At 41.3% G+C, this 144,179-nt stretch overlaps 1 protein-coding gene and 1 pseudogene across 4 annotated transcripts; both read left to right on the top strand.

Moving 5' to 3' along the window:
- The first annotated feature begins 60,544 nt into the window (after positions 1 to 60,544).
- On the top strand, positions 60,545 to 123,544 carry CD47 (CD47 molecule). 4 transcript variants are annotated; one of them, XM_055419230.2, is made up of 11 exons: positions 60,545 to 60,732; positions 72,969 to 73,316; positions 84,431 to 84,520; positions 107,518 to 107,625; positions 112,589 to 112,681; positions 113,399 to 113,491; positions 115,029 to 115,121; positions 119,146 to 119,177; positions 120,747 to 120,771; positions 121,367 to 121,399; positions 123,312 to 123,544. In XM_055419230.2, exons 1-11 carry the CDS (start codon positions 60,687 to 60,689, stop codon positions 123,314 to 123,316), a joined length of 966 nt encoding a protein of 321 aa, XP_055275205.1. In that variant the 5' UTR covers positions 60,545 to 60,686; the 3' UTR covers positions 123,317 to 123,544. The 4 variants fall into 4 exon arrangements, with proteins under 4 accessions (XP_055275205.1, XP_055275286.1, XP_088692898.1 ...); XM_088836774.1 differs by lacking the exon at positions 60,545 to 60,732 and adding an exon at positions 70,827 to 70,988; XM_055419311.2 differs by lacking the exon at positions 121,367 to 121,399.
- On the top strand, positions 88,101 to 93,871 carry LOC129551276 (methyl-CpG-binding protein 2 pseudogene; annotated as a pseudogene).
- Positions 123,545 to 144,179: the final 20,635 nt, after the last annotated feature.

Raw genomic sequence — 144,179 nt, 5'->3', positions numbered from 1 at the left:
CTGCCCTTATCCATAGGCCATACATTTCAAGACCCTCCATGGATGCCTGAAAGCAGAGATAGTACCAAACCCTATATACATCAATATTAGGTTTTTTCCCTATATATGCATAGCTATGATAAAGTTTAAATTATAAACTAGGAGATGTAGTTTAATTTATAAACAGTAAGAGATGGACAACAGTAATGCATAATAAAATAGAATAATTGTAATGATACACTGTAATAATAGTTATGTGAATATGGTCTCTCTCTCTCAAAGTACCTTCTTGTACAGATTTAAAAATTTTTCCATATTAACTGATCACTTAAGCCCCATGTCAAATTTGAATTTCTTTGTCCTTCTTTACAATTTCACAAAAAGAAGATTCATTCTTACCAAAGATTTTGGCAACCACAGAGAACCATTTTTTTTTTTCTTTTTGTATTAAGTCAAGAACTTTCACCTTTTCACTTAAAGTTGGAAAGCACTTTACGGCTCCATTTTAGTGTATCCAAATTGCCAGCATCACTACCTTGAGGCCATTATTAAGTAAAATAAAGTTTACCTGAAAACAAGCCATGTGATATGGCAACAGTTGGTCTGATAAGCTAAATGACTCCCTGGCAGAATACACTCAACAAAGGGATGATTCACCTCCTGGGAAGAATGGAGTGAGATTTCATCATGCTATTCAGAACAACATGCAACTTGTGTGTCTGTGTGTGTTCAGTTGCTCAGTCATGTCTGACTCTTTGCAACCCCATGGACTGCAACCCACCAGACTCCTCTGTCCATGGGATTCTCCAGGCAAGAATACTGGAGTGGGTTGCCATTTCCTTCTCCACAACACACAACATAAAACATATGAAATGTTTATTTCTGAAATTTTCTATTGAATCCTTTCTGACCAAGGTTGCCTGTGTTTGATTGAAATCTCAGAAACCAAAACAACTTGTAAGGAGGGTCTTACAGCATTCTATGTCATACTGGAGAGATTTTACTTTCGTTTTCCTTATCATTTTCTTCTGCTACTGATGGAAAGAGAAATTTTCATGTTGGTTTCAACCTGAACAATGAGTTCCCTCATTGAGTAAAACGTGGATGGCACAGTACTTTCTGTGTAATTTCTGCACCTGAACTGTACTGTAAGGCTGTGGGCTGTAGTTACTCCTTAACTAACCATTTACTTCTGATGCTGAATGGGCTTCCAAAGCACATAATACTGAAATCTATGTCTGCTATCTTCAAGTGCCATTTTCAGCAGTTTGTCAGCAGGGCCTTCTAGCCTCGTAAAATGACTAAGTAGAAGGCATAAGTGAAAACCATCTGGCTCCCAAAATGCTGCTCTCCTCTCTCCTCACTTCTCTATAGCCTCTGAAATTCTTAGCACTGTTCATTCATTCTTCAACCCACAAGTATTTACTGAGGTCCTCCAAGGATTTCATCACAGAACTGGGTGGAAACTCATATAGCAGTATATGTATGTCAATAAACATGAAACTGCAGCACACACAGAGCTCACAGTGGGTACAGGAGGGGGACAGTTTAGCAATTATTATGATAACGGGTGCTCACTGCCATGGCAGGGAAAGCACAGTTCTCTCGTGAACCTTTCTAGAAACTTTTAGCCTGTGGGGGTGGAGGGAGGCTGGAGATGCTTCCTGCAGGAAGTGGGATTTTAACAGTCCTATGACACCATTCTTCTGAACTAAGGCATTTCTTTTAACCTTTGTTAGACGACTCAGTGGTAAAGATTTCACCTGCAATGCAGGAGATATGGGTTCCATCTCTGCGTGGGAAAGATGCCCTGGAGGAAAAAATGGTAACTCACTCCAGAAATCTTGCCTGGACAATCTCATGGACAAAGGAGCCTGTGGGTTACAGCCCGTGGGATTGCAAGGGTTCGGACACAACAGAACTGCTGAGCACCATACCAAAATGCAAATCACTTACTTGAAAGAAAAACACTTTTAGATCATAAGAACTATGGAAACTAGTTCAAACGAGTGTTCACAAACTGAGGCCCTGAAGAAATAAATATTTGAATTGTTAAATATTGGATGGTTGCAGAAGGGAAGTTAAGCCTAAGGTGGCATTGTTAAAAAACCAGGGAGCCACTTCTGTGGAGGATTTTGGGCACCCGGGTGGGGGTGAGGTAGGAATAGGGCTTGGGGCTAAAGACCTTGAAACAAGATGCAGCTGTAGCAATCATTTCCTCCACATTTAGTTTTGCCTAAAGCTTTCTCCTTGAGAGCCCCTTGGACTGCAAGGAGATCCAACCAGTCCATTCTAAAGGAGATCAGTCCTGGGTGTTCATTGGAAGGACTGATGCTAAAGCTAAAACTCCAATACTTTGGCCACCTCATGCGAAGGGTTGACTCATTGGAAAAGACTCTGATGCTGGGAGGGATTGGGGGCAGGAGGAGAAGGGGACGACAGAGAATGAGATGGCTGGATGGCATCACCGACTCGATGTACATGCGGTTGAGTGAACTCCGGGAGTTGGTGATGGACAGGAAGGCCTGGAGTGCTGCGATTCATGGGGTTGCAAAGAGTCAGACACGACTGAGCCACTGAACTGAACTGAACTGAACTGAAAGCCTTCTCCACTCTTGAGCTAGTCCTTACAAGTCCCACTCAATGAGGAAAATGCCTCAACTTGGCTTCTAGATAGTGAAAGTGAAGTGTGAGAGGAAAAATATCTTTAAAATATCTGACAATATGTCTAAGATATCTGAGAGCCAAGACAAATTTGGCTGAAAAAATTCATCTTGTCTTCCTATAGGTTATCTCTATGACCCCTCCTTCTATGTAAATTATTTATAACTGTGTGATTCTATAACTCAACATAAAAATTGGTCGTTCATTATTTGGTTACATTATATGAACATGATTTGGCATCTCCATCTTCCTCATCCCTATAACATTTCAGAAATGCCAGTAAGTGAATCTCCTTTTTATTATTTAGAGGAACTTTCAGCCAAACATAATTGCAACATAATTTACACAGGCACTCTGGATATAATAAAAAATCCTTCACCCTAATCTCAATTTGTGTCCTTTTTGTGTCCACCTAAACCCATGTACATTGAGTCGGTGATGCCATCCAACCATCTCATCCTCTGTTATCCCCTTCTCCTCCTGCTCTCAATCTTTCCCAGCATCAGGGTCTTTTCCAACGAGTCAGCTCTTTGCATCAGGTGGCCAAAATATTGGAGTTTCAGCTACAACATCAGTCCTTCCAATGAATACCCAGGACTGAACTCCTTTAGAATGGACTGGTTGGATCTCCTTGCAGTCCAAGGGACTCTCAAGAGTCTTCTCCAGTGCCACAGTTCAAAAGCATCAATTCTTTTGTGAAGCAGCTTTCTTCACAGTCCAACTCTCACATCCATACATGACCACGGGAAAAACCATAGCCTTGACTAGACGGACCTTTGTTGGCAAAGTAACATCTCTGCTTTTTAATATGCTGTCTAGGTTGGTCATAACTTTCCTTCCAAGGAGTAAGCGTCTTTTAATTGACGGACAGGGAGGCCTGGCGTGCCTGGGGTCATAGGATCGCAAAGAGTTGGATACGACTGAGCAACTGAACTGAACTGAGTCCAACTCAAAACATTTATCACATGATTTGCTTTCTTCTATTAAGTGATTCAGTGGTAAAGAATCCACCTGCCAATGCAGGAGACGTGGTTTGATCCCTGGGTTGGTAAGATCCCCTGGAGAAAGAAATGGCAACCCACTGCAGAATTCTTGCCTGGGAAATCCCATGGACAGAGGAGCCTGGTGGGCTACAATCCATGGAGTTGCAAAGAGTTGGACATGACCGGGCGACTAAACAGCAACATGAAGTAAATAATAGGAATGGTTTTCCTATGAAAATGAAGAGAGTTCACAAGTTATTGTCAACTAGGCAATTGGGAATTTTGTCTCTATTCCTCATTCTCCTGAGAGAGATATAAACTCTGAACCAGGAGCCCTATCACGCCTCCTGATAGCAGGATGTGTGTGTGTGTGTGTGTGAAGTTGTTTAATTTATCTGATTTGTTTATTCATGCAAAAATGTCATAAAATTATTATAGAGTTAATAATTGGGGGAATTAAATGAGATTGTGTGTGTATGTGTGTAAATAAAACATGTACCACACCCAGGCTGAAATAGATAAGTAGAAGTTAGATATTTTTATTGGGTTTTAGCCACTCTATGTCCTGACTCTTCTATTGGTCCTTCTAGTCCATATAGATATTGATCTATAACAGCATCAACAAGGTTCTTCAATTTGAAATATCATAAAGACAGAGGCAGGTAAAAGATACACAGAAAAAGAGAGAAGAAAGAGAAGAGAAAGGAAAAAAGAAAACTGGATGACTGCACACACATTCATATGTTTGAGGAACTGCACTTGGAGTTTCCGCTTTTGCCATGGGACAAAGATCTGCACCTGGTGTCCCAACATGAAAGTGGGTCAATGGGACACATTTCATGGAAATGATAACAAAGATCTGAATAACATGTCACAGTTTCACTTTCACTTTATTCCAACAACAAACCTGTGAAGAAAGTAGATTAGTTAGTCACTCTTCGCTTGCTGACTTTCAACCTATGGATGTGCTCAGATAAAAACAAAACCCTCCTGTGAGAACACACTGCATGGTGCCAGCAGATGATGCTGGAATGTGGGATGCTGCCTTTTGGACTCTAAAGCCACATTGCTTGCTCTTAGTGCATTTTGCTGTGTTTGTGTTTATTTTAAGACATTTTCCCAAACATTATTATCCACATCAGGTCCAGTAAGTCCAAGAGCATAAGAGTGTTAGACGTCTTTGTCAAGATATACAATCACCATGGAAACAGAAGAGATTTTTAAAATTTTAAAGTGGTGAAAAAAGGAGGAATGTTTCGTGTGAATATAGAATGAATTATTCAGAGTAGAAATGACTCTGAAGGACAAAGACCAAGTCATGTAACATAAAAATGCTGTGCATGGCCCAACGGACAATAACATCAAGAGAAAGGAAGAGGGACACAGTGGAACACTATTTGAGTGCATGGTTAGACATGGGCTGGGTAGGAGCCTTGTGTAATTCTAAGCATTGGAGAAGTTAAGGATTAGCTGATGCGGCCCTACTCCTGAAACTCTTGTCTCTCGCCAAAGAGAAGGTCTTTTCCAGTCTGCCTTACATCCACACAAGGGCAAAGATGGTGAGAAGGGGGACTAAGCTGCAAAGGGACAGTGCAGGGCCCAGGAGATTCCCAAGAAGAGCAGTCATCTGCCTGCGCAGACTTCCATTAGACACACACAAGGATGATTTGGAGAAAATACATCATTCACTCATTCAAAATGTATTTATCCAGTGCGTTCTGCATGCCAAACTCTATTGTCTCAGGTAGACATTCATGGTAGAGCACATGTATGAACAAGTTTACAAAACTGATTCATTCTCTTGTTGCTAGCAACATACTTGGGACTGGAAGTTTAGTCATTTTGAAAGTGAAAGAAAGAAAGTGAAGTCACTCAGTGGTGTCCAACTCTTTGCGACCCCATGGACTGTAGCCCACCAGGCTCCTCTGTCCATGGGATTTTCCAGGCAAGGGTACTGGAGAGGGTTGCCATTTCCTTCTTCAGGGGATCTTCCCAACCCAGGGATCGAACCCGGGTATCCCACATTGCAGGCAGACGCTTTACCATCTGAGCCACCAGAAAACTTTTCAATGAATGGATTCACTTACAACTTGATTGTAAGTAGAGTTTCTGTATTAACATATGGTCTACTGATGAGGAAAGTGGGGTTTGGAGAAGTGAAGAGATTTGCCCTCAAGTAGTCAGAACTGGAATGAAAATTCAAATCCCAGAGTTGACTTCAAAACAATTCTCTCTTCTGTGCTGTTCTTAGTCGCTCAGTCATGTCCAACTCTTTGCAACCCCATGGACAGTAACCTGCCAGGCTCCTCTGTCCACCGGATTCTCCAGGCAAGAATACCGGAGTGGGTTACCTTCCCAACCCAGGGATCAAACCCAGGTCTCCCGCATTGCAGGCAGATTCTTTACTGTCTGAGTCACCAGGGAAGAAGTTCTCTCTTCTACTACATCATGATTCTTTAAAATAGGGTTCAATATATTATGCAAAACTGGACCAAAATTGAATCCCCAAAATTTCCTTCCTCCAGTTCTTGGAAGCAAATGACATAAGATGCCTTAGGCTTTCTTTTTTACATATGATGAGATCTTCTTTTTAATAATCCACAAAGTATGTTACTAAGAATTACTAAAATACAGTATTAGAGTTTACCAAGGACTTATTCCTATATTCTACTAAGAAGACTGAATAGCACCAAAGGATTGTCAATTTTGGCCTATGACCTACTAAAATGCACGGAGATAGTTTGGAACTTCTGCGATTTTGAGTAAATACATTCTACATTTTTAGTGTTGTTATTATGAGTGGACTGGAGATTTCAACTTCTGCCACCATTATCTTTACTTATAACTCATTGATAATTTAATTTTAGAATTCTCTTAGTTTGCAGTGAGTAGTTAGGTTCATCTTATAGTGAATAGTGAGTTATCAATAATATTTGGGGTCAAAATTATCTAATGACTAGATTTTAAGACATAGGTTCGTTGAAGCTCAAAATAAGCATTTATTTTGCTAAAGCACATATATGTAGAATCCACCCTCAAAAGCCAACAAAAGTACTGATACATGGACACTTCATTTGGAAAGTGGAAATGAACAGAAAAGTGAACAGTATTTTCCACCTGTGCTCAAGAATATCTGAGAATCACTCTAATCTATGAATAAGTGAAAGAAAATTGAAAGTGTGGTCGTTCAGTCCTATCTGACTCTGTGATCCCAGGAACTGTAGACGGCCAGGCTCCTCTGTCCATGGAGTTCTCTAGGCAAGAATACTGGAGTGGGTTGCCATTCCATCTCCAGGATATCTTCCTGACCCAGGGGTTGAATCCCCATTTACCACATTGCAGGCAGATTCTTTACCATCTATTACTATCCTCTAGGTGGCACCAGTGATAAAGAACCTGCATGCCAATGCAGGAGGCAAGACATGGGGGTTCGATCCCTGGGTGGAGAGGATCCCCTGGAGGTGGAAATGGCAACCCATTCCAATATTCTTGCTTGGAGAATCCCATGGACAGAGGAGCTCTATGGGCTGCAGTCCTTGGGGTCGCAAAAGAATCAGGACTGAGAAACTAATACACACACACACACGGTGCATCATTTACTACTGGTTAGCTGAAGGAAATGGCAACCCACTCCAGTGTTCTTGCCTGGGGAATCCCAGGGACAGAGGACCCTGGTGGGTTGCCGTCTATGGGGTCTCACAGAGTTGGACATGACTGAAGCGACTTAGCAGCAGCAGCAGCAGCTATTCAAGAGCTGCTCCCAATCCTTTCTCTCTTTCTACCTCACACTATTGATGTTGGAAAACAAAACCTGTGCTTTCCGCAATTTTCTTGAAGCTAGAGACAAACTTCTCTGGCCTATGAGATGTAAATGAAAGTGTTTTAGGGGAGGTTTCTTAGCAAGCTGCTTCTTTTCTGGTGAATCAGAGCAGCCTCATTTCCAAATTTTTCTACCATTGAAAGCAACACCCAGAACAAAAACAACTGTTTTGTAACTATGAGGAAAGTAGCAACAGATTCACAGGGATGCACTGTTAAAACCCTGAGCTTATGCCGGCAGTTGTCTATCTACAGATTTCTTATTATGGGAAAAAAAGTAAATCCTTATTCGATAAGGTCAGTGAGTTTTGATTCTTAGGATCCAAAAACAACTCTATTAATAGTTATGAATGAGAAAATATGAATTCATGTGCTAGCTTTGCATATAGTTCTTATTTATAACATTGCTTCCAAGAGGACAGAGTGTCCTGGGTTCAGACTTTGTTTTAAAATGTTTTAAACTCTTTTGAAACTAATGCAACATGGTAAATCAACTTTACTTCAATGAAAATGTTTTTTCACAAAGTTTTTGAACTTAAGGCCCAAACTGCTAAGCAGGTTCAAGTGTTCATCTTCATTATATCTTCCTCAACTTGAGGCTCTCACTAACTCACACACACATCTGTACACACACACCTACTCAAAGACCTGTATTTGCCCCTATTACCTAGTGCCAAGATGATAAATTGCTTTCATCTCAGGTGCCAACATTGATAGATTGGTAGTGGCTGTCCAGATCACTATGCTGCGAATTATTCTGAGGCAGACAACACAACTCAAGAGGAAGAGTTGATCAATCGGCCAAGGCCGCCATTCAATGTGAAAAATGGAGCAGCGGCACCTGTGTTTTTGTAACAGTTGACCCGATCAGTGTATCAGATTTTAATTGCCCAACCTAGTGTAATCCTTTTCTTCTCTCAACTCTGTAGGTAGGAATTCAGTATTTTCAAACTGGGACATTTAGTCCTCAAAGTATCATAAATAAAACAATATCCAGCTAGTGTACTTGAACTGGAATTGCAGAGAAAATATCATATCTTAAGTAAACATTCAATATTTGCTGTACTGACCATGGAGTGCACTGCTTGCCTCTCCTCTTGAAGAAGAGCTTGTCACTCAGCTACAAGATGTGCAACTAGCTGATATCATCCAGATGCAGAGCCTGCAGAACCCGCTTCAACTTGCAAGCCGAGGACACATGCTTCCTGAGCACTCAGACACTGATTAGCAAGGTGAGGGGTCAGAGCCTCACCGTTTCTACCCAGTATGTGGCTCCACTACTCTTTGCTCTGAGATTCCCCTTGTATTGGTCAAGACTTCTTTAGATTCAGCTTCCTTCTGCCTTTCCATTCACAAGCGGGGATGCCAGTTCAGCATTACTGCCACATCCTGCTCCCTCCTTCTTTGTCTTTCACATGTGGTACTCCCTCCTCCTCCCGTACTCCTAACTCCATCGAGTGTTGGCTTCCTGGAGGCCCCAAACATACACACAGACCTAGTATGGATAAGTGTGTGCTCAGTTGCTCAGCCGTGTCCAAATATTTGCGACCCTACGGACTGTAGCCCACCGGGCTTCTCTATGGAATTTTCAAGGCAAGAACACTGGAGTGAGTTGCCATTTCCTTCTCCAGGGCATCTTCCTGACCCAGGGATCGAACCTGTGTCTCTTTGCATTTCCTGAGTTGGCAGGCAGATTCTTTACCACTGAGTCACCTGGGATGATGCTAGTATGCTAGTATGTATATGGCTACTTACGTTTACAAGGGCTTCCCTGGTGGCTCAGCGGTAAAGAATCCACTTGCCAATGCAGGACACTCAGGTTTGATCCCTGGGTCAGGAAGATCCCCTGGAGGAAGAAATGGCAACCCACTCCAGTATTCTTGCCTGGAGAGTCCCGTGGACAGAGGAGCCTGACATGCTACAGTCCATGGGATTGCAAAGAGTCAGACACGACTTAGCAACTAAACAACAACCACTTACATTTACAAGACTTTTACATTAAGTGTACAACATTCCAAAAGAGACAAAGTGCTGCATTGGCTTCAGCATCCGAGAATATGGATTAAAATCCCAGACACTTACCATCAAATGGCATTAAACTGGTGTCCGTATCTTTAAAATGAGGATGCTAATGGTGATAACTGATGGGGCCGTGTGAGGACTGAATGATATAATATCCATGAAATTGATCTCTAAACAATTAAGCCCTGCATTTCCCAACTTCCCTGGTAGCTCGGAAAGTAAAGAATCTGCCTGTAATGCAGGAGACCCGGGTTTGATCCCTAGGTGGGAAATATTCCCTGGAGAAGGAAATGGCTACCCACGCCAGTATTCTAGCCTGGAGAATTCCATGGACAGAGAAGCCTGGGCACAGTTCATGGGGTCACAAAGAGTCGGACACGACTGAGTAACTTTAAAAAAAAAGTTATGCATAAATTTTGCCTATCAGTACTATTTATTACTGGCTTCCCTGATAGCTCATTTGATAAATAATCCGCCTGCAGTGCAGGTGATCCCAGTTCAATTCCTGGACTGGGAAGATTCCCCGCAGAAGGGATAGGCTTCCCACTTCAGTGTTCTTGGGCTTCCTCTGTGGCTCCAAACAATCTTAAAAAACTGGCAGATCAATTAGCATTCCTTTACAAATATTGATTGTGCCTTTACCAGGACACTGGCGCTGATCTAGGAAACGAGGTTAATGAAGTCCCTGCCCTGGTGAGGCTTAGATTTTCTATGCTAACCAAGTCAATATGAGTGTCATCTTAAAAATACTAATTAGTTAGCAACAGGTCACTAACAGTGGAGGCTGTATCTCTGGCTTGTGTTCTTAGTCGCTCAGTTGTGTCCAACTCTTTGTGACCCCATGGACTGCAGCCCGCCAGCCTCCTCTGTCCATGGGGATTCTCCACGCAAGTATACTGGATTGGGTTGCCATGCCCTCTTCGTCTCTGTCTTGGTTCAAGTGTAATCCCAATTTGTTCTTGTCCCAGGCTTTGTCTTCATTGATCTTTCCTGCTGAACTGCCTTTTCTTGCTTTTAGTTTCACCATCCTTGATGCTGTGAATCCTGCAGGGGGCTAACAGACTAGAGCAGTAACTTCTTACTACACTGCGGTTCAGCTGGCCTGCTGCTTGCCTCACACACTTTTTTTTCTCTTTGCCTTTCTCTCCTTGGTGACCCTACCCACTCTTTTCCTGAGCATTTGCACATCTCACTTCTCTGGCCCCTATTTCCCTGTCTTCACTTTGGCATTTCTTTTCTTGCTGCCACCCGCAGTGGGAGTTGTTCTCTCTGTGTCTTCAGACGGCCTGGTTGTTTTGGCAGGAAAAAGCAAACTTCCTGGCAGAAAACAACAGAAGACACACCTCTCAGGAAACTAGACCTCTGTTTCTAACACTTCTTGGCACATGGTAGCCACAGGAATCAACACGCATCTCTAAGAGGTTTCACTTCAGTTGAACTCGGGCCTCAACAAGATAGAAAGGAATGCAGCCGTGCATTACAGACTGTGATCAGGGTCAGCTGGTCACTGTGTGGAGTACACAGTATCGAATGTCTGCAGAAACCTCTGGTCCAAAATATTTTATCACATTCTACACCCAATTTTTAAATTGGCTTTAAAATTTTTTAAACTCATGTCTAGAAGCCAATAGATTAGTGGTTATCAAACTTTTTGACCATGCTCTACTGTTAGAAATAAATATGTGTGCAAGCTAAGTCACTTCAGTTGTGTCTGACTCTTTGCAACACTGTAGACCGTAACCCTCCAGGCTCCTCTGTCCATGGAATTCTCCAGGCAAGAATACTGAAGTGGGCTGCCATTTCCTCCTCCAGGGGATCTTCCTGAACCAGCATCTCTTATATCTCCTGCCTTAGCAGGCAGGTTGAGAGCTGTGCTCGATCTCTGCATTAGGAAGATTCCCTTGGAGAAGGAAATGGCAACCCACTCCAGTATTCTTGCCAGTATTCTGGCCTGGAGAATACTTCATGGACTGTAGCCCACCAGGCTCCTCTGTCCATGGAATCACAAAGGGCTGGACACGACTGAGTGACTAACATTTTCACTTCACTTTCTTTACCACTAGCACCACCTGGGAAGCCCAGAAATAAATATGTATATGTATAAATACATGCATGTGCTTATACATATGTGCATTTGTACACGTATATATTTTTATATATCTGAAACTAAAATTTCACAAAACAATATCACCTTTATTACGTGTGGAGCTCAAATTGTTCTTTTTCTTTATAATCTAGTCTATCAATAATAACTTTCTAAATATATTGGTCTTGACCTTGGGACTTTTAATTTTTTTTTTTTTTGGTGCCATTTCTACTCAGTGTGGTAAAACATGGATTCCCTTCTTGGACTAATGCTTTTAAATACGCAAAACAAAACTCATAGGATTACAAAGGAAATCAACTGTATTGAAATAGTCTTATCTTTGGACCTCTGTGGGGAAAAAAGGGCCACATACATGGACTCAAGTGACTAAATTGATCTACAACCGTCTGCAAGCCACAGCCAGCAGTATGGAAATGATGACTGTAGACAAAGGCTCAGAACACTTTGCAGTAATTCAATATTTCAGATGCTTTTTATGGTCTCATGGTTTTGTCATTCTCTTCTCCCTCCCTTTCCCCACACTTCCTTTCCAGTGACAGCCCCTCCCCTGTGTGCATGTGGGCGTGTGCGCACACGCACACACACACACACTGTGAGCCAGGTCTTAGGTCACATATCTGAAGTGAGACAAGACCCTGGACTACTGTGTCTGGCCCCCTTATGTACCCACTTCCACTCCCAGACTTCGCCTGGGTCCCAGCCTCTCTGACTCCCACCACAGATCTATTTCATTGGCTTATTATCTCTGCAAGCCAGTGCTGGCAACTGTGGTTTTCTTGGTTTCCTACATGGCACTGTGATCTGATAAGCGCATTCTAACCAGAATAATGGTGGAGCCCAGAGTCCCGGTCATTTCTTTCTCAAGTTTCAGTGACCCCTCTGCGACAGGTGTTTCCGTTAGATCTGTGGCTAAGCCTCCACCCCACCGCAGGCAGCCTCTCCCAGTCACTCCCAGGTTGACTCCCTGACGCCCCAACCTGGCCCCGCGGCCATACAGAGCACACGTGGACCCCAGCAGTGAACAGCTCAGTGAGGGCCTTTGGGAGGAACTGGAGTCACGGGCCACCCTGAACTGTGCAGGTGCTTTCTCAACTGGTTTGCAGCTAGACTTTGCCACAAAAACGTGCACCCTCCCCTGAACAAAGAAGGAAACAGGAAAAAGAACAGTCTGCTTCCTGTTTGGCCGGAGAATGGGCAGGCAGCTCTAGAATCATTATAACAGGCCAATCGAACGTCCTGGTCTAAAATATGAAACAGTCAGTGACTGAGCTGAGTCACTCAGTCGTGTCAGACTCTTCACAACCCCATGGACTGCAGCACGCCAGGCCTCCCTATCCATCACCAACTCCCAGAGTTTACTCAAATTCAAGTCGATCAGGTCGGAGATGCCATCCGGTCATCTCATCTTCTGTCGTCCCCTTCTCCTCTCGCCATTTTCCCCAGCATCACGGTCTTTTCCAAAGAGTTGGTTCTTCGCATTAGGTGGCCAAAATATTGGAGTTTCAGCTTCCGTATCAGTCCTTCCAATGAATATTCAGGACTGATTTCCTTTAGGATGGACTGGCTGGATCTCCTTGCAGTCCAAGGGACTCTCAACAGTCCTTTCCAACACCACAGTTCAAAAGCATCAATTCTTCGGCACCCAGCTTTCTTTACAGTCCAGCTCTCACATCCATACATGACTACTGGAAAAACTATAGCTTTGACTAGATGGACCTTTGTTGGCAAAGCAATGTCTCCGCTTTTTAATATGCTGTTTAGGTTGGTCATAGCTTTTCTTCCAAGGAGCAAGCGTCTTTTAATTTCACGGCTATAGTCACCATCTGCAGTGATTTTGGAGCCCCCCAAAATAAAGTCTGTCACTGTTTCCACTGTTTCCCCATCTATTTGCAATGAAGGGATGGCCAGATGCCATGATCTTAGTTTTGCGAATGGTGAGTTTCAAGCCAACTTTTTCACGCTCCTCTTTCACTTTCATCAAGAGACACTTTAGTTCTTCTTCGCTTTTTGTCATAAGGGTGGTGTCATCTGCATATCTGAGGTTATTGATAATTCTCCCGGCAATCTTGATTCCAGCTTGTGCCTCCTCCAGCCCAGCGTTCCTCATGATGTACTCTGCATAGAAGTTTAATAAGCAGCCTTTAATAATACAGCCTTGATGTACTCCTTTTCCTATCTGGAACCAGTCTGTTGTTCCATGTCCGGTTCTAATTGTTGCTTCCTGACCTGCATATAGGTTTCTCAAGAGGCAGGTCAGGTGGACTGGTATGCCCATCACTTTCAGAATTTTACACAGTTTATTATGATCAATACAGTCAAAGGCTTTGGTATAGTCAATAAAGCAGAAATAGATGTTTTTCTGGAACTCTTTTGCTTTTTTCCATGATTCAGCAGATGTTGGCAATTTGATCTCTGGTTCCTCTGCCTTTTCTAAAACCAGCTTGAACATCTGGAAGTTCACGGTTCATGTGTTGCTGAAGCCTGGCTTGGAGAATTTTGAGCGTTCCTCTGCTAGCACGTGAGATGAGTGCAATTGTGTGGTAGTTTGAGCATTTTTGGCATTGCCTTTCTTTGGCATTGGAATGAAAACTGACCTTTTCCAGTCCTGTGGCCACTGCTGAGTTTTCCAAATTTTCTGGCATATTGAGTGCAGCACTTTCACAGAATCATCTTTCAGGATTTGAAATAACTTAACTGGAATTCTATCACCTCCACTAGGTTTGTTCGTAGTGATGCTTCCTAAGGCCCACTTGACTTCACATTCCAAGATGTCTGGCTCTAGGTGAGTGACCGCACCATCATGTTTATCTGGGTTGTGAAGCCCTTTTTTGTACAGTTCTCCTGTGTATTCTTGCCATCTCTTCTTAATATCTTCTGCTTCTGTTAGGTCCATACCATTTCTGTCCATTATCGAGCCCATCTTTGCATGAAATGTTTCCCTGGTATCTCTAATTATCTTGAAGAGATCTCTAGTCTTTCCCATTCTGTTGTTTTCCTCTATTTCTTTGCAAGGAAGCTTTCTTATCTCTCCTTACTATTCTTTGGAACTGTGTGTTCAAATGGGTATATCTTTCCTTTTCTCCTTTGTTTTTTGCTTCTCTTCTTTTCACAGCTATTTGTAAGGCCTCCTCAGACAGACATTTTGCTTTTTTGCATTTCTTTTCCATGGGATGGTCTTGATTCCTGTCTCCTGTACAATGTCTTGAACCTCTGTCCATAGTTCACCAGGCACTCTGTCTATCAGATCTAGTTCCTTAAATCTATTTCTCATTTCCACTGTATTCAGTCAGTTCAGTTCAGTCGCTCAGTCCTGTCCGACTCTCTGCGACCCCATGAATCACAGCACGCCAGGGCTCCCTGTTCATCACCAACTCCCGGAGTTCACTCAAACTCATGTCCATTGAGTCGGTGATGCCAACCAGCCATCTCATTCTCTGTCGTCCCTTTCTTCTCCTGCCCCCAATCCCTCCCTGCATCAGAGTCTTTTCCAGTGAGTCAAGTCGTCACATGAGGTAGCCAAAGTATTGGATTTTCAGCTTTAGCATCAGTCCTTCCAACGAACACTCAGGACTGATCTCCTTTAGGATGGACTGGTTGGATCTCCTTGCAGTCCAAGGGACTCTCAAGAGTCTTCTCCAGCACCACAGTTCAAAAGCATCAAGTCTTCAGCGATCAGCTTTCTTCACAGTCCAATGTCACATCCATACATGACCACGGGAAAAACCATAGCCTTGACTAGACGGACCTTTGTTGGCAAAGTAATGTCTCTGCTTTTTAATACACTATCGAGGTTGGTCATAACTTTCCTCCCAAGGAGTAAGCGTCTTTTAATTTCATGGCTGCAATCAGCATCTGCAGTGATTTTGGAGCCCAAAAATTAAAGTCTGACACAGTGTCCACTGTTTCCCCATCTATTTCCCATGAAGTGATGGGACCAGATGCCATGATCTTTGTTTTCTGAATGTTGAGCTTCAAGCCAACTTTTTCACTCTCCTCTTTCACTTTCATCAAGAGGCCTTTGAGTTCCTCTTCACTTTCTGCCATAAGGGTGGTGTCATCTGCATATCTGAGGTTATTGATATTTTTCCCAGCAATCTGATTCCAGCTTGTGCTTCTTCCAGCCCAGCGTTCCTCATGATGCACTCTGCATAGAAGTTAAATAAGCAAGGTGACAATATAAAACCTTGACGTACTCCTTTTCCTATTTGGAATCAGTCTGTTGTTCCATGTCCAGTTCTCACTGTTTCTTCCTGACCTGCATACAGCTTTCTCAAGAGGCAGATCAGGTGGTCTGGTATTCCCATCTCGTTCAGAATTTTCCACAGTTTATTGTGATCCACACAGTCAAAGGCTTTGGCATAGTCATTGAAGCAGAAATAGATGTTTTTCTGGAACTCTCTGGCTTTCTCTGAGGAGGCCTTACAAATAGCTGTGAAAAGAAGAGAAGCGAAAAGCAAAGGAGAAAAGGAAAGATAATAGCATCTGAATGTAGAGTTCCAAAGAATAGCAAGGAGAGATAAGAAAGTCTTCCTCAGTGATCAATGCAAAGAAATAGAAGAGAACAACAGAATGGGAAAGACAAGAGATCTCTTCAAGAAAATTAGAGATACCAAGGGAATATTTCATGCAAAGATGGGCTCGATAAAGGACAGAAATGGTATGGACCTAACAGAAGCAAAAGATATTTAGCAGAGGTGGCAAGAATACACAGAAGAACTGTACAAAAAAGATCTTCATGACCAAGATAATCACAATGGCGTGATCACTCACCTAGAGCCAGACATCTTGGAATGTGGAGTCAAGTGGGCCTTAGAAAGCATCACAAAGCTAGTGGAGGTGATGGAATTCCAATTGAGCTATTTCAAATCTTGAAAGATGATGCTGTGAAAGAGCTGCACTCAATATGCCAGCAAATTTGGAAAACTCAGCAGTGGCCACAGGACTGGAAAAGGTCAGTTTTCATTCCAATGCCAAAGAAAGGCAATGCATATGAATGCTCAAACTACTGCACAATTGCACTCATCTCACACGCTAGTAAAGTCATGCTCAAAATTCTCCAAGCCAGGCTTCAGCAATATGTGAACCGTGAACTTCCAGATGTTCAAGCAGCTTTTAGAAAAGGCAGATGCACCAGAGATCAAATTGCCAGCATCTGCTGGATCATGGAGAAAGCAAGAGAGTTCCACCGTATTCAGTTCAGTTCAGTTCAGTCACTCAGTCGTGACCAACTCTTCGCGACCTCAAGAATCACAGCATGCCAGGCCTCCCTGTCCATCACCAAATCCCAGAGTTCACTCACACTCATGTCCATCGAGTCGGTTATGCCATCCAGCCATCTAATTCTCTGTCATCCCCTTTTCCTCCTGCCCCCAATCTCTCCCAGCATCAGAGTCTTTTCCTGTGAGTCAACTTCTTGCATGAGGTGGCCAAAGTATTGGAGTTTCAGCTTTAGCATAAGTCCTTCCAATGAACACCCAGGATTGATCTCCTTTAGAATGGACTGGTTGGATCTCCTTGCAGTCAAGGGACTTTCAGGAGTCTTGTCCAGCACCACAGTTCAAAAGCATCAATTTTTCAGCGACCAGGTTTCTTCACAGTCCAACTCTCACATCCATACATGACCACGGGAAAAAACATAGCCTTGACTAGCTGGACCTTGGTTGGCAAAGTAATGTGTCTGCTTTTTAATATGCTGTCTATGTTGGTCATAACTCTCCTTCCAAGGAGTAAGCGTCTTTTAATTTCATGGCTTCAATCAGCATCTGCAGTGATTTTGGAGCCCCCAAAAATAAAGTCTGACACTGTTTCCACTGTTTCCCCATCTATTTCCCATGAACTGATGGGACCAGATGCCACGATCTTTGTTTTCTGAAGGCTTTTTTCTTGCCTTGAGTCAAATCCTATTTCTGTTGGTATTGCTCTGTGCTTCTGGGCTCAGGAAAAGAAGCCCAGCCTTTCAGATGATAATGGCAGAGCCCAGAGAAAAGGAAGTAACTCAGTTCTCCCTGAACTTCACTGTGAAGGGTTTTAGTACAGTGTTGACTTAATCTTTACAGTAACTCTTTGAGGTAGGTATTATTATTACCTTGGGTTATTAAGTTTAGTAAACAAACTAGAGAATGCACAATTAAATTCAAATTTCAGATAAAAGCAAATAATTTTTAATATAAAAATGCCTCTTCCCCCTCCCCAAATTTTGTAATTAATGTGTAGATGAAGAACAGCTACCAAAGTGTCATGCATTTTACTGGCATCCCTATTATTATGTCCATATTGGAGCTGAGGAATCAGTTCAGAATCTGGCAAGAAGCAGAGCTGGAATCCAAGCTCAGGTCTTTGGTTTTAAAGTTCAGTTTGTTTTTTTTTCTTTCAACACATGATGCAATTACATAGTATCTCCCTCTGACCCACTTCAAGCAAAATGTGGACTTCCTTGGCAGTCCTGTGATTAAGATTTCCCCTTCCAGTGCAAAAGGTGAGGATTCAATCCCTGATTGGGGAGTTAAGATCCCCCATGCCTCAAGGCCAAAAATCCAGATCATAAGACAGAAACAGTATTGTAACAAATTCAATGTTGTGTTGTAGTTTTCATAGGCTCCTCGGGTGGTGCTAGTGGTAAAGAACCCCTCTGCCAATATAAGAACTATGAGAGACCAGGGTTCTGTCCCTGGGTCAGAAAGATCCCCTGGAGAAGGGAATGGCAATCTGCTCCAGTATTCTTGCCTGGAAAATTCCATGGGCAGAAGAGCCTGGAGAGCTACAGTCCACAGGGTTGCGAAGGGTCAGACATGACTCAAGCAGCTGAGCAAGCATGCAGAGCACTATGAAAACAATTAAAACAAACAAGTAAACATCAAGCCAGAAAATAGCAAGCAAAGAAATCAAACATATTTTCAACTAAGAGAAAACAACCCAGAGGAAACTGCTGCTCCGTTTACTTAACATTGTGGGCAGAATTCCTGGCAAGAAACTAGCAAGAGCTTTAGATTGGAGTGAACACTGGAGGTGTTTAGTGACCCTGCGAACAGAAGAAAACCGTGGGCTGGAAGCCCCTTCCATACAGAGCTGCTTCCAGGGCTTCTGGAAAGCACCCTCCTTTATCATGGAAGTGGAGGAAAAGGGGAGGTTGGACTGCTGATGCACTCCTTTCCACCTGGTGTCACTGGAGCCTGATGTCCTAATCATATTTCCCTGTCACCTCTCAGCACTGATTTACTTTCTCTTCCCATTCGCCATGCGGCAGAACTAATTGCCTGCCTAATTGCCAAAACTAATTGCTGTGACATTCATTGTTCATCTGCTCTCTTCTCTGGCTGGAGCTCAGGCAGGTGGCTCACGCAAAGGCAAGGATGGAATTATTTCTGGGTTGCTTCAGGGACACGGTGCTTCAGAGCAGTGTCCCAGCAATACCTTTGGTCATGGAGGTGGATCAAGGAAATAGCTTCCTTGCTGCGGAGAGGATGGTGGTTCCTGGCAGGGGTTCACCTTCTTCTGGCTTGAAATGGGATTGGTTTGACAGATTTTGAGTCCATTAAATTATACTTCTCTGGAGTCCTTTTCTCCCATTTAGAGATTAGAATTAGACTTGTTGATTAAAAAACAGAGAGATGTGCCTGCTTCTCTCTGGCCCCATGTTTGGTTAGAGACAGAGCTTGGATCTGGTACCATGATGCTACTTACTGTTAATCTTGCACTAGTTTTCTTATACATTTCCATATACATTTTTATTAAAACATTATCAAGTAATTTCCTCATTGGTAGCAAGAATAATAGTTGTTAATATTTACTGAGTTGTTACAAACATGAAGCCCTTTCCATACATTTTTTCATTTAATCCTCAAAAACAGCAGCGTGAGGAGGTGCTATCGGCATCCTTAATATACAAATGCGGACACTGAGGCAAGGAGAGGTTAATAGTTTGCTTTGGTTCAATCCGCTTGCCAATACAAAGTCATGTGCAGGATCCTTATGACCATTTCTGGATTCTGAAAGATGGAAGAACTTCTTAAGATAGATTGAAGGTGGTAGCAGTTTGAAACTAATTGGTCAAATTGTTCAAATTATTATGTAAATTTATTGTTGACCCAGGAGTCACGATATCCTCTTTTCTTCCATATTGCTGACACAAACACAGATGGACTGCAATCCTGGTTTGGAGTTGGGCTCAAGGAGTTCAGGAGGAATTCCGGGGACTTAACACACAAGGCGGAGAAGGCAATGGCAAGCCACTCCAGTACTCTTGCCTAGAAAATCCCATGGACAGAGGAGCCTGGTAGGCTGCTGTCCATGGAGTCGCTATGAGTCAGACAGGACTGAGCGAGTTCACTTCCACTTTTCACTTTCACACATTGGAGAAGGAAATGGCAACCCACTCCAGTGTTCTTGCCTGGAGAATCCCAGGGACGGGGGAGCCTGGTGGGCTGCCGTCTATGGGGTCACACAGAGTCGGACACGACTGAAGTGACTTAGCAGCAGCAGCAGCAGCAACACACAAGGACAAAAAGACAGTGTGTTGAGAGTAAGAGGCCCGACTCTATCTGCCTCTAGTGAGCTATGCGGGATGAGCTGATTGCCTCAGTTTCTTCAGTGAAATGATGGGATTAGACTCCACGGTCTTGTAGACCAAGATCATTGCCATTCTGCGCATCTTAGATGGCACGTCCAAGATGGAAGCACACAATGGCAGAGGCCTGTGATAACTTTCAAGATAGCACTCCAGTTACTGTAAATAAAAGTCTTATTGTTTGGTTCTTGATCTTGTCCCCCCTCAGTGACAGGAAGAATAATAAAAACAATGTCACTATTGTGTGAAATGAGAGATTTCTCATCCAGAAGAGAACTATGACATATACAATAGCAAACTATTTAGAAGCTGAGAAAATAATTATATAATTGATTAACAGTGTAGGAAAAATAAACTGTGATAAGGGAAAAGGACTAAGAGTTAAAAAAAAGTTTTGGAATCTCGTTTGCCAAAAAGGAAGTATAGTAAGGTGACTAATGTATAGAAGGAAAGAGCTATTTCAAAGAATTTGTAAGAGGAAGACCTAAACACAATTAGAAGAAAACCAGGAGAGAAAAAAGAAAAATTTAATTTTATCTGATGGAAAAAAAAGCTGTCTTCATGAAAAATAGAGATTTTGAAATGAAGAATGCTGTCTTCAATTGCCTTTTTAGAATTCCTCTGGGTAATTTTATGAGGCCCTTGTGATCTTGCAACATCTAAATGCCTGTTTGAGGGAAATGTAGTAAGGCATGATTTAAAAATGAATTTTATAGTAGAACACTCATTAGCAGGATGTTCCATGCAAACCTGGTAGAAAGACCCCCAGAGAAGAGGGCAGAATTTGTGTTCCTAATCCTATCCTTCTTGCTGTGTGACCTTGGGCAAGTTCCACTGTCTCTGAGGGCCTCATGTCCTCCGATTTGCATGAAGTCATTGGATTGAATGCCTCCAAGGCCCTATTCTGTATGTTTGCATTGCTCATTGTAGATCATACTTAAAAAACCATTTAGTAGTCATAGGTCTATAGACCATAGGCATTAGGATAAAACCCAGAAAAGCTATTTTTAAAATTCACATCTGGGCCAGATGAAACACAAGCTGGAATCAAGATTGCTGGGAGAAATATCAATAACCTCAGATATGCAGATGGCACCACCCTTATGGCAGAAAGTGAAGAGGAACTAAAGAGCCTCTTGAAGGTGAAAGAGGAGAGTGAAAGGACTCCAAAATGGACATAACAATAGGGATGCCAGTAAAATGAATGATACTTTGGTAGCTGTTCACCAAGCACACATTAATTTCACAATTTGGGGAGGGGGAAGAGGTATTTTTATATTAAAAATTATTTGCTTTTATGTGAAATTTGAATTTAACTATACATTCTCTTGGGGAAGGAAATGGCAACCCTCTCTAGTGTTCTTGCCTGGGGAATCCCAGGGATGGGGGAGCCTGGTGGGCTGCCATCTATGGGGTCGCACAGAGTTGGACACGACTGAAGGGACCTAGCAGCAGCAGCAGCATACATTCTCTAGTTTGTTTACTAAACCTAATAACCCTCGGTAATAATATTAATAATACCTACCTCAGAGAGTTACTGTAAAGATTAAGTCAACACTGTACTAAAACCCTTCACAGTGAAGTCCAGGGACAATTGAGTTACTTCCTTTTCCCTGGGCTCTGCCATTATCATCTGAAAGGTTGGACTTGTTTTCCTGAGCCCAAAAGCACAGAGCAATACCAACAGAAATAGGATTTGACTCAAGGCAGGCAAGAAAAAAGCCTTCCTAATGTGTTGCTTGGAAAATTCTTAAAAAGGTGGGAATACCAGATCACCTGATCTGCCTCTTGAGAAATCTATATGCAGGTAAAGAAGCAACAGTTAGAACAGGACATGGAACAACTGACTGGTTCCAAATCGGGAAAGGAGTACACCAAGGCTGGATATTGTCACCTTATACAAGGCTGTTTATTGTCACCCTGCTTATTTAACTTAAATGCAGAGTACATCATGAGAAATGCTGGGCTGGATGAAGGACTAGCCGGAATCAAGATTGCTGGGAGAAATATCAGTAACCTCAGATATGCAGATGACACCACCCTTATGACAGAAAGCGAAGAAGAACTGAAGAGCCTCTTGATAAAAGTGAAAGAGGAGAGTGAAAAAGTTGGTTTAAAACTCAACATTCAGAAAACTAAGATCATGGCATCCGGTCCTGTCATTTCATGGCAAATAGATGGGCAAACAGTGGAAACAGTGACAGACTTTATTTTGGGGGTTCCAAAATCACTGCAGACGGTGACTGCAGCCATGAAATTAAAAAATGCTTGCACCTTGGAAGAAAAGTTGTGACAAACCTAGACAGCATATTAAAAGGCAGAGACATTATTTCCCCGGCAAAGATACATTTAGTCAAAGCTATGGGTTTTCCAGTAGTCATGTATGGATGTGACAGTTGGACTGTAAAGAAATCTGAGCACCAAAGAATTGGTGCTTCTGAACTGTGGTGTTGGAGAAGACTCTTGAGAGTCCCTTGGACTTCAAGGAGATCCAACCAGTCCATCCTAAAGGAAATCAACCTTGAATATTCATTGGAAGGACTGATGCTAAAGCTGAAATACCAATACTTTGGCCACCTGATGCGAATAACTAACTGATTAGAAAAGACCCTGATGCTGGGAAAGATTGAAGGCAGGAGGAGAAGAGGACAACAGAGGATGAGATAGTTGGATGGCATCACTGAGACGATGGACATGAGTTTGAGTAAACTCTGGGAGTTGGTGATGGATAGGGAAGCCTGGTGTGCTGCAGTCCCTGGGGTCACAAAGAGTGGGACATGACTGAGTGACTGAACATAACTGAGCTGAATGTGTTGCTTCTGGCTATGGGTTGCAGCTCAGGCTCAGACATGCTGAAGAGGAGAATGGAGCATCAGAGGAGTGACTGTACTTTGCCCTCAGGTAGGTCCCTTCCCTGGGCTTCCCTGGTGCTCAGTGTTAAAGAATTTGCCTGCAAGTCAGGAGCCACTGGAGACCTGAGTTTAATCCCTGGTTTGGGAAGATCCCCTGGAGGAGGACATGGCTACCCATTCCAGTATTCTTGCCTGGAGGAGTCTATGGAGAAAGAAGCCTGGAATTCTATAGACCGTGGGGTCACAAAAGAGTCGGACATGGCTGCAGCAACTTAGCATGCATGCACAGGTCCCTTACCTACCCTGAGATTCTGAACTGGTATTTTGAGCTGCTTTTCCCATGAAGAAGAACTGAAGACAGCTTAGGAGGAGACAGGTGGAATCAGGAGTGTGGTGACAGAACACAACAGCACTTTCTCAGTGGTTTTTAGGAAAAGTCAGGGATGGAATCCGGTGGCTGACTTCACACTTGGCGGTCTTCAGTGGACCTTCTGATGACCCAAGTAATCAAAGGCACCTTCAAAGTTTGTGAGCATGAAGCGTCTATAATTACAAGAGCCCTCTTTAAGGAAGAAAAATTGTAGATTTACAAATACAAAATTAGGCATGGAAGTGAAATATTTACTTCGAATAAGAAAATAGATCATGACAGATTTCAGGATCACTGAAGAATTAGGTCCCTTTCTTCTGCGATCTCGTCAGGCAGTTTACCAGAAACACTTCTGATTGTCAAGCTGCTCCTATTTCCACCTGGAAGGCTCTACGGTGCTCAGCAACTCAGATGTTCATGGGCCCAGATAAGTGAGGGGATCTGCTGCGCACACTTTACTAGGTTCATGATTTATCTTCTCCTGCACCCAACTGAAACTTTTATGTGTGTGTTAGTCACTCAGTCGTGTCTGACGCTTTGTGGCCCCATGGGCTGTTGCCCGCCAGGCTCCTCTGTCTATGCAATTCTCCAGGCAAGAATACTAGAGTGGGTTGTCATGCCCTCCTCCAGGGGATCTTCCCATCCCAGGGATCAAACCCAGGTCTCCCGCACTGCAGGCAGATTCTTCACCGTTTGAGCCACCTGGGATAATAGAATACTTTTCTAATTGTACTTATTATATATAATATATATATAACTGCACAGTTATAATATATACAAGTGATATTGTAAGAGTGTCAATGGAAAACTAAAAAAAAAAACAGTGGGGGGAACTTTAATAATCCCACCATCTTAACCAACCATCTTTTTCCTTTGTCCATGTTCCCTTTTCAGTCCATGCTCGTATGGGCATAACGTGTGTTTGAAATCATGGTACAGATACAGTTTCATATTCTTTTTCTCTTAACATGCCATCATTTCCCTATGGTGCTCTATTTTTTTTATCAACTTGGTATTTCTAGGATGCACAGTTATCCACTCTCCTGCCATTATCAGAAATTTATATTATACAAATAAGAATGATGAAGATGAGAATGGAGTTTTATCCTGGCTATGGGCAGTTCTAGGCTTCCCAGGTGGCACAGTGGTAAACAATCCGCCTGTCATTGTAGGAGACTCAAGAGACTCGAGTTCAACTCTTGGGTGGGGAAGATCCCACAAAGGAGGAAATGGCCACCCACTCTAGCACTCTTGCCTGAGAAATCCCACAGACAGGAGGATCCTGGCAGTAGCTACAGGTCATGGGGTTGCAAAGAGTCGGACGTGACTGAGCACACACAGACAGCATGGACAGTTCTAACATGCAAAAAAAATTTTTTTGAAGAAAGAGCCTAGTAACATTTTAATTCACAGAGGCATAAATAATCTGTCAATTTAAAGAGAAAAATCAGTCAAAACAATTATTAGGTGTGGGCAAATAAAGAAACCATCAGTGGGTTGGATTTCTACTTTTCAAGTAATTTCTTCAGGTAAGCAATTGAAAATCCAGTGCGAATGACCCTTCTCAGGAGGTTATTGAATAGAATAAACAGAGATTGCCATCTGACTGAGTACTACAGCGGACTTTTTTTTCTTAAGGAGCATTTCCTAGTGGAAAGTATTTCTACCAAAGTCACACCTTGCCAATTCTAGGGAAATAGTTTAATTATGCCGTTTAGAATAGAAATTATTCCACAGAACACTGTGAGGACCCTCTCTCTGAGAAAATCTGAACAAAACATTTCCACAGGTTCAGTAGTTCTGCCTTCCTGGGTGGAAATTAGTTGCTGAGCACAATGATTCATAACTTCATGGAACAGCTGCTGTGGGTGGACGCATGTCACTCACGTCCCCCTTTGCGCTCATGGCTACACCTTCTAACCTTTTCCTTTCTCAGCTTCTCAGTGTGGTGCAGCAACCAAACCACCCTGGAGGGGGCTGGCTTTTTAAAATTCCACTATAAAAAAACTTGGGTAATGAAGACGTGGCAAAAGAATAAAAAAATCTCTTATCCTAAATCCTCTGATGTCCAACTGCCGGCAAGATTAGGGTTTGAAACAGTTGTTTCTGGGATTTGAAACTGTCTCCACAGTCGTAAGTAAAGTGATTACAGCTCCTCTCAAGTCACTGACAGCTTTACACCTAAGATGGGTCTAAGCTACTAAAATTATGCCTAAGTTACTTTTGGAATGAACCCGTGGTCATGTATGGATGTGAGAGTTGGACTCTGAAGAAAGCTGATCGCTGAAGAATTGATGCTTTCGAACTGTGGTGCTGGAGAAGACTCTTGAGAGTTCCTTGTACTGCAACCAGTCCATTCTAAAGGAGATCAATCCTGGGTGTTCATTGGAAGGACTGATGCTAAAGCTGAAACTGCAATACTTGGCCACCTCATGCGACGAGTTGACTCACTGGAAAAGACTCTGATGCTGGGAAAGGTTGGGGGCAGGAGGAGAAGGGGACGACAGAGAATGAGATGGCTGGATGGCATCACCGACTCTGTGGACATGTGTTTGGGTGAACTCCGGGAGTTGGTGATGGACAGGGAGGCCTGGCGTGCTGTGATTCATGGGGTTGCAGAGAGTTGGACATGACTGAGAGACTGAACTGAACTGAACTGAACTGAAACATTAATTGTCTTGATTCACTTTATTTGGGAGGTTCCTAATATGTCAAAGGTTGTCGCAAAGGTCCTGTATAAGAATTTAAATCTGATGCGCTCATGTGAAGGGCAGACAGGGGCCTGAGAGCGTCTTAGCAGAGGCCAGGTGTCTATTTCAGCTGAAGATATCTTGGATGTTATGACAGTGTTGAGGCTTAGACCCTCCCCAAACTTCAACCTATAACCTCTCTTCAAACTTTATAGCTTTATTGCCTTGTAATGAAAGGCAAGATTTGGGGTTAACTACAAAGAACTGGTTTCACAGAATCTCCTAAGGTATTAATCTCTCTTCTGCATCAGTGACTCATTTGATGTCACAGGGATGGCTATGATCAAAGGGTTTCCGCCTGGCAAAGACAAAAATGTGTACATTCCATTTTTTTTTAATTTTATAAAAACCAATGTCTATGTGAACCAAAAACAGGGACTGACATTGTGACCAGCCAATTTTCTCCCTGATGCTTTTGTAAAATGAAATTTTCTTTGCTTCCTATTTTTGTTCTGTCTTATAGTGTTGCTGGCATGGGTAACAATCACACTTGGCGCTTCTGTCGTGCTTTTCATCCAAAGATTTCAAAGTGCTCCCCAACAGGATTTCATCTTCACTGCAGGGCAGGGAGGAAGGTCAGCTCTATTTTGCCTAGTGAGCAGATGGAATGCTGAGAGGTGACATGACTTATAAGCCTGCCCTGCAAAGCGGCAGGGGCAGAACCAAGTTAGAGCCCAAGCTTCCCAATTTCTAACTCCATCTGCCGTTCACTTGTCCAAACTGATGTGGCCTCTTCTTCGAAGGGCTTGAACAGTTAGACCCAGCAAGACATGTTACAAACAGCTTGTTAAGTGTTTTCCTTGGAAAGTCACCATGCCAAGGTGAACTGACCTCTGGGAGAAACTAGAAGCCCCAATCCAAAGAGGTTGGATTTGTTTTGAGAACTAGTTTTTGGACTTTAGGAGCTTGGAAAAATATGCCTAAAAAGTGAGTGCAAATCTTCTGAGTGAAAAATGGCTACCAGATTTCAATACTTGAAAATATCAAAGTATTGGCAAGGAAGTCAAGCAACAGGAATCTTATACTCTGCAGTTGGGAATTTAATTAGTACCATCACACAGGAAAACAATTTAGCAATAACTTATAAAATTGAACATGAACATGTGCTTCAACCCAGTCATTCCACTCCTGTGTATTAATATACACATGCATGTATAGGTATACCTGGGTTTCCCTGGTGGCTCAGCTGCAAAGAATCTGCCCGCGATGCAGGAGACTCGAGTTTGATCCCTGGGTTGGGAAGATCCTCTGGAGAAGGGAATGGCTACCCATTCTAGGATTCTTTCCTGGGAAATCCCATGGACAGAGGAGCCTGGGCTTGCAAAAGAGTCGAACATGAATTAACAACTAAACAACAACAAATGTGCTGTGTGCTATGCTCAGTTGCTCAGTTGTATATGACTTTGTGACCTCATGGACTATAGCCCACAAGTCTCCTCTGTCCATGATATTTTCCAAGCAGGAATATTGGAGTGGATTCCCATTTAAACAACAACAAATAAGTATACACAATATATATATAATTCATGAGATGAAATATTATCCAGGGGTGAAGATGAATAAATCATATATTCACATAAAATATGGATAAATCTTATCTATCGTACTTAACAGGAAAAAAGCAAGACTGAGTAGATAGCTAAAAAGTGAATCTATTTTGTAAAGCTCAAAACTATGAGAACTAAACATATGCTCAGAGGCACAAACATATACAGGACAAGGCTGTTTTTTAAAAATAAGGGGATGATAAAGACAAAAGCAGGTGGTACCTACATCTTGGGAAAGACAGGAATCTGAGTTTGGGGAGCATATTAGTCAAGGTTCTCCAGACAATCAGAGCCAATAATACATGTATAGGTAGAGATCCATTGGAGAAGGCAATGGCAAGCCACTCCAGTACTCTTGCCTAGAAAATCCCATGATGGAGGAGCCTGGTGGGCTGCAGTCCATGGGGTTGTGAAGAGTCAGACACGACTGAGCAACTTCACTTTCACTTTTCACTTTCATGCATTGGAGAAGGAAATGGCAACCCACTCCAGTGTTCTTGCCTGGAGAATCCCAGGGATGGGGGAGCCTGGTGGGCTGCCATCTATGGGGTCGCACAGAGTCGGACACGACTGAAGTGACTTAGCAGCAGCAGCAGAGATCCATTATAAGGAATTGGCTCATGAGATTATGGAGGCTGGGAAGTCCCACAACCTGACATCTGCCAGTTGGAGGCCCTGGAAAGCAGGTGGTTCAGTTCTGGTCCAAGGGCCCAAGAGTCAGTGAAGCCAACTGGGGAGATCCCAGTCCAAGGGCAGGAGATGACCAATGTCTCAGCTCAACAGGCAGGAAGCAAAAAGGGCAAAATTTTCCTTCTACCTTTTTGTTTTATTCAGGCCCTAAACACGTTAGATTACTTTGCCAACAAAGGTTCATCTAGTCAAAGCTATGGTTTTTCCAGTAGTCAGGTATGGATGTGAGAGTTGGACTGCAAAGAAAGCTGCAAGCCAAAGAATTGATGCTTTTGAACTATGGTGTTGGAGAAGACTCTTGAGAGTCCCTTGGACAGCAAGAAGATCAAACCAGTCAATTCTAAATGAAATTAGTCCTGAATATTCATTGGAAGAACTGATACTGAAGCTGAATCTCCAATGTTTTGGCCACCTGATGCGAAGAACTGATTCATTGGAAAAGACCCTGATGTTGGGAAAGATTGAGGACAGGAGGAGAAGGGGACAACAGAGGATGAGATGGTTGGATGGCATCACCAATTTGATGGACATGAGTTTGAGCACGTTCTGGGAGTTGGTGATGGATAGGGAAGCCTGGTGTGCTGCAGTCCATGGGGTTGCAGTGAGTTGGACATAACTGAGTGACTGAACTGATTGACTGAAACAGGTTGAATAATTCCCACCCATACAGAAGAGGGCAATCTACTAAGTCCACTAACTGGAATGCCATCTCATCTAGAGAAGCACCCTCACAGATATACCTGGGTATAATGTTTAATCTGGGTCACAGTCAAGTTGACACACAAATCTAGCCATCACAAGGAGGAACAATGAGTCATCAGTAGGTTTCAGTTCTTAGGCTGAGTGGTTAATTCATGTGATTTTGGCTTACCATTTTTCTTAAAAATGACACATATATATTACACATATTATTTTCAAATACTGCAAAACAATTTTAAATCTGATCAACTAAGAGTTTAAAAAAATGGACTTTTAGAGGTCCATATACCTTTGCCAAGGGTTGTATGTGTGTGCTTGTATGTAATTAGAGTTTGATATGCTGCATAAAGGTCATAAACAGCCAAAGTTTTTAAGGGTATTTTAAAAACATCTATCCAATAATTAATCAGGAAAAGTATCTGAAACAAGTATGGCATAAAAAGAGTTATTATAGCTAGTCTATAAAGAGTTCATATAAACTGAGAAGCAAGATATTAAATATAAAATCTGAGAAAGTATATGAACAAGCAATTTACAGAAAAATTCACATGAGAAAGATATGAAAGAGGTTTAAGCTTTATTTGCAAACAAAAAAATGCAGATTGGTTAGGGTAACTTTTTTAAAATTTGTAACATTGATGAAGACTGAAAAAATCCTTAGTGCTGGCAGGAGGTCAGTGGAGCAGGCGTAAACACTGCTGATGTACGACATTTTCTGAAAGCATTTTAGAGATAGAATTCAGTAGCTTTAACTAAGCCCATAATTTTTCTTCCAATTCGGTCCTAGAAACCTTTCCAAAAGAAATCATTAGAAACTGAAAGCAACGTGTTCAAAGCAACATTATCTTTAAGGGGAAAAAAATCTGTGCACATGCTGAACAATAGGAGAATGGTTAAATAACATGTAGCAATCCTCAATGGAAAGCATACAGCCATTAGCAATGGTGCTTTTTAAAAAGTATCTGTTGATATGGAGGCGCACTCATGCTAAGTGAAAATCAGGATACAGAATTATTCGTACAGCACAATTTAGATTTGTAAAATACATGTACACACCACCCCCCCCGAAGGAAAATGCATGGAAGTTGCCAAAATGTTTAAATAGTGATCACTGCATTATGGACTTGTATGGTTTTTAGTTTCTCCTATATTGATTTCCATGGTTTCTAAATTTTCTAGTTTAATAATAAAATATTTTTGAGATAAAAGCATACACAATAAATAGGCATTTCCTGTAACACAATAGTGCTGGGTTATAAAGTGTCTATTGTAGGGTGATGGACTCACATGTTTTAACAAAGAGAATATCACATCCTGGGAGCCCTCTCAGCCCAGGCAAAAGCAGGACAGTTGGTCATCCTATCTTTTGGCTTGAAAAAAATCAGTGGAGTGGAAAGATTTCCCAACTGTGAATTGCAAAAGCAGTCACGAAGATTCCTTGAGTCTCCTTATAGATAGAAGTGGCTATTTTGACCTTGCAGATTTTTATGAAGAGTTTTAAACAAGTCACGTCTTAAAGAGTTTGTTGAAAGCAGGGCAGATTGCATCAATGCTAAATAGGCTGGTTAAGCTACATTACACAAGCTCTGAAAGCAAACCTAAATAGGTCAGGAAACAACTACCTCTTGTCTTTGAGAAGAGAAGCCTATTTTATTTATCTCTCTTTTCATTTTTTGTGCTGAGCGTATTCTTTCCTTTTCTAAGAGTGGGAGTGGCAGGTGTATCATGTAACCAGAGGAAAACTGAACTCAGCTTAGAGGAGCTAAGGGGAGTCAACTCAGAGGGTGAAATGAATTCCCAGTTAGGGCTAAAGCCCTCTGGAAGAACAAGGATTCAGGTTAGACTGCCTTAACCTGCCTTTCTTAAACCATCAGGACAAATCCCCTCCCATGCTACATCTACAGGGAGTTTTTCCACATCTTTGCTTAGGAAGCATCTTGAAAAAATGATAGACTTAACATACTGTGAGTGCCAACAGCCATCTCTTATCACAGAGGAGAGCCACTTGTGGCAGACCAGGAAGTGACAGGGCTGTCAGTAGTCTGTGTTTGAGTCAAGTCTTTGTACCTTCGGGTAATCATTTAGTTACTCTGTGTCTTCATGTCTTCACGTATAAAATAGCTAATAGCACGTACATCGGAGAGTGGACAGAGGAGCCTGGTAGGCTGCAGTCCATGGGGTCGCGAAGAGTAGGACATAACTGAGCGACTTCACTTTCACTTTTCACTTTCATGCATTGGAGAAGGAAACGGCAACCCACTCCAGTGTTCTTGCCTGGAGAAACCCAGGTACGGCGGAGCCTGGTCGTCTGCCGTCTATGGGGTCACACAGAGTCAGACACAACTGAAGTGACTTAGCAGCAGCAGCAGCACCTACATCATAGCATTTGAGGATCACACACCTTCACAGCTAATATGCTGTGCGTGGAGCTGTGCATGGAGATGGGTATGCAGGGACTTCCATGGTGGCTCATGCAGTAAAGAATCTACCTGCAATGCAGGAGACCCGGGTTTGATCCCTGGGTTGGGAAGATTCCCTGGAGAATAGAATGGCTACCCACCCCAGTATTCTCACCTGGAGAACCCCATGGACAGAGGAACCTGGCTGGCTACAGTCCATGGGGTTGCAAAGAGTCGGACATGACTGAGTGACTAACACTTTCACTTTCATAGCATTTGCAGATCACATACCTTCATAGCTAATATGTTGTGCTTGGAGCAGTACTTGGAGATTGGTGTGTGGGAGTTTATTAGGAAATGTGCCTTAAATTCTCAGCAGGTGTAGCTAAAGGAAGGAAGAAGGATTGAGCAGAGCGGGACATTGTGATGAAATCTTAACAAAGCCTCTGTGGGAACCCTCCAGATCTGTCCTGAGTTGGGGCGGGAGGGCAGTGGTCTTAAGACCCCAGCAACCAATCAGGTGAGGACCACCCTGGGAGGAAGGAATGACTCTGGTATGGCAGCCTGTGTCCCCTCTCAGGTCTCCTCTCACAGACCCGGGGCTGGGATCTGAAATCCATCCTTGTGTTTGGGCCAGCAGAGACACTGATCTGACTACTAACGTTATCTGGAGAAATCCCCCACGGCTTTGCTGAAGCTTCCTGAGGTTACACAGAGTCCCAGATGCTTCCACCCAGCTTTTTGTCCCCCTCTCCTGTACTCAGGATCAGATTTCTTCGAATCTATGGTGAACCCTGTGATGTGCAACTCCAATCCCCCTTTAGGAACAAATTTTAAAGTTAATTTTAAAAAAATCCTCTTTAATTTTATTTTTTGAATATGTAAAGCAATGTGATTCAAAAGGCAACACTTATAATACTAAATGAACAAAAACAAGATGCATATTTAGATAATTCAGATGTCCACCCCAAAAGGCAGAAAACAGGGTAGAGAAATTGCTCAAGACTAAAAAAGACCAAAGAAACATGGTGACTAGTTTGTTGAGGGGACAGAAATCTATGGAGCTATCAGTTCAGTTCAGTTCAGTCGCTCAGTTGTGTCCAACTCTTTGCAACCCCATGAATCGCAGCACGCCAGGCCTCCCTGTCCATTGCCAACTCCCAGAGTTCACTCAAACTCATGTCCATCGAGTCGGTGATGCCATCCAGCCATCTCATTCTCTGTCATCCCCTTCTCCTCCCGCCCTCAATCCCTCCCAGCATCAAAGTCTTTTCCAGTGAGTCAACTCGTCGCATGAGGTGGCCAAAGTATTGGAGTTTCAGCTTTAGCATCAGTCCTTCCAGTGAATACCTAGGATTGATCTCCTCTAGAATGGACTGGTTGGATCTCCTTGCAGTCCAAGGGACTCTCAAGAGTCTTCTCCAGCACCACAGTTCAAAAGCACCAATTATTTGGCAATCAGCTTTCTTCACAGTCCAACCATAGCCTTGATTAGACGGACCTTGGTTGGCAAAGTAATGTCTCTGCTTTTTAATATACTATCTAGGTTGGTCATAACTTTCCTTACAAGGAGTAAGCATCTTTTAATTTCATGGCTGCAATAGCTAGATACAAAAAAAAACCAAAAACAGTGTGACAAAATTCTGGTAATTGTTGATCTAGGTAAAGTACATTGTATGTATTAGTCTTTGAGTCTTTCTGTGGACTTTGATGTTTTCAAAATTATAAATTCAGGGGAAAAGTAAGAAATCTTTTCTTGTTGAAGTGTCTGGCACTTGGCTTCTTATTTATCTGCAAACCTGTTAAAACAGAAAAGATGAACAACATGGCCTGAATGGGAATGAATAAGTCAAACACTAAAAATACACCTTAATTTTTTATAAGTCAAGCAGGACTTAGTAGAGGGAGATCTCTGGGTTTTAAGATAAAGTAAAATCGCTCAGTTGTGTCCGACTCTTTGTGACCCCATGGACCGTAACCTACCAGGCTCCTCTGTCCATGGGATTTTCCAGGCAAGAGTACTGAAGTGGGTTGCCATTTAAACACCACTTAATTCTCAATGAAACTTTAGAGGAATTAAATACATAATGTGTAAGCACTTAGAAAGGACAAGAACAACCATTAGGAAGTGACATATATTATGAAGAATTTTTGTTGTTCAGCTGCTAAGTCATGTACAACTCTTTGTGACCCCTTGGACTGCAGCATGGCAGGCTTCCCTGTCCTTCACCATCTCCTGGAGTTTGCTCAGATTCATGTCCATTGAGTCGCAGATGCTATCTAACCATCTTATCCTCTGCCATCTTCTCCTTTTGTATTCAATCTTTCCCACATCAGGGGTTTTTTCCCAATGAGTTTGCTTTTTGCATCAGCTGGCCAAAGTGTTAGAACTTCAGCTTCAGCATCAGTCCTTCCAATGAAAATTCAGGGTTGTTTTCCTTTAGGATTTACTGGTTTGATTTCCTTGCAGTCCAAGAGACTCTCAACAGTCTTCCTCAGCACCATAATCCAAAGGTGTCAATTCTTCAGTGCTCAGCCTTCTTTATGGTCCAGTTCTCACATCTGTACATGACTACTAGAAAAAGCATAGCTTTGACTATATGGACCTTTGTTGGCAAAATGATGTCTTTGTTTTTTAATATGCTGTCTATGTTTGTTATGAAGAATAGTCAAGAAAAACACTTTCCCAGAGGGGAATCAAAGATATAATTTAATTGCAGCAGAGTATTTTAAAAAGTCAATGATATTGGTATTGTGATTAAAATGGAAAATATAAACTGGATGATTAGCTGAGCTTTCCTTCCCATTCTTCATTCCTTCATCCCTTCACTCATTCATTAGGTATTAACCTTGTGTTCAGCACCGCAGAGACAACCACCCAATTAGAATGAATGAACACATTACTGTCAACTCAAGCTTAAAGGACATTTCTAAGTTTCTGAAGTGTGCTCTAGGACCAAAACATCAGGATCACATGCGGTGCTTGTTAGATATGCACATCTGAAGTCCCATCCCACACTTACTGAGTCAAAATTTCCAGAAATGGGACTTGGTAATCTGCATGTGTAACAAATGTTCCAGACAATTCTTTTGTACACTAAGATCTGAGAGCCACACCAAAGTTCTCTGCTCTCTTTTCTGAAATCTTAAATATATTAATCAGTAAGTTAGGTGGATTCCAAGTTGGAGTAAAAATTGATAAACCATATTAAAGAATCAAACTTGAAAAGACCTTGACAAAGGAAAAAAGTGGAATGAAATTAATGATATACAACTTAATAGGGTTAAATGTTAAGTTCTGCATCTAAGTTCAAAGAATCAACTACTTAAATATAAGGTGGAAAAGCTCTGGACTGACAGCAGTTCACTTGAAAAGATATAAAGTTCAGTGAGAGTCAAAAATGTATTATTTTTAAAAAAAACTAACACAAATTTTAGTATGCATTAATAGAAATTGAAACTAAGGAAGGGAGGAGGAGGGTTACACTCATGTTTTGCATTGGCAGAGCACGTCAATTTCAAGATATTTAAACACCTGTTTTTTAAAAAGTCATTGTCCAACTAGAGTTTGTCCAAGGGAAGGTGACTAGGTCATAAAGTGTCTTAAGACCACATCTGTGAAGACTCAAGAAGTAGAATGTATCTTACACAGAAAAGTGAAGATTTACTTCTCATGATAGTTGACTTTGTGGAGCTGGAAAGCTATCAGTTGAGGAAAGAATTGATTTTTTTTCTGTATGATTCTACAGGAAAAACCTGGGAACATTGGGGCAAAGTTATAGAAAAGCTATTTTTGGTATAATGTAAGAAAGAATTATCTAAGAGTTGGAGGGCTCTATATACGGTATTAGCTATTTATTCACTTTAGAGATAGTGAGATCCCGAAGTAGGTTAAAGCATCTGTCAGAGACATTGTGGAGAGGATTCCAAATAACCAATAAATCAACCAGGGGAGGTCTTGCTCAGACCAATAGTGTTGGTGGACTGGGAATTAAGGAGTATGGTTAACTCAACCTTGTATAACTAAAATACAAAAAAAAAAAAGAAAAAAATTTTTAAATAAATAAGAAAGAATATCTGCGTTACCTAGGTGGTCTCTTCAAACAATGTTTCTGTTTTTTAAATTTCTGTATAAGTTTATCCAGAATGTGTCAATGAACCGGCTTCAGACCTTTATCTTGTTTTATCAGCTGTTAATCCTTCCAAAGGCATCCATTTCTGATATCTTTTACGGAACTTGTTTTGGAAAAGGCAAGAGTCAGAATGCCCATGACACACTTCCACGGGCTCCTGCAGAGGAAACCTGACCCTGGTCAACTGATATGCTTTTAATCCATAAGCTGTTCCTCCCCTGACACAACAACAGACAGCCTCCCCCAGAACTGGGAGCTGAACTCGACGTGTAAGCTGGCTGGTGCTCTATGAGGTAACTTGGCACAAAATCTGTATTAAAATAGGGTTAATATAATAGTAATTTATTGAAGGAATTATGGTCCCTCTTTTGAAGAGTTTCTCATGTAATACACAAATTGGTTTGAGCATTTGGAAGATGGAACAGAAGAAAAGATACCCTGGAAGAAAATGGACTATAAAGGGTATGAAAGACCACTGGATATACTGAAATTATTAGAGAAACCAAAAGATATATAAAGGAAAGAAGAAACCAAAAGATATACAAAAGAGTGGAGAGGGTGGCTGGCTGGTGGGAGTAAGGACTTTTGAAGTAGTCCTTCAGAGTTATGTTATGGGCAGAGGATGAAACATTCTACTGCTGAGGTGATGTCAAGATAATTCATTTGCTAGAGCCATCCCGGACTTTTTTTCAGCTCACTGTTTTTTGAACAATATTCCAATCTCCAACATAACTGTTGTGTAGCTCTTGAGTTTGTCCTTATTTTTGTGTGAATCCTAAGCAATACTTCTCTGACCTTTTCACTTAACTAAAGAAGAGCCTGTGGACTACTAGTAGTCTGGGATGGAGTCCGTGGAGCTGATCACAAGTTCAATGTTTCTTTGTGGTCTTTTTTTATTTTTATCTTTAAAATTTCATGAGAAATTTGCATTCTCCTCCTTAATAAATCTGTACTGATGTTTACATAAATAAGATGTTCAACCCATTAATTCAAATTAACATCTTAGGGAGACATGTCACATATTTTTCCAGTTGCTTCCCATAACTCCTGGCCAGTAGCTCCTGTAATCCTTGGAGGTGTGGCGACCTCAGCTTGAGAAACATGGTTGCATGATACACTAACGTTACTTGAGGTTATCTGAGTGACTAGTCCCTGAAGATTCTAATACACACTTTTAGGGAATTTTTTTTTTTAAGTTGACAGTGAAAGTTTGCAATTTACTATTTGAACTTTGTTGTTAAGGACATTAGTTTGCAACTGGATTTGGTTTGGTTTGATTTTTGCCTTATTTACTTATTTAATTGAAGTAATAGTTGATTAACAGTGGTTCAGGTATACAACGAAATGATTCAGTTATCTATATGTCATATATATAACTACATATATATTTATATTTATGCCACATGCTCAGTCATGTCCGGCTCTTTGCAACCCTGTGGACTGTAGACTGTGAGGCTTTTCTGTCCATGGAATTTTCCAGGCAGGCATACTCAAGTAGGTTGCCATTTCCTCCTCAGGGGATCCTCCTGACCCAGGGATCAAACCTGTATCTCCTGTGTCTCCTGCATTGTAGGTGGAATCTTTACCCACTGAGCCATCAGGGAAGCTATACACACACACACACACACACACACACACACACGCATATTCTTTTTCAGATTCTTTTCTTTTATAGGTTATTAGAAGATAATGAATCTAGTTCCCTGTGTTATAAAGTAGGTTCTTATTGGTTATCTATTGATATTTTATGTACAGTAGTGTGTTTCTTTTAGTTAAATGCTTTTAGAGATATTAATATAAAAGTGTGTGTGTGTGTGTGTGTGTGTGTATACCCCAAAGCACCAGAGCCTCTTCTGAGTCACAAAAGCCAGGAAGACAGCACTGTAGATAGTTAAAATACATGTTAATTTATAATAAAATTAACCACAGGCTACAGAAAAATGGAATTTAATGTTTAAACATAAAAATGTTTATTTGTAGAAATTTTTATATCTTCCTATATATTGAAATAACTATAATTTGGTTTTTTTTTTCTTTAGTCAGTGTTGTTTTCCCCTGCTTTATTGTAGGCCTGAAGAAAGTCCATCTTCTAGGGGAAGAAAGAGAGAGAAGGCTGTGGAATGAGCAATACAAAGAAACAAGGACAGGATTAGACCTAAAACTTGTTCAAAGTGTAGAGTTGCATATAGAGTACTTTTTCTATTACATTTTATTAAAAAATAATTATGTTAAAAATTATGTGTTTTATTTGCTTAAAGATCATTGACAGTTATTACATGTTATCTATTAAAACCCTTATAAGAATTAAAATTTTAAATTAAATATTGACTCCCAATAAACTAAACTTAATAAGTAAGCCTAACATTAATGGTGAAGGATTACAGGAGAAGAAGACATTCATTAAAAGTTTTATACATAAATAATATGTTCAAAGATTATGAGTTTCTGAGCCATTTTTTTTTTTTTTTTGGCCCATTTCTAGTGTTTACATTCTCTTGAAACTGGTGTGTTCTTCCTAAGCACTATTATGTCCAGTAACATTTACTGAGAACTCACTAATGACTGTACTCGACAGTTTAGTTCAGAACCCCTTACTGGATAGTTATATCTACCTGACACAATAACACTAAGACTGACCCTGCCTGCAGGAGCCCAAAACCTGGAAAGAGGGAGGGGTGTGAAAACACATCATTACAATGAAGCCTGATACATGCTAGAGGAGAATGTGTACAGGCATCGAGACAGGAGGCTCAGGAGACTGTCCACTGGGTAGAATTCTGACATAATACTCAGCAGGACTTTGACAGTTGAATATCAGACAGGAGGAGTCCAAGCAGAAGTATGCAGTGTATGCAGATGTGTGAAGCAGCATGGTGTGTTAAGGAGCAACCGAGAGCCAGACATCTTGGAATGTGAAGTCAAGTGGGCCTTAGAAAGCATCACTACGAACAAAGCTAGTGGAGGTGATGGAATTCCAGTTGAGCTATTTCAAATCCTGAAAGATGATGCTGTGAAAGTGTTGCACTCAATATGCCAGCACATTTGGAAAACTCAGCAGTGGCCACAGGACTGGAAAAGGTCAGTCTTCATTCCAATCCCAAAGAAGGGCAATGCCGAAGAATGCTCAAACTACCGCACAATTGCACTCATTTCACACGCTAGTAAAGTCATGCTCAGAATTCTCCGAGCCAGGCTTCAGCAATATGTGAACCGTGAACTTCCAGATGTTCAAGCTGGTTTTAGAAAAGGCAGAGGAACCAGAGATCAAATTGCCAACATCCTCTGGATCATGGAGAAAGCAAGAGAGTTCCAGAAAAACATCTATTTCTGCTTCATTGACTATGCCAAAGCCTTTGACTGTGTGGATCACAATAAACTGTGGAACATTCTGAAAGAGATGGGAATACCAGACCACCTGACCTGCCTCTTGAGAAACCTGTATGCAGGTCAGGAAGCAATAGTGAGAACTGGACATGGAACAACAGATTGTTTCCAAATAGGAAAAGGAGTACAACAAGGTTGTATATTGTCACCCTGCTTATTTAATTTCTATGCAGAGTACATCATGAGGAATGCTGGGCTGGAAGAAGCACAAGCTGGATCAAGATTGCCGGGAGAAATATCAATAACCTCAGATATGCAGATGACACCACCCTTATGGCAGAAAGTGAAGAGGAACTCAAAAGCCTCTTGATGAAAGTGAAAGAGGAGAGTGAAAAAGTTGGCTTGAAGCTCAACATTCAGAAAACGAAGATCATGGCATCTGGTCCCATCACTTCATGGGAAATAGATGGGGAAACAGTGGAAACAGTGTCAGACTTTATTTTCTGGGGCTCCAAAATCACTGCGGATGGTTACTGCAGCCATGAAATTAAAAGACGCTTACTCCTTGGAAGGAGAGTTATGACCAACCTAGATAGCAAATTAAAAAGCAGAGACATTACTTTGCCAACCAAGGCCTGTCTAGTCAAGGCTATGGTTTTTCCTGTGGTCATGTATGGATGTGAGAGTTGGACTGTGAAGAAAGCTGATAGCCAAAGAATTGATGCTTTTGAAATGTGATGTTGGAGAAGACTCTTGAGAGTCCCTTGGACTGCAAGGAGATCCAACCAGTCCATCCTAAAGGAAATCAGTTGTGGGTGTTCATTGGAAGGACTGATGCTAAAGCTGAAACTGCAATACTTTGGCCACCTCATGCGAAGAGTTGACTCACTGGAAAAGACTGTGATGCTGGGAGGGATTGGGGGCAGGAGGAGAAGGGGACGACAGAGAATGAGATGGCTGGATGGCATCACCGACTCGATGGAGTTGAGTTTGAGTGAACTCTGGGAGTTGGTGATGGACAGGGAGGCCTGGCGTGCTGTGATTCATGGGGTCGCAAAGAGTCGGACACGACTGAGCGACTGAACTGAACTGAACTGAACTGAACTGGGAGAGGTTAGAGGAAGTGAATTACAGAGTAAGAAGGGAAATGGGATCCAGGCTAGGTTTGTCGTTTCTTCTCTCTGTGTCACCACAGGCATATGACCAGATCTCTCTCTACAAGCTTCAGTTTTCTCATTTATGAATTTTTTTTGGTATAAAATCAAATAAGATAAAGCAATTTAAGATGATGGCAAGGACTGGTTCCGGGCTCTCAAAGTAGACTAGTTGTTCTCGGTGTTTGTGGAGATTGATACAACTAAACACAAAAAGGGGTATGCCAGGCCCATGACCTCACAGGGACCACCTCAAACTCACTGCCGTGCCAATGTCTGTAAACTGGCAACAACACAAAGACAGGACTCTGGTGTATGTGTGTGTGTGTGTTTGTGTGTGTGTTTGTGTGTGTCTGTGTGTTGACAGACAATGACAGAAACCAAAAGATAGAGACAGAGATTGACCCTGGGAAGCAGGGTCAATTATAATTCTACCTGTGTCTTCTATAGGCTTCCCTGGTGCTTCAAACAGTAAAGAATCTGCCTGCAATGCAGGAGACCGGGTTTAATTCCTGGGTTGGAAAGATCCCCTGGAGAAGGAAATGGCAACCCACTCCAGTATTCTTGCCTGGAGAATTCTTCTATGGACAGAGGAGCCTGGAAGGCTACAGTCCATGGGATTGTGAAGAGTCTCTGACACCTCCCAGATGATTACAATACTTCATCCACTTTTCATAATAAAATAAATATGTTGTACTTCCCCTTTTCTTCTCATTATAACACCTGGCCTGGACAACCATGGAGCTTGTAGGAACTGCACATGTTCCTCCTCCACTCCCTGTATGACAGATGAACTCCTACGAAAGTGATGCCTATTAGAGTGAAATACAATATGCTTCTTTAAAGACCATTTGATTGCGGTATGACTGCCATACAAAGAGCTCTACATAGTTTGTGCATATCACGTTATGAGTTGGAGATATGTATATATCCATGAAACCATCACCAAAATCTGTGCCATAAATATCAATATATTTATCATCTCTAAAAGTTTTCTACTGCCTTCTTACTATTTTTAATTTTTTGTAATAGCATATAACAGCTACCATCTTAGAAAATTTTTAAGTATATAATATAGTTTCATAAACTATAAGCACTTTGCTTGTAGTAGTAGATCTCTAGGACTTCTTATCTTGTATAACTGAAACTTTGTCAGTTCAGTTCATCTCAGTCGCTCAGTCTTGTCCAACTCTTTGTGACCCCATGGACTGCATCACGCCTCCCTGTCCATTGCCAAATTCCCGGAGCTTGCTCAAACTCATGTCCATCAATTCGGTGATGCCATCCAACCATCTCATCCTCTGTCGTTCCCTTCTTCTCCTGCCTTCAATCTTTCCCAGCATTAGGGTCTTTTCCAATGAGTCGGTTCTTCGCATCAGGTGGCCAAAGTATTGGAGCTTCAGCTTTAGCATCAGTCCTTGCAATGAATATTCAAGGTTGATTTCCTTTAGATTGACTGGTTGGATCTCCTTGCTGTCCAAGGGACTCTCTTTGTACCCTTAGACAAATAACTTCCCCATTTCTGCCTCCCCTTAGCCCCAGCAACCACCGTCTACTCTCTGCTCTGTGAGTTTGACTATTTTAAATTCCTCATGTAAATGGTACCATGTGTTGTCCTACGGTGTCTGGCTTTTTTCACTTAGCGTAATGTTTTCCTGGTTCATCCATATTGTCACAAATGGCAGGATTCTCTTCTTTTTTACGGCTGAAAAATGTTCCATTGTATGTATATACCATATTTTCTTTATCTATTTATCTGTCAATGGACATTTACATCGTATTTACATTGCACCCATCCCTTGGCTATTGTAAATAACACTGCAATGAACATGGGATGCAGATATCTCTTTGAGATCCTGATCTTAATTCCTTTGAGAATATATCCAGAAGTGGGATTGCTGGATCATATAGTATTTTTTTTTCTATTTTTTGAGGAACCTTCAAACTAATTTCCATAGTGTTTATGCAAATTTACGTTCTTTTCAACAGTGTACGGGGTTCTTTTTAACAGTGTACGGGGTTCTTTTTCTCCATGATATACTCAATAAAAGTCCTCACATCAAAGCTCAACTGGACATCTTTCTAGTTTTTGATTGGGAAGACACTTGGAATTCATTTATTTGAAAGTCAGTTTCCCTAAACGTTGCCCTCAAACTTGTATATCCTTCTTTGCTCCCAATGCTAGTCAATAATAACATCATTATACACCCAAAGCTCATGCCAGCAGCATAGAAGTCATTCTTGATCCTTCCTGTCTTTTACTCCCTGTGTTCAATCAGTCATCAAGTCCCAGTAAATCTAACTTCAAATCATCAAACCTGTCTTCTTCCTTCCACTTCTGCTTTGGCTTCCTCAGTTCAGGTCCTTGTTTCTGTTATGTTCTCATGGGACTTAACTGTGAAAGCCCTTCTCACCACTTCCTACGTCCGATAGAGCTGTCGCCCATGGTGGCAGAGATGTAACCTTACACAGTTCTGCTTAAAGCCCTTTCAGGGCACTATACTGTCTACAAAGTGAAGTCAAGACAGGGTGGCCATGGTCCTACCTGCCCTGACCCTGCCTCCCTCTTTATTTTCCACCTCATAACCCGTCACATTTTGTGCTCTGATTATACCAAGTTCCTGATTGTTTCTCAGAAAAACTCTTCCTAGACTTCCTACCTTTGCACCTACAATCTTCTATACTTTGCCACTCAAAGTATGAACCGTGGACCAGCAGCATCAACATCATCCAAGAGCTTATTACTGAATCAGAATCCATGTTTTCACAAAATCTCCAGGTGATTTTATTCACATTAAATTTTTAGATTACTGCCTAGAATGCTTTTTCCACCTGCTGTGCCCATGTCACTGGTTCTCACCCTAGAGATGGAATGCCCCCATTTTATATATTTTTAAAAGGCACCCTGCTTTTTCCTATCTTGCAACAAATACTGTAGATAAGATATCTGCACTCATAATTTTTAAAAATCCAAAATAATACTTTAACTGTAATAGGAAAAAATGCAAGTAGTATGGAATAAAATGGATGTTTCTGTATGCATATGCTTGCGCACACCTACACTCAAAGACATAACAAATGTTTGCCTAGAACCGCAGGGGACTGATAGGTACAAATGAACCGATTCAAGTGTATTGTTTCAGAGACACAAATGCCAAGAGCAATGAGACAGGCAGTGATATGACTTTTCAGGCTGGTGAACGACTCTTGGCAAAATTCCAAAAAGAACAGAACACAATCTTTGACTCATAAGGGAGTTGTATTCCTAGAAATGCACTTTTTATTAAAACTGGGTAAAGCATACTTTGTGTTTACATGTGACATGAGTTGGATATTAGGCTCAGACAATTGTAACCAAATTTTAACCCAGACAAATGTCTGGTGGGACAGTCAAATGTCCTGTTGGATGCAGGATGGATCTTTGTGAGTAGGATCAAATCATGCATAGCAGAACATCTAGCATTTCTGGCCTTCAACCACTAAATGCTTCCTATCAGTGATCAATGGTAACACCCACCAAGATTCTCAAATTCTTGGAGGGAGCAATATCTGTCCTGCTGAGAACTTTTAGTTGACTTGACCAACCATAGAGCTTTCTTCAAGCCCTGATCATTCTCACCACAGTCTCCTTCTCCCACCCTGGTACTGCTTGGCTCTTTCCTTCCACGGTCCATAGCTCCCCTGAATGTAGTGCTGGCCCAACCTCCTGTAGTGTGGGAGGGCAGGTGTATAGGGCAGGAATCCCTATTGATCACCTTCATACTTGCCCAGGGAATCACACAATGTGAAATTGAATAAATGTTCAAAAACATTGCTGAATAAATGACTTTAAAAACAAAAAGCAACATAAAAAGAACAACAGAGCTCTAAGAGCATGTAGATTGAAGATTAGAGATATAGTCATCCATAACAATGAAGTGTTACCTAATATATCTACTTTACCCTGACATGATAAAAATAACACGCTTCTCAAACAGGCAATTTGAAATTAATATCATGGTTTTTTTCCACACTAATGTACTGAGCATAACACTTAGACCCTCAGGAAATTTACCACTAAAAAATACACTCCTTTATATAGTTCAAATAGTGTATAGAATAGGTCTTAAATATATTTTTACTTTTAGGGTGGGTTGTGGAGATGGTGGTAAAAAATTAAAATGAAAATACTTGTGACAGCTGTAATATTTAGGAATTACAACAAGGCATACATCTGCCTGGTTCACTGTCCCAGAATATGCCACAGCTCCTGGCATGTCCAGGCATGTAATAAGTGCTTGTGGAATGAATTAACGCATGCATACATAAATGCATTAATTTGGTCTCTATTTCCATGTGCTCCAAGGCTTGGAATTTCTATTAAAATTACTAAGCTTGAAGGAAATAAAACATTTTAAGGAAAACAACCGAGAAGGGTTTTCCTTCCCATTCTGTAGTGAATGCAGCCTTTGAGGCGCCGAGGACACTCGGTCAGGGAATGCTGTGACCTTTGGAACCTAGCACAAAGGTGGCCTTTTTTGTTTTCCTCCTGTTCATTGGTTTCAGAAGCTGGTGCCAGCTGAGTCTAGATGGTGTGAGCTTTACACTTGAATGAAACACTCCCTGCCCTCCGTTCTGGGAGCTCCACTCTGCTGCCTCCATCTGCTGCTCTGATAAATGCTCATATTTTAAATATATTACTATCAGCTCACTCTCAAAGTGGTTTGCCAGCTCCCCACACAGCAAACAACCCCAGTGGCACCGAGCCACCTCTTGGGTGGAAAGAATTCGGGCAGACAGAGGATATATCTCCCAGGGAGGAGAGAAAGGAGGGAGGAAATTGTCTGCAGAAGCTAGTGGCAAAGACCACTTCCATGTCCTGAGGGTCCCCAGGGGCTGTCGGGATCAGTGCCCGGCTCCTGGGTGTCTATGCAGAGGGTGAGTGGGTCTGAAGTGTGGCCATTCTGAGAGTGGAGCCGAGGTGAAGTTGAAGAAGATGTTTTGTTTTTTCTCTGAAAACAAATTGAACATTCTTAGCCTGGTCGGCTGACAACCCTCCATTATGAGTAACCTCCAGGAAACTAAGATACACAGGAATTTGCCTCCAGCTCTCAAAGCCTCCTCAGCACGCACACCACTCATGCTACTCTTCCAAGTGCTCCTGCTAGTTTCAGCTGGCAGTTGCTCCCTTTCAGTGTGCCTGCCTTCTAGCAACTGATCTCTAGCTAGCATAATCACCAATTGCATTTGGGCAAGTGGAGTAATACAGAGTGGAAGGTCTCTCTGAAGAACACAATTACCATAGAAGCCACTAGGGTAACTGTTTCTTCTCTCACAGTTGTGGAATCACAGCATACGAGGACTGGACGGAGAGTTAGAGGGAACTGATGGCCCAGTTCCTTTATCCTAAAGGCATTTTGCATTTTCACGTCCCAAACTGAATCCTGACACCCTCCTCTCAGTCCTACACCAAACCTCCCCGCTGGGTTTTCTCCCTTTATTTCAGTAGTGATGACTCTGTTTATCCAGTTGCTCAAGCCAAATGCCTTAGAGTCATCTTTGCTTTCTCTCGTCACTTTCCTTGGTTTCTCTCATACCCACATCTGGTCTGACAGCAAGTCCTGAGGGCACTAGCGTCAGAGTGTAGCCAATATCTGATCTAATTTCACTGCTTCAACCTGGTCCAATCCACCTTTATCTCTCCTGTGCATTATTGGAACAACACAAGGATCAGTTCAGTTCAGTCGCTCAGTCGTGTCCGACTCTTTGCGACCCCATGAAGCAAAGCACGCCAGGCCTCCCTGTCCATCACCAACTCCCGGAGTTCACCCAAACTCATGTCCATCGAGTCGGTGATGCCATCCAGCCATCTCATTCTCTGTCGTCCCCTTCTCCTCCTGCCCCCAATCCTTCCCAGCATCAGAGTCTTTTCCAGTGAGTCAACTCGTCGCATGAGGTGGCCAAAGTATTGGAGTTTCAGCTTTAGCATCAGTCCTTCCAATGAACACCCAGGATTGATCTCCTTTAGAATGGACTGGTTGGATCTCCTTGCAGTCCAAGGGACTCTCAAGAGTTTTCTCCAATACAAGGATCAGTAAGGGCCAAATCTGCCCTGCCACCTGTTCTTGTAAATAGAGTTTTATTGAAACACAGCCACACTCACTAGTTTGACTTCTGCTATGGCAGCATCATCAAGGAGTCACAACAGATACCTTGTGACCTACTAAGGATACCTATCATCTCTAGGCTTTCCTGGTGGCTCAGTGGTAAAGAATCTGCCTACAGTGCAGGAGACAGGTTCAATGCCTGGGTCAGGAAGATTCCCTGGAGGAGGGCATGGCAACCCACTCCAGTATTCTTGCCTGGAAAGTCCCATGGACAGAGGACCCTAGCAGGCTATAGTCCGTGCGGTCACAGAGTCAGACCCACCTGAAGCGACTGAGCACAGCACACACCATCTCTAACCAACCCCAGCAAAAGCCTATTACATTAAAGGTTGGATAATGACACTGCCCCTCAAAACTCTCTCACTCAAGGTAAAGGTTAAGTCTTTCAAGGTTCTGTGTGAACTGGACCCACCCCCACCGCCCCATGATCTTCTGGCCTTATCCCTGCTATTCTCCCCTGTGCTCACTTTTGTCTGACCACACCCCCACCCCCTGCTGCTGCTGCTAAGTCACTGCAGTTGTGTCCGACTCTGTGCGACCCCACAGACAACAGCCCACCAGGCTCCTCTGTCCCTGGGATTCTCCAGGCAAGAATACTCCATCCCCTGCCCTTCCTCAAATAAGCCAGACAGAGTCCTGATGCAGGATTTTGCATCTTTGTACTCTCCTCTCTGCTGGAAATGATCTCCTCATGGACACCGGTGGGGTCTCCTTACTCCTCACTCACTTTTTACTCAAGTGTCACCTCCAGTGAGCCGTCTCCGACCATCTTATTTAAAATGGCAATTCCTCCCCAGCCCCTCACTGCTTTCTTCTTCTCCGGAGCTCCTATCAGCATTTAACCTACCACGCTTCCCTTATGCATTGTCTGTTGTCTCTCCCCACACCCCATACCCCTTCTCACTAAAAATGCAAGCTCTTAAGGTCTCAGTTCTGTCCCATCTGCTGTTCTCATACACTTACAGTGTCTAGGCGTGTACTTGATATTCAATAAATATTTGTGAACAGCTAAATAAATCCCTGGAAATAGTGATGCTACAGCAAACGTGAAATGTACCAGTGTCTCAGCAAGGGATTCTACAAACATACCTGCCTGGGAAAGAATCTCTAGGAGTAGCTGTTTGCAATGACCCGTGGACTCAGGGGGCCACCTTATTTCCCACTCTTTTTTTTTTCATCGTTTCTTACCATGTAACCAATGTCTTCGTGCTGTTCCTTGAGCCTATGGCTATAGTTTCTGTAGTATTTTCATTCTTACTCTGTCTTCCCTGGTGGCTCAAATAGTAAAGAATCTGCCTGTAATTCAGAAACCAGGGTTCAAGCTCTGTGTTGGGAAGATCCCCTAGAGAAGTGAATGGCAACCCACTCCAGTATTCTTACCTGGAAAATCCCATGGACAGAGGAGCCTGGCGGGCTATAGCCCATGGGGTCACAGAGTTGGACAGGATTGAGAGGCTTTCACTTTCACTGTAGTCTTTTCCACCTATTGTTATTAAAACATATCTCTCTGGCTTCTATTACCAAAAGACTCTGGCCTGTTCTTTTCTAAGCTGATAAACTCATTAAAGCCCAAATATTAATGAATAATAAGTCTCTACCACCTAGAAAATAATTTGCATTTAAACAGCTTTCAGTGCCTGAATCCAAAGACGCCAGTGATGTGGGAATTCCCAGCAGGCAAAAGGCCTGGGCCATCTGGGGTCGTCACAGAGAGGGCTCTAGAGCAAAATCCAATCCTAGCCCATGGGCAGCTGTCCGCTTACCTCTACAGGGTAAACCAGCTGTGTATATCCCCATCAGAGTGTGTGTGTGTGTGTGTGTGTGTGTGTGTGTGTGCGCGCGCATGTGCACACACAGATAGGCAGGGCATCAATTAGATGCACTGAGAATGTCTTAACTCGCATGGAAATGAGCCTGTCACTTGTGATATATACCCACACTTACACATATTACTATTGATTCCTTCCCTTTGTGCTTTGATAGCTTTTCATCTAGCTTACAGTTCCACTGGCACAAAGCCACTTCTTGGGGAGGGAAAAGAAGCTGGATAAGCATCGACTTAACTCCCCAAAGAGGGGAGATGGGGAAAGGCGAGATGACTTTTGGAGCACAAACCACAAGCAAGTTCAGTTGGCCTTCCAGGGCCGAATTTACCATGCTCCAAAACACAGTGTGGGTTCTGAGAGTGGAAGGAGGAAGAGCATGAGAAACGCAATCTTTTCACCAAAAAGTCACAAAAAATAAAATTCCTAGGTCACAAGATTTTGTGCTGTGCCAGGAAACCAGTGGAGTTTCTCTGGCATTCCAGTACTGCCAACAAAATTAAGAGAACCATCGAAACAACTGGAGGGGAACATATCCCTTAGCAAATCTGACTGATTCATCTGTCCAGAGCCCTTCTCTTGGCTCCAGAGGCATACCCCCTGGACAAAAATGTCACTTACCCCATAGTGATAGAGAGGGCTAAGACATGCCCTGTACCTTAGTTTACCAGAACCTGCTCCAGGTGCTCTAGCCATGTAGCTATTGAACATGAACACCTCATTTTCTTTTGAGTTACGATAGACTATGATTTTTTTCTCTCCTACTTTACATGTTGCCCCGTGGCACCTCTGAATTTGTCATCTGGTGTAACGGGTACTGATGTGTCCTTCCTCCAGGGAATCCCTCTTCTGGGTACTGACGGGTCCTTCTTTCGGGGAATTCCCCGGTTTTATTCACTTCATTTTCTAGACAAAGAAGCACAGTTACGTAACCATATGGAAATTTTCTGCATTTTTATCAAAATGGCATCTTGTATGTGGAAACTCATAAGAGATTATCACAGATTTCAGGTCCTAAGTACCCTGATGGACACACAGGAAAGGCCATTGGTAAACTACAACAAAACCAGTTTCTAAATTCACTCAATATAGCAGTAAAGAGATCCTCAAGCTACTTGAAAGTACACATCTGTTTCTCTCAGAAAAGGGCAGAGCATTTCCTTCACCATGAGATATCAGAGAAAACCTGCTCCCAAGGTGAGAGACACTTCTCTTGTGGCTGCTGTGATTCTGTCTCTAGGTCACCGCTACAGTCCGGCTGCACTTGTGACCTAATGCCCGGACACCGGGAGATAACCTGGGGCATTTTGTATTTGCTGTAGGCCACCTGCATTAGTGCAGGGGATTCTCCACCAAAATGTGGGGACTTCCCACCAAATCAAAGGGGACAGAGGAGACGATGATGTTTTTACCAAGATGGATGACCTCCTAGGCAGGTCACCTGACTTCTGAGATCAAGCCCTAAGCTGGTGGCTCTCAGATTCTCACATGCACCAGCACCTCCTTGAAGACTCCCTAAAACACAGATTCCTAAGCCTCACACCAGAATTTCTGGGGTAAGGTCCAAGAATTTGCATTCAACCAGTTCCCAAGTGTTGCGGCAGCTGCTGATCCAGATACCAAACTTGGAGAACCGTCCTTCTAAGCACAATGTTTTGATAACTTTTTTTTTTTCTCCTGCTATTGGGGTTCATGGGACCTGTGATTGGGGGAAAGCAATAGAAATTTCAGCTGCAGCAGCAGGGGACATGTGGTGCCTTCAAGTCCAGGCTGCCATTCAAGACACACAGATAAGAGAGAGTAAAAGCACATGGAATTAGACAACCTTTCTCATGATTCCAAATATATACATCTGTCTTGTCTGGCAGTCTGATCCTAGTTTATCCACTTCACTTTTAAAGCTCATCTGATGATAGCTTGAGTCTCTGATCCATGCCCATAGCAATTAGGCCAGTATTAGAGAAAAGTAGGTTGGCATACAAGTAGAACTCATGTAGCAAGCCACTCCAGTACTCTTGCCTAGAAAACCCCATGGATGGAGGAGCCTGGTAGGCTGCAGTCCGTGGGGTCGCTAAGGGTCGGACACGACTGAGCGACTTCACTTTCACTTTTCAGTTTCACACACTGGAGAAGGAAATGGCAACCCACTCCAGTGTTCTTGCCTGGAGAGTCCCAGGGATGGGGGAGCCTGGTGGGCTTCTGTCTATGGGGTCACACAGAGTCGGACACGACTGAGTGACTTAGCAGCAGCAGCATCAATAAAACTTCACGAGGCACAAGAGTCTTGAGTCATTTTGTGCCATGGTCATAGTAGGGCAGGGAAGAGCACACTGAGAGAGTCCTGGTTTTGGTGGAGAACAAAGGTTCCTCAGCAGACATTCCCAGCTGCTGCAGGTGGGGAGCTCTTCTGAAATTGGAGGTGAGACTGTCAGCCTGAAATGTACACAGTTCCTCTGCAGCTAATTTCAAAGAACACCCATGTGCTCTAGCCTTCATTCTTTTTTTTTCTTTCTTTCTAGAAAACTTGCTCCTCTAAGGATACAAAAGGCTGTCTTCAAAATCTTTCTCTCAGGACTTCCCTGGTGGTCCAGTAGTTAAGGATACACCTGGCAATGCAGGGGATGTCATTTTGATCCCTGGTGGGGAACTAAGAACCCATGTGCTACTGAGTTGCAGAGCCTGCGTGCTGCAACTAGAGAGTCCATGAGCCGGAATGAAGATCCTGTGTCCCACAACCAAGGCACAATGCAGCCAAATACATAAATAAATAAAATATAAGATAAATAAATAAAATGTAAGATAAATAAAAAATAAAATAAATAAATAAAATAAAACCTTTCTCTTTTTACACCTTGGCCCTCAAAGAGGAAGGATAAGCAGTAAAATGCTGCCAGTGGGGTTTGGACTAACGGGAACAGTGAGCCTGCAAAAGTCCTTTTGGGTAATGCCAGTATTCAAGGGTGTTCATTTTTAGGTAAGGTAGGAAATTGGGGAGCCGCGTTAGCTGCTGGAAATATCTGTGAAGGGCTTGATGGTGTCATTAAACCCTTCAGATGTGATCCCTTCAGGAGAGATGACACATTTATTTCTATTCTTATTGTGCTTCCTTTGTAGATCAGCTGGGGCACCACTCTGCTGCATCTTCACTCCAGGACCCAGGCTGAGGGAGCAGCCACTGTCTGGAGGGCTGCTGATTGCCATGGGGGAGGGGAAGAGAAAGGGGCAAATGCCATGCTCAGATCTGCCACGCTTTGCTGGCTCTAGCGAGTTGAATAGTGCCTGCATGCGTGCTCAATCATTCAGTCCTGTCCGACTCTTTGGGATCCCATGGTATCCCCTCCCAATTCATGTCCCCTCCCGGTACCTCAGAATGTGCCCTTATTCAGAAGTAAGGCCTTTTCATATGTATTCAGTTAAGAACTTGGAGATGACATCATACTAAATTTTGGTTGGGCCCTGAATCTAACAATTGGTGTCCTCATAAGAAGAGAGGACATAGACAGAGCAGAAGACCACGTGAGGACGGAGGCAGAGAGTGAAGTGTTGCCACCCACGCCAAGGAATTCCAAGGCTAGTCAGGGTCTACCAGAAGCTTTCCTGGTATCTCAGCTGGTAAAGAATCTGCCTGCAATGCAGGAGACCCTGGTTCGATTCCTGGGTCAGGAAGTTCCACTGGAGAAGCGAAAGGCTACCCGCTCCAATATTCTGGCCTGGAGAATGCCATGGACTAAAGTCCATGGGGTCGCAAAGAGTCAGACACAACTGTGAGACCTTCACTTTCACCAGAAGCTAGGAAGAGGCAAGAGATGATTCTTCTCTAGAGCCATCAGAGGGAGCGTGGTTCTGCTGACACCTTAGCTTCAGACTTCTAGAATATATTTCTCTTGTTTTAAGCCCCCTCTTAATGGTAATTTCTTAGGGCAGCCCTAGGAAACTAAGACTCTGGGCAAAGTCAGTCTCAGCCAATTTCAGGGGAATGGAGAGGGATAGTCCTGCTGTGCTGAATATTTTCTCTCAGACCAACTCTCTACCCTTTCATACTCTGCTGCTGCTGCTAAGTCACTTCAGTCGTGTCTGACTCTGTGTGATCCCATAGACGGTAGCCACCAGGCTCCCCTGTCCCTGGGATTCTCCAGGCAAGAACACTGGAGTGGGTTGCCATTTCCTTCTCCAATGTGTGAAAGTGAAAAGCAAAAGTGAAGTCGCTCAGTCATGTCCGACTCATAGCCATCCCATGGACTGCAGCCTACCAGGCTCCTCCATTCATGGGATTTTCTAGGCAAGAGTACTAGAGTGGCTTGCCATTGCCTTCTCCGAACTGCTGCAGAGCCTGGAAAACAGAACTTCAGGAACTGCCTGCACAGACCTCTCCCCCTGTGGATCCGGCTGAGAATTGCCCATGGCAGGAATTCAGAGAATGGGAGTGAAGACTTACTCTGACATCTTTTTCTCTGCCAGGCTGGTAGTGGCTGTGTTCCCCTATCAAAGGCCATCTGCTCTCGCCCAGAAGCCCTCCTGCAGTTTCTCCTTTCTCTTTCTCATAATCACTTCCTCCTCTTGCACCTCCAGACCAAGGGACCTGGGAGCAACAGCTATTGCTGGCTAAGAGCCCCTCTTGTTTCCTTGCCGGTTTCTTTTAACCCCACCCACATCCTTGTAAATAGTCCTTTAACCAGTCTCTTAATCTCTAATTTGAGTGTGCCATCTGTTTTCTGCTGATGCCCAGTGGATACACTTCTCTGGGACCCAGGAGAAGAACCGAAAACTTGGTGGACATAATGGTGACTACTTCACTAAGCTGAGAAACAGCACTAGCAAAACAATAGTGGGAACCACAGTGAGAGTAACAGATCGTGCAATTGCTTTGCTCCCACTGTTCCTTTTCCCTAGCAGAGGAAGGGGTGTGAGCTCTGAAGCAAGATTCAAGCTCTGATTCTACCATCTCTTGCCTGTGATATAAACCTCTCTGAGCCTCAGTTTCTACACATACACAACGGGTATAATCATGCCTTCCTTATTGGACCGTGATGAGGATTGAGGGACATAAATAGGAAAGAGCTTGACTGTGGTAGGCAGAATAATGCCTCCCAAAGATTTCAGCCCCTAATCTCTGGGAGTCGGTGAATACGTTACTTTGCATGGCAAAAGAGACTTTGTGGATGTGATTAAGGTTACAGACCTTAAAATAGGGAGCTTATCCTGGATTACCCGAGGGGCCCAATCTAATCACTTGAGCACTTAAAAGAAGAGGAAGGCAGAAGAGTTAGTCATAGCAATGTGGCAGAAGATGAGAAGGCAGAAGTATGACAACAAAAGAAGGACTTTGGGTACCGTTGCTAGTTCTGACATGTTTTGAGACTACGTGCAACTATTCGCAATGACCCCCAAAGAGGTCTAGGTGCTAACGAGCCCCCCTAGAAGGCAGCAGGCAAATAAATATGGACATCAGTCCTATAGCTATTGAATTCTGCCAACCACAGGAGTGATGCTGGAAACGGATTCTCCTCTAGTGCCTCCAGGAGTGAAAGGAGCCCAGTCGACACCTTGATCTTGGCCTTGTGAGACCAGAAGCCGAGAAATCAGCTGAGCCACTGGACTTCTGACCTACAGAACTGTGAGATAATAAATGGGTATTGTTTTAAGTCCCTACATTTGTGGTAATTTGTTCCGGCAGCAATAGAATCTGCCTGCAATGCAAGAGGCTCTGAAGATGTGGGTTCAATCCCTGGGTTGATGAGATCCCCTGGAGGAGGAAATGGCAACCCGCTCCAGTATTCTTGCCTGGAGAATCCCATGGATAGAGAAGCCTGGTGGGCTACCGTCCATGGGGTCGCAAAGAGTCGGACATGACTGAGCACGCACGCATCACCCTCAATGATAGAAAATAACACACTAACATGGAGATGTCTGGTACCTAAGGCGACCTCCTATATATATATGTTCCGTGCCCTCAAAAAGGAGAGGTAGGCAAGATACAGGGGCCTTCCCAGGACCCCAAAAGTCATGTGCTCTTAAAGAAATAAACCTGTGGCAATTTTGCAGCCTAATGTGGAGGCTGTCTTTCTCTAGCACCTTCCAGCTGTCATGAGGATGGGCCTCCTACAGGGGTAGCCTCCAGCAGCAGCAGCAGGAAGAGCAGGACACGCTGTGCTTCCTTGTGACCCAAGCAAAACAAGCCTGTGCACATCTGACACCTGCAGGGGAATTCACACCAGAGCAGGCTGTCATCTCTCTGGCAGGATATCTCTTACCGGAAACCTTCAGTCCTACTACCATCCTCCTCCAGGGAGGCAGCTTCTATTTCCAGTATTCACCTCTAACTAAAACACAGGTGAGGAAGAAGATCATTTCCTGCTGCTGGAGCCTTCCTTCCATTTCCCTCGCCAAATCCATCTCCCCAGCCACACATGGATATTTTTCAACTGCCTAACGAACCAAACCCAGAGAACACAGACCCTCATGGCTACCCAGCTTTATTCAATGACCGGGACTCCTATGCTTTCCTGGTGGCTCAGTAGGTAAAGAATCAGCCTGCAAAATAGGAGATCTGGGTTTGATCCCCGGGTTGAGAAGATCCCCTACAGAAGGAAATGGCCACCCACTCCAGTATTCTTGCCTGGAGAATCCCATGGACAGAGGAGCCTGGTAGGCTACAGTCCATGGGTCACAAGAGTCAGACGTGACTTAGCAACTAAACCACCACCTATGCTTTAATAACTGGGTCAAATTGAAGCAACATCCTAGGACACTGGGCCCTGAGCTAGGTGAGACAGACAAGGGTTCCTCAGCATTCACTCGCCAACACAGTATGCAGAAGAGCAAGAGGATTAAGGACTTCCCACTGGGCACAGACATGTGCCTGTAGCTTAAGTCAAACTTGTAGATAGTTCACCAACTACAGTGCTTTTTCAAGGCTCCAGATCAGCAGTTGGGGATCCTTTTGAAACACTTTTCACTGCCCTTCTAGGAGACCCATCTCACTGTAAGAAGATTGTAATCCTAAGAACTGATACTGATTGTGTGATTATTGTGTACACAGCTCTATGTAACTATAAAAGTGTTAACTTATTAAATTCTCAAGGCAACTTGAAGAGTTAATTTCTATTATTTTTATCAGTTTGTCATCTAACTTTTAAAATGAGGAAAGGAAAATAGGACTCGGAAAAATTATATAACTTGTCCAAGGTTGGCTGGTGGTACACGGCTATAACTCAAACTTAGGCTAATGTGTTTCAGCCTGCTATGGGGTGTTTCTGTATACACATAGCACGCTGAGTTCTCTTGATTGATTTAACATACACAGAGCCCTTAGAACTCAACCAGGTACTGTGCCAGACCCTGAAGATACAAATAGACCCAGAAACATTTCATTTTTTTCATTGATAACATGATAGAAGAGGACAGGAATATAGAAAGAAATATATATTGACACATTTTACTGTGTCATGAACACACAACTGTTTCATGCCACAATGCTTACTGAGGCATGAACAAAGTATAATAGAAGAGGCCATTAGATCTTAAAAGTGGTAGAGAGAGTTAAGAGAAAAAGGAAAAATAAGGTTGAGAAAAGCTACTTAGAGGAGGTAAAATTTGATCTTGAAGGATGAGTTGGAATTCTTTGGCTTGAAGAGAGAAGGAGAAAAATGTGGGGGAGGACATATGAGGCAGAGGGAACAGCATGACTGAAACACAGAAGCTTGAAAATAGAATAGTCCCAGCAAGGAAAAGCCCATTGTTACGAGTGAAAGTGCTTGACCGGGGCATGAAAATTAGCTAGGATCATATTGGCCAGAATTGTTAAAAATACAAGAATCTTCATTACAAATAGCACCCCCCTCAAATTATATTCAAAAACACTAAGAGAGATAATACTCATCATGTACTGCAACTAACTTAGATGACTGATAAGCCCCAAAATGGAACTTAGTGGTGATAAAAGCCTCTGATGTACCAGACAAGCATCAGGGTTAGCTCATTAGTGCAGTTCATGGAGCATCCCCTTTTGATGGGTACTTTGCCAGACAATCATAGAAAATAGAGTTCCTGGCCTTGAGAGGTTATTGATCATTCTTTCACTCATCATTTTAATGACCGATTTTTGATTACCTCTTGTGTGCCAGGCAGTGGGGCTAGCAGAGAACAAGACTCATGTGGCCTCTCCCCTCATTGGGCTTAGGAAGGAGTTACTATTGAACAGGAAGAAAGCAACATAAACAGGTATTTTTTAATATAACAAAGTAACTGATATGTACCAAACAACAGAAAATACAGAGAAGGGGCACTGAACGTACAGTGGGGGAATCCTGGGCTTTGTTCTACTGCGGGATCATTTGATGTAGGTTCACTTACATAAAAAGGTGTATCTAGCCCTCCACAAAGTATAGGCCTTGCACAGTTAGGCAGGTACAGTTCTGAGCTAACTCTCCAGAGTATCAAGGATCATGCATGGCACACCAACATGGGAACAAAAAAGTTCTAGTTGAATGAAAAATTGTAGTAAGGATACAACTATATCAAGACAAATTTTTAGATAATATCCTAACAATATGGGCCAAGTGGTAGGATGTATGTGTAGTTTGGGGAGGAAGATAAAAGTAGATGTATGGTTAAGATAGAAAGTGACAGACAGGGGAGCTGACCGTGAATTGAGAAGAGAGGCTTGTGAACATTTTCGTTGGCCTTGGAGTCAGACTAACCACAGACCCCTCCCTGAGCAAAGTTCACCTTCTTTATCTGTAAGGGTAATGATGATGGGAAAGGGTAGCAATTGTTTGGGCTTGTGACTTTATTTATCTGCAAAGGGGAAACTATAACATCTTTGATGTTCAGTTCAGTTCAGTTCAGTCGCTCAGTCGTGTCCAACTCTTTGCGACCCCATGAATCACAGCACGCCAGGCCTCCCTGTCCATCACCAACTCCCGCAGTTCACTCAAACTCATGTCCATCGAGTCGGTGATGCCATCCAGCCATCTCATTCTCTGTCGTCCCCGTCTCCTCCCACCCCCAATTCTTCCCAGCATCAGAGTCTTTTCCAGTGAGTCAACTCGACGCGTGAGGTGGCCAAAGTATTGGAGTTTCAGCTTTAGCATCAGTCCTTCCAATGAACACCCAGGATCGATCTCCTTTAGAATGGACTGGTTGGATCTCCTTGCAGTCCAAGGGACTCTCAAGAGTCTTCTCCAGCACCACAGTTCAAAAGCATCAATTCTTCGGCGATCAGCTTTCTTCACAGTCCAACTCTCACATCCATACATGACCACGGGAAAAACTATAGCCTTGACTAGACGGACCTTTGTTGGCAAAGTAATGTCTCTGCTTTTTAATGTTACAGAGTGAAAAGAAAAAGTAGGAAAACGAGGGCAAGTGAGTTAGACACAAAGGATCATAGGCAACGTGCCCATCATCCCTCTTTCCCTTTGCTTCTCTGTCACTGAAATGAAGATCATAAAACCCATTCCAAGGTTGTTGTGAAGATTTAGGTAATATACCTAATGTGTATTACTTCTGTTCAAAACATTCTATGCATTATTCTCTTGCTTTCTATCCAAGAAAACTGCTTATGTAAAGATGAGCTCAAAATCCTCCCCCCCTCAAAATGCTTGCAAATGTTAAAAGGGAAACACAAATATGAGGTGCTTAGATACTTGAGAAAGGAACCCAAGGTTATCTTAAAGAGGAAATCATCAAACCTAGGTAGGTTGCTTTGGATCGTCTCTCCCAGAACAGGCCTCCTCATGCCCCACCATCAAAACATATCCTGCTCAGATTCCCAAAGCAGAGGTGGTCACCCAGGTGGCCTCTCATTCACCTGACTTAAGTTATTCCATTTTCTTCACAAACTACCTTAAGCACATGACATCAGCAGTTCCCACAATAAAACAGAACATCACTGATCTCCACCTCTGAAGGTTAGGGACAGTCCTCCCCAGTCATTCTTCAGCTTTAGGGGGGTTGGTGGATCTCAGGGACAGCTGACAGCCTTATTTAGCCAACCAGCTGCTCTGTGATACACAATGTCCCGAATGCTCAAAGTCTGATGGATGATTCTTTTGTATCCACAGAAGCAGCAGTTGGAGAATCCATCGGTCCCTTTGGTAGCCTCAGGGTGTCAAAGCTGTCATTCAAATCATTACCACCATAATTATTAACCATTGTTTTAGTAAGATATCTGCCAGGCAATTGCTTTTTCTTTCTTTCATTCTTTTTTTAATCATTAAAAAACAATCAAATTTCACTGGAGCAACGCTTGCCTCAAGTCACATCTACATGTTTATTAAAACCCCTTCTGTTTGCCTAGTTCAACAGGAAGTCTAGGAGAAGGGAATACTTAATATACCCTCTCTGATCGTAAAAATTGGATAATGCTATGGGGAAGAGATACACACACACACAAACACAATCAAAGTGAAAGTTATGCAGTATATATAATACAATGCTACAGAAGGTCAGAGAGTGGTAATTTTATTTCCTGGATTTTATTACTATGGGACTGCAATGAAGGAGACACCATGGGGGTGGAGGATTTGGAGGATTGGAATATTGTGGTGGGAAGTTTTTTTGTTTTCCATCAGGTGAGTGAAAAACATCTGCTCATCAGGTGAGTGGATATTGAGAAATGGAATACTTCCTACCATGTTGGTACACAAGGATGTCACAATCATCAGCGATTGCACCCATCCAGTGTGAGCAGGTGAGCCCTAAGGGAACTTAGGTAGAAGAATACCTGCTATCTAGTAGCCAGCAGACTATAGCCAAACTCTACTATGAGCCCTGGGGAAAGAAAGCTCAGGAGTGAAAACACAGGATGCTGGCCCCAGATAGCTGAGATGCCTATAAAAGGAATGATTTCAGTGAGTCCAGACTCTTGCATCTTCCCATACACAGTTGTTATGGTTTAGTCACTAAGTTGTGTCTGACTCTTTGCTACCCAACCCCACGGACTGCAGCCCAGCAGGTTCTTCTGTCCATGGAATTTCCCAGGCAAGAATACTGGGAACCAGTTGCCATTTCCTTCTCCAGGAGATCTTCCTCACCCACTGATCAAAACCGTAGATTGCACCCCAGTCCCCTGCATTGGCAGGAAAATTCTTTACCTCTGAACCACCAGGGAAGTCCCTTCCATACATAGAAAAGTACTAAATTCCTTAACTTGGGATATCTGCCTTTCTTTAATTAACGGTAACCTTCTCATGTTCAGACTACCTGCCGTTTGTTGCAAAGCTTCTATGTAACCTGGCTCCTCCCCCCTCGCCTCCTTGGAGCAGTTCTCTCAGGGTTACTTGAGAGGTTCCCTCCCTGGCTTACCTTCTAAAAATTTCTGCTTCATAAAACCTAACGCTCAACATTTAGATTGCATGTAATTTTTAAGTTGACAATATGCACGCCAATACAGTAGTCACCAAGCATGACTTTTCAGCAAGCATTTTCATCATTTAGGGTAAATGTTAAAGGGAATTTCCTTCTGTATAAATGATGTGGTCTGTGTGTTTCAGAGAGCTAATCAAAGACCTTGTTCACACTGTGGCTTGGAGACATGCTTTGAACCCATTTTTTAAGCAAGCTAAACTCAAAAAGCTTAGAAGAGGGACCACTGCGAGGTAACTAACCAGGCCCAATGACTTTGCAGGAAGGGGCATCCTGCATACTTCTGCCAACAGTTGCGACCACCCCTGATGGTTGCTAGGGTTTCAGCACCAGGACTTAGAGACTGAAAAACAACTTAGAGACTGGAACTTGAGTAACCCCCTTCAAAGGTTGAAAACAACACAACTAGGCGAGAAAAAGAACGGAGGCTTTGAGCGCGGCCGGGAAAACCAAAGCAGACGGGACGCGGTGAACCCCGGAGGGCCCGGCAGCCCACGAGCAGCGAGTGGAAGTTCCCAGCGGACACGCGACCGCCTGCGACCTGCCCTAGGCGTGGTCCCTCCGGGCTCGCCGCCGGCGGGGGAAGCGTTGAGATGCCCCCCGCGCGGTGTGCGCTCCCGCTGCAGGCGGCGGAGCTCCGGGGGAAATGGACAGGGGTGAGAAGTGCGGAGCCGCGGAGGTCCCAGCGCGCAGGAGGACGTTGGATGAAGGGGGAGGCGAGCGATCGTGGGCTGCAGAGGGACGGGGGCTCCGAGGTAGCTTCTCGGAGCAGCGCCTGGGAGGGGGGTTCCTGAAGCGTGAGGCTGGGCGTGAACGCAGGAGAGGACCAGCGGAGACACGATCGGGGGTCCCCAGGGAGGTAAAAAGGGAACAGCAGACAGGGACGGGTGCAGCGAGGCCCCCGGTGAGCGGGAGAACACACACTCAGCCTCCGGCGGGTGGGGGGCGGGCGGCGTGCGGACACTGACGCGGGAGGAGGCGGCCCGGGAGCCGCGGGGCGCGACCGCGAAGCCCCGCGCGCGCCCCCGCCAGGGAGCAGGCGGCAGCGGGAACTGGAAGCCGCGAGTCTGGAGGGCGCGGCGTCAACAGCCGCCGAGGCGGGGCGGAGGCGAGGCCGAGTGCGCGTGCGCGGCCCGCGCGGGCGGGGGGCGGCGGGAGCGCGCGTGCGCGCGGCCGGGCAGCCCGGGCGGCGGGTCCTGCCTGTGACAGGAGGTGGCGGCGGGTCCTCTCTGTCTGCTGCGGCGCCTGCTCGAGACGCCTGCGGCGGCGGCGGCGACCCAGCGGCGGGCGCGGAGATGTGGCCCCTGGTCGTGGTTCTGCTGCTGGGCTCGGGGCGCTGCGGTGAGTGGTCACTAGCTCTTGGTATCTGCAGCTTGTGTCTCGGCGCCCCCGCGGGTGTGTGGGCTGCGCCCCGGCTGGCCCGGCGGCTCCCTGGAGAGGGTGGCCGGGGCGCGGGGCGAGCGGGCCCTTGCACGCCCCGGGTGCGGACGCGGGAGGGCCCAGCGGGTCATCGGCGCCCGGTTCCTTTCTTCCTTTCCCTCCTCTTCCTCTTCCCTCTGCGTGAGAGCGGGGCACATCTTCCCCTGTTTGCCACCACCGAGGAAGACTCCAACCGTGCATCTCGCGCAAAAATTAGCTGTGGAGAGAAGGGGCGCGATCGGAGGCGAGGGGTTGGCAGCTCTTAGGGTACCCCTCTTTCGTACCCCTGTCCCTCCCCGTGCTTTAAACGTTTTGGGGGTTGAAGGAAGGAGAGTAGGAGGGCCCGAGCCTCTTGTGATGCAAGTACGCATTTTGGCAAAGTCTGCTAGAAGGGGTTTCCTCCGTTTGCCCTCCCACACGAACAGAGGAGTTAAGGGGACGTAAAGGACACAATTAAGTTTCATTTCCAACCCAGCGTTTAATCAGAAGATTCTCTGGCTGCTTTAAAAAAAAAAAAAGCCTAGGAATATAGCTTACTGGATGGAAACTCTACCCCCACGCCCCACCATCATCAGCCACTTCAATATAGTCTAAATTGCGCGTTCAAGTTTTCCTACTTTATTTAGGGGAACCGTTTTTAAAAGTAATCCAGATTTCGCTTCAAGTATGAAGATAGTAACCTCTAGTCAAAACACATTTGCGGGAGTGGGATTTGATGTCTTTCAACGCCAAAGGCGTTTTGGCCCCCCAAGCTTTTGGAATCCATTTCACTTTTTTAGAACGTGTGCTTCGCCTGTAAAAACTGAGGAAGGAATAGGAATTTCGTGGCTCTATAGTGCCTGTCACACTTCACATCTATACATTCTGTTGTGAACTTTTTGTAAAATTCAGAATTGAGTGGTAGTATCAAGCAGTTGTTACATTTAATTCTGGAATGCTAAATTAATTAGATTTTAAATGGGTTATTAGCCTCCCTCTACCATTTGTGAAGGCTTGTGACTTCAAGCTGTTTACAAAATGCCCTTATGTCCCGACTTAGCTCCTTCCCCCTCTGTGAAGCCTCCTGGGATGCTGGAGCTCTTAATAATCAATCTCTGTTATCTAAAGGGTTGATACTAGGTAAGGTAGTGTTTTCTGTTATCATCCTTAACGTCTTGTTGCCCGTCACCATCATAGCTCAGATAATACTGCTTTCAGAAACCTGTTGTATGATCAGAAAGCCTTATACTGAACCTGGTTATGAATTTGTAATATTACTAAATCAGACCGGTGGTCTCAAAGCTAGTTTGAAGCATAAAAAAAGTGAATCATGCACTGTTTTAAAAACAAGGGTCCTATTTTCAAGTAGATTAGACAGAACTGCTAGAATGGTACTTTTGAGGATAGAACTGGTTAGGCCTCCTTTAGTAATAGGTATGATCACGTATGATTAGCATTCATTTACATACAATATTAATATGCTCAAATCCCTACAGAGTCTTAGAATTCAGAATTTATGGTCTTTTATTGTACTTAGTTAATAATGACCTAAAAAAAGCAAAACAGAGATATTATACATTTGAGTTGTTAAGTATTGAATATAAAACAGGAAGGGATAGTGTTTATCATAAGCTATAATGTATTTTTGTGCATGTGTGTTTAATATGTAGTTTTAAAAGAGCATGTAGGAAGAAATGTTACATTTCAGAACACAAGTAGTTGTAAACCCAAGTATTTGGAAGGCTGAATTTAGATTCTCCAATGAGTAAGGAAGTCATGGATTTGTACGTTTATTTGTACTCAGGTTTGATTTTGCTTTCGGTTTCATTTATAAATGATTGATGGTCAAAGGCTATTTCCTGGTAGCCACTACAGGTTCAGTTGATCTTTATAGTAAAGGAAGTTATGCCCATTCCTTTTAATCACAGGCAAAATACAGTTTTCTGTATTGGTTTACAAGACGCAGAATGAATTATTACTGTTCTCCTTTCCTCCTCCCTCCCTCATATGTCCAATTATACGTTGTTTGAAAGCACATCATCATCAGCTTCAGTGATATTCACTAACTGGTAAATAAAAGGTTACTCAGATAATGACACTGATAGGAACCGTCTTTTCAGTGGTTGAATGATTTTTCTTTATTTAAAGTGAGTTTTTAGAATCATGGGTCCACATGATTTTAAAACATTTTTATTGTCTAAGTCTAGTAGTAATTTGGCTGGCTTAAACAAAAATGTTTTCTTTTCTCCTAACAGATACATTACTTTGAACCACAATTTGCCATTTTAAGGAAGTAAATGCCTCTTTAAATGCACTTATTTCCGGGGCCGCCCAGCAGTCTAGAGGCAGGGTGCTAAAGCATTGCACTAAATGCCTACTATTAGGACACTTGCTCATGCTGTCATCTGTATTTTGGCAGATGTTTTATGTTTCCCAAGGAGTTGTTAATGAAGATTTGAAAGGCCAGGTTCTAAAGTAGAGAAATAGGTGGTTTCCCCAAAATTGATAAACATTCTAAATCCAAAATGAATTATTAAAACTAAGTTTGCATTACTTAATATTAAATCAACTCTAGCTAGAATAGGCGTCATTTTTTAAATACATTCATCTTCTTTTAGAGACATAGTTTTCACGTAACCATTTTACCCCTCTTTTAGCTTATTTTGCTGTCATACCTTATTATACAAGATCAAAATTTCTGTATTTTTGTATCTTGTGGCTCAGCCTAATATAATGCACTCTTGGGCTGTGATAAAGCAAATTTCACCCAGTGTACTAGTGCTGATATTTCTTCTATGATAAAAGAACAAGAATGATAGTGTAGGATCAGTTTTGCTAAACATGTTGTAGTACTAAAGTGAAAAAATGTATAGAGCCCTCAGGAAATTTGATTGTGGTATACCTAGACTAAGACAGTAGACTCTGGATTTTCATTCTCTGTGGTTACATGGAGTTGAAACAGGAATTAGAAGCTACACCCTGCTCTGAATATTTTTATTCCATCTCCACGGTGTGTGTGTGCTCAGCTGCTCATTTGTGTCCTACTCTTTGCGACCCTATGGACTGTAGTCTACCAGGCTCCTCCCTCCGTGGGATTTTTCAGGCAAGAATACTGAGTGGATTGCCATTTCCTCCTCCAGGGTATCTTCCCGACCCAGGGATTGAACCCGCATCTCCTGTGTCTCCTGCATTGCAGGTTGATTACTTAACACTGAGCCATCAGAATCTGGTCAGTCCTAGGGCTTGAGATTTAAATTAGGATTTAAATTAAGTGCATATTTGAACTTAATGGCTCAAATGGTAAAGAATCTGCCTGCCAAGTGGGAGACCTGGGTTCAATCCCCGGTTTGGAAGATCCCCTGGAGAAGGGAATGGCAATCCACTCCGGTATTCTTGCCTGGAGAATTACATGGACAGAGGAGCCTGGTGAGCTGCAGTCCATGGGGTTGCAAAGAGTCAGACACGACTGAGCGACTAACAGACACACAGACACACACACACATGCACAAGTTAAACAGTAAGTCAAGGGATTGGGTAAGTGCAGGGTCTGTCAACATTGCTTATTCTGTTTCAAGTAAGTATGAACCCATGTTATGCTTTAAGCATTTTGCAAGGCCTTCTTGGGCATACTGACAAATTTCAGACTGTATGTCTCTTAATAACTTAAAGTGTAGTTTGTAAAGAGAAGGGATCTTTTGTTTTTATACCTCAATAGTACTTAATATGTTTTAAGTGCTTGAAAAGGCTGTAATTGTGGATGTTACTACCTTTAAGCTGCCCTGGGCCTTATAACTCTAGGTTGACTACTTCTGTTCTTATAGGGACCATTTAAAACCCCAGTGGGAGATAATTTTGAGTCAGAACTAAATACCTGTGGACACCTGCCTTTTAACCTGACTTTACTTGGTCTCTGTTGAGGAGAGATCTGACTAAATCCTTGCTTTGACCCTGATTTTAACCTGATTCAGTTTGAGACTCCAGTTCTTCATACCAGAACCCAAGCCTGATGGCAGAAATTAGATGGATTTATTTCTAGCAGGTACCTTGACTCATGAGCTTTGCTTCATTTACCTTAGTGACTGTTGGGGCTTCTTACCCCATTCCTGATCATCCATCCTGAACAAATAATTAACTTCCTACTCTGCTGCAGAAAATAGTGATGTGTGGTGTGGACTCTTTCAGCTTCCCACCCACCATTACTAAACTTGTCTATAAGATCTTAGGCATCATTCGTCGCATTCTCCTCCTTCACCCAGTGTCAGAAGTGTTCCTATTCACCTTTCCAAGGAGAGACCCCCTGTCTACAGGTCTTTCACTTCCACCATCTTGGAGACCTGCCTAATCACCTTAATCCTTCAGTCTTGTACCTTAGATCTTTCCCTCTTCATTGAGTCCTTCGTCTTAGTTTGAAGACGTGCTCAAGTTTGACTCCATATTAAAAACAAACAAGAAGAGTGGTTCCACGCTCTTTCCCTTATTGCTTTATCGCCTTCTTTCTTTGCTTTCTTGTGTGTGTTACTTTTACTCAGTCGCGTCCGACTCTTCAACCCCATGGACTGTAGCCCACCAGGTTCCTCTGTCCATGGGATTCTCCAGGCAAGAATACTGGAGTGGGTTGCCATTCCCTTCTCCAGGGGATATTCCTGATCTAGGGATTGAACCTGGGTCTCCCGCATTGCAGGCAGATTCTTTACCATCTGAGCCAGCAGGGAAGCCCACAAAAGTGAAAGTGAAAGTCGTTCAATCCTGTCTGACTCTTTGTGACCCCACGGACTAAACAGTCCATGGAATTCTCCAGGCCAGAATATTGGAGTGGGTAGCCTTTCCCTTCTCTTGGGGATGTTCCCAACCCTGGTCTCCCGCATTGCAGGCGGATTCTTTACCAGCTGAGCCACGAAGGAAGCCTGCTTTCTTATACTGCCAAATTTATTCATAGAGAATCACTGCCTCTTCTTTCTCCCCTCCCCTTCACTTCTCAAATGCAGTCTGACTCCAGTCCCTCGTCTGCTGACATCGCTGCAGATAAAGAAGCTAAGGATGAAAATTTAAATCTAGAGGCTTTTTTTATTCATCCTGCTTAACGTCTATTTGTCCATAGTTAAGACCCTTCCCTTGTGTCTGCAGTGGTGTTCTTTGCTGCCTCACCTACTTCACCTCTTTTTCTCACATCCTTAGTTTGTTCCTCTTTAACTGTTTGCTCCATAAATATTGATGTTCCCCAGCATTTTATTCTCTGGTGCCTGCTCTGTTTGCAAGGACTCTCTGAGTGATCGTGTTTATGCTCACAGTTTCAGTTACCAGCTATACTCTTGGTAATTCCCAAGTCTCTGTAGCTCAGACCTTTCTTCTTAAATCCACACTGACATATCCTGGGATCTACTGGACATCTCCATTTGAGTGTGCCACTGGTACTTTTAATGCTCAGCCTGTTGAATATTGAAAGAATATTTACTGCTGAATCTCTTAAGTATCTTTACTCTATAGTTAACCCACAATCTAATTAGTTATACATACTATTTTAGTTAGTAACTGTAATTCTTCTTGCTTCTTCTCCTTTACCTCTCACATCTGACTTAACGTCCGTTTGCTTTTTTCGTTCTTTCACTATTATTTTTGGCCTTCTCTTCACTTGTCATTTTCCTGGATTATTGCAGCCATCTTTTAATGAATCTCCTTTCCCAAAGCTCTTCCTGTCCTCAATTCACCCTTCATATTGCTGTGTTATTATTATTCTTTTTAATGTAATCAAGTCTGAGTGGTTTGCCATTACTTAGGTTATCAGCTCCAGACTTCCCACAATGACATTCAAGGAAGCCTTTACAATAAGTCTTAATCATCTTTTCAAGCCCCTTTTCCTGGAGTTCACTTGAATAATCATTGGCCTTTGGGTATTCTTTCTTTATTCCTCTGTACTTGTTATGGCCTAAAAAGCCCTTCCTTTTCTAGGATGTTACAACTCATCCAGTTTAAACACCGCCTGGTAGGAGGAGCATTCTTAGAGACGTCAAGTAATTTTAAAGGAACTGTTCCATCCAATCTGCATCCGATTTGGTTTAGATTTTTCATTAAAATATGTAGCCTCATGATACCATAATCAGGGCTATAGAAGTAAGAAACAGTGGCGGAGTCTCTTAAAATATGGAAGAAGAGTGAATCTTCCCTGATATGATATTTAGATTTTCTTTTCACGGGATTCATACTTTAAATTTTTACATTCAGGAGGAATGTATTGAGCCCTACTGGCTGGACCCTGAATTAGATCCATAAGATATCAAATGAATACATTGTCCTTGTATTTCTTCCTTTTTATCCTAATGGCGAAATCAGTAGAGTAAAACAGAGTTACAAGATTTGGTGCTGAGCAACAGCACTTGAACTGGGGGAATAGGAGCAGTAAGGAGGGATGAATAGAGTTGAGTAGTAGCAACTAGGGGACAGGATTGAACGTCTCAGCTGTGCCTTGAGGAAGAGCCAAAGTTAGTGAATTGTAGCTGCCATTAATTGAACATTTCCTGTGTAAGTGAAAGGCACTGCAGTAGGAACTCCGTATTCATTATCTTGTTAAATCTCAACAAAATCTCTATGAGGTGTACATGATCACTGGTCACATTTTATAGGTGAGGAAACTGAGATACAGAAATTAAGTAACTTGCCTAAGGTTATACACCTAGGAAGTGCTAAGTCTTGAGCCAAGTGTGTGCTCTTACCTGTACCTCCAGTGAAAGGTATGGGCCTCCTTAGGCTGGGTAACAGCTTGTCTGAGTGGGGAAAGGCCTGGAGATGAGCGTACATTTACATATCCAGGGAATTGCTAGAAGGGCATTATTATGATTGAAGCTTACCTGGGAAATAAGAGAGTGTAGGAAGTGAGGATGGACAGGATCCTGAAGGACCTGGTTTGTATTCCATGCTAATGCACTTGAATTTAGCCTGAAAGTGGGGGAAGGGGTGCTGTTAAAGTATATTAGGCAAAGGAGTGCACATTTGTGTTTGGAACAGTTATTTTGGGAACTGTGCAAAATGCATGACTAGGATGGGGAAACTTTGAGGCTGACGGCAGGGAGCTAGTTAGGGGTTGCAGCAATAGTTCAAGGCAGAAATGGTGAGTGTCTAGTTAATTCATATAGCAGACATTGGATTTAGGAACAGTTACATAGGTTGAGCCTACCCAGAACTCACCTGGCTGAGGAGAGGGCAGAATCTAGCAAGATTCTTAGGTCTAGGTCTGGTTGACTGATAGTTAATAAAAAGTACTTTAGGGAGGTGAGGATTTGGGATGAATGTAGGCAGAAGGTAGATAGATTTTTGTTCATGTTGACTCTGAAGTAACTGTAGTACATCCAAGTGGAAATGCATAGCACATGGTTGGCTTCCCAAGCTCTGCAGCTAAGGAGAAAGGTGGACCTTAGTTAAATAAAATGTGTGGGTAGTTAAAACCTGGAGTAAGGGAGAATACTGGAGTGGGGAGGGGTGGGGGTCAGGGCTTGGGAGGAAGTCCTTAGCAACCTAATATGTATTGTGAGTCAAGGAATAGATTTCAGTAAAGCAAGCAAGCTGCAATGGGGGTGGAGAAAGCACTAGGAGGAAATTCAGAGACACAGAAGCCAAGAGACAAGAAGGGGCTCCCCACAGGCTCAAGAACTGTAGAGAAGTCAAGATGGAGAGCGAGCCATGTACATTCAGTTTTCACAGGGGATGACTGGCAACTTTGGCAAGAGCTGTTGTAAAGAAGAAGGCAAGGTGGAGGCCAGGTAGCAGGGCTGAAGGAAGAGGTGAAGAAATGCATTTAGTTTACCTTTCCAGATGCCAGGAAAGAGAGAGACAAGTACAGGGGATTTTTTTTTGTCCAGTTGGCTAATATTCAAGTATTTTTAAAAAAATTTTAAACCTGTTGTAAATGAACTTGGGAGATGTCAGAGGATGATAAGCAACTAGGGAAAGTCCTTGATATTGATGAGTGTGTAGACAGAAATGGAAACTAGCTCTCAAGTGAAGGAGTTCATTTCTGAAGAGGAAGAAGGGAGGGGAAGAGAGGTGTGGATAGGTGGGGCAGCAGGAGAATGTCTAGGGGGAAGTATTGGAAGCTTCTGGTTTCTTATCTGGAGGACTCAGTTTGAAGTAATACGAAGGGAGGGCTCCTTTGGAGAGTATTGGATAAGCTCTTACAGAAGGAGAGTATTTTCAGAGTTGTTCTAAAAGAGAGAAATTTTGCATGGAACATGTGAAAAGGTAAATGAATGAAGTCCTAACTAAATGGGCAGAGTCTTTGATAGTCTTCTGTTTTTCCTGTAGTAGCAACAAACATTTTCCTAGAAGTCTAAAGACTGATTACTCTCTTGTCCATCCATAGCACTTTGTTCATGTAGGAAAGAAAGCACTTGCGACCTTGGGTTATAAAAAGTACGTATCAGTCCCCCAGGGCTTCCCTTGTGGTTCGGCTGGTAAAGAATATGCCTGCAATGTGGGAGACCTAGGTTTGATCCTTGGGTTGGGAAGATCCCCTGGAAAAGGGAACAGCTACCCACTCCAGTATTCTGGCCTGGAGAATTCCATGGTCTATATAGTCCATGGGGTCACAAAGAGTGGGACACGACTGAGCAACTTTTTTTTTTCACTTTCATCAGTCCCCCAAGTGAGAATTCTAAGTTTTTTAAAGATGATTCCTACATTTTTTTCATTATTGTATCCGTACCTCCTGTTAAGGGTTTCAGATCAGGTGAGATGGTTCGAGCTGGTAGTCTGTATTCACAGAAGTTGTAAGGTCCAATATTTTTGGCATTTGATATAAGTTAATTTTCCCATTTCACTTGTTAATTTATCTGTAACTCCGGCATCACGGATGGTTATACTTATCAATTCCTATTCACGGATGGTTATACTTATCAATTCCTATCTGATTAGACTGCTGTAGGCATTTCTTGATTATTCAGAATTTACTTATTCATGATAATTATCTATATGATCCTCTATTTGCTCTGTATATTTTAGATCTTTTCTTTGCTGTTTCATCATAAGGCAGTAGGCAAAATAGAGAAAATCAAATAATTTCACTATTTTATAGCTATTTAACAAATGTTTATAGAGGGTGAAGTTGTAGTTAACAGCTGATGAAGCAACATTTTTGGACTGTATTTATTAATTGTTAGTGCAAGGGTTATTCAAATTATAGTTGATCCAGGTCAATTTCACTTTGAATTTTATTGACAGCATTTATTCAACTTAAATTGCTTAAATTGGCTGTATTAATATTACAACAAATACTGCAGTGGAATCAGCGCTTTCTGTATTCAGAAAATTCATTTTCTAAACACAAGTTATAAAGTCACTGAGTGCTTGCTGACCACTTTGTACTCACTTGGAGGCTTCTAAAAAAGTTTGCTGAGGTAACTTAGCTCTGTACTTGTATCTCTTTAATTAAAGGATAATTTTTAGGAGGTATAGTTTGACTCAAACAAATATGAAATGCTCACGTGTCAAAGTTTTTATTTCACACATTAATTAACAAGCAAACCAACAAGATGGTACAACCATCTTGGTTTTGAAAGAGAATTGGAAGGGACTTTGTAGTCAGTCCAGTGGCTAAGACTCTGCACTTCCAGTGCAGGGGGCCCAGGTTTGATCTCTTTTCAGGGAACTAGATCCCATATGCCACAACTGAGAATCTGCATACCACAATTAAAGATCCTGCATGCTGTGGCTAAGGACCCAATGCAGCCAAATAAATGTTAATTAAAAAAAAAGAGAAGTGGAAGAATAGACACATGTACATATAGGCAGTCAGGAATGGTGAAATGAATCTGTGGATAGATGCAAAGTTGGTCAGTGTCCTCAGGGCAATAAAATCTTCTTTTTTTTTTTTTTGGCCATGCTGTGTGGCATTTAGGATCTTAGTTCTCCAACCAGGGATCACACCCATGCCCCCTGCAGTGGAAGCACTGTCCTAACCACTGGACTGCCAGGGAAGTCCCTAAAATGTAATAATAAAAAAAAAATTCCTCTCTTCCAACAGGTCCAAATCAACTGCAGAACAAACTTTGTTTGTATCTCTATGGATATGAATCGTTTGCATTGCCATCAGTTTTCTACATCTTACAAAACTGTAAAAACAGCCTAGTCTTGGCAAGGGGCCCAGGCTGCTATAGAGTTATTCCGAAATGATCTGTCCAATAAGGCCCAGCACCCCGTTGAAAGGACTTCTGGTAATCTTTTAGTCCATTTCAAAATCGTTGACCATAGTTTCTGACACTTTCCTTCCTTTCTAATTCCAGCATCATAACCACTTTATTCTGTCCTTGTATACTCTATAGTCTCCACCCAGTGCTTATTTCTCAGGGGAAGTAATTCATAACTCCAGCATTGTGAAGAATGCAGTTGGAAGTCCAGGTTTTGCCTGTAGCTTCCTGATATTTAGGTGGCTAGAAATGGAGAGAACTGGGGGAACGTGAGCTGTGGATGACCACAGGGTTGATTTAGACTGCAATTCCCAGAAATGTAACAGATTAGACCTGCCAGTCAGAGAAGGTCCAGAGCACTACATTAAGATGCTGGAGTGCCTAGTTTTATAGTATGACCTTACATATTTATAGCACAGTACAGAGCACTTACCAATATGTTTTCTCCATTGATGCCAACCACAATTCTGTGAGGGGCTTCCCAGGTGGCGCTAGTAGTAAAGAACCTGCATACCATTGCAGGAGACACAAGAGATGCAGGTTCGATCCCTGAGTCAGGAAGATCCCCTGGAGAAGGGCGTGGCAACCCACTCCAGGATTCTTGCCTGGAGAATCCCGTGGACTTAGGAGCCTGGTAAGCTACAGTCCATAGGGTCACAGAGAGTCGGACGTGACTGAAGTGACTTAGCGTGCACAATCCTGTGAAGCAGCCCAGTGTTCATTTTTTGAACCAAGGCATAGATAGTTAAGCGAATTGCTTAAGGTTGCACCCTGAAAAGTGACAGACAGAGATGGGACTTGTTCTCAGGCTTCTGAACATTGTTCAGTTCATATTCCGCGCTGCAGCCCAGAATTCAATTCAGTGGGCATTTATTGAAGAGTAATTATGTTCTAGAGTAATAACATCCTGTGCCCCTGATAAAGGAAAAATCTTAAAGATGAACAATTAAACCTAAGGTTTTATTTATATCTGTCAATCCTTTTTTTAAAGGAAATACCAACTCACTGCTTACATGAAAGAAGCGATAAATGGCTGAAGAATATGGAGGATAACTACAGGTTGTCCACATTTTTGCACATTCCGCGTGAAAGAGGACCCATTTCTCAACCTCTCTTTTATAAGGCAACAGCCAGTAGTTTATACTATTGAAAAGAGTTGATCGGATACATGCTACTTACTAGTAGTATCTGCTCTTGGTTTCAGCTTGCATCTTAGCTTTGTTTTGGGTGGTTTATGGTTTCTAGAAGAAAGGGACGCCTGTAATATATATTTGGAACTTGTTCCTTAGTTTCAGTGAAATGTGGGAGTGGGAAAATGCCATTCAATTGTGTATAATCCTTTATGATACTTGCATACCGAATGTCTGTTGCTGTCTGTATTTTTCAATGGGAAAATAGCTGTAGAGAATGTTGTTTTTTTTTTTTTAATCCTTAGCATTCTAAGGCTTACCATCCTAGTGGAAAGATGTGATGTGATTCATGTGATTTACTTTTTATATTTAAGTACAGTAGAGCCTGCTACCTTTTTTGGAAATGCAACCTAGGGTTGAAATAAATTTCCTTATCAGTTTAGCAAGTTCTATTTGGAGAAAGTGTATAGAAGTTGAGACTGAATATATTATTTGGTTTTACTTTCAATTTAAAAATTTTCTCATAGTAAAGACAGTATTTTTCTTTAAATATCAGAAGACACAAGCTTCAGAGTTTCCAAAGCCAGATACTACATCTGCATGTTCTAACACAGTTGCTGAGTTTATTCCCAGGATGCATTAGAATGTATATTTTGTGTAAGTGGGAACGAATAAAGAAGAGGTACAGTGTTGTCTATCAGCTGAGCACATTAATATTAAAATAATTTGTTCTTTTCATTTCACCCATCTTCTCTATAGTTGCTTGCTTGCTTAAGTGAACAATAGAAGCACTTCTCTTTATCTTAAGAATTTGTAACATACCTAAGATTTCATAATATTCTGTATGAAATGAAACAATTTTATTTCTCTTTTCCAGGTTCAGCTCAACTAATATTTAATGTAATCAAATCTGTAGAATATACCCTTTGCAATCAAACCGTTGTCATCCCATGTTTTGTTAATAATGTGGAGACGAAGAACATTACTGAATTGTATGTCAGATGGAAATTTAAAGGAGAAAACATTTTCATCTTTGATGGAAGTCAGCAGATGTCCAAGCCCAGCAGTAACTTTTCTAGTGCAAAAATCACACCATCAGAATTACTGCGTGGCATTGCCTCTTTGAAGATGGATAAGAGTGATGCCGTCTTAGGAAACTACACTTGCGAAGTAACAGAATTGAGCAGAGAAGGGGAAACCATCATAGAACTGAAATATCGTGTCGGTAAGACTTCTGTAAAGTTTCCCTGTTATTTCTTCTGCAGCAACATGAACCTGTTAAAGGAGGGTAAAATGGGGCTAGGAACTTCTTTGAGTCAAAAAGCATACTATTAATACTAAACGTTGGAGTGTTTAGCAGCATTAAGATCACGAGTTTTATCTTATTTGCTCTTCTGCTTTTCTCAATAAATCTCCTTGTTGGTTGATAATTTGTGCATTGTGTGGTCCTCAAACTTTAGGTCTGAGGACTGTTACATTTGCATGGAGCAGTCCAGGGGTCATCTCCTCTGCATTTCTGTTTGCTGCCATCAGAAGTACTTTCTTTCATGTGATTGATTTTCAAGCCTTTTTCCCAATTATTTCACCTTTTTTTTTTATTAACCTTACACTTTGATCAAAGGTTGCCAAGTCCCAAACATGCTTCCTCTGGAAAGGACAGATTAGAAGGAGAATAAGAATATTAAAAATCGTGTTATCATAGCTGATTCCTTGAGCTTTCCTGTGCTTAGCCTTGCTTTGGTGTTGTTCCCCACCCCCTGCCCCCAACCTTGTCCAACATGTGGGAGAGCTAGGGATTCAATTTAATATATTTAAATTCAGCTTTGATTATAGTAGCACGGTCCTGCCCTTTCTGAGTTGGTGAGTTGCATAAAGCAGTAAAGTTAGCTGAGTAAAAAGTTTTCATTTCTTTCCTATTCCTTGCAGTGCCAGCTAAGTTCTTCAGCCACACAGAGGTACATTTCAGCTTACTGTTTTGAAATCTCTATTTAGAATTGCTAGCTATATTACTAGGAGAAGGAAATGGCAACCCACTCCAGTGTTCTTGCCTGGAGAATCCCAGGGACAGGGCAGCATGGTGGGCTGCCGTCTATGGGATCGCACAGAGTTGGACACGACTGAGCGACTTCACTTTCACTTTTCACTTTCATGCATTGGAGAAGGAAATGGCAACCCACTCCAGTGTTCTTGCCTGGAGAATCCCAGGGATGGGGGAGCCTGGTGGGCTGCCATCTGTGGGGCGGCACAGAGTCGGACATGACTGAAACGACTTAGCAGCAGCAGCAGCAGCAGCTATATTACTGATCTCAGGATTAGACCATACTTTGAGAATCTGCTCTTTTTGTGGACTCAGATTGGTTCCATTGGATCCACTATTTTCCTCTGTTCTTCTTGCATTTACCATTAGTAAATGTCTGTTACCACACTGGGAATGAGGTGCTTGGGTTGATAGAATACTTTGACATTGCTCAGTATTAGGAAATCAGCAGATCTGGGTTATATCCCCTATTCTGCAGCTTAACTATTCACCTTTATGCTATCGAGAAGTTACTTTGCCAAGTCAAGTTACCTCATCTCTAACGTGGGGATGAAGATAGATTCCTGCCTTTATGTCTTATCCTAACAGTCTGATGAGCACCAAATGAGGGTCCTAGTGTGCAAGCACTGTGTGAACTGAAGTGCTTTCCAGGTGTGAATTGTGTTCTTGGGATGTTTGTTTTATGAAGGATGGTGTCAAGTTGTGAAGCTGGCCTGTGGTTGTGAGAGGGATTCTTGCACCATGACGAGAGGATAAGAGATGGCTTAGAGTAGGCTAGCAGAATCTGGAAGGCTTTTCTGCTCAGAAATCTCTCTTACATTGTAACTTGTATTAATTTGTACTAATTTAGGCTGAAGAGCTTTTTTTTTGTTTTGTTTATTTTAAAGTATACCTTTCAACAGGGGGTCAAATCTGGAATTGCTTAATCTAATATCTAGTTGAAATTTTTTCTGAAGGAATGTACAGTTTCATTGGAATGACAACACAAGACATAGGGATCAATCGTTTATTAGTTGTGTAGGTCACCGAGAGGTAATCTCAAGATATGAGACTTAAAAGGCCAGGAGATGGAATGAAGATGAATGGGAAAGGAATACCAGCATCTGGAGATGAAGAGAAAGTTTATAATTTTGTGTGTCTGTGATTGTTTTACTTTTATTTTCAAAGTACCCTATAAAAATATGAACTACGTTTACTTTGGGACCATTCAAATGAGGAAGTATTGTTTCATTGTAGAGAATGTAGAAAATTCTACCAGAGGTCTCAGGCATTTGGCTTTGCACTCATTTTTTATTTTTTGAAATAACTATAGATTCACAGGAAGTTCACAGAAAGAAAAGAGTCACAAAAATAGAACAGTGCTGGGTGCTGTGTACTCTTTGCCTAGTTACTCCCAATGCTTAAATCTTGTGTAGCTATGAAAAAAACAAAACAAAACTGGGAAGTTGAAAGTGGTACAATGTATGTATATTTCTTTGTCATTTTGTGATACGTATATTTGTGTAACTACCACTGCAATCAGGATGTAGAACTATTTCATTAGCACAAAGCTCTCCCTCATTCTAACCTGGGAAGTACTGATTTGTTCCCCTTGTCTATACTTTTGTCCTTTTAGCACTGTTATATAAATGGAATCATACAGTGTGTAATCTTTTGAGACTGGCTTTTTTCAGTCAGCACAGTACCCTTGAGATCTAACCAAGCTGTTGCCTGGATCAGTAGTTTGTTCTCTTTCTCTGTTGTTTTGGCTGAGTAATAGTCTGTGGTATGGGTATATTACATTGGAGAAGGAAATGGCAACCCACTCCAGTATTTTTACCTGGAGAATCCCAGGGAGGGCGGAGCCTGGTGGACTGCCGTCTATGGGATTGCACAGAGTCGGACACGACTGAAGCGACTTAGCAGCAACATGGGTATATCACAGCTTGTTTAACTGTTCACCTGTTTTAGGACATCTTGAGTGTTTCCAGTTTTTGGTTATTACAAGTGGAGTTGCAGTGAATTAATAATCATGTAGAGGGTTTTTAGGTGGGCATAGTGTTCCTCTCTCTGAATAAGCACAGATTATTTGGTTGTTTGCATGTGTATGCTTAGTTTTTAACGGAACTGTCGAACTGTTTTCCAGAGTGAGTGGTTGGTCCATTTGACATTCCCATCAGCAGCATATGAGTGATCTCATTTCTTCACATCCTTGCTAGCATCTGCTGTTGTCATATCATTGTTTTGCATCCATTTTTTACTGGGGGTGGGGGTGGGAAAGAACCTTCTTCCAATGACAAGTTAATTGGAGCAGGACTGTTACAGTGCAATACAAATGTATTGTGATAATGGAACTTGCCCATCATATGGACACTGGGGCTTTAGGCAATAGAAACCAATTTTTTAGACATAGATGAGGGACTGAAATTGTGTCATAGAGAATTCTGCTTAGTAGAATGTGAATTAAAGGTGGCCATTCTTTGTGCCATTCTTTTAAGTACAGTGTTTTAGAAATACTGTCAAATACATATAAAATCTTATATATATATATATATTTTTTATATACCTCTGGTGCCTATGTATAGCATGGTACCATGGACAGAGCACAGGACTCGAATTTAGAAAGCTTTTAATATAATTTTTATTTTCTAGTGTGAGAAAATTTGGATAAGAAAGTCAACCTGTCAGGCCGTCTGTTTTTACCCACTAAATGCAGACCATTTCATCAAAGTCTTGCTCAAAATATCTTGCTTACTTAACCAGAGATTTATTGAGCACCTGCTATGTGCTGGGCAGTGTCCTGGGCACAGTGGATTCAGTGGTGGCTAAGGCGTAATCCCTGATTTCAGGGAAGTGATAGTACAGTACCCCAGTAAAATAATCTTACATTTATAAGGGCGCATACCAAGTAGTTTATGTTTATTGTGTCTTTAAGAACTCTGGGAGTTAGTTATCAGTCTTACCACTTAACACATGAAGTAAGAGATTTAGAGTACTTGTTCAAAATCAGTGTCATAGCCAGGATTTTACCCTCGTTTTGTCTTTCTTTAAAACCAGTATGTTTACTACCACTGTATATGGTTGCTATGAAAACATCTTGTAAACAACCAAATTACTAAATGTAAATAATAATAGTTATACAATATGTTACTCATATTTGTATTTATAGTATAGTGATACAAAAATTTAGAAGCTTAAATTTTTACTTTTTTCTGAGTAAGCTCTTAGGGTTTTGTTTTAAAAGGTCTGTTCAAGTTTAGAAAAGTTATTATCAACATGAAATATGTTATGTTCCTAATGTTGACATGAAGGCATTTTGAGATCCTTGTGTTGGTTTTCTAGTGCATGTGCAAACAACCACAAATGCAGCAGCTTTAAACTGCACCCATTTATTAGCTCACCACTTTGAAGATCACAGTTGTGGTCATGGTGTAACTGGGTTCTCCATTCAGTCTTATGAGGCTAAAATCAAGATGTTTGCAGGCTGTGTTCTCATCAGAAGCGCAGGGTCTTGTTCCAAGCACACAGGGTTGTGGTAAAATTAATTTCCTTGTGGTTGTAGAACGGAGGTCCCTGTTTCTTTGCTGGATGTCTGATGAGGGCTTCTCTTAGTTCCTAGAGGTTGCTCCATTCTTGTTCCAGAACATCTTGCATATTTAAAGTCAGCTAAGAATAATCTTCTTCTTGTTGATTCCTTTGCACATGTTGATTTTTTTTTTTTTGCTAGAACAGTCCCAGATCCTTTTAAGGTCTTATTCGGTCTGCCTCCTCTCCCTCAAGAATAATCACTCTTTTTCAAATCAGCTGATTGGGGACCTTAATTTACAGTCAGCAAAATCCCTTTTGCCATATGATACAACATAATCACGGGAATGAAATCCATCATGTTCACAGGCCCATCCCTCCCTTAAGGGGAAGGAGTTTAAAAAAAAAAAAAAAAGGCTTGCAGAGGGCAGGATTTGGGAACCACCTTAGAATTCTGGCCTTGATTAAATAACTAGGGAGTATATCTTAGCCAAGTTAATACATCAAAAAAACCCTTCACAATCCTAAAGCATCAGGATTTAGGATTAATAAAAATTTAGGATTTAATAAAAATGTGGCTTGAATTTTATTGTTAGAAATTTTAATGTGATCTTCTTTTGTGGAAATGTGTTCTTTGTGCATTGAGGTGTACTTTGTATATATTTGAAGGAGTTGTTGTCCTAAGTTGTTTCCAACTCTTTTGCAACCCCATGGACTGTAGCCTTCCAGGTTCCTCTGTCCATGGGACTTCCCAGGCAAGAATACTGGAGTGCCATTTCCTTCTCCAGAGTTTCTTTCAGATCGAGGGATGGAACTCACTCACATCTCCTGCATTGACAGGTGGATTCTTTACCACTGAGCAACTGGGAAAGTGGTCATATACTTCAGTTCAGTTCAGTTCAGTTGCTCAGGTGTCTGACTCTTTGCTATCCCATGAACCACAACATGCCAGGCCTCCCTGTCCATCACCAACTCCTGAAATTCACCCAAACTCATGTCCATTGAGTCGATGATGCCATCAAACCATTTCATCCTCTGTCGTCTGCTTCTCCTGCCCTCAATCTTTCCCAGCATCAGGGTCATTTCAAATGAATCAGCTCTTCGCATCAGGTGGCCACAGTATTGGAGTTTCAGCTTCAACATCAGTCCTTCCAATGAACACCCAGGACTGATCTCCTTTAGGATGGACTGGTTGGATCTCCTTGCAGTCCAGGGGACTCTCAACAGTCTTCAACACCACAGTTCAAAAGCATCAATTCTTCGGTGCTCAGCTTTCTTTATAGTCCAACTCTCACATCCATACATGACTACTGGAAAAACCATAGCCTTGACTAGATGGACCTTTGTTGACAAAGTAATGTCTCTACTTTTTAATATGCTGTCTCAGTTGGTCATAACTTTCCTTCCCAGGAGTAAGCATCTTTTAATTTCATGGCTGCAGTCACCGTCTGCAGTGATTTTGGAGCCCAAAAAAATAAAGTCTGACACTGTTTCCCCTGTTTCCCCATTTATTTCCCATGAAGTGATGGGACCAGATGCCATGATCTTAGTTTTCTGAATGTTGAGCTTTAAGCCAACTTTTTCACTCTCCTCTTTCATCAAGAGTCTCTTTAGTTCTTCACTTTCTGCCATAAGAGTGGTGTCATCTGCATATCTGAGGTTATTGATGTTTCTCCCTGCAATCTTGATTCCAGCCTGTGCTTCTTCCAGTCCAGCATTCATGATGTACTCTGCATATAAGTTAAATAAGCAGGGTGACAATATACAGCCTTGATATACTCCTTTCCCAATTTGGAACCAGTCTGTTGTTCCATGTCCAGTTCTGACTGGTGATTCCTGACCTGCATACAGGTCAGGTGGTCTGGTATTCCCATCTCTTTCAGAATTTTCCACAGTTTGTTGTGATCCACACAGTCAAAGGCTTTGGCATAGTCAATAAAGCAGAAATAGATCTTTTTCTGGAACTCTCTTGCTTTTTTGATGATCCAGCAGATGTTGGCAATTTGATCTCTGGTTCTTCTGCCTTTTCTAAAACCTGCTTGAACATCTGGAAGTTCACAGTTCACATGTTGCTGAAGCCTGGCTTGGATAATTTTGAGCGTTACTTTACTAGTGTGTGAGATGAGTGCAACTCTGAGGTAGTTTGAGCATTCTTTGGCATTGCCTTTCTTTGGGATTGGAATGAAAACTGACATTTTCCAGTCCTGTGGCCACTGCTGAGTTTTCCAAATGTGCTGGCATATTGAGTGCAGCACTTTCACAGCATCATCTTTTAGGTCATATACATAATTTTATATAAAACGTTGGTTTTTCCCTAGAATCTCATTTTATATTTGAATATCCAATTCAGTCATCATCATACTTTTCCCATCTTACCAGTTAGAGGTACCATGTTTATGTCAATGAGAGAAGATCAATTACAGTAGTGATTTTAAACTGAGTAAGTTGTGGACCCCCCCACCTCCCATAGCCACACACACACAATTGTTGGAGTAAAAGCTGAGAGGCGAGTGTATGTGAAGTGAAGTGAAACGAAAGTCACTCAGTCGTGTCCAACTCTTTGTGACCCCATGGACTGTACAGTCCATGGAATTTTCCAAGCCAGAATAGTAGAATGGGTATACTTTTCCTTCTCCAGGGGATCTTCCCAACCCAGGGATCAAACCCAGTTCTCCTGCACTGCAGGTGGATTCTTTCCCAGCTGAGCCACAAGGGAAGCCCAAGAATACTGGAGTGGGTAGCCTATCTCTTTTCCAGTGATCTTCCCAACCCAGGAATGGAACTGGGGTCTCCTGCATTGCAGGCCGATTCCTTACCAACTGAGCTATGAGGGCAGCCCTGGAGAGTATGTGATGTTTGGATAAACCCCAGGTAGTTTTGATAAGTTTCAGTTAGGAATCACTTAGTCAATAATGTTAATATTCATAATCCTACCCCCCCATCTTTGAAATAGCTCTTATACTTATTATTTCTGCGTAGAGGTGTAGAGTCAGCTGTTAGTCATCTAGTCTGTCTCCCCATCTAATTCATGATTTCCTTCTATCACACCCTAAGTAGTTGGTCATTCAGACTTTTTACATAAGTGTTTGACATGAGGAGGTTGTTACTTCCCAAAGGATTTTAGTCTGTTATTAGGCAGTTCTAATCCTTCCTGAAGTCAAACTAGAGCTTGCAACCCTACAATTTCTCACTCACTAGGAGGGCTGTGGTATTTCTCATCCAAGTTTCTTCTTCTCTAAGGTAAAAATCCCCAGTCCTTTCAATCATTGCTCATAGTTTCAGCATCCGCGTTCCAGTCACTTTCCTTTGTTAACAGTTCCCTATTATGTCTTTAAATTTGATGAGTAAACTGAACACAGGACTGGACTGCATTTGTCAAACACATCCTACCTTTGTGCTACTACATGATTGCTGCATTGACTTTCTGATAGGTCCTGCTTCTCTATAATCCATTCTCCTCATGGCTACCAAGGAAGATTTTAAGTAAATCATTTTTCTCCCCTGTCTGAGGCTTTCCAATAACTTTTCATTGCTTGTAGAATAAAATCCAAACTTTCTTAACAAGCTAATAAGACCCAGCATGATGTTCATCCCAGCAAACTCTTTCCATCTCATTGTGTGTCATCAAATTTTAGTCACACTGGCCATCATTTAGTTGCTCAAACTTGCTGTTCTTTTGGTGTATCTTCTCCCCTGTCTGGAAATGGCAGGCTATTTCCAGTCCAAGGTTTGGGGCCAATTCCTCTCCCCAGAAGCCTTTCCTTACTACCCACAAGAGTCTTGTCCCTCACCCCTTCTCCCCGCTCAAGTCCGTGGCTCCACCTAGCTTGTTCACTGCTGAATCTCAGATACCTAGAAGAAATCCTATCCGTGCATGCATGCTCAGCTGCTCAGTTGTGTCCAACTCTTTGTGACACTATGGACTGTAGCCTGCCAGACTCCTCTCTCCATGGGATTTTCCTGGCAAGAATATTGGAGTGGGTTGCCATTCCCTTCTCCAAGAGATCTTCCCAATCAAGGAACTGAACCACATCTCCTTTGTCTCCTGCCTTGCAGGCAGATTCTTTGCCACTGAGCCACTGGGGAAACCCACCCTACCCATGGTGGGCTTTTAACAAATATTTGTGCAGTAAATGAAAAATGAGTGGTTAGACCAGGTCAAACATACTTCTTATTTTCACTGGTAGATTTCTGTTAATAAATGCCAAGAATGTTGAATATCGTTCTGTTGTGTAGGCAGGGAGGCCCATGAAATAATGTTTCCTTATCAGCCCATCTTGAACATGAGATCAAATACTAGCTGTATCTTGAAAGCAGCGACCACGGAATTTACTGTCAGACCAGAAGTAGGGTGTGAGAGAAACCATGGAGTCAAGGATGATTCCAATGCTTTTAGCTTGAGTAACTGGAGAAATGGTGTCACCACTGCTGAAATGGGGAAACTGAGAGGGCAGGTTTGGTGAAGGAGTAGGGGGAACTTGTGTCAGAAGTCAGTTGCTTAATTATCTAGGCCTCAGTTTCTCATATGATAAGGAGGGGTTAATTAATCCTCCTGTAATAACTGTTAGGATTTGGGGAATTAATGATATACACAACTCAAAACAAAATAATAAAGTAAGTAGAGAAAAATAAGTCAATTAAGATTAATCATTAAATCATAGAGCTTTTACCAAATCCTTTGGGCATTTAGATGTGAAAACCTAGGGATAATTCATAAAGGTTTCTGTTGGTAGGATTTTAGACTGAATTGAAATGGATTTTCCTTGGTAAAGGAAGATGCTCAGTAATTGTTGGAAATTAAGGTATTAATTCAGAAGACATCTGTCTCTTGGTAGAGATCTGCAACCATGAGAGCATCCACCCCTCACCCAAAAAAGCTGTCTTTCATTCACTCACTATTTTTGACTGTTTATGTGTAGGGCAAAATGTTAGATTATGGAAAGTTAATATCTGTGAGAGTTTATAGCATTATTATATTCTGTGGATTATTGTTAACATCTACCAGAGCTTAACATTATAAGCTAACGTGGCAAATGCATAGCTAGCTTTACTGTATGAAAGCCCAATAGTTTCCTTATATGCTGATAAAGAGGCAGAACAGTGGAAGATTTGAAAGAGTTAATTTTAGAAGAACATGAGTGCTTGCTTTGGATAAAATTAGCATGTCCCTCTATACAGACAAACTCTGAAATGCTTTTAGTGCATTTTCTTTGCTTAATTATTGTTAGAGAATAAATTTCACAGGTAAAATTATGGTCTTAAGAGTTAATAAGATGCAACTAAACTTAATTTTTAAAAAGTTCTCAACAAACCTTTGAAGACTTAACATCACAATTTCCTTTATATAGAATGTGTCATTTTATATTATCATCCTCTAAGTAACTTGTAACACACTTAAATGTTGTTGTTGTTCAGTCACCAAGTCATATCTGACTCTTTGTGACCCCATGGACTTCAGCATGCCAGGCTTCCCTGCCTTCCATTGTCTCCCAGAGTTTGCTCAAGTTCATGTCCATTGAGTCGGTAATGCTGTCTAACCATCTCATCCTCTGCCGTCCTCTTCTTTTGTCTTAATCTTTCCCAGCATCGGGGTCTTTTTTTAATGAGTTGGCTCTTTGCACACTTAATAGAAGCTTCCTTAATAGCTCAGTTGGTAAAGAATCTGCCTACAATGCAGGAGACCCATGTTGGATTCCTGGGTCAGGAAGATCCGCTGGAGAAGGGATAGGCTAACCCACTCCGGTATTCTTGGGCTTCCCTTGTGGCTCAGCTGGTAAAGAATCCGCCTGCCATGCAGGATACCTGGGTTAGATCTGTGGGTTGGGAAAATCCCCTGGAGGAGGGAAAGGCTACCCACTCCAGTATTCTGGCCTGGAGAATTCCATAAACCGTAAAGTCCATGGGGTCGCAAAGAGTCAGACACGACTGAGTGACTTTCACTTCACTTCACTTAATATGTAAAGCCCCTCATGTTACTTTACACGTAACCAATCATTTGAGGCCTAATTATTCATAAATGCATCTTCTAATCTACAGTAAGTTTGAGAAAAGCTAGGGTTCCCATCTGTCTTGGTTTTAGTCAGAGCAAGGTGAAGGTACCCAGTAGTACAACTTCCTCATTTTGATACCCTGAGTCAGTCTTTATAGAAAGGCGTCACTGTTGGCTTAAGAGAAATTCTTGGCATTTACACGTAACAGGAATTCATTGTAGGAGTGCATAATTATAATTGTGGTTAATGTTTACTGAGCACTTGGTAAGTGCCAGGGTTTTTTATGTATTAACTTTCTTAACAGTCACAACAGTCCAGTGTAACAATGTAACAGGGTAACAGTCCGGCAGTAACAGTCTAATAGTCCAACAGTGTAACAGTCACAACAGTCCAGTGTAACAGTCACAACAGTCCAGTGTAACAGTGAGGACACTGAAGAACAAGAGGGGTTAAGACTTTGTGCAAGGTCACAGAGATTGTAAATTAGGGTTGTGTTTCAAAGCCAGACACTGTAGCTGTAGAACCTTGTTCTTAATTCCTGTGCCATACTGCCTCCTTCTAGAAGTCATAGATTAGGGAAAATGGGGTGAAAAGCACTTACATAAATAATTTTTTTGTTTCATAAGTAAAATTTGTTGTGTAAGTAAATTATATCTGTAGTTTGTTACTTATTTTAAAGCTGAAGTTTTAATTCAATTATTTTTATTTTCCATCTCCACAATAATAGATATTGTTGCCTAGTCACAGTTAGGAGTTAAAGTGATTATAGTAAGTGTTAATTGTGATTTTTGTTTTCTTTCTTCCCAGTTTCATGGTTTTCTCCAAATGAAAATATCCTCATTGTTATTTTCCCAGTTTTGGCTATACTTCTGTTCTGGGGACAGTTTGGTATTGTGAGTAAGTATTTATTTCTATTTTTCATTTATGTTTTAGTGGTTAAATTGTTATTTCTGGGAGGCAACGTTGGCAAAATGTTTAATTTAGCCAAATTTTATTAGCAAGTATGATATTGTTATAAGTAAGAATGTACAATCAATATTAATATTTTCCTTGAAGTCTGTATTGTCCTTCATAGTTTACTTCGGTTCATTTTTAATTCCACAGAAATTTTTCATTTTTTAACTTCTTAAGAATTAACATTGTGAATCCTGATAATAACAGTACCTTTGACTCAGCTGGTTTTAATGTTTACAGAACATTTATACATATATTATTTTATTTGGTAAAGATATGGTTACAGTCTACGTTGGTAATAAGATAGGATGTTGTAGAAGAAGGAATCAAGATGGCAGTGTATGAACACCCTGAGCTTGCAACCTCCCCTGGCACATCAAAGTTATAATACAACTGTTTTCAGAGCAGCTGTCTCTGAGAATGACCCAAAGACTGATAGAGAATATATTCTGCAACTGTAAAGGGGAAACCACCGCCAGATGAGTAGGAGGGGCAGAGATGTGGTCTGGTCAGAACCCACACTCGGGGTCTTTAAGTGGGAGGAAAATCACAGCAGTGGAGATCCTCCCTGAGAGGTCAAGCCCCACATCTGGCTCCCCATCCTGGAGGTCCGAAACCAAGTATGTGTGTGTGTGTGTGTTTGTGTGTGTGTGTATACACACGTGCATACACACACACACACATGCGTTCAGTCATGTCCAACTCTTTGTGATCCCATGAACTGTAGCCCACCAGGCTTCTCTGTCCATAAATTTTCCAGGCAAGAATTGTGCAGTTCAAATGCCCAAAGTATCTGACCTTGAATACTGGTGGGACTTAGGTTTGAGAGAACCAGAAGACTGGTATACCAAGACTTTGCTCTTAAAGGGTGTGTCCAAAAGCATACTTGCTTCAAGTCCCAGCACAGAGGCAGCACTTGACAGCTGTCTGGGTCAGACCGAGTGACTTTCATGGAGAGCCTTGCTAGGAGACAGTAGGCAGCTGGGATTCCCCCCAGAACTGAGATGCTGGTGGCAGCCATTTTTGTGATCTCGTACTACCACTCTTGATGCCTGAGCTGGTGGGCACCATGTTGGAATTGTCTCTCTTACATATTAGCACCTGGGGCTGGCACAGCCCACCAGCAGTCGTGAGACTTGTAATTGTTGTAGACTGACAGGTTGCACAGCCAGCAGTGTTGGGAAGCCTATCCTGCCTACCAGTGTGCCTGCAGGAGTCAGCCTCACCACAATGAAGAGTGCACACAGGAGATACTTCTGGTGCATCTGTCTCTGGTGGCCATAGAGAACCTTGATGCTGGGCCCCATAAGACTTCTCTCACATAAGGCCACTTATCTAAGGTTAGGAGATGTAATGGACCTACCTAATATAATAGAAATAAACAGAGAATTAGCCAATATGAGGAGACAGAGGAATATGTTTCAAATGAAAAAAACAAGAGAAACTCTCAGAAAAAGAGCTAAATGAAATAGATAAGCAGTTTGCCTGATAAAATGTTCAAGGTAATAATCATAAAGATGCTTACTAGTCTGGAGAAGAATGGATGAAAACAGTGAAAACTTCAATAAGGAGTTAGAGAATAGAAGAAAAGAATCCATCAGAACTGAAGAATACAATAACTGAAGTGAAAAGTACAGTCAGTTCAGTCTTTCAATCATGTCCGTCTCTTTGTGATCCCATGGACTACAGCACACCAGGCTTCCCTGTCCATCACCATCTCCTGGAGCTTGGTCAAACTCATGCCCGTCGAGTCAGTGATGCCATCATCTATCTCATCGTCAGTCATCCTCTAAGTGGCAAAGGATTGTCACTTAAAAAGTGAAGGTTAAATGACAAAAAATAATTTTTGTAAAATGATTGTAAAATCAAATGTAACTATATACAGTGAGTGTTATTTGTGTATACAGAATAGAAGGATATAAATATGACATCAAAAACATAAGATATGAAAGTAGGGAGTAGGGAGGAGTAAAAACATAGTTTCAGAATGTATTTGAACTTCAGTGACTATCAGCTTAAAATAATCTGCTGATAGATCCATATATGTAAACTTCATAATAACCACAAACCAAAAAGCCTATAATATATACACAAAAAGTAAAGGAGAAGGAGCCTAAACACAAAGCTAAAAACCATTAAACCATGAGGGCAGAAACTAAAAGAAGAAAGAAACAGAAAAGAACTACAAAAACAACCGGAAAATAATTAACAAAATGGCAATAAAAGTGCATACGTATCAGTAATCACTTTAAATATAAATGGATTAAATGCTCCAACCAAGAGACACAGGATGGCTGATTGGACACAAAAACAAGACCCATCTATGTGCTGCCTACAAAAGACTCACTTCAAACCCAAAGATGTAATGGTCTGGAAATGAAAGGCTGGGAAAATATGTCTGATGCAAATGGAAACAAAAAGAAAGCTGAATAGCTGTACTCATATCAACCAAAATAGATTTTAAACCAAAGACCTTAATAGAAGACAAAAAAAGAAAAGGTGTTACATAAGGATAAAGCGCTCAATTCAAGAAGAGGATACAACATTCAAAAGTATTTATGTATCCAACAAAGGAGCACCTAAATGTTTATAAAGCAAGAATTAACAAATAATAGGAAAATTGACAGTAATACAGTAGTTGGTTACTTTGATACTCCACTTACATCAGTGAATAGATCATCTGCACAGAAAATTACTTGTCAGGCTTGATGTAATTTATATATACATACAGATACACACACACACATATATGAGCATACACTGCTGCTGCTGCTGCTAAGTCACTTCAGTAGTGTCCGACTCTGTGTGACCCCATAGACAGAAGCCCACCAGGCTCCCCCGTCCCTGGGATTCTCAAGGCAAGAACACTGGAGTGGGTTGCCATTTCCTTCTCCAATGTGTGAAAGTGAAAAGTGAAGTCGCTCGGTCGTGTCCGACCCTTAGCGACTCCACAGACTGCAGCCTACCAGGCTCCTCTATCCATGGGATTTTCTAGGCAATAGTACTGGAGTGGCTTGCCATACACACACACACATACATATATATACGAGCATACACACACACACACACACATATATGAGCATACACACATACATAGGATATTCCATTGAAAACCAACAGAGTACACACTCTTTTCAAGTGCACAGGGAATATGCTCCAAGATAGATAATGTGCTGGGCCATAAAACAGTCTCAATAAATTTTGTAAGATTTACAGACAAGCAAAAGCTGAAACAATTCAGCACCACAAAACCAGCTCTTCAACAAATGCTAAAGGATCTTCTTTAGACAGGGAACACAGAAAAACTTTATAAAAACAAACACGGCTCCTCTCGGAGAGAGGGCTGTGGTAAAAGCCGTCCGGAAAATGGCTGCCGCCGCCGCTGCCGCGCTGAGCGGAGGAGGAGGAGGCGAGGAGGAGAGACTGCTCCATAAAAATACAGACTCACCAGTTCCTGCTTTGATGTACCATGTGACTCCCCAGAATACATCTTGCTTCTGTAGACCAGCTCCAACAAGATTCCATGGTAGCTGGAATGTTAGGGCTCAGGGAAGAAAAATCTGAAGAGCAGGCTCTCCAGGGCCTGAAGGACAAACCTTTGAAATTCAAAAGAGTGTAGAAGGATAAGAAAGAAGACAAAGAGGGCAAGCATGAGCCCCTGCAGCCAGCAGCCCACCACTCTGCTGAGCCAGCAGAGGCCGGCAAAGCAGAGACCTCAGAAGGGTCAGGCGCGGCCCCAGCCGTGCCAGAAGCTTCTGCATCCCCCAAGCAGCGGCGCTCCATCCTTCGCGACTGGGGCCCCATGTACGATGACCCCACTCTGCCCAAAGGTTGGACCGAAAGCTTAAGCAAAGGAAATCTGGCCGCTCCCCTGGGAAGTATGATGTGTACTTGATCAATCCCCAGGGAAAAGCCTTTCGCTCTAAAGTGGAGTTGATCACGTACTTCGAAAAGGCAGGGGACACCTCCCTGGACCCTAATAATTTTGACTTCACGGTAACCGGGAGAGGGAGCCCCTCCCGGCGAGAGCAGAAACCACCTAAGAAGCCCAAATCTCCCAAAGCTCCAGGAACTGGCAGAGGTCGGGGACGCTCCAAAGGGAGTGGCACCATGAGACCCAAGGCAACCGCATCAGAGGGCGTGCAGGTGAAAAGGGTTCTGGAGAAAAGTCCTGGCAAGCTGCTCGTCAAGATGCCTTTCCAAGTTGCGCAGAGCAGCAAGGCGGAAGGGGGTGGGGCCACCACCTCGGCCCAGGTCATGGTCATCAAGCGCCCCAGCCGGAAGCGAAAAGTGGAGGCAGACCCACAGGCCATTCCCAGGAAACCAGGCCGAAAGCCGGGCTGTGTGGTTGCTGCCGCCGAGGCCAAAAAGAAAGCCGTGAAGGAGTTGTCTATCCGGTCCGTGCAGGAGACCGTGCTCCCCATCAAGAAGCGCAAGACCTGGGAGACGGTGAGCATTGGGGTGAAGGAGGTGGTGAAGCCCCTGCTGGTGTCCACACTTGGCGAGAAGAACGGGAAGGGACTGAAGACCTGCAAGAGCCCAGGGCGGAAAAGCAAGGAGAGCAGCCCCAAGGGGCGCAGCGGCAGCGCCTCCTCGCCCCCCAAGAAGGAGCACCACCACCAGGTGGAGTCCCCGCAGGCCCCCGCGCCGCTGCTGCCGCCCCCGCCCCCACCCGAGCCCCAGGGCTCCGAGGACCCCGCCAGCCCCCCGAGCCCCAGGACTTGAGCAGCAGTGTCTGCAAGAGGAGAAGATGCGGAGAGCAGGCTCGCTGGAGAGCGACAGCTGCCCCAAGGAGCCTGCTAAGACTCAGCCCGCGCTCGCCGCTGGGGCCCCGGCCACAGAAAAGTACAAACACGGAGGGGAGGGAGAGCGCAAAGACATTGTCTCATCCTCCATGCCAAGGCCAAACAGAGAGGAGCCTGTGGACAGCCGGACGCCCGTGACCGAGGGAGTTAGCTGACTTTATGCAGAGCGGATTGCAAAGCAAACCAACAAGAATAAAGGCAGCTGTTGTCTCTTCTCCTTATGGGTAGGGCTCTGACAAAGCTTCCTGATTAACTGAAGTAAAAAATATTTTTTTTTCTTTCAGTAAAAAAAAAAAAAAACACAAAACAGCAAAGTAAATGGCTGTGGGATCATCCTTATAAATACTTTAAATGTAAATGGGTTAAATACTCCAACCAAAAGACAAAGACTGTCTAAATGGATATAAAAACAAGACCCCTGTATATGCCGTCTACAAGCGACCCACCTCAAACCTAGGGACACATACAGACTGAAACTGAGGAGCTGGAAAAGATATTTTAGGCAAATGGAGACCAAAAGAAAGCAGGAGTAGCAATACTCATATCAGAAAATAGACTTTGAAATAAAGACCATAATAAGAGACAAAGAAGGACAGTACATAGTGATCAATGGCTCAATCCAAGAAGAAGATATAACAATTACATATGTACCCAGCATTGGAGCAACTCAGTACGTAAGGCAAATACTAACAAGTATGAGAGGGGAAATTAACAACAACACAGTAATAGTGGGGGGTCTTTAGTACCCCACTCAAACCTATCGATAGATCAACCAAATAGAAAATTAGCAAGGAAACAAGCGTTAAATGATACAGTGGACCAGTTAAACCTAATTGATATCTGCATTTCACCCAAAAACAATAGATTTCGACCTTTTCTCAAGTGCACATGGAACAGATAGATTACATCCTGGGTCATATATCTAGCCTTGGTAAATTTTATAAAATTGAAATAATTTCAAGCATCTTTTCTGATCACAATGCAGTAAGATTAGATGTCAGCGACACCAAAAAAATACTATTAAAAACACAAATTTATGGAGGCTAACCAACATGCTTCTGAATAACCAACAGATCACCATGGAAGAAATAAAAAAGGAAATCAAAATATGCATAGAAACAAGTGAAAATGAAAACATGACAACCCAAAACCTATGGGATTCAGTAAAAGCAGTGCTTAGAGGGAGATTCATAGCAATACAAGCCTATCTTAGAAACAAGAGAAACATCAAATAAACAACCTAACTTTATACCTAAAGCAACTAGAAAAAGAGCAGTAGAACCCCAAAGTTAGTAGAAGGAAAGAAATCCTAAAAATCAGAGCAGAAATAAATGAAAAAGAAATGAAGGAGACTGTAGCAAAAATCAATGAAACTAAATGCTGGTTCTTTGAGAAGATAAATAAAATAGACAAACCATTAGCCGGACTCATTAAGGGAAAAAGGCAGAAGAATCAAATCAGCAAAATTAGAAATGAAATGGAGAAATCACAACAGACAACACAGAAATACAAAAGTCATAAGAAACTGCTGCTGCTGCTTCTGCTAAGTCACTTCAGTTGTGTCCGACTCTGTGCGACCCCAGAGACGGCAGCCCACCAGGCTCCCCCATCCCTGGGATTCTCCAGGCAAGAACACTGGAGTGGGTTGCCTTCTCCAATGCTTGCAAGTGAAAAGTGAAAGTGAAGTCGCTCAGTACTATGAGCAATTATATGCCAATAAAACAGACAAGTTGGAAGAAACAGACAAATTCTTTGAAAAGTATAGCCCTCCAAGACTTAACCAGGAAGAAATAGAAAATCTGAACAGACCCATCACAAGCACGGAAATTGAAACTGTAATCAGAAGTCTTTAACAGACAAAAAAGGCCAGGACCAGATGGCTTCACAGGTAAATTATACCAAAAATTTAGAGAAGAGCTAACACCTGTCCTACTCAAACTCTTCCAGAAAATTTCAGAGGAAGGTAAACTCCCAAACTCATTCCATGAGACCACCATCACTCTAATACCAAAACCAGACAAAGACGCCACAAAAAAAGAAAACTACAGGCCAATATCACTGATGAACATAGATGCAAAAATCCTCAACAAAATTCTAGCAAACTGAATCCAACAGTGTATTAAAAAGATCATACATCATGACCAAGTGGGCTTTATCCCAGGGATGTAAGGATTCTTCAGTATTCACAAGTCAGTCAATGTGATACACCATATTAACAAATTGAAAGATAAAAACCATATAATTATCTCAATAGATGTGGAGAAAACTTTTGACAAAATTCATTTTTGTCAACACCCATTTATGATGAAAAAAAAAAGTCTCTAGAAAGCAGGCATAGAAGGAACATACCTCAACATAATAAAAGCCATATGCAACACACCCACAGCAAATATCCACAATGGTGAAAAATTGAAAATATTTCCCCTAAAATCAGCAACCAGACAAGGGTGCCCACTCTCACCACTACTATTCAACATAATTTTGGAAGTCCTAGTCACAGCAATCAGAGAAGAAAAAGAAATAAAAGGAATCCAGATTGGAAAAGAAGTAAAACTCCCACTGTTTGCAGATGACATGATCTTCTATATAGAAAACCCTAAAGATACCACCGAAAATTGCGAGAGCTTATCAATTAATATAGTAAAATTGCAGTATATAAAGCTAGCACACTGAAATCCCTTGCATTCCTAAACACTAACAATGAAAAAAACAGAAATTAAGGAAACAATCCCATTCACCATTGCAACAAAAAGAATAAAATACTTCGGAATAAATGTACCTATAAAAACAAAAGACCTACATATGGAAAACTATAAAACACTGATGAAAGAAATCAAAGATGACACACATAGATGGAGAAATATACCATGTTTGTGGATTGAAAGAATAAATATAGTGAAAATGAGTACACCAATCAAAGCAATCTGTAGATTCAATACAATCCCTATCAAGCTGCCTATGGTATTTTTCATGGAACGGGAACAAATAATTTCACAATTTGTATGGAAACACAAAAGACCTCGAATAGCCAAAACAATCTTGAGAAAGAAGAATGGAGCTGGAGGAATCAATCTGCCTGACCTCAGATGACACTATAAAGCAGCTACAGTCATCAAGATAGTATGGTACTGGCAAAAAGACAGAAATACTGATCACTGGAACAAAATAGAAAGCCCAGAGATAAACCCACACATCTATGGACTCCTTATCTTTGACAAAGGAGGCAAAAATATACAATGGAGAAAAGACAGTCTCTTTAGCTAGAGGTGCTGGGAAAACTGGTCAACCACCTGTAAAAGAATAAAACTAGAACGCTTTCTAACATACACAAAAATAAACAAAATAGATTAAAGGTCTAAATGTAAGATAGAAACTGTGAACCTCTTAGAGGAAAACATAGGTAGAACACTCTCTGACATAAATTACAGCAAGATCCTTTATGACCCACCTCCCATAATAATGGAAATAAAACCAAAAATAAACAAATGGGACCTAATTAAACTTAAAAGCATTTGCACAATGAAGGAAACTATAAGCAAGGTGAAAAGGCAGCCTTCAGATTGGGAGAAACTAATAGCAAATGAAACAACTGACAAGATATTAATCTCCAAAATATACCAGCAGCTCATGAAGCTCAATGCCAGAAAAATGAACAATCCAATCAAAAAGCGAGCTAAAGAACTAAACAGACATTTCTTCAAAGAAGACATATAGATGGCTAACAAACACATGGAAAGATGCTCAACATCACTCATTATCAGAAAACACAAATCAAAACCACAATGAGGTACCCATCTCACGCCAGTCAGAATGGCTGCCTTCAAAAAGTCTACAAACAATAAATGCTGGAGAGGGTGTGGAGAAAAGGGAACCCTCTAACGCTGTTGTTGGGAATGCAAACTAGTACATCCACTATGGAGAATAGTGTGGAGATTCCTTAAAAAAAAAACTGGATATAGAACTGTCATATGACCCAATAATCCCAGTGCTGGGCATATACACTGAGGAAATCAAAATTGAAAGAGACACATGTATCCCAGTGTTCATTGTAGCTCTGTTTACAGTAGCTAGGACATGGAAACAACCTCAATGTCCATCAGCAGATGAATGGATATGGAAGTTGTGGTACATATACACAATGGAATAATACTCAGCTATAAAAAAAGAACACATTTGAGTCAGTTCTAATGAGGTGGATGAAACTGGAGCTTGTTATACAGAGTGAAGTAAGTCAGAAAGAGAAACTTAAAACATATGTATGGAATTTAGAGAGACGGTAACAATGACCCTATATGCAAGATAGCAGAAGAGACACATGTAAAGAACAGACTTTTGGACTATGTGGGAGAAGTTGAGGGTGGGATGATTTGAGAGGATAGCATTGAAACATGTATATTACCATATGTAAAATAGATGACCAGGGCAAGTTCAATGTATGAAGCAGGGCACTCAAAGCTGATGCTCTGGGACAACTCAGAGGCATAGTGTGGGGAGGGAGGTGACAGGGGATGTGGGGATGCCTGTGGGGATCCATGGCTGATTCATGTTGATATATGGCAAAAACCACCACAATATTGTAAAGGAATTAGCTCCAATTAAAATAAAAGATTTAAATCATAATGAGCATCTTTTCCTATTATAACAGTATGAAACTAGAAATCAGTTATAAGAAGAAAAATGGAAAAAACACAAACATAAACAACTTGCTACTAAGCAAATATTAGGTCACTTGAAGAAATCAAAGAGGAAATTCAAAAATACCTCGGGACAAATGAAAATGGAAACACAATGATCTAAAATCTTTGCATTGCAGCAAAAGCAGTTCTGAGAGGGAATTTTGTGGTGATACAGGCATATATCAAGAAGTAAGAAAAATCTCAAACAATATAACCTTATATCTAAAGGAACTGGAAAAGAAGAATCAGCAAAGCTCAAAATTAGTAGAAAGAAGAAATTAGTGAAGATCAGAGCAAAAATAAATGAAAAAGAGACTTAAAAAACAATAAAAAAGATCAGTGAATCTAAGAGCTAGTTTTTTTTAAGATAAAATTTATAAACCTTTAAGCCAGACTCATCAAGAAAAAGAGAAAGTTCCCAAATAGAATAAGAAATGAAAGAGAAGTTATAACTGACACCACAAGAATACAAAGGACCGTAAGAGATTACTAAGAACAATTATACACCAGCAAATTAGACAATTTAGAAGAGATACATAAATTCTTAAAAACAAACAATCTTCTAAGAATGGATTAAGAAAAAAAATAGAAAATCTGAACAGTCCAATTACTAGAAATGTAATTGAATTGTATGCTAAGTCATTTCAGTCACGTCCAACTCTTTGCGACCCCATGGACCATAGCTCACAAGTCCATGGGATTCTTCAGGCAGGAATACTGAAGTGGGTTGCCATGCCCTTTTCCAGGGGATCTTCCTGACCCAGGTATCGAATCTGGGTCTCCCACATTGCAGGCAGATTTTTTTTTTTTTTTTTTTTTACCATTTGAGCCACCAGGAAAAAAAACTCTGAACAGACAAAAGTCTAGGAGCAGATAGCTTCACAGGTGACTCTACTAACATTTAAAGGAGAGTTCTTAGCTATCCTTCTCAAAATATTCCAAAAAATTGAAGAGGAAACACCCTCAAATTTGTTCTATGAAATTAGATTTATCCTGATTCTAAAACCAGACAAACACACTGGAAGAAAAGAAAATTACAAACCAATATCCCTGATGAATATAGATGCAAAATTTTTCTTAACAAAATAGTAGCAAAATAAGTTCAACAATACATTAAAAGGATCATGGACCATGATCAAGTGGAATTTACCCCAGAAACGAAAGGATGGTTTAGTATCCATGAATTAATTTAATATGATACACTACATTAGTAGGAGGAAAGATACAAATCATTTAATCATCTCAGTTGATGCAGAAAGAGCAGTTGACAAAATCCAACATACAGTTATGATAAACACTCAACAAAGTGGGTATATCCAACATAATAAAGGCTATGTATAACAAACCCACAGCTATTAATAACATCATATTCAGTTAAGAACTGAAGGCTTTTCCTTTAAGATCAGAAATAAGACAGGATGCTCACTCTCACAACTTTTATTCAACATTGTATTGGAATGACTGCCACAGCAGTCAGACAGGAAAAGGAGATAAAAGGCATCCAAATCGAAGAGGAAAAAGTAAAACTGTCATATTTACAGATAATATGATACTGCATTTAGAAAACCCTAAAGACAAAGACATTGGTGAGAGAAATTGAAAACAACACAGAACCCTGAATTTTCATTGGAAGGACTAATGCTGAAGCTGAAGCTCCAATACTTTGGCCACCTGATGCAAGGAGCTGACTCATTTGAAAAGTCCCTGATGCTGGGAAAGATTTGAGGGCAGGAGGAGACGGGAGCGATAGAAGATGAGATGGTTGGATGGCCTCACCGACTCTTTGGACATGAGTTTGAGCAAACTGTGGGAGACAGTGAAAGACAGAGAAGCCTGGCATGCTGCAGTCCATGGGGTCTCAAAGAGTTGGACACGACTAAGTGGCTGAGCAACAGCAACAAGAAGGAAAGATATTCTGTGCTTATATATTGAAAGAATTAATATTTTTAAATGTCCATATTGCCCACATCTATCTTCAGATGTAATGAATCTCTATCAAAATATCGGTGGCATTTTTTACAGAACTGGAAAAAATAATCCTATAATTTGCATGGAAATATAAAAGACCCTGAATATACAATCTTAAGAAAGAACAAAGATACTATATGGTTTCGATATCCGTGGAATCTAGAAAACAAAATAAACGAACAAACAAAACAAAATAGAAAGAGACTCATAGATACAGTAGTCATCAGAAGGGAGGGGATTTGAGGGGAATGGGAAAAATGGGTGAAAGGAGTACAGTCTTTCAGTTAGAAAATAAATAAATCATGGGGGGTATAATGTGCAGCATGGAAAATATAGTCTAACTTTGTGTGGTAACATGTTTACTAGATTTACAGTGATCAATTTGTAGTGTAAATGTTGATTCCCTATATTGTACACTGAAATGAATATAATGTGTCAACTATACTTCAGTTAAAAAAAAAAGGATGTTGTTCTTTTGAGTATTAATTATTTCCCTCTCTTTATTTTTCCAGTTTGAACTTCCCAGGAAAATACATGTGCTTGGAAAAGCCCAATCTAAGCCATATTTTGTCATCGTTTCTATACAGTTCTGTAGCCTCTAAGAAAGTAGCCATAGAAAGTGATGTTATTTGATCATATTTTACTGTGATAATCATGTGACTGAACTTCTCAGGGCAAATCTTGCTGTATTAGATTTAGCATCAGCAATGTAGAATTGTCATTGGTAGTTAAAAAATGGTATTTTGCATTCTGGTTGATGTTTATAGTCAACTGTATTTCTGTACCAGTTTGGTAAAGGAAATTTACTAAATTAGTAGAGTTCTGAGATGATAGTCTAAACTTCTAAACTTTAAGATTTCTTTCTCATCTCCTTATAGCACAGTGAAATGTTAGTCATTGAAGGCCAGTAAGGAAAGGAAAGGAAATGAAAGGAAAAAAGTACATTTAAATAAAGCAAGGAGTAACTAATGGGTGATTTCATTTCCTCATTTTATTCTGCAACCTTTATAAAAAGAAAGCTAGTAAAATATTGTAGCAGATTAGCTATTATGGGATTCCCTGGTGGCTCAGATGGTAAAGAGTCTGCTTGCAATGTGAGAGACCCAGGTTTGATCCCTGGGTCAGGAAAATCCCCTGGAGAAGGGAATGGCAACCCACTCCAGTATTCTTGCCTGGAAAATGCCATGGATGGAGGAGCCTGAAAGGCTACAGTCTGTGGGGTCACAAAGAGTTGGACATGACTGAGCAACTTCACTTTCCTTTTTTTTCAGTCATGTGTATATAAAGTGATACGTAAAAGTAGAAGTGAGATAACTGATTATATATTCTAAAGACTCTTTTCAATGTAGAGCACCCTGGAAATGCTTTGTGATTTCAAAGCTGTTCTCAGCTTTTGTCTAAAAGGTAAAAAAGACAAAGAAAGGACTAAGAAAGACAACTGTCAAGACATTTCACAACTCTTTCAAAACAATGTCTGAAATTCTTATGGCAATTTCTTAGAGTTTCAGTAAGCTTTTTATATTAAGAAAATAACTGGTATAGCATCAAGACCTTGTCCACTGACATTAGGGAAAACCTTTAACCCTATTGGCAGACTCGGGTGTTAAGGCCTATGTCTTATGATTTCAGTGGTAAATAGCCTTTTTCTAAGATCATGAAATCACTGAACAGAAGTGTGACTTGTTGCATTTGGATTGATTGAACTGTGCTGATCATGGCATTATCATTAGTCGACCTAAACAGGGGTGTGTTCACCATCAGCCATATTTTTACAAAAATAAGCTTTACCATTGTTTTTCTGAATTAAAACAGTAATACATACCACTTTAGGATACCTTATGCAACATAGGAAGTGTAAAGAAAAGACAAATATCATCTAGAGTCTCAGAGCCTAAAAATAAACTATTGAGGTATTCTGGTGAATTTCCCACTTCTCTGTCTTTTTTTCTTAAAAAAAGAAAGCCCATAAATGGATTCATATAGCTTATACACTTGTGAATGCTGATTTGCCTCCTATGTTTTCAGAAATCTTTTTATAGTTGCCCATGCTCTACTTTTATGGATGTACTGTAATTTACTTAACTCTCATCTTGATGGATATTAAGGATGTTTCCAAATTTTCTTGATGTTATGAAAGTAAGTGTGCTAAAGATATGTAACACTTGAAGTGGCAGAGAAGGTATTTTAATGCTCATGATATTAATACATATTGCCAACATGTTTTCCAGCACCATTTTATCAATTATTACCGCAGGTAATAATTGTGAGGTGAAAGAATACCCATCTTTCTCCTCACAAACTTGACATCATTATAATTCTAAAATCTTTGGTAATTCAATGGTTGAAAAAAACATCATCTTAATTTTCATTTTTGTGTTAGTGAGGGTAATTCTTTTTTATATTTATTCTGTTGGTCATATTTTTTTTTGGCCATGCCTTGTGGGATCTTAGTTCCCTAACCAGGGACCAAACCCCTGCCCCCAGCAGTCAAAGCACAAAATTCCCTACCAGGCAATTCCCTTTTGTTGGTCATATTTTAACAAATGTGATCATAAACTTAAAAAAAATTGTGCCAATTTTTATTTAGGCTCATCTTAGAACAGGTAAATATGTGTGTGGGTAGTGTTAGTTGCTCGGTCATGTCCAGCTCTTTGCAACCCCAGGGGATCTTCCCTACTCAGGGATCAAATCCAGGTCTCCTGTATTGCAGAATGCTTTACTGTCTGAGCCACCAGGGAAGCCTATTTGTGCGCGTGCGTGCTTGTATGTGTGTGTGTGTGTGTGTGTGTGTGTGTGTGTAGGAGGAACCAATATACTTGATTCACCCAGCCTGAACTCACATTTAAAAGTGTTTGTGATAATAGTACCTAAGCTTTTGTGACAACACTATGCAAAGTACTCTACATCTGAAATCACATCTGCTTCTTTCGGGATCTCTGCAGGAATAGATACTGGAGTTCTCATTCCCATTTTGTAGACGAGAAATAGAGGCACAGATAGACTAGGCAATTTTCCCACAGTCACCCAACCATTTCTTGGTAGTACTGGGATTTGATACAGTGCTATTTACTACTACATTATACTGCTTCCTTGTCTTGAAATTATTTCAAGAGTGTGCTTTTTCTTTTTTTCCACAAAGAGTGAACCTGTATCTGGGTATACACACTGAGTATAAGTGAGAATAAGTGAAACCATTATTGACAGAATAGAATGTGGACCCACTTTATTTGATAAATGTCTTTTGACAGGGTACATACTGATTCTTAGGCACTGGGCTGTGTGCTCGAGATGTGGAAATGAAATGTACATTGCCCCTGGCTTTATAGCATTCACATTTCTGTTGTGATATGTAAGTGTACATGCTCTGTGCCTTCTGTCACATCTTCATGATAGACATGAATCTAAAATCCACTTTTCTCTTGGTACTCTTTGTGGGAGACATCCTGTTTCTGGCCTGGGGATTCCACCCAAAGAAAACCCCTTTGTTTTGCACTCACTGCTTGGTTATGCATTTTTTAGAGTGCAGAATCTTACAGCCTCTACGGTATTAATAGTAACTCAGACTCATGTCTCTCCCTTTCTAGATTTTCAGTTCCTTTTAACTTTTCCTGGTTATCATTTATAGTCTTTCATTTATCTCATTTATACACAGGGGATTTCCCTCTGGTTTATCTAGCTCTGTGTGTCATTCTTTCTGGTCACCCAAGATAAAACCTAGACCTTCCATCAGCTAAACATCCAGTAAAGACATCAGATTATGCTTTCATTTTGAAGAGAAAGTTTCTTTATACCAGAACTTTATTTTGAACTCTGTCTCAGGATGCCATAGATGCTTACTGAGAAAGAAGCTCTGAGACCTCTAAACTCTGGAAGCCAAGCCAAGGACTCCCAAATATGGTGAGCCCTAGCCCATGTTTCGACCAAAAAGGTCTCTCACAGGGAAATACCTTTGCTTTTAGCTTTAACTTACAAATGCCTAAACAGAATCTTATGGTAAACCAACTCCTCAGAGAATCCTAGAATCAAACACCAAGCCTTCTGCTAACTGAGTTACTTTGGCTAACAAATTAGAGATTTGCTGGCCTAAGTGATGAATCTCTAATAGGATTTTGTTTCAGGTATTTTGTTTTTGTTCTGAAAACTGTATCAATTCAGTTTCCCACTGCACTGACAATTATGTTCCTGGCTGATTTTCAGGATTGTTCTTCCTTACTGATTGTCAATATGACAGGTATTTTCCATCATTTAGATGTGTAATGAATGATTTCAAATGCTTCTCACCAAGACATCCAGTTTTTATAGGATTAATGTTTAACTCCATGTTGAGAACTGGATAACATGTTGAAATTCTTTGTGATACGATTGCTTGTTCTTATTTTTTCTTCTTTAGAACTTTTGTTATATTCAGTGAATCCCTGCTTTACACAGAACTGCAGGTCTGTAAACATGACCATATAAACTGAAACTGCAAAGCAATCTAATAATAAATGCCAAAACTACTGTTGTTCTATGACCTTTAAATTTTTGTCAAAACATTAAAAACTCTCTTATTGTCAGAAAGAAATGTATTAGGAAATGAAAAAAAGAGTAAAATTAATATTTAATACATGATAAAACCTTAAAAACATTGAGAATTGGTGAATTTTATCAAGAGCAGTTTGAAAAATGCTTGCCTTTTCTTGTTATATAACTTTGAATACAGAGCATGCATCTTGTCTATTCCTTGGTGAACTGTCATACTCCTTTCTAAGATCTAATCAGCTCCCAGCACTTTCATGTCTTGAACTATCCTTTATGCTTATATTGTCATGAACTGTCTGCAAGAGTTGCTTTCATATGAAGTTATTTTTGCCAGTCACTTCTTCTGGGACATCTTCATTTTTGTCACAGCCACCTCGTTGTCCTCATGTATGCCAATAAGTTCACTTTTACTAAGTTCTTCTGACTGTATATCTAGAGTCTCTTGAATGGCAGTGATGTTTACATTCCACAGTTAGCTTTTCTATAATGCCAGTTACTGTCTATTGGAATTTCACTTCCAGCATTATCACATCTCGTTTCTTTGCTCCTCATCTTTATTGCCCAGTTTCCTCTTTTGATTATCCATTGTAAAATGTCACAGTGGTTTATGACTGGGAGACAGGAGGTAGCACAACATATGTTTTGCTGTCTGTGTGTGAATTGAATAACAGATGTGCCGTGGGCAGTCACCAACAGTCTTTGAAAAGGGTGACATGATTGGTCACTGATGGTGATGCACATCTCATATTTATGTAGTGATTCGTGGATTGAAGAGATAACGGTGAAATTTACACTTTATGCAATTACTCAATCATTATATTGGGGTAGTGGAAATTTGAACTGTGTTTTGGGAGGACTTGTGTTATTTAATTAAATGATGGTAACTGAAGTTGATGCATATCAGAACCAGGGCAGGAGAGAGACAGCTGTAATTTCAAATTAGTTCATTCTAGGCATCTTTCATTTGTTTTCTAACTTTCCAGTCCTTGCTCAAGACTATTCCACAATGATTTTGGTTACTGCTCAGAGGTTTTTGGCTGGAGGCCTCTATTGAAATCAGTTAGAAAATTCAAAGAAAAAATTTCTCCATCACAACACCGTTGTGATCCTGCTAAGTTCTTAAGTCCAATCTTGAGTACTAGCTTAATTTTGAAAGTGATTATGCCATGAAACCACATTTAAAAGAAGTAATGGAACAGAATTTCTTTTGGAAAAATCATTCTGAAGAAATAAAGACATATATGGGCTTCCCAGGTGGTAAAGAATCCACCTGCCAGTTCAGGAGACACAAGAGACTTGGGTTTGATCCTCGGGTTGGGAAGATCCCCTGGAGAAGGAAATAGCAACCTGCTCCAGTATTCTTGCCTGGGAAATTCTGTGGACAGAGGAACCTGGCAAGTTATGGTCCGTGGGACTGCAAAGAGTTGACATGACTGAGTGACTAAGGACACATGCACACACACAAAGACATACTAACTGTACTAGGAAACTTCTATCCAGGAAGGCAAAGCATCATCATAATAAATATTATTACTAAGATTCTCTTAAATAATCTTGAACTCCCATTGCTTTTCCTTGGTCCTGTCCACATAATTATCCAATTCTGCTTATTAAAACGTGTTTTTATATACTGATTTTATTGTGGAAGGAACTGAACAAACCTACAGCTTAGTAATATACTCTTTTGTAGACATACAGTTGCTGTTGCTTTGACTCTTTCCAAATTCAAACATCCCACCTTCCTGCATCTATTCTGAAGGTGTGGCATGTTCTATAAGACCAGGAATGTTTGGAACTAAGGAAAAGAAATTAGTATGTTAGGCATTGCCTTCTTTTATCTTTTATATTCAAAGTACTTCAAAGCCCAGACTTCATGAAACTTGGACTCTTTTATTTCTTTGTCCTATAGACTAGGAACGTGATTTCTCATCCGTCTCCATTTTGACAAAATTGTTTCATCAAAGAAAGTTGGATAGTGCATGGCGTTCATTATAAAATTATTTTACTCGCTTTCTGGCAAGTAATCAGTTTGTTATTGGCATTATTATTCATTTTTATCTAGTAACAGTTTCACAAAGCCTTCTTTTTTTAATGTGTGTTAAAAACAGTTTTAAAATTATAATTTTAATATAATTAAATAAAAATTTTGAAGTTGTAATCTTTTTTAAAACTTACCAGATTTGCCTTATCCTTCATCAGGGAGAGTACCAATGTGCAGCTCAACTGATAGCGAAAACATCCTAAAATTACTTTCTGAGAGTTATCAGAAGATAGCACTATAATAATAAAATCAAGTGTATGTCTTCTCTTCACGATTTATTCTTTACTTGATGTGTCTTCTACCTCACTGGTTAACCTTCCTATCTCACCACTAAACTCACTAATCACGTAGGGATCATTTAATTGTCACGCAGTTAGGACAGGCATTGAATTCATGAATTTTCGGGTTTTGTTATCTGGACTTCAGCCTTTGGTGGATCTATATGGTCTTATTGAATCCCATCTTTGGGATGTCATGAAAACTAACATAATAGTTTTATTTGATCTCCAGGTTGAACCTGGTAATTTCACAAGACTTCTTCAACCACAGCCTGCGTTGTTGTATATGTCCTTTACATCAGTGACAAAGACACAAAAAAGCCTTAATGGGGTATCTATCAAGAGTATTAGCCATGTTTCTTCAGGTGGCTAGAGGGACATGTCATTTCTCTGTTCACATGAATTTGAAAGCTTAAATACATAATAGGGCTTGCATAGGCTAGACCCACATCTTTTACTTAACTGGAGGAGAATATCTGGGAGTAACTCTTCCCGTCACTCATTCCCCACCACCAACACACACACACTCACACACACTCATTCATACATTAGAATATAATGAGCATTGAGGCAGAATTATTGGTTCACTGCCAGCACTTAGAATAGTGATTGTCACATAGTAGGTGCGTGATCAATTATTATTATTGAATAAAGTAACTTCTACTGTGCCTCAATTTGGTTGATATGACTTGGGCTAATAAATGGGCCCAGTACATGGTAGGCACACAGTAAAGATAGAAAAAGTGAATGAACTACCTGTCTCATCTCTGGGAAGTAGCTGGCTAGATTTAATTACTTTATAGAAGGTATAAAAGGGAAACTTGAAATTCCTAATTTGTTGAAAAAAACTTGACATTGTCTCCCTGTATATTTGGTATTCCTGTGTCAGGCAGCACTACGTTTATAGGTTTTTCTTAAAAACATAAGTTTTGACCACACCAAATGTTGGTCAGAGTGTGGAGCAAGAAGAACTCTCATTCATTGCTGGTGGGAATGCAAAATGGTACAGCTACTTTGGAATACAGTTTGGTGGTTTCATATAAAGTTAAATGTACTCTTATCATATGATCCAGTAATAGTTGTTGTTTAGTTGCTAAGTTGTGTTTGACTCTTTTGCAACCCCATGGACTGTAGCCCACCAGGCTCCTCTGTTCATGAGATTTCCCAAGCAGGAATACTGGAAGTGGGTTGCCATTTCCTTCTCAAGGGGATCTTCCCAACTCAGGGACCAAACCCTCATTTCCTGCATTGCAGGTGAATTCTTTACCACTGAGCCACCAGGGAAGCCCTACTCCTTGGTATTTATCCACGTGGAGTTGAAAACTGAAGTCCACACAGAAATCTACACATGGATGCTTATAGCAGCTTTGTTCATCATTGCCAAAATTTGGAAGCAACCAAGATATTCTTCAATAGGAGAATGAATAAACTGTGGTACATCCAGACCATGGAATATTATTCAGCACAAAAAACAAATGAGCTGTCAATCATTAAAAGATATGAAGGAACCTTAAATATATATTCCTAAGTGAAAGAAGTCAATCTGAGAAGGCTACATGCTATGTGATTCCAACTGTAAAACAGCAGAGCCTAACAAGATACTCTACAGACTTGCTATGGGACCTGCTAAAACATGGCCATTGTGAGCAAAGAAAATGAGTCAAAAGAAACCCTTTTTAATTTGAATCAGTTCTAATGAGGTGGATGAAACTGGAGCCTATTATACAGAGTGAAGTAAGCCAGAAAGAAAAACACCAATACAGTATACTAATGCATATATATGGAATTTAGAAAGATGCAAATGATAACCCTGTATACGAGACAGCAAAAGAGACACAGATGTATAGAACAGTCTTTGGGACTCTATGGGAGAGGGTGAGGGTGGGATGATTTGGGAGAATGGCATTGAAACATGTATGTTGTCATATGTGAAACGAATCACTAGTTCAGGGTCAATGCATGTTATAGGATGCTCGGGGCTGGCATGCGGGGATGACCCAGAGGGAGGATAAAGGGAGGAGGGAGGTGGGAGGGGGGTTCAGGAGGGGGAACTTATGTAGACCCGGGGTGAATTCATGTCAATGTATGGCAAAACCAACCAATATAATATTGTAAAATAAAAAAAATAAAATAAAATGGGGTGGGACCCCTCCTAAAAGAAAAAAAAAAAAAAAGACCATTCTATGGTAAAACACTGTCAATAATAGCATTTTGTGGCATTTTATTTTTGTTTCTATTGTTGACATTATTTTTCTCCTGTAACTCTGCTAAGCCTGAAGAGCTTGAATTTTATATGAAGTTCAAACCCTTATTTTTCTTAAGAATGGTATAAATCAGCCATTTTGCATGTACTTCTACTGGACTCTGGGAGTTGGTGATGGATAGGGAGGCCTGGCATGCTGTGATTCATGGGGTCGCAAAGAGTTGGACACGACTGAGCGACTGAACTGAACTGAACTGATTCTGGACTCTGGGCTTCCCTTGTGGCTCAGCTGGTAAAGAATCCTCCTGCAATGTCAGAGACCTGGGTTCGATCCCTGGGTTGGGGAGATCCTCTAGAGAAGGGAAAGGCTACCCACTCAAGTATTCTGGCCTGGAGAATTCCATGGACTGTATAGACCATGGAGTCTCAAAGAGTCAGACATGACTGAGCAACTTTCACATACCAGACTCTAGGGTGAAGTCTTGCTGCTTGATCTTTGTACCTCTTTTATGTACTGAGTTAAACCTAGGAGTGTATCTTATGAATATTTGTTTGATTGTGAGGTAATTTGAAACAGCTTCTATTTTAGAAGCCTTTTGCAGAAATTTCAAACTCTCTTTAGTTAATAGTATGCATAGTATTGGGGCTTCCCAGGTGGCACAGTGGTAAAGAATATGCCTGCTGATACAGGAGACGTGGGTGTGATCCCTGGGTTGGGGAGATCACTTGGAGGAGGGCATGGCAACCCTCTCCAATATTCTTGCCTGGGAAATCCTGTGGACAGAGGAACCTCGCAGGCTATAGACTGTGGGGTCGCAAAGAATTAGACACAACTGAGCGACCGAGCACACATACATGGGATTAAAATGAAAATATGTCCATATGTCCAATATTGTAAAGCATTTACCCTCCAGTTAAAAGTAAATTTTGAAAAAAAAATTAAAAAAGAGAAGGTTTCTTTTTCTGTCTTTATCTGTGCCTTTTGTGACACATGCACTGAATTTTTATCATTATGATATGATAAAGCCAGTGTTTGAGACTAGAAAGTAGGCTTATAGGAAAAAATCTGTGCCCTATAAGAAGGCAGGGACATGACTGAGTCATAGTCACATAAGTTTCAAGGCTGGATTGATCAAAGGAAGGCTTGGCAAGCTTATTGTTTCTTACTTTTTTCTGATTAATGTGAATTTCACTTTTCAGCTTCAGGATTAATTATGATTAGCCCTCCATCCCCCTAAAGAGGACAAAGTTGAGGTTACAGTCTAAAGTATGAGTAGAGATTTTAAAAGGTAATTATACCTTTTAAATGCTTAGCCATAGGTTATTATCTAACTCTAGATTATAATACCTTAAACATGGGATTTTATCATGTTCATTTAGGAGTTTATTAGTTGTTCTTATTGTAATTTATCTGTTTGTCATTTTACTAGATGAAAATTAAATGCTAAATATAAAATTATTGAAAAAATTCTCAAGACATCTGTCCATTGGTAAATAACATGGAGAGAACATGTATGGATGAAACAGCTGAATTTCAATCACACACACTTTCTCTCTGCTACTCAGTGTGCTTTTAGGTTACTTTTAGCAAATTTCTTGGTGAAACATTAATTTTAATCTTAACCAAAGAAAAACTGGAAGGGTAAATACATGATAAAAAAAATAACATTTTTAGGTTTATGCATTACATCATTCTTTTACAGAAGCTGGGTTCTTGACAACAGAGCTAGCATCAAAAGTGTAACATATATTAAAAACCTGTGGAGTATTTGTAGTTTATTTGTATGAAATTATTTTAATTTAACAATGTAAGCATTTCCCCCAACCTCAGGATTTCAAGAGGGTGGGATTTGTCCAGTGTATACTTTTTCAAAACAAAATATCTGGATTTCCAGACGTTCTACTAATTTTATATAAGATATTACAAATTTCTCTTTTTCTCGATATAACTGATTAGCCAGTAATTTCTCCTCAGCAGTGTGTCTATCAGTCATAAATAGACACGGCACTTCTGTTCCTCAGAGAACAATGCCTGGAGATATTTTTAATTGACACAGTTTGTGGGTTATTACTGGTATGAGGTGTGCAGAGGTCAGGGATGGTACTAAACATTCTGTTGTGTGTGGAGCAGTGCCTAACAGCAGCAACTTACCTGATCTAAAATATTAATAATGCTATGATTAAGAAAGCTTGGTATGTATAACTTCATTTTAGGGGAATAAAGTATCACCTATGAAGTCAGCATCCATATTTCTATTGCCATGATACCATTTAGCCATTGACTCATTATGAAAGAGATTTGAGGTGGCTTGACATGATGTGGAGTTTTTTTCCTCAAAGGTTATTCAGTTATAGTAAGTTACCAGTTTAATATTTGCACCTTGTAAGTTATATAAATGGCTTTATTTCTTGTGATTGAGTTCATGTAATTCTTTGTGTTTTTTTAAGCGCTTAAATATAAATCCAATTATACGAAGGAGAAAGCCATTTTTCTATTAGTTGCTGGACTACTGCTCACTGTCCTTGTCATTGTTGGAGCCTTTCTTTTCATCCCAGGTAAGATATACAGTTATTATGAGGGAAAGGAGGATTGATAAGGTTGAGGACATTTCTGGAGAGGTGCATGTTCGTTTCCTAGGGCTGTTATTAACAAATTACCACAAACTGGGTATCTTAAGACAATAGAAATTCTCTCACCGTTCTGGGGGTCATAAATCTGAAATAAAGATGTTATCAGGGCCTTACACCCTCCTGACACTCTAGGGGAGAATCCATTCCATGCTCTCCTAGCTTCTGGTGTTTGCTGGCCATCTGTGCATATCCTTGGCTTGTGGTAGTGTAGCTCCCAACTTCCTCCATGGTCACATGGTCTCCTCCCCTCTGTGTCTCCACTTAATTTCCTGCTGCTTCTCTTTACAAAGCTACCTGTCACTGGATTCAGGACCCACCTGGGAAATCCAGGAGACATTCCTTCTTTCAGATCCTTAACTTCATCATGTATTTTACTATATAAGTTAATATTCAAAGATTTGGAGTATTTGGGAGGTGGACATATCTTTAGGGCAGCCATTAGGCCACTACAGAGGCACACTTTATTAGCCAAGACTTGGAAGGGGGAATGAACTTGGGAACCCAGATAGATCTGAAATTGCAGTTGCCCATGAAGGATGGCAGTGTGAGTGGGGGGAAGAGTCTGCAGCACATGAAAAGAGCAGCAGAGGCCGGCCTGAACTCACAAGTGCAAACTGGAAGAAGCCTTGTTTTTAGAGCAGAATACAGTATACACATGTTTAGGAATATCAATTTGGTAGCTCTGTTTGCAATTGGAGTTAGTAAAGACAGGGGAAGTTCAGCTCAGTTCAGTTCAGTTACTCAGTCAGGTCCGACTCTGTTAAAACCATGGACTGCAGCACGCCAGGCTTCCCTATCCATCACCAACTCCTGGAGCTTACTCAAACTCATGTCCGTTAAGCCAGTGATGTCATACAACTATCTCATCCTCTGTCATACCCTTCTCCTCTCGCCTTCAATCTTTCTGAACATCAGGGATTTTCCAATGAGTCAGTTATTCGCATCAGGTGGCCAAAGTATTGGAGTTTCAGCTTCAACATCAGTCCTTGCAATGAACACTTGGGACTGATCTCCTGTAGGATGGACTGGCTGGATCTCCTTGCAGTCCAAGGGACTTTCAAGAGTCTTCTCCAGCACCACAGTTCAAAAGCATCAGTTCTTCAGCGCTCAGCTTTCTTTGCAGTCCAACTCTCACATCCATACATGACTACTGGAAAAACCATAGGTTTGACTAGACAGACTTCTGTTGGCAAAGTAATGTCTCTGCTTTTTAATATGCTCTCTCGGTTGGTCATAGCTTTTCTTCCATGGAGCAAGCGTCTTTTAATTTCATGGCTGCAGTGATTTTGGAGCCCCCCCCCCAAATAAAATCTGCCACTGTTTCCATTGTTTCTTCATCTATTTGCCATGAAGTGATGGGACAGGATGGCACGATCTTAGTTTTCTGAATGTTGAATTTTAAGTCAGCTTTTTCACTCTCCTCTTTCACTTTATTCAAGAGATTCTTCAGTTCCTCTTCACTTTCTGCCATAAGGGGGGGTGTCATCTGCATATCTAAGGTTATTGACATTTCTCCGAGCAATCTTGATTCCAGATTGTGCTCCAAGACAAACCATTCGATATCATGGTAATCCAAGTCCATGCCCTGACCAGTAATGCGGAAGAAGCTGAAGTTGAACACTACTATGAAGACCTATAAAACCTTTTAAAACTAACATCCCCAAAAAGATGTCTTTTTCATTATAGGGGACTAGAATGCAAAAGTTGGAAGTACTGAACTGAATAAAAACCTAGAGTACAGGAAAATTTGGCCTTGGAATACAGAATGAAGCAGGGCAGAAGCTAATAGAATTTTGCCAAGAGAACTTACTGGTGATAGCAAACACCTACTTCCAACAATACAAGAGCAGACTGTACACATGGACATCACCAGATGGCCAATGCCAAAATCAGATTGATTATGTTCTTTGCAGCCAAAGATGAAGAAGCTCTATACAGTCAGCAAAAACATGACCAGGAGCTGACTGTTTCTCAGATCATGAACTCCTCCTGGCCAAATACAGACTTAAATTGAAGAAAGCAGGGAAAACCACTGTACCACTCATGTATGACCTAAATCAAATCCCTTACGATTATACTTCAGAAGTGAGTAATAGATTTAAGGGACTAGATCTGATAGAGTGCCTGAAGAACTATGGACGGAGGTTCATGACATTGTACAGGAGACAGGGATCAAGACCATTTCCAACAAAAAGAAATCAGAAAAGCAAAATGGCTCTCTGAAGAGGCCTTACAAATAGCTGTGAAAAGAAGAGAAGCAAAAAGCAAAAGAGAAAAGGAAAAATATACCCATTTGAATGCAGAGTTCCAAAGAATAGCAAAGAGAGATAAGAAAGCATTCCTCAGTGATCAATGCAAAGAAATAGAGGAAAACAATAGAATAGGAAAGACTAGAGAGCTCTTCCAGAAAATTAGAGATATCAAGGGAACATTTCATGCAAAGATGGGCTCAATAAAGGACAGAAATGGTATGGATGGACCCAAGAGAAGCAAAGATATTAAGAAGAGGTGGCAAGAATACACAGAAGAACCATACAAAAAAGATCTTCATGACCCAGATAATCACGATGGCGTGATCACTCACCTAGAGCCAGACATCCTGGAATGCGAAGTCAAGTGGGCCTTAGAAGAATCACTATGAACAAAGCTAGTGGAGGTGATGGAATTCCTGTTGGGCTATTTCAGATCTTAAAAGATGATGCTGTTAAAGTGCTGTACTCAATATGCCAGCAAATTTGGAAAACCCAGCAGTGGCCACAGGACTGGAAAATGTCAGTTTTCATTCCAATCCCAAAGAAAGGCAATGCCAAAGAATGCTCAAACTACCGCACAATTGCATTCATCTCACACAGTAGTAAAGTAATGCTCAAAATTCTCCAAGCCAGGCGTCAGCAATATGTGAACCGTGAACTTCCAGATGTTCAAGCAGGTTTTAGAAAAGGCAGAGGAACCAGAGATCAAATTGCCAACATCTGCTGGATCATCGCAAAAGCAAGAGAGTTCCAGAAAAAGATCTATTTCTGCTTCATTGACTATGCCAAAGCCATTGACTGTGTGGATCACAATAAACTATGGAAAGTTCTGAAAGAGATGGGAATACCAGATCACCGGACATGCCTCTTGAGAAATCTGTATGCAGTTCACAAAGCACCGGTTAGAACAGGACATGGGACAACAGACTGGTTCCAAATAGGAAAAGGAGTACATCAAGGCTGTATATTGTCACCTTGCTTATTTAACTTATATGCAGAGTACATCATGCAAAATGCTGGGCTGGATGAAGCACAAGCTGGAATCAAGATTGCCGGGAGAAATATCAGTAACCTCAGATAAGCAGATGACACCACCCTTATGGAAGAAAGCAAAGAAGAACTAAGGAGCTTCTTGATGAAAGTGAAAGAGGAGAGTGAAAAAGTTGGCTTAACTCTCAACATTCAGAAAACTAAGATCATGGCATCTGGTCCCATCACTTCAGGGCAATTAGATGGGGAAACAGTGGAAATAGTGGATGATTTATTTTTGGGTGTTCCAAAATCACTGCGGATGGTGATTGCCAGCCATGAAATTAAAAGGCCCTTACTCCTCGGAAGGAAAGTTATGACCAACCTATTTAGCATATTAAAAAGCAGAGACATTACTTTGCCAACAAAGGTGCATCTCATCAAGGCTATGGTTTTTCCAGTAGTCATGTATGGATGTGAGAGTTGGACTATAAAGAAAGCTGAGCACTGAAGAATTGATGCTTTTGAACTGTGGTGTTGGAGAAGACTCTTCAGAGTCCCTTGGACTGCAAGGAGATTCAACCAGTCCATCCTAAAGGAGATCGGTCCTGAGTGTTCATTGGAAGGACTGATGTTGAAGCTGAAACTCCAATACATTGGCCACTCCAATAACTGACTCATTTGAAATGACCCTGATCCTGGGAAAGATTGAAGGTGAGAGGAGAAGGGGATGACAGAGGTTGAGATGGTTGTATGGCATCGCTGGCTCAATGGACATGAGTTTTAGTAAACTCTGAGAGTTGGTGATGGACAGGTAGGCTGGCGTGCTGCTGTTCATGGGGTCACGAAGAGTCTGACGTGACTGAGAGACTGAACTGAACTCTGCATATAAGTTAAAAAATCAAGGTGACAGTATTTAGCCTTGACATAATCTTTTCCCAGTTTCGAACCAGGCTGTTGTTCCATGTCCAGTTCTAACTGTTGCTTCTTGATCTACCTACAGATTTCTCTGGAGGCAGGTCAGATGATCTGGTATTCCCATTTCTTTAAGAATTTTCCACAGTTTATTCTGATCCACACAGTCAAAGACTTTGGTGTAATCACTAAAGCAGAAGTATATGTTTTTCTGGATCTCTCTTGGTTTTTCGATGATCCAGCAGATGTTGGTAATTTGATCTCTGGTTCCTCTACCTTTTCTAAATCCAGCTTAAACATCTGAAAGTTCGTGGTTCACATACTGTTGAAGCCTGACTTGTAGAATTCTGAGCACTACTTTGACAGGGGGAAGAAGGAGATTAATTCAGAAGACAATTTGAAAGAACAATTGCTTTGACTTTGGGACAGGTTGAGTATAGCAAGTGAAGGGAATGGTAAGAGATCCCAGAGTTTCTCACTGGAATTATGTGAAGTGGTTAAGAAGGAGGCAGAGCCAACTCAAGGTTTGATGTCTTCAGACTTATGTGTTGACATTTACGTATCTTAAATTTGGTCTAGAATAATAAAAAAAAATAGTCATTTATTTTGTGTGAAATTTTGGGGGAAATATTTTTAAACCTTTTGTAGTTTATAAGAGTGGTATAGAGATTAATACATTTAATAAATTAAGTAATGTTTTCTAAGAGTAAGAGGTTTGTAGGAAAATATTAATTATTGTGTTTAATTAACAGGTGAATATTCAACAAAGAATGCTTCAGGACTTGGTTTAATTGTACTTCCTACAGTAATATTAATATTACTTCATTACTGTGTATTTACGATAGGTGAGTATTTGTTGTGATGGAATGATTTTGCCCACCTTTTTCATTTAAAGAACAGCATTTTTGGTTAAAATATTCTTGTATTTTTTTAACAACTCAATAATTGTTAAGTTGCTTTATTAAAAGATTGCCCAGGCTATTCTTAGTGATATTTTACCCATATGGAATTATTTTAAAGTTGGCTTGGGTTTTCAAGGCATTCAGTTACCTTGTAAAAAATTATTTTTATGTATATTTGATATCAGTGTATTTTTAAAGTTATGCTATATAATTTCCTAATGATTATCATAATATTTTTATTTCAGGTTTTAACTAATTCTACAAAATAGGATTATAAGTAAGAAAGAGTAGCTTTATTTTTTTTTTAGTTATGGCAAATCTTAACATGTAGATATCCAACCTGTAGTTGGTATCATTTTAACTGCATTTTAGGAGTAAATCACTAACATTTTTGTTAATATTAGAATCTATTTTTATCTAGTTACCCATGTGACTCTCAGCCTTAGAGCCTATCTCTGGCCTGCTGTACATTGGAAAAGTATTGATTTGTTATAAAATTACAGATCTAGACATACAATGTAGGTCACTGGGAAAAAATTTACCATCTGAGAAGAACTCCAGAGGTAGTCTTTGGTCATAGGCTATTATTCTTGATTGCACAAAGTACAAGTAGGAGTGATTGCTTTTTAAATACTCTCAACCCACTTTTCCTCCCTCCAGCTATGGGGATGTCCTCCGTCACCATCAGCATACTGATCCTTCAGATACTGGGCTATGTGCTTTCTGTGGTTGGATTCAGCCTCTGTGTCTCAGGTAAGAGTCCCAGCCTTCTCTAGTCTCACCTTGTCTTGGTAGGGCTTTCTCTTGGATGGAGTTCTCTTTCTTTTTCTTCTTTCTTTTATTTTGTAGACTTCATTTTTTTGTAGGGCAGTTTCAGGGTCACAGCAAACTTGAGTAGGAAGTACTGAGTTCCCAAATACCCCCATAGCAACCTCTTCCACTATCAACATCCCCCACCAGAGTGGTAAATGCGTTATAGTCATCGAACCAACATTGACATGCTGCTGCTGCTGCTAAGTCGCTTCAGTCGTGTCCGACTCTGTGCGACCCCATAGACGGCAGCCCACCAGGCTCCGCCATCCCTGGGATTCTCCAGGCAAGAACACTGGAGTGGGTTGCCATTTCCTTCTCCAATGTGTGAAAGTGAAAAGTGAAAGTGAAGTCGCTCAGTCTTGTCCGACTAGTAGCAACCCCATGGACTGTAGCCCACCAGACTCCTCTGTCCATGGGATTTTCTAGGCAAGAGTACTGGAGTGGCTTGCCATATGTTATCACCCCAAATGCATAGTTTACATGAGGGTTCATTCTTCGTGTTGTATATGCTATGATTTTGATACATGTATAATGATATGGATCATAGTCATAGATATTGTATCATTCAGTTAAGTTTCACTGCCCTAAAAATCCTCTGTTCTGCCTGTTAATCCTCCCTCTCCTTAATTACCCTAGCAGCCACCAGTGTTTTTAATGTGTCCATAGAATGTTGCCTTTTCAAATTAGCTTCTTTTAGTAATATTCATTTAAGATTTCTCTGTCTTTTTGTGACTTGATAGCTCATTTCTTTTTAGCGCTGAATAACATTCCATTGTATTGTGTACTACAGTTTGTTTATCCATTCACTTATTGAAGGACATCTTGGTTGCTTCCAGTTTGGGGCAATTAAGAATAAAGTTGCTCTAAACATCCATGTGCAGGTCTTTGTGTGGACATAAGTTTCAACTCCAGTGGAGTGCAGTTGTTGGGGTGTATGTTAAGAATATATTTAGTTTTTCAGCAAACTGCCACACTGTCTTCCAAGGTGGCTATACCATTTTGCATTACCACCAGCAATGGATGAAAGTTCCTGTTGCTCCACATCCGTGCCAGCATTTAGTGTCGTGTGCTCCCTGCGCTGAGGATAGTGCTTTCCACATTGCCATGAGTATACTGGCTGTATATGGCTTGTGGGTTGATTTTTTCAGCACCCAGACTGCTCTGCCTATATCTGTGAGAGAGCTTTTAAAATAACTAGGCTCCATCCAGTGGGTTGCGGCCTTAGGCTTTACACACTATTTCCCATTAGCCTTGATGTGATAAGGTACATATTATACAGATGAAAGATTTTTTCGTTTAATAATTTGAAGTCATTTCATTGACTGACTTAATAGTGATGAACAAATGTAGATAATTTTCGTTTCTTAATAAAAGAATAATTTCTTAAAACTCAATATTATTACTGTCATTGTTAGTTCTTTTAAAAAATCAATTATTTATATGAATTTCTAATATAGAACTTCATTTGTTTTTACAGAATGTATCCCAGTGCATGGTCCTCTTCTGATTTCAGGTTTGGGTATTATAGCTCTAGCAGAATTACTTGGATTAGTTTATATGAAATGTGTTGGTAAGTCAGCCTTATTTTTGTTAGCCTATGCCAGGAATTTCAAATATATAATCTGGATAATGCTTTTGGTTGATTCTTACTGTCTAGGACCAAAGAAATGCATGAGTAATTCCAAAAATGAGAAAACACAGCAAATGCCGCTGTATTTTTTAAATAATTAATTTGAAATCGTTTGTGCTGTGTCTTGTGCTTAGTTGCTCAGTTGTGTCCAACTCTTTGTGACCTTGTGGACTGTAGCCCTCCAAGTTCCTCTGTCCATGGGCATTCTCCAGGCAAGAATATTGGAGTGGGTTGTCATTTCCTTTTCCAGGGGATCTTCCTGACCCAGAGATCGAACCTGTGTATCCTGCATTGGCAGGCGGGTGCTTTACCACTGAGCCACTAGGGAAGTCCCTGGTTTATATTAGTCTCCCTTTAAGCTTCCCAGAGAGTAAAGCGTCTGCCTGCAAGGTGGAAGACCTGGGTTCAATCCCTGAGACCTGGGTTTGACTTTTTAATCACCATTGGTCTAGTTCTTAAAGATGACTCTGCTAATGATGTTGCTCCCTATTAATACTTGAGAACAGTGTGTGACCTGCAGTATCCATGCAGCTGATGTAATATTAGGTGTCTTTGACTGGTGGTCAGCTCTTTGTTCTTTTTTTCCCCTCATTATCTGGATTTCCTTCCCTTTTATTCCCATGCTTCCTCTTGCCTTCCCTGTCTGACGACCAGCAGGTCTGGAGATACTGACTCAATGGAAATAGGTGTCTTCTAGCTGCTGCCCCCTTGACCTCTCTCCCCTTTTCCACCACTACACCCCTGGGAAGCCTGTGAAACCATTGTCATTACAAATGTATTATTCTCACGTTAAATTCAAAGTGAAACTGAATTCCTAGCAAGTTCCTCAAACTGTTTTTTCTTTATGGTAGTTTTATAAATATATGTAAGTGAAGCATTAAGTCAGGTTTTATTTACATTTTGAGACTTTTCTAAATTAACTTTTCAAATCAATTTGTCTGATACCAGAGTTCAGAGAAATGCCTTTGGTCAGTTGAAGGGCAAGAAGAGAAAAGGTACAGGAAAGTAGCTCTTTAGATAATGTGGTAGACTAGGAAAGTTGATGTGTTTTTCATATATAACTGAATATGTAAATATGAGTATATGTAACATTTAAGGTTGCAAATTTGAGCATTTGTATCAGGAAGTAAAAATTGTAAATGCTTTCAGTGTAACTGTTACTTGTTGCTGATGCTCTATTTTGGAAAAGTCTAAAGAATGTGTCTTGACTTTTAAATCCAAGCTGTTTATGTCCCTGTGAGAGATTTAACTTTCATTAGTTTCATTATTTCCCAATTTAAATTTGTAGCCTTAAATATTACTTAAAGAGTAGGATTTTAAATTTCATTTTCTATGTTATTTTTTAGCTGTGCTGGAGTTTGTTTACTGAAACATTTGTTTCATAAAATGAAATCAAGGGTTGAGAACAATAATGATATGAGGAAATATAGAAGGTTTAAAAGAACTAACTAAACTCGGTGAAGTTGGGTGTATTACCTATGTGGGATGCTTATGTTCATTCTTCATCAGGGTCATTACTTGTTAATTTTCTTAAGCCATTACTGTTTAGTTCTGTATAAGGGAATATAGTCATGTTTTGATACAAATCAACCTCCTAGCAGTCAGGAACCATATTGACCACATCTCACATATTTTAGAAAGACACAGAATAGATATGTAAAATTCAGTGATATCTTCTTGCCCATTGTTGGGAAGAGGTGAATCTGGTATCAAAAGATAAAGTTGTCCCTGAAAATCCCAAACCTGGAAATATATTTTCTCCTTGTGCCAAGTGTTTTTGGTAGAGAAGAAGCATTGCAAGTGAGCTTACATGAAATGCTTAAGGCTTGTGATTTACACACACACACACACTCACATACATACATACATACATGGCGGTCATGCCTTAGGCCCATAGCAACAGCGACAAATCACAATCATTCTTTAGTCACATAGGTCATATGCCTATTAGAGAGGATTAACTCAAGCGAAATTCACTTCTGCATTGTTTGCTCTTGTATTAGAGCGATCAAAGCTGACTGGTGCCCTTTGAATCAACGTTCTTTATAGAGCTCTTTGTTTCAGAATGGCCTAGCCAAATATGATGCTCCTTGGACGTGAGAATTAGCACTCAGAAACTTCATACTTTTTTAAGACTATTAAAAGAGTTGCTTGGCAGTTCTTAATACTAATTCTAACAAGTTATGAGCTCAAAAATATAGCTTTAAAATCTTACTTCTGATCCTTCACATTACATGGCGGTTAAGTTCTCTTTTCCTTGATAGAACATAAACACAGGGCATGGTTTAGTTGAAGTAAGTTGTATATACATATCACTACCATGATTGTCCCAAATAAAGTTCTGTAATTCTGCTTGGTTTATTTCAGAGGTTGCTAATTGTGATTACCTATATTCCCAACACATTTTATTCCATAGTACTTTAAAAAGAGATTTCTTCTTGTTTGGTCTCAAGGACGAAACCACTCTCAAATGCCTCCAGTAAAGGAGATTTACTTTAAAACCACACATGGCACTAACAGAGATCGGAATCGTGTGAAAGCAGATACACGACTGATCGTCACAGGGAGTGGAACAACTAAGTGGTTTAGGAATTGGAAGCATCCAACACATCTCTAAAGTCTATGAGTCATGATTTGCCCTCTCAGTAGCAAGAGTTAGCAGATGCCCTCCTGCCAGTGTGCTTACTTTCTCTCTCTTTGGTTCTTTACCGGCTAGCCAGGTAGCTCATCCTTTCCTTAATGTTCTGTTTTTGATCTATTCATGTCTTCTCACTGGTCTATTTTCTCACCTTTGGCTCTAAGCTTTGAGCTTCTCCTTGCTTACTTTCTGTCTCCTTTTCACCTTTCTTTCCCTTCACCAGCTTTCTTGTCTTCTTTCTTCTCCTCTCCAGGTTCCAGTGGGAAAGAAACTTTTCAGGCCAGTCAGTTGCCATTTTCCCTTTTGGAGCAAGTCTTACCAAGCTTCTGACTTGTCTGTAGATTGACTTCCCTTGGCTCAGGTCTCACCCCCTTTACCCATCAGCTTTGGAAGCTTGATAGAGTAGGCATGGAGAAGTAGGAAATACTGAGCACAGAAGACCCGAGCAGTTCTAGGGGCCTGCCTCAGTCTGCTCATCATCCAGTGCCGTCATCCAATCCAGAGATCAGTGGAATTGACCATCCAGTAGCATCCTCGTCCTACAGAATGACCCACAGGGTATTGCCCCTTGATGCTTTTGTATCTGTAGGACTCTGATTCTGTATTTAAGACCAGTTTTAGCTGCTCCTGGACTTTCTCACTTGGTTTTTATAAGGAACATTTCTCTTCTTCCCTTTGCAACTTGAGCCATTCTTGTGTCAGTTTCTTCATGCCGTTATTTCTTCATCTTCATTAACCAATGCACTGAGAGGCAGTGAAGGGTAACTGGAAAAGCTAAGAAGGAATATAGGCAGAGAAGGGCTTGGTTATAGCTAAAACTAGCTGGCCGCAAACAATTCTCTAAACTCGGAGGGATCTGATATTTTCTTTAGTTTGTTAGCTAGCTGGAGCTTTGAAAACTGGAAAGATGGAAGAAGAAAAACAGAGAGGACAGGCTGCAGGAACAGCAGTGAGCTAAGGGTGGGCAATTCCACATTCCAGCTGGCCTGAGTAGGGAGGGGTGTAAAGCCTACAGCGGGGGCGTAGATGACTGTTTTCCCACCATGAAGTGTAACAAGTGACTGATTTTGAGGGACATGTGGCGTGTACAAATGAGAATGTGTATGTGTTTATTATTTGATTGGGATGGATTATTTGCATCATTTTTTTCTGTCAGTGTATATGATTAAGAGTGTTCTGTACTTTTAGTTATCAAAGCCACTCTTTCAGTGGAGTTTCTGACACGTTTAGTTTTAGTCCTGAATGTTTTATGTTAAAATTAAATATAATATTGCCTTAATTTATTTCATTTATTAAATTAATTTTCTTATTTTTTCATGTGATCAGCTTCCAATCACAGGACTATACAACCTCCTAAGGTAAGTTAAAATTTCTTAAATGAATTGGGTGTGATGCTCAATGGTTTAGTCTGAGGAATGGTAATTGAGATGTTGAACCCCACTGCTCGCCGTTCACCATGACATCAAATTAGGAGAACACTGAAGTTGTTTCAGGGTTTCCCAGGTTGCACTAGTGGTAAAGAACCCACCTGCCAGTGAACGAGACATAAGAGACGTGGGTTTGATCCCTGGGTCAGGAAGATCCCCTGGAAGAGGGCATGACAAGCCACTCTAGTATACTTGCCTGGAGAATCCCATGGACAGAGGAGCCTGGCAGGCTACAGTCCACAGGGTTGCAAATAGTCGGACACAACTGAAGCAACTTAGCACATACCTACGAAATCACTTTATGATCTTTGCATGGACAGATCCAATCTATTTTAAAACTTGGTCATTTACTAGCAATGGGTTAGAATAAATGATTTCTTAAGATTGTGCTGTTTTCTCATGCCCAGAACTGGAAAGTTTGTGTGTAAGAATAATGGTCATTATCTGCTCAAAGAATCCGATTCCAATATATTGCCTCACCTCTTGGACACATTTGAAGTGCATACACAGAATGATATTTCGGGCTTAAAAATGAGAAGTTCATACTAAATTGATTTCATTAAAAACAATAATCTATAAAATAAATGGAAATATAGCCCAGAAATAGCTGTTCTGAATTGATTCATTTCCCTCTTTCCCCCATTTTATAAGCATTTTTCTTCCTACAAATTGCACTGTAGTTTTTCTGTATCAAAAGCTACCTGAGAAAATTCCAAGAAAAGGAGCAATTTAGGAGGTAAACTGAAAGGGATAAATGGTGGTGGATGAAAAAAGTCATTTTTTCATCATGGTAACAGGGACAGGAACTACTTTATGGAAATAAGATCTGGAAAGGACTATATTGTATTCATCTTCCTAAAAAGGATTAAGGATTAGTAATAGCTCTGTCTGGGATGCCAAAAGCGAGACTCTGACCTGTCTGTGGCAGGAAGGCGTGATTACACATGCCCGTAAAGCTGACAAGCTTTCCACAGACATTCCGGAGAGGTGAGGGAAGTGGGGGTGCACCTTACCCCATGTGTTCATTCTAAAAAGATTGGTGCCATAGCTACACAGATCCCAAACAGCTAGAAGTTTTAAAAGTGCCTCTGTTAAAGATAATTTGGCCATTAGACCCTTCAATCCTAACACTTGTCTTTCCTGTTACCCAGTTCAGTTTGCATGACTTGAAAATGACTGCTCTCATATCTGGCTTAACTGTATTGTTTATTATGTTGCTATCTGTGTTTGTGTTCTGTAGTTAGGATTTCTTGAACAGAGAGAGGTAGGGTAGGGTGGGAAGTTCTGCACAGAAAGTATTAAGAGAATGATTCTGTTAGTATTGAACTATTAGCTAGACTTGGCAAGCTTTGTCTTCCTAACCTTTATTGCCTTACTTTGTCTTTTGGCTGTAGGATTCACTGTTTATATACAGTTTAAATGTTAGCATATATAAATTATAGTATGAAAGAACATGAAATAAATTCTATTTTATGTAAATATATTTTAAATATTTTCCAGAAAGCTGTAGAGGAACCTCTTAATGGTATGTGGTTATTACAAATTTATATGTTCTTCTTGATCCATTACCAGATCATCATAAATTGAATTAGCCCCCAAAGCAGTTAGAATGCTCTCTGTGCCTTGAGAAGAATCTAGGTTTTTTTTTTTTAATTGCCTAACCTCTCTTTTTTTGCTTATTCATCAAGAATTAAGAGTATTGTTTTTGTAGTGTTGTCACCTCTGAGAGAAAATAGCACTGTTCTGTGTCTCTCGAGCCAAGTGATTTTGGGTGGGGGGGAGGACTCTCTTGCCTTTTTAATTGGCCAAGATGAAATGTAACACCCCCAGTAGAGAAGGATCTCAATTAGTTTCAATTTTTAATTATAAATTTCAGGCAGATACAGGCTGTCATCATTTAGTGAGACCGAAGTATCTCACTTCTCCCCAAATCTAGATCTGTATCCCCAACGACTCTGTGTCCTTTGTGAAGCCTGTGGGTATGACCCACAGGAAGGCTTTTGTAACCAAACAGTAATCTTAAAATTAACTGGGCATGATATTACTGCATGTTTGTTTGTCTAGAAATGATTTCTAATTGTGGAATCTTACTAACTGCTTGGCTTGTTACTAATTCTTAGCATTTAAAGAATCAAAAGGGATGATGAACGATGGTAAGTATAAAATGCACCTGCAATTATAGCTTGGTTAAAATATGGACATTGAAAAGAAGTAAAATTGCTTCTTGAAAGTGTGTGTTTTTTTTTTTTAAGGGACACTGTCAAATCATAAAGGCCTACATTTCTCAGTTTATAAAACTTACTTACTCTGTTACAAGTTGCAAAACGAATAATATAAAAGCTGTAGGGTATCACTAATCAGACTCTCCAGTCATATTGCTCATAACAAAGAGAAATAACTGTTTTAAAAAATAAACAAACATTTTTCAGATGCAGTGTCTGATGACTGAAACTTTAAATGCTCTTTGTAAGACACTTAGATAATTTATCACAAATCTTTATCATCTTGACAGGGTTTCTTTTGTGCTCGTGTTTGGTGATTTTGTGCATTTAGCCTGTGGAGACTTAATATCTCTGCTTTTCCAAGCAAGAATTGGGTTCTAACCTTTTGGGAGAGGATTGGAAAAGAGATGTTTAGTCACTCCTGCTTTTTGAAGGGGGTCTCTGGGCTAATAATTTTTAATTTTTAATGACTGTTTCAGAGACCTATATTTACTAGTTCTGAAAGCTAATTAAGTATGAAATATTGAGTACTGTAAACATTCAATTTTACCTTAGCATATTCTGATATTTGAGTTCTGTTAACATTTGAATAATTATGTTTTCATTTTATGGAGACTTTCTTCATACCTTTGATATTTACAGTCATTCCTTGATCATGTAAATAGTCTGCTTTCAGTTTTACTGTTCTAAAGTCTGTGACCTATGTGCTCACCTCTATAGCAAAATGCAGCATTTAACTCAAGAGGCTATATTCCCCTGACTGCAGTTAATTTTTGCATAAGATTAAAAACATGCCAGTTGTGTTTAGTGAACTAAGTTTAAAACAGTGCTTGGAATGTGTTCAGTAAGCAGTCACAGAATGATCCCACTTTTGTAAGTTTGTGTCACAGCCTTTATTACAAAAAATGCATGCTCTGCTAACCATTGCACTCCTAAAAAAACAGGATTAGAAGGAAAACATTAAATGACATTTAAAAAAGAACTGATATCTAAAGTGTGGCATGGTTTGTCTGTGTTTGCATTCTTGTGTTCTGTTGTTGGTTTGTTTGTTTTTTTAACTTCACTGTTTTTCTTCTTTTCCTACTGTGGTGTCATTCTTCTATAGTTGTATGAAGAAACTGAACTCTTACCCATTTTCAGAAAACCAGTAGAGGAGCCTTGAATGCCTCTTCCTTTATTAATTTCCCTTAAGATATGACTTCTTGGGCACCATTGTATAGACAGCAGATTTTGTATTTTCATAGCACATGAAAACTATAGCAACCTTTGAAATTCCCTTAATTTTGCTAATTTTAGCTGTTCAGAATTTGTTGGGTTTTTTCCAAATGTCTGTGTGGTGGGCTCTTCCTACGGACAGGGGCAGGTCACAATGCCCATGGTGTATCTGCCTTTTTGGTGAGTGAGGTACCAGGTGCCCTCTTGGGACCACAGTCCTATTTCCTCTTTCACTTAACACCTGATCACATATTTAATTTTCTTACATTAAATGAATGGTGTCAATCTAAAATGAAAGTGATAGCATATTATTCTAGGATCAATGTTTTTTGCTTTGGAAAACTCAACATCTCTTGACTTCTTCTCAGCTAACCCAGCAAACGGAGATTATCAGATTTTGTTGATTTACATTTCCATTTGGCACTGGCCTTTTGCTTACTGCAGCTAAAGAGGCTAATGGATTGTCTAGTTTGTCTGTGACCTTTGCAAATCTAAGATTAAATACTTTTTCTTTATTTTTAGATACCATATATCTGAAACAATTTTCAATTTTTAAAATACATCAACTTGTTAAGGTATAGAAAATATACATGCATAGCAATTATATATTCATTTTTCAATTTTCCAGAGTAACTGAAGTGGAGTGATGGACTCTGATTTGGAGAGTAGTATGACGTGAAAGAAACACACATGTGTTTAAGCACCATGGCCTTGATTCATTGTCCTGGAGAAGAAAACAAGAAAAGTAACTCGTTTCCATCTATGGGAGAAAGTAAATAATTGACCTTTAAATGATTGTTACAGTTAAGTTTTTATTCAAAGTATTTTTAAATTTAATTAATAAATGAATTATGATCTGTATTGTGTGCCCAATTGATATCCAGTTTTTTGTTGTTCTTTTTATTCAGTTAGGGGCAAAAGTAGAGTGGGAAACTTCCAAGAATGATGCCTTCCAGATCCTGGGGCCTCTTAACTCTAGGTCACCAACTTAAACTGGTTCAAGGTTAGAATTTCCTGGCACTACCCTGGTTACCCAGAGCTATCTATGAAAACAGAGGCTTCCATCAAACCTTAGCAAACTTTGGCACAGCCACATTGGCTGTTATGGTGTTAACTGAATAATGTCTGCCTCTTCTGGGTCAGGGGCATAATATTAAGTACAGACGAGAAATTCATTTAGGAACATTTTGTCGGCTGTCTGCATGGGTGTGGTATTGCTGAGGATCATGGTCTTCATTCTTGGGGGTTGCCACTCACACGTTATCCCCTCAACGTATAGTGTACCAGACCCTTTCCAGATTGAGGGTGATTATGTTGATGGATGTTTTCTTCCTTTTTTTCACATGACCCTTTACATGCTGTCTTGTCCTCCTGTTATTTGCTTCTGCTGTATGAGATGTAGCGCTTTTTCTCCTCTTTGAACATGGTCCAGTGACACAGTAGCATCACTTCAGAAAGGAGCCAGACTTATTCTCAAAGAACTATGTTCACACTTTTCAGCAGAAATAGCGATGGTTGTAACATATGTATTCCCTTCCTCGGATTTGAAGGCACAATCTACAGTGTTTCTTCGCTTCTTTTCTGATCTGGGGCATGAAAAACCAAGATTGAGGTTTGAACTATGAGTCTCCTGCATGGCAACATAATGTGTGTCACCGTCAGGCCGACAGGCCAGCCCTGAATGGGTGGTTCTATTACTGTTGTATCTGTGTTGCATGATAAACACTCATCCTCTCCTCCTGTACTCCTGCGTCATACTCCATTTACCCTAAGACTGGAAACTAAAACAAACCCCTCCACATTTCCTATCCCCCATTAGAAGAAGATTAACATTCTGACAGTTGTGGTCGCCTGGAGTAATTTTAGATTATTAGGTTTTCTTCCCGTGCGGGTGTGTGTTTGTGTGTGCACATGTATAAGATAGGCATGTACCTCTTCTGTTTGGACAACAGTGAGGTACCTATGGGAGAGCAAATGTTAATTTCATGCTTCTAGTGAAAACATTAAAAACAAAGATCTTTATTCGGTGGACTTCTATTTGATGTGAATATTCGATCACTTAAAATGTTTAAAAAGTTCTAGGTAATTTGCCAAGCTTTTTGACTGCTCACCAGTGCCCTCTAAAAATACTGGTTTTTCTTCCTGTTTGTGTAGTAAGACATTGCTATTTGTAGTTGCATTATTAGTAGTTATTTCTTAGTCCACTGAATGTTCCCATGTACCTCGTTTACGCCAAATTACTCGTCATATTTTACGTTGGGACCAAGTGGTTTGCCCATGGCAAACCGAAATTTATGACCTGCTGATGCCTCTCAGAAAAGTGAACATATTATGAAAACAGTTCTTTTTGAAAAAAAGAAAAATAAATGTTTTCCCTAATTGTGTTCCTGTCCAAAGTATTAACATGTAGAGGGAGCTGTATTCCTTTATACAAATTTGATGGCTCCCACTGCTCTTCTTCCTTCTGAAAACATTTGCATTTTACTAAGGCGTGCTGTGATTCATGGGGTCGCAAAGAGTCAGACACGACTGAGCGACTGAACTGAACTGAACTGAATGTAGTTTGTTAATTTAGAAATCAATTCTGATGAAAGGAGGAAAAAAGCAGATGGACTTGAAAAAGATCCAAACTCCTGTTCTCTATATGAAATCTTACAATAAACTTTCTTATGAACCAGAGTTGTACCTTTTAATATGTAGTCAGCTCTCATTTATTTGGGGCTCAGTCTTGGGACTTATCCGTCCTATGTGTTCTCTTTAATACTTCCTGTCTTTGGAGGCAGTCCCTGCCCTAGACAGCACAGAGAGCTGGCAGGAGGAAGGCCAGGTATGTTACTGTTACCCTTGCTGTTGCTTGTCAACTTCTCTGGAAGAGGGACCACAGCAGCAGGCGCCCTCTTACTTGGGCATCGTTGGGACAGTTCATTGCCTTTAAATTAGACTTCTAATGACAGTAAGTTTTCTGTCACACCAAATTAAAGTTGTCAGCTGTTTTGAGTATCAATATTATCTGTTACCCCCATAATATGCTTTTTTAATCTGTGATCCCAATTTTTGCCGTCGACTTCAGTTTTATTTACTGTATGTTCTCAGAGTGACAACATTTGTCATTTTGGCAACAAATCAAATTCTCCCTCCTTCAAAACATTATCCTCCCACCCTTCCTCCCCTTCCGGCTCTCCTTTGCGGTCTGTGCCTATCTGGCTGCCTCTCGTCTCTTACTTACCTTTCCTAGTACTTCGTGTGTCTCTGCTTAGCTCTGTTGGGTTTTTGTCTTGCTCCTCTCATTCAGGTTTCAAAATTCCACCATAAAGCAAGAGCCTTTTTCCCCCTTCCTTTCTCTTCCTGCAGTGTTTGCGTACATTAGATGCTCACTCTGTAAATTTGATGATTGAGTAGGCTGTATTTCAGTTTCCCCATATTGTTAATAGAGTGAGCCAGAGATTTTTCTTTTTAGACAAATTTTACATGTGCTGAAAACCTTCAAAGGTGATAGTTTTTTCACCTGGAAACCCTAGGTCCAATCTGTTAATTTTCTGAGAATGTCAGAATGAAAATAATGGGGTTATCCCATACTTGAGAATAATGTTCTTTTTAGGATGTTGCAGTTATTTTAGTAAGTGACCAACCAAATTGTGATTTGAGTTATAATAAAGCTGAAAAAGTTGTGAGTTTATGCTTCCTTCTCGTTAATAAGAATTAAGCTCTGTATCACCTAGATTTCTCTTGTCCTAACATGGGTATTCAAAAACAGACATCTGTGGTGTATGTATGGAATGGCACACTCCCTTTTTACCTGTTATTGGAAACTAGAGAAGTGATTGTTGGGCAACCCTTTATCATTATATTGTGTTTAATTTGGTGAAGATTCTGTTTAGAAACAGTTTTTCACGTGTCATATTTTCAGCCACTAACTGCCATCACCCACTGGGGTCCTTTGTTAAGTTCTTCCATGGCTAATAGGGATAATCCAGGTAACTTTTCAGAGATGAGCAGTGAACAGGAAGCTTTCCTGCCTTTGGCTTTTGACAGCCCTTCCTTAATATTTAAGAACAGCTTTCCCTTAAATTTAGCCTTTTGAAAAGAAGAGAGCATCTGTAATGAACTTCTCTGTAAGGCAATATCAGTGGAATCTTAAATGTTGTTATCAGGGTTGGTGAGAGAGGGAAGCATTTTTGTTTTTATTAAACAGAGCATTATTTACAAAGAGCCATTGTTGAGAATTAGATTCCACACCATATAAATATCCATTAACCATTCTAAATAAGGAAACTCTGGTGTTGCTATGTGTGAGATCCTCTCCTGGGGGCTTTTTTCCATAGCAATTAAAGGTGTGCTATTTGTCAGTAGCCATTTTTTGCAGTGATTTAAAGACCAAAGTTGTTTTACAGCTGTGTTACCGTTAAAGGTTTTCTTTTTATATGTATTAAATCAATTTATCACTGTTTGAAGCTTTGAATATCTGCAATCTTTGCCAAGATACTTTTTTATTTAAAAAACATAACTTTGTAAATATTACCCTGTAATATTATATATACTTAATAAAACATTTTAAGCTATTTTTGTTGGGCTTATTTCTATTGCTGCCTCAACAGGCCACAAGTGCATTACTGAGAAAGTTTAGCTTATCAATGTATTTTCAGGTCCATATCCTACGTACCAATGCAAATGATGACTTAAAATATTAATTTATAAGTTCTTTTTTTAAAGTATAACAATATCCAATAAGTAAATGTTTGATCATAGCAGAGTTTTAATTGAAAGTTCCAAGCAAGTCCAATGTGTTAGTTTTCCCCATGGTAGAATGAATACTTCACTTTCCTAGTCCTGGGTATATGTACTCCGGACTAGCAGAGGACCTCAGCAAGCCAACTTATCTGTAGAATCAGATCAGCCTCTTTAAGACTGATATGCAAATTGAAATGGTTCTCCATGTTAATTGGTTATCAACTAGGTCTAGTTTGATTGCAAGTGAAAGTAAAACTAAATCTAAGAAAAGTGGGATTTATTGGCTCATATAACTGAAAATTCACATGTCCAGCTGGAGAGGGCCTCCCAGCAGTGTCCTCAGGATCAGAGTCTCCAGCTTTCAGCTTTAGCCTCCTTCCTGTTGCCTTCGTCAAAGAGTGTGTGTGATGGCAGAATGGCTGACTGCAATCCAGTACCCACCTTCTCCTGATTTCAGGGAGGGGAGAGGGGAGAAAAAAAGAGTGTTTCTCCCTTTCTGAATAGTCCCATCCACCTAAGATTGCATCTCAGAGCTCTGCCTGGGCCAGGGGCCTCTCAATCACTGGGGCCCAGCATCTCTGACACCCAGGTTGGGTCAGCCTGAACCTCATATCTGTCTGGCCTGGAGGGAATGGAGTTGTGGACTCCATCCGGGGTAGGGGTGGGGGACAGAGCAGGAGTTAACTGAAGCAAAATCAGGATTGTAACCAAATTAAGATGGCATTAGATTTTAGGCTTGTTCCTTGCAGGTATGTACTGTGATTCTGCATTGTATGTGTGATTGTAAACCATTTGAATGGAAAATAATATTTGGCAGCGAAGTACCATCTCATTCCTTACCTCATAGGCAATTTAATTTTTATGCATTTATGAGGACTTTTTTCACTCAGCAGGAGTAACTAATGGAGTTCAGAAAGCATTTAATAGCCTACCTCCTGTACAGAAAGCTGTTCTGTGCAGCACAGAACAGCGCTCAGTTTCTTTCAAACTCCCACGGAGGTGTAGGCTTCCAGATGCAACTGGATTTCGTTTTTGTGTGGCAACCCTTACAGCTCAAGGCTTCAAGTCTGACAGCTTTAGAAAACAGTGTATTATGGTAACACATCCATGTAGGACATGATTTCACCAGTAGCTCAGAGATTTCCGCACAATTGACAGAGTTGGGTGTTAGAAGCGAGACTGTGCTGGGACTCGACCCCTGGTGTTTATTTTGAGTATTTAAGTTTCATGCTCAAGTACCCATCCATCAAATCAGAGGGAAATGAAGTATTTAAGTTATGGATAATTGGATTGATCATTTAATGCCAAAGACAGCACTGCAGACTGCATAGAAGTGATTGTGGATTAAATGATTAGAACTCCACTTATTCAGCATTTATTTATTTAATCATTTGGCAATAAGACAGCAGCTTTTCAACTCTGTTCATAGTCACTTGTGGAAGACCAGGTATGTCTTCCCAGTTTGGAGGATGAGAAATGTTTGGTAAAGAATCCAGTTTGGAGACAAACGATTTATATGTCAGAAAACCCATCCAATGTCAATCTGGAGGCCGGATAGCAGGCAAATCTGGCAGATTCATGAACCTGCTGCTGCTTTTCCCTTACAGATGTTGCAACAGCATGCACGGTACCGGGCGCCCAGATCCTCCTCTTAAAATGACCTTATTTAGTCATAGACTTGTCTTCCAAAGAAAGAACCACTATCGTTTGCTTCCAAATTTTCTTCGAATTGCCTGCTAACTTCTTCAAGGTCAAACTGACAACGTAAAATCTGGTGGACTTCCATTCTAAACAAATGTTTTCAGAGTTAAAGTGTATTTGTTTAAAACGTGGCTTGTATCTTCCATGGATATACTCTCTACTTATTAATTTCTTAAATAAATGATAATTAAGATTTTTAAGCCAGTCCATAAAGGCCTGCTGAGTCATTTTTATTTAAAGTGTTTGTTTTGGGGGTGCTGTGGTTAGGTTGCATTATGGGTGAAGTTTTTGTGTACGTAGCAATCATTGTGTAAATTCTGTGGGGTAATTTTTCTCTTATGCGCTCATACCGAGGGCAACCAGAAAGCACCGAAAACTTTGTCGTCCCCACTGCTACGTCTCTTTCTCCGACAGTCGTAGCAGTAGCTGTCCCACCGCCTTCGTGTAAGCCCTGTGCTGGAACGACTTACCCAACTCCCAGGTAAGTCGTTCTAGGAATGTTGCTCATTCTCCAGGGAGTCTCCACCCCCAGCTCCACCAGACATTTTTAGAATGTAATGTTCATAAATCTCTTTGCAAGTTAGAGGATGCATATATTTGGTTACCCCAAGAAACATTTCTTTATTGCAGTGTTAACAGTTATTTAATTCTTACAGTTGAATTGAGGCATATATGTTGGGTTTTTTTAAGTTTTATTATCCTTGATTCAATAGAACTCATGCCTCCTCATATCTTTAACTATATGCCTAACTATCAACTGGGGCTGTTGCTTAACAGCTATCACTAACTGGAACAGAAAATACTACTCTGGGTCCTGTGCAGGGATGTATTTGAAGGCATCAGCAAATATCAGTTGTTCTCACTCCCATTCAAGGGAAGTTGTTAAAAAAAATTATAGAATCTTTATTCTTTAAGTTGATTGACAGACCGTGGTTTATTTATTAATGGCTTAAAATCATTGTGCTTGAAATTACACAAAACATTTTTTCAACTTTTTCAAAAGCAACAAGTTTGGTAAAATTAAACACTCATATTATTTTATGCCTCTGAAAAAGTCTTTGATGCAATCTCCCAGAAAACACTTGGTTGAAATGTTTGGCTGGAATATTTACCAAATCTCATCCTTGGGCCTTCTGGCTGGAATCGTTTACTTTACTGTGTGAATAGACTAGATTTAGTAAAGAGAGACCAGCCAGCTCTTTGTCTCCCTCCTCAAAGGCACCAGGGATTCTCCAAAGGAGTCATAATATAAAGTGATAAGACGGTATCAGAACAGATTTTTCCTGAGTGACTGGGTCCCCCGAGAGGCCACTCAGTGGCTTTAACACACGTTAATGAGGCCCGTGATCCCCCACCTGAGCCAGCTTCATATTTGTGTGGCTTTTCTTGCTCCTCAAAGGATTTAGAATGCCCCATTTGGGTCAGATAGCTGCTTTCCATGATCACAACCACTCAAGCGCGGTTGCCAATCAGCGTGGGTATGAAGGAGACCAGTGCAGCATTGGGTAAACAGCAAAGCCTAAACGCCTTGCTCAAAGCAACCTCGCACGAGGCCAAGAGATTCATTTGTTCGTATAAAAAGCAGTTTTATATTTTTCCCCCTGAGGAGCAAAGCCACCACCATAATTTTCACATATATGTAGAAAATGTATATTTAAAACATTCCAATAGCCTGGATGCTTCTCAAAGACACAGGTGCTGATGGAAATGACATTTGATGAAGTTACCTTCTCTGGTTGTCCTGGGGATCTTTGGTCTTCAAATTGGAGATAAAAATAAGATTTGATCTCTCAAGGTGAGGAGAGAGACGGTAGTGTGTGTTCTTCAAAAGACTCAAATAGATAATAGATTTTTTTTAAAGCTGTGGCTGAGTGTAACTTATGGCTTCAAAGGGCTTTTTTTAAATGAAATCTTTATAAGCAATAGTAAAGAAATCTAGACCCCCCTCCCCCCCGGGGTGGTGGTTAGAGTCCTGTCAGGGATTTAGATCTAATTGTTAGCCTGAAAGTAAAGAAGAGAAAGAACCAGCGAAGTGTCAGCCTGGAAAACAATAATAACTTGTGGAGTTCAGCAGCCCAGTCATTAGTGCCTTAAAGGAGAATTCAGCAAATTTATTCTTATCCTGGAAAGAAGGCCACAGCGGTTACAGTGTTTTCTGACAATAGTTCCTTTTTCTCTGGAGTAGAGATGCTGCCTACGCTTCTAGATTTCATCTCTTCCTATCACCTAGTAAACCTTAGAGCTGGCTGCCCATGCAGGGTGCCCCACACCCTGCGCTTCATCAGTAACCTAACTTCTTTGGGCCCTCTGTGTCTCCCTTTTACACGTGAAGATGAAACAAGATAATGCATGTGAAGTATTTAGCACAGTACCTGGCCCATGGTAGGTGCTCAGGAACTGTCAACTATTTCTCTTTTCCCCCTTCTTATTAAACTTTGACTGGGGAGGAAAAAACTTAGCATGATAGTCTAGAGATGAGCACGACATATACTGGAATTTATACTTACCTATGTTGGGTTACTGCCAAAAAAGCAAATCAAACCTAAACTGACTCGGCATATAAAGTGATACGACAAGCACTGCTACACTGCAGACCCGATCCATCCAAACACGGTGTTCTTGTACCCTCTGGTTCCCTCGGGGCTTCCCAGGTGGCGCTAGTGGCAAAGAACTCGCCTGCCAATGCAGGAGAGGTAAGAACCACAGGTTCAATTCCTGGGTTGGGAAGATCCCCTGGAGGAGGAGAGTGGCAACCATTCCAGTATACTTGCCTGGAAAATCCCATGGACAGAAGAGCCTGGAGGGCTACAGTCCATAGGATTGCAAAGAGTTGAATACAACTGAAGCAACTTAGCACGCATGCACACATGCTGGTTCCTTCAGTGAAACCAGAGGATGGCAAGTGAGAAAGAGAAAGGCATCAGAAGATCTGATTCACCCTTTCCTGGAATGGAGACAGGAGCTTGTCTTCATAAACACATGGAGGGTCTTTAGGACCCACTTTGCCTGCCAGCAATACTCAACTCACCCATTTATTCATTCATATCAGAGGCTGATGATCAAGACTCTAAAAGTGTGTGAAAAGCAGGCCCTTTAATCACTGTAGATTCACGGGAGAACTCAGAGCTGCCTTTAGGCTAATAACTAGCAGAGACTAAAGCCAAGTATTGATACATGGGAGTGGAGGTGCTTGTTGAAAATATAGAGGCCTGGTAAATATTATTTCACCAATGGAAGTATTTCAGTCGGGGGTTTTAATAAGGCTTAGGTGATGTGTTTAGCTCACTCTCTTCTCTAAAATGATGAGAGTCTCTGCTCTACCAGTGCTCCTGGGTGTCTGCAGAGAACAAAAAAGGCAGATGGAGACATGCTGTGAATTGGAAGTGACTTCTATTTACTTCTTCTCCGCCTACTCATATGGCCACGGATGATGCCCAGTTCAAGGGGGAATCAAAAGCCAAGTGGGGCTGTCTGGCTGCAGTCCTTTGAGTGGAGTACAAAATGTGCTTGAGAGAGTGCTTGATTAAAGGCCCCCAATTCGTTTGAAGGCTTGGTTTTCTATTAAGCCTTGGATGCTTAGACTGTTAGATACTTTTCACAGAGACAGAATCTGAGCTATCCTCGTATGTTGTTTCAGCTCCTGCTCCCGACTTGGCCAGAGGTGTGTAGTGAATCAATATGTCACAGTTTGTTATGGTGTTTTACTGTTTATGTTTGTTGGGTGTTTAGAGATGCAGTAACTATAGGAGTCTTTTCTTAGTCCATCATCCGTATCTGAAGAAAGAGAGAGTAATGCAGAAAGCCAATCACAGCACCATAATTATATCCAAAAGTAGGCACTTGTGTCCTTCATCGGGGACATTTCCAATCCATGCTACCCAAAGAAACATCTTTTATAGACACCTCTCTCTAATTTCTTCCTCCAAAATGATTCCTCACTTCCTTATACCCAAAATAAAAGTATACTGTGAGTCATGGCATTATTGATGAACGTTCAGTAGGGAGGATGTTAGGAGCAGTGAAAAATATAAATAATTGATTCAACACTGGAAAATAATTGGTTCTACACTGGAATTAATGGTGAAGCCAGGAAGATAAACACAGCACAATTAATTGCATTCAAGCAAGATTAACAAGAGTATTGTTCTATGGAAAGAAAAAAAATCAACAGCATTAATGAAAGTTCAGCAATATCTTAGTGGAACTAGTAAATAAATAAATATATCTCTATATGTTTAATTAAAAGCAAGACTCAATTATGTCTCGTTTCTTACTGAGCTGCTTAATTCAAGAAAGTCTAATGTTAAATGAGAAAATCAACTCAGGACACCTTTTCATCTGCATTTAATTAAGACTTCTGTGTCTCAGACAAGCTTTTGAGACAGGTAGTGGCAAGTGTGTACTTAAGAGTCTCGAATGAACTCGCGTCGGCTTCCAGTTTACAGGTCTTTGGATTTCCTGTTTGGGTACAGAAATCTCCTGATGGTATTGCGACTGTAAAGCCTCTTCCTCTATTACCTTCACTTTGTCATTTTGATAAAAATATACCATATCAGACTTTAAAAAGCAAAGCTTAAAGCTATAGCTAAAATTATTAGTATGTTCTTTTTTTTCTAATAATAAAAGCAACACAGAAATGTTCAGCAATGTGTTTACATGAGGTTTTGCTTCAATTCAACTCAATTTCCTGATCAGATTTTGGAAAGAAGACAGATCTGGGAGGTCATTTCTCATCTGTGTTGTTCCCAGTCTCTGGGATGTAAGGCCTGATAATCTGAGATGGAGCCTGATGTAATAATGATAGAAGCACAGTGCGCAATAAATGTAGTGTGCTTGAATCATTCCGAAATCAATCCCCCGCCCCCGCCCCGTCCATGGAAAAATTGTCTTCCACAAAACCGGTCCCTGATGCCAAAAAGTTTGGAGACTGCAGTAAACACTTCTCTACAGTCAATTCTTCTAAGTTGTTTTCTCTGTACCTGCTAAGAGTCCAAGGTGAATTCGAGTTATTCCTCTTTGCTGAGTTCATCTCCTAGGTGATGGAGTGGAAGAGCGGGCAGAAGTCCCTCTCTGCAGAGGTACTGAAGGGGGGTGCCCTGAAGATTCCAGTGGGGCCAGAAGGTGTGCACACAGAGCAGGGAGTAACTGTCTGGCCCTGGGGCTCTGTGTGTGGTCCTTTCTAAATCATTCTGTGCTTCATGTCCTCTCACTTGGCAAGAATATTGCCAGGACTAGTGAAGAGACAAGTGAGATAACTGTCAAATACCTCAAAATCCTTGGAAGAAAGATGCTGTGGTATAAATCAAAGTCATTTCTTATTTCAGTATTAATTATGCAAACCTCTTTCTTTTCTTCATCCTACAAGGTCTTTTTTCATCTTTCATGAAGGTCTCATTGCTCACTGGTTTCCACAGGGGAAATAGCATTATTGGCAACTATACTGAGCACTTGTTCCCGGCCAGGCACCATGCAAAGGCCTAAGGATACAGCTGCAATGACAGACACAATCCTCTAAGCTGGGCTATATATTTAGTAAGTTTCTCACTTTCTCTGAGCCGTGATCTGCTCATTTGTAACATAGAAAAAAAAATTTTTTTTTAAATAGGTATCATGCCTTCCAGAAATGTTTTGAGGATTACTTGAGATAATGTATATAAAATTGTCTGGTGGAATATAACTAAGAGTTTAATTATGTTACTTCCCCCACCCCCATCATAAGCAAGAAAAGGAAAAAAAACTAAATTCACACATTTCCCCATTTCTTAACAATTTTTTTAAAAATAGATTGTTATTTAATAGAAAGTTCAAGCTCTTCATTTAAAAGAATACGTCATTTAGGATGAAACAACAGATCACAGGTTAGAGATCACAGGACCAGAATCTTCAAGCCATTCTTAACCTCCCAGGACATTCTATCAGAAAAAGTAAATCATTCGCCTGAGTCAGAAGTGTGTGGTTTTTCATCTCAATACAGTGGAAACCCCTGAGCTGAAGGATGGAGGGAGAGACCTTGGGAAGTTGAGCCAGAGTCTCCGCAGAGCCAGTGCCCACATCCTTAGCTGACCTGGAGGAGCAGCTTTGTAAACTGGGGAGACTAGCTCTGCCAGGGTGGCCTGCAAGTTGAATTTGCCTGGCATGACCTATTGGTGTCCCCAGGCTCTGGGGACAAAATAAGCAAGAAGACATTTTTGGAGAGATCTCAGGAAAATTTTGTTCACTTCCAGGAGAGAATATTCCTAAGTTCCTCCCCACCTCTGTTTCCCTCTGGCCTCCCCCACTTTTCCCAGCCTCTGCTCTGAAGTTTGCTATTTATACAGCTCCAATCTGATTTCCCCAATGGCTCTGTGGTAAAGAATCATTCTACAGTGCAGGAGTCGCAGGAGATGAGAGCTGATCCCTGAGTTGCGAAGATCCCCTGGAGGAGGGCATGACAATCCACTCCAGTATTCTTGTCTGGAGAATTCTATGGACAGAGGAGCCGGGCTGGCTAAAGTCCATGGGATGGCCAAGAGTCAGACACGACTGAAACGACTCTGCACACAGGCAATGCCCATAACCTCTAGAGAAGGCCTGGAGGGCTGAGTGTGCCCTGTGTGGGCAGGTGTGGCAGGAGATAGGAAACAGCGCTGGGCAGTGAGGCAGGAGTCCTGGGATTCATCCCTTAGCTGTCATCCACAAGCTGTGGGCCTGCGGAGGTGTTGGGAGATTTCTGCATCTCTTCTTCCTTATGTGTAAAGTGAGGGGCTTGGCCTCCATGCCTGAAGGGCTCACCCTAGCACTACTGGTCTGACATCTCTCCCAGAAAGTCAGTGCGAATAGCAGGGCAGTGTTCCTTTTTTAGTATCCACCATATGAGAAGCCAGGAGGTGGCCCACAGAAGGAACCAATGCCTCAGGGTGATAGAAAGACTCCAGGAAAGAAATTCTGCCGTGTAAAGGAGACTTTATCTCTGTCCAGCCCATGCCAGCTCCGGACATCCCCTAAGGACACAAGGCCCAAGTTAAGGTCAAGGACATAGCTTCCCTAGTCAATGAGGATCCCAAAGCTCCCAACTTCCCAGCTGCAAGAGGAGGCACACGTGGAATGCTAAATTTGGAATAATTTAGCAAGAACACTTCAACATTCAGAGTACCAGGCAGAAGATGGGATACAAACAGACCACAGCCAGGTAGGTTTTATGTGGTGTACACAAAGCTTTAAACAACATGTGCACCATTAAAAGAAAAGAAGAAAAGGAAACTATGAAAACAGGAGGCTCTCCATTAAAAAAAAAAATCTATATTTCCAACATTTGTTAAATAAACACAGTAGAAGATCTGGCCACACTGGTTCCCATGCCCACCCCCCAACAAAGGGCTCGGTGGCACAGCTCCTGGGTTTCCATAAGGTGCAATGTGATCCTGTAGTTTAGAATTTGTTTGTACTAGAGGAATAATTTCCCTGTGATCACAAATTCACGAAAAATGAGAAAACAAAATATATACACAGAGGACCACTTGTTTTACCAGCAAGTAGAGAAAGTATCATTGTGAAAGTGGGGGAGGTAGTTAATGCTTACTATCGGAGAAGGCAATGGCAAGCCACTCCAGTACTCTTGCCTGGAAAATCCCACGGACGAAGGAGCCTGGTAGGCTGCAGTCCATGGGGTCGCTACGAGTCAGACATGACTGAGCAACTTCACTTTCACTTTTCACTTTCACACATTGGAGAAGGAAATGGCAACCCACTCCAGTGTTCTTGCCTGGAGAATCCCAGGGACGGAGAAGCCTGGTGGGCTGCCGTCTATGGGGTCACACAGAGTCGGACACGACTGAAGTGACTTAGCAGAAGCATGCAGACCCCAAGCATACTCCATTCATTTCCGCTACCTGCCTGACTCACAAAGACAGTGAATTTCTTCTCCTCTCCCTGGAAAACCTAGATGGAAATCTGCAGACAGTCTGCAGCTTTCTTCCAGACCTTCCAGAGGTATGTAAGGTCGTGGTGGAGTGGGCTTGGCACCTAACCTTGGCAGGAGTCCTCTTATCTTAAGCCCTTGCTTCGTCATCATCTGCGGCAAACTTGACAAGTCTCATCCATCAGCCTTTGGGCAGGTAGGAATCTAGGAAATTAATCCATAGTTCGTTTGCCTGATACTAATAACAGGGCTTTCTCTGATGATTTTCTCCATCTTTCCCACAAATGAGGAAATTTAGGCTCAGACAGGGAAGTATCATACCCCAAGGGTTGCATCCCAGTATCAGCTGGTCTAGAAAGGGGATTGAGAAGGGAACTTTTCCTTGCCCTTTCTCTGGGGACAGTGAGATGCCCTTCAAACCCAGCCCTTCCTTATTCTCCCAGGTCAGAGGCAACATGAACATTCACATCTTGTAAGGCTGTAAGCTGGCCAGCTCCTCCCATCCTATCCTCAATGAGGGTTTGAGCAGGTGGGGTGGTACCGGGATAGGAGCCAGCTGGTCTCTCCCTGCTGTGGACCTGCTGCCAGTGGGATGGCCACTGCCAGCCGCCACCACCTGAGGCTGACCACTGAGAGCCAGAGGCTGGAGCCCTCAGCAGGCATGGACAAGGATAGACCATAAGCTCGCCCAGGTTTCTAGGTAGGGCTGCTAGGTGCTGCCTGGACCCCAGTCTAGAGGGCATTGGGAAGGGAGTAAACACTTATCCCAGCTCTGAAATGGAACTGAGAGCAGAAGCCAAGTTAGTGCAGACATGATGCACAGAGGGTATATAAACATCCTAGCAAAAGAGCAACCCAGTAGCACTGGTGTGGGTACAGCAACATTATAGCCCCAGATGTGGACTCTGGGTGGCCTTGCTTCAGTGGTAATCATCTATTCAAACCCCATCTGATGAGTGCCTACTCTGTGCTAGGCACCCAGAAAATACACAGTCCTCAGCATCCCTGGATGAGGCCACAGGAGCCACAGAGGAGCTTGTTTGTTGACCATGGGTCAGATCTGAAGAAAGTTCCAAGGCTTCTATGTCTGAAGTTCCAAGTCAGTGTGGAAGCATCTGATTCACTTCCTATGGACTGAACTTGTCTCCCCAAAATTTGGATGTTGAAGCCTTGATCCCCCTGTAATGGTATTTGGAGGTGGGGCCTTGGGAGGTGGCTAGAGTTAGATTAGATAACAAGGATGGGGCCCTCATGATGGGTTTAGTGCCTTCAAAAATGGGGAAGGTCGGTGTAAGCCTCAGCAAACCAGGAAGCTGGGTCACACCAGACATCGGATCTGGGAAATCTGGTGGACCCCAGATCTTGGACTTCACAGGATATCCAGATCTGTGAGAAGTAGATGTTTGTTATTTAAACTACTCAGCTGTGGTATTTTTGTTATGGCAGCCTGAGCTAAGATACCTCCCAAAATGAATTCTTCAGCAACAAATCCACCAAATGATCATTTTGCAGAATGACCACTTAACCTGTGAGCACCAGTCAGAAGGCTGGGGTAATGTCTTCCATCCAGAGTATATAGGGGCCTGACCGGGAAAATGGTCAGAACTTAAGTTTCTAAGTTCTAATACTGCATAGGTGCACTTCTGTATGTTGTTATTCTATTTACTTCCAGAACTCAACAGTAGTTTCTCCAGACATATTTTATTCCTGAGGCATGTGAGGCTCGGAGAGGGTGAGAAACACATCCAAGGTCGCTCAGGTGCTAACTGATCCACCCAGGATTCAGCCCAGTGCCTTCTGGCTCAAAGCCCCCTCTGTTCTCTGCAGCTGTGCCTGCAAAGCTGGTGCTGTGGAATCATTTTTTGGTCTCATACTGTTGAATTCACCTTGAATTCTTGGAAGTGTTTTAAACCAACTGCAAACACAGTTTCTAAAGAATGTACCCATACTTACTCCTGTGTCGATATCTTCTTCCAGATGACTGAGACATGTGTGATAAGACCAGATTAACCTATTTCAACTTGATGGCTGGATTCTGACACACTGGGGTGCGGGGGGCAGAAAATATATAAAGGACAAAAACCTACAGTTACACTGAACACAGCAATGTTTCCTCTTAGGAAACCTTCAGGTTGTACAACCAAATATTGCCTTAGAACTAAAAGAAAATAAGAGTCATCATCCTTCCTTGATTCTAAGACACGTAGTTTGGGAAGTCTGAAAGCTGCGTGTCTCAAAGTCAATATGTCATTTAATGGGGCTGTCTTTTCTCCTCCCCACCCCAAGTGAGCTTTGACCTTAAATCAAGAGATATCAAAAGCGGCAGTAAAAATAATTGTGTGTTTTAAAACCAATGGTATCTCAGAAATAGGAACTATGAAATGATAAGTCTAGCCAGAACACTAATGTATTTCTCTATCCCCAATATATGGTGGGCAGTATGATTTCAATATGTTTGTGAGAAGGACGAATATCTCAACAAAATAGACACTGAATTTTTTTTAAATTAGAAAAAGTTTCAAACGTATACCAACGTAGATAGTGTGCCGTAATGAACTCCCATCACCCAATGTCAGGATTTTCAACTCAGTTGATTTTGTTTCCTCCTCCACTCCCTCCCCAACCCAGGTCATTTTGAAGAAAATCACAGATGTCAGGGCATTTCACTGATAAATGTATCTGTATATATTGTAAACAACCAAGTCTTATGCTTTTAAAAAACAATGATGACAGCATCATCACACTTCCTAAAATCACTGCTGACAATTCCTGAATATCATCTCACATCTATTTAGTGTCTACACTTCCCTGCTGCTGTTGTTTAGTCTCTAAGTCACGTCCGACTCTTTGTGACCCCATGGACTGTAGCACGCTAGGCTCCTCTGTCCATGGGATTTCCCAGGCAAGAATACTGGAGCAGGTTGCCAATTCCTACCCCAGGGGATATTCCCAAGCCAGGGATTAAATCTATGTCTCCTGCATTGAAGGCAAATTTTTTAATGCTAAGAGTCTCTCTCCCTTTTCCTTTTGTGGTAGTTTATTTGCCCCACGATGAAAACAAGGTTTATACTTTTTTACTGTGGGTTATGTTGTTGTTGTTGAAGAACCCAGGTCTTTTGTCTTTTTGAATTCCCCACAGTTTGGCTATGTGGGTGGCATGCTTGTGATGTTGTTTAATAAGTTTCCTTTTCTCCCCAATTCCTTATACAATGGTGTTCAGAGTCGGAGGTTTGTGCAGACTTAGTTTGGGGTTTGTAGTATTTCCATCATGAGGAATTTGTAGTATTTTCATCAAACCTGGCTGCCTCTATCTTTGGATGTCATGAGCTATGATGATAATTGCTTAGCTCATACCATCACTTTTGAGATGACTTTCTCATTTACTAGAACTACCCCCAAAAATATACATCAAAAATCAAGAATCTGAGACATTGGATATGTTACTATTGAGTTGAAGATCCTGTTGGATAATAGAGTGATTCCCTTGGCTTGGCCCAAATAACAGGGGCTCCAGGACAGCTGTCTACAAAGATATGAGAGCTGTGTGCCTGGGCAACCTTACCTTAACAAAAACAGCATCATACAAACTTGTATTTTTACAAAAGAGAGAGAGGAGGAATGGGGGCTATTGTTATTGTTGTTCAGTCGCGAAGTCGTGTCCAACTTTTTGTGACTCCCATGGACTGCAGCATGCCAGGCCTTCCTGTCCTTCACCACCTCCGAGAGAGCATCACCAATTCAATGGACATGAACTTGGGTGAACTCCAAGGGTTGTTCAGTTCAGTTCAGTTCAGTCGCTCAGTCGTGTCCGACTCTTTGCGACCCCATGAATCACAGCACCCCAGGCCTCCCTGTCCATCACCAACTCCCAGAGTTCACTCCAACTCGTGTCCATCGAGTTGGTGATGCCATCCAGCCATCTCATTCTCTGTAGGCCCCGTCTCCTCCCGCCCCCAATCCCTCCCAACATCTGAGTCTTTTCCAGTGAGTCAACTCATTGCATGAGGTGGCCAAAGTATTGCAGTTTCAGCTTTAGCATCAGTCCTTCCAATGAACACCCAGGACTGATCTCCTCTAGAATGGACTGGTTGGATCTCCTTATAGTCCAAGGGACTCTCTAGAGTCTTCTCCAGCACCACAGTTCAAAAGCATCAATTCTTCGGCGATCAGCTTTCTTCACAGTCCAACTCTCACATCCATACATGACCACTGGAAAAAACATAGCCTTGACTAGACGGACCTTGGTTGGCAAAGTAATGTCTCTGCTTTTTAATATACTATCAAGGTTGGTCATAACTTTCCTTCTAAGGAGTAAGCGTCTTTAAATTTCCTGGCTGCAATCAGCATCCACAGTGATTTTGGAGACCAAAAAAATAAAGTCTGGCACTGTTTCCCCATCTATTTCCCGTGAAGTGACGGGACAAGATGCCATGATCTTTGTTTTCTGAATGTTGAGCTTCAAGTCAACCTTTTCACTCTCCTCTTCTTTCATCAAGAGGCTTTTGAGTTCCTCTTCACTTTCTGCCATAAGGGTGGTGTCATCTGCATATCTGAGGTTATTGATACTTCTCCCGGCAATCGTGATTCCAGCTTGTGCTTCTTCCAGCCCAGCGTTCCTCATGATGTACTCTGCATAGAAGTTAAATAAGCAGGGTGACAATATACAACCTTGACGTGCTCCTTTTCCTATTTGGAACCAGTCTGTTGTTCCATGTCCAGTTCTAACTGTTGCTTCCTGACCTGCATACAGGTTTCTCAAGAGGCAGGTCAGGTGGTCTGGTATTCCCATATCTTTCAGAATTTTCCACAGTTTATTGTGATCCACACAGTCAAAGGCTTTGGCATAGTCAATGAAGCAGAAATAGATGTTTTTCTGGAACTCTCTTGCTTTCTCCATGATCCAGCGGATGTTGACAATTTGATCTCTGGTGCCTCTGCCTTTTCTAAAACCTGCTTGATCATCTGGAAGTTCATGGTTCACATATTGCTGAAGCCTAGCTTGGAGAATTTTGAGCATGACTTACTAGCGTGTGAGATGAGTGCAATTGTGCGGTAGTTTGAGCATTCTTTGGCATTTGAATGAAGACTGACATTTTCCAGACCTGTGGCCACTGCTGAGTTTTCCAAATTTGCTGGCATATTGAGTGAAGCACTTTCACAGCATCATCTTTCAGGATTTGAAATAGCTCAATTGTAATTCCATCACCTCCACTAGTTTTGTTCGTAGTGATGCTTTCTAAGGCCCACTTGACTTCACATTCCAAGATGTCTGGTTCCAGGTGAGTGATCACGCCATCGTGATTATCTTCGTCGTGAAGATCTTTTTTGTACAGTTCTTCTGTGTATTCTTGCCACCTCTTCTTAATATCTTCTGCTTCTGTTAGGTCCATACTATTTCTGTCCTTTATCGAGCCCATCTTTGCATGAAATGTTCCCTTGGAATCTCTAATTTTCTTGAAGAGATCTCTTGTTTTTCCTATTCTGTTGTTTTCCTCTTTCTTTGCATTGATCGCTGAAGAAGGCTTTCTTATCTCTCCTTGCTATTCTTTGGAACTCTGCATGCAGATGTTTATATCTTTCCTTTTCTCCTTTGCTTTTCGCTTCTCTTCTTTTCACAGCTATTTGTAAGGCCTCCTCAGACAGCCATTTTGCTTTTTTGCGTTTCTTTTCTATGGGGATGGTCTTGGTCCCTGTCTCCTGTACAATGTCACGAACCTTCGTCCAGAGTTCATCAGGCACTCTAGCTATCAGATCTAGTCCCTTAAATCTATTTCTCACTTCCACTGTATAATCATAAGGGATTTGATTTAGGTCATATCTGAATGGTCTAATGGTTTTCCCTACTTTCTTCAATTTCAGTCTGAATTTGGCAATAAGGAGTTCATGATCTGAGCCACAGTCAGCTCCTGGTCTTGTTTTTGCTACCTGTATAGAGCTTCTCTATCTTTGGCCGCAAAGAATATAATCAGTTTGATTTCAGTGTTGACCATCTGGTGATGTCCATGTGTAAAATAATCATCGCTATAGTTTTGTGTGTGCTGCTAGAATACTTAAATGCACACATAAACATGCAGTGTGAGAGTCCCTCCAGGTCTTGCTCAAGGATCACGTGTTATGTGCTCAACAGGGCAGCATTTCTTATGCATTTCCATGACTATGAGCAGCACAAAGAGTGGTGACCTCAAGCAGCAGGTCTTTCCCTCTGCCCCAGCAAGCTACTTTTATACTGGGTATAAGCTCATTTCCCCTAGTTAATGAATCATATTAAGTCCCATTTGCTGTTTGAAAACTCTGTGTGCACACAGAGCAACACGGGAAATGGGGCACTCACAGGCACCCGGCACCCTGGTGAAGAGCCCGGTGGGTGAGTAGGCCTCCTGGAAATGTCGACAGGGTCCAGGGCCACTGCCCAGACCAGAGCAGTCCCTATCAGCATGCCTCTGCACCATCAGTTCTTTCTAGCTCTGTCCATTTCTCTTTCCCTGGGTAGACTAGCTTTGTTTTGCTAGTAGATGATCTACCCTGCATCTCTCTGTGGGTGAAACAGGCATTCAAATGTCTAACAGTCAGCAAATGCTTTCAATCTTTTTTGGCCACTGTTTCATAGATTTTCACTATAACTAAATACACACAAACCTGCAGGTATGGAGGTGAATGTACATGCTGTAATATAGATTTATAGTTACGCACACAACTAATCTTTCAAACTAAATGTCGTCTAACCAAACTAAACACCATCATCTTACTTTGTGTGCTATACTTTGATATTTTCTTTTCTATTCTTTTATTTTTTTTTTTAAATGCTGGCTATAATCCACTAATAGCTTCCCAGGTAGCTCTGAGTGGTAAAGAACTCACTTGACAATGCAGGAGACTGAGAGACTTGGGTTCGATCCTTGAGTCAGGAAGATCCCCTGGAGGAGGGCATGGCAATCTTCCTGGGCACAGAAGCAGGCTACAGTCAGTCCATAGGGTCACAAAGAGTGGGACATGACTGAAGCAATTTAGCATGCACGTATGCAATACACTAAATTTATTTCAAAACCTATTGATGGGTCATAATTTTCATCTCAAAAACCATCCCCTACAGTGAAGGTAGAGATCTAAGGCATCAGAGTAAAGTTCTCGGGAGCTTGACTGATTTATTATTACACTGTGAATTAAATCAGA

The sequence above is a fragment of the Moschus berezovskii genome, chromosome 1 (assembly GCF_049115385.1).
Source record: "Moschus berezovskii isolate FMDL1 chromosome 1, NW_MosBer_1.0, whole genome shotgun sequence".
NCBI classification, from domain to species: Eukaryota; Metazoa; Chordata; class Mammalia; order Artiodactyla; family Moschidae; genus Moschus; species Moschus berezovskii.
The sequence above is the reverse complement of the archived record's forward strand: the minus strand, read 5'-3'. Positions and strand labels throughout refer to the sequence as shown.

What these genes read in the sequence shown, in the direction of transcription:
- CD47 (XM_055419230.2), top strand. Translation starts at nt 60,687, where the DNA reads ATGTGGCCCCTGGTCGTGGTTCTGCTGCTGGGCTCGGGGCGCTGCG. An exon ending in GCTGGGCTCGGGGCGCTGCG is followed by an intron (nt 60,733 to 72,968) that starts GTGAGTGGTCAC and finishes TCTCTTTTCCAG; the next exon opens with GTTCAGCTCAACTAATATTT. An exon ending in TGTAGAGGAACCTCTTAATG is followed by an intron (nt 120,772 to 121,366) that starts GTATGTGGTTAT and finishes ACTAATTCTTAG; the next exon opens with CATTTAAAGAATCAAAAGGG.